General features: G+C 39.9%; 1 protein-coding gene across 1 annotated transcript; it reads right to left on the reverse strand.

Moving 5' to 3' along the window:
• Window positions 1–23,857: 23,857 nt before the first annotated feature.
• Window positions 23,858–115,989, reverse strand: CERS1 (ceramide synthase 1). Its single transcript, XM_053700687.1, has 7 exons — window positions 115,182–115,989; window positions 71,095–71,254; window positions 33,073–33,253; window positions 29,834–29,995; window positions 29,576–29,723; window positions 29,314–29,459; window positions 23,858–24,220 (listed from the first exon to the last, which is right to left on the reverse strand). The coding sequence occupies exons 1-7, from the start codon at window positions 115,425–115,427 to the stop codon at window positions 24,178–24,180; spliced, it is 1,086 nt and encodes a 361-aa protein (XP_053556662.1). The 5' UTR covers window positions 115,428–115,989; the 3' UTR covers window positions 23,858–24,177.
• Between the last annotated feature and the right edge of the window lie 15,771 nt (window positions 115,990–131,760).

Here is a 131,760-nt window from a genome sequence, read left to right on the forward strand (position 1 = left end):
GACATGTATATATTTTTTGTTAGAAGACAACCCAAAGTATTGATCTAGGCACATTTTGGTATATTTTATGCCACCATTTCACCGCCAAATGCGAGCAAATAAAAAAAAAAACTTTACATTTTTCACAATTTTAGGTTTCTCACTGAAATTATTTACAAACAGCTTGTGCTATTATGGCACAAATTGTTGTAAAAGCTTCTTTGGGATCCCCTTTGTTCAGAAATAGCAGACTTATATGGCTTTGGCATTGCTTTTTGGTAATTAGAAGGCCGCTAAATGCTGCTGCACACCACACGTAAATTATGCCCAGCAGTGAAGGGGTTAATTAGGTAGGTTGTAGGGAGCTTGCAGGGTTAATTTTAGCTTTAGGGTAGAGATCAGCCTCCCACCTGACACATCCCACCCCCTGATCCCTCCCAAACAGCTCTCTTCCCTCCCCCACCCCACAAAATGTCCCCCGCCATCTTAAGTACTGGCAGAAAGTCTGCCAGTACTAAATAAAAGGAGTTTTTTTTTTTTTTAATAAAAAAAATAAAATATTTTAGCTGTGATGGACTCCTGCCTTAGCCCCAACCTCCATGATCCCCCCCCCCCCAGCTCTCTACCCCTCTCCCCTATCTAATTGCGGCCATCTTGGGTACTGGCAGCTGTCTGCCAGTACCCAATTTGCCCCAAAAACAAAAGTATTTTTTCCTCTTTTGGAATTTTTTATGTTTTCTGTAGTGTAGCAGCCCCCCACAATACCATATCCCCCTCCCCCTCCCAGATCCTTTTATATTATTATTTTTTTAAATCTTTTTCCCCCCCTCTTCCCTCCTCATTGGTGTCAGTGGGCAGCTAATGCGCGTGCACGCGCGCCCCCCGCACGCTCCCGGCACCCGGCGTGCACATTGCACTTCTAGGAACCGGATGCCGGGTAGCGATGGGCCGCCCACCCGCCTCCCTGTTACGCTCCCACCCACCAACGAACTGGCACCATCGCTACCCGGTGCAGAGAGGGCCACAGAGTGGCTCTCTCTGCATCGGAGTCTTCTAAAAAGGTATTGCAGGATGCCTCCATATGGAGGCATCACTGCAATACCCTGAGAGCTGCTGGAAGCGATTGCGATCGCTTCCAGCACTCTGTTAGACAACTGACGTACCAGGTACGTCCATTGTCATTAACTGCTTGTTAATGCATGACGTACCTGGTACGTCAGTTGTCATTAAGGGGTTAATTCTGAAATACAGCTCTATATAATATTATGTACTGTGAACCTGCAACAAACCTTAGTTTGCATCTAAGTGTCAATCTTTTACCAGTTTACTCTAAAGCCTGAACATTCCACATTGCTATATTTTTCTCTCATTGAATCCTGCAGCTACTCCTATTAAGTAACTATAAGTCACAGTGAAGTCAGAATATATTGTATACAAATGTTGCACTCTCCATTTATTCTACAATAACTTCTAGCAACTATGAATCACAGAATATCATCTATCCATGTCCAGGATACTCTTCCCCGGGTCAGGAGTCGGTGTCTTCAAATCCCTACCACTGCCCTGAGGGTCTGTGTCCTGAGTGCATGTACACCTGAACATGACAATTTGTGATATGGTTGTCACATGCACACAATGACCACTATTTGTCATAAATTCCTGCAACTGCTTCAGAGTTGCTGTGGGTCTCTTGGTAGCCTCTCCTGGCTCTTTCATCCAGTTTGAAACTGCGTCCTGATCCAGAGAGGGTCTGTGTTGTACCAAATATCACTTCTACTTCTTAATAATAGACTTCACTGTGCTTCTAGGCAAATCCTTTGATATTTTCTTGTATCCATCTCCAGACTTGTGCCTGTCCACATTATTCCGGAGATCTTTTGACAGTGCCTTGCCACCCACAGTTGATTGTTTGCTTCAGTTGCACTACCAGGGACTGAGATGCTCCAGGAAAGCTCTTTTCATGCTGAGCTAATCAATATGCCCACATCTGATCACAGTTGAAGGTCAAATGGCTTTGTGTGTGCTGTTGAGAAGGTGACTAGCTACACCTGATTGAGTTTACAAGTCATTTTAGGAGGGGGATGATCCTTTTTGCAGTTCAGTTATTTTTGCCTGACATGTTGGTGTTATATCTTTCACTTGGATGTTATAAGTTGCACTAAGTAATTGCAACTGGATAAACAAAAACTGTGTCTGTCTTTATTTCAGGCTGCAAAGCAACAAAATGTGATTATTTTAAAGGGTGGTGATTGTTTTCAATACCCACTGCTATCATGGTGTTGCAATTTTTGATTTTATTTAAAAGTTCCTGATAATTAGCTATTTGTGTTTTCTTTCCCCTTCTGGATTTTTGCTTGTTGGAAAACCACATTACAGGGGGAAAAAGTCTGACATTTAAATTGTTGTCATTTCTGTTTTTACATTTCAAAAACCTGCAATTGATATAAGGGTGTGTAGACTTTTTATAATCACTGTACTAATATTATTTTTTTGCCTTCTTTTCCTGTAATTTAATTCTGAATATTAAGAGTTTTCCAATTATGAGAACCAGTAGAGCACACATTCAGCTTAAAAAACAAAATCCTAAACCACATCTGTTCCTAATTGGTTTCAGAAAAGAGGGAAAGAACTGCTGAACGTATTTTCCAACAAAATGACAGTGGCTAGGCTTGTCTACGCCAGTAAAAAGTCCAAATAAGTGAAACTTTATTGTAAGACAGCAGAAAGTGTTTTATTTGTAAGATGTTTAGTGTTCCTTTAAGATATCATAAAAAGCAGCATGTAGTAATTTAAGTATGTTCATATGCAATAACCAGATACATTTTATAATTCAATTTGTAATGTTTTAAAAAAAAATTAAATACATTTCTAGCAGATGCTGGCCTACAAAAATCTAGGGAATGACAGCACATTGTAAATAATACAAACAAAAAAATTACAGGTTTCTCTACAGGACCTCTATTGCTAAGTCAAGAAAATACAGTGTGGTAGATCTTGCTGCCAGTAGTGCAATGCTGTTCCTTCAGGAAAGCATAACAAGAGAACAAAGCAAATTTGATAATGAAAGTAAATTGGAATATTGTTTAAAATGGTATGTTCCATCCAAATAATGAAAGAAAATGTTGGGGTTTCCTATCCCTTTAAGTTGCGCTACATGGAGCAGGTTTGCATGAGCAAGCCTGTTGCAACATCTTTAAGAAACAGAGAGCATTTCTTTTTCCTCTCCACCTCAGAAGTGGTGAAATCAATCACATGACTAAGGGGTGCTGACCCCGAAACGTTGTGTTTGTTTGTCTGATCCTGTTCAATAAATACATCTGGATTTTTATCAAAGAGGAGTTACCCTTATCTTCTTTTTATGGAACACTATTGCAGAGTGTGGCAGTCACTCTAAGGAGTACCCTCTTCCTTGGGTTACAACCGGTGCTGGACTACATCATTGCTTATACTTTTTTTGTGAAATCAATCACCCCAGCATTCAGTCATTCAGGGAGATTGACATTCACTGCTTTAGCTCAATAGGTTGCGTCAGAGCAGGGGGCGGCATTCCACAAGACACCTCTTGTGCAATAATTAATTTTGCTGTGCGATACAACACTGCAAGCTGCGACTGCAGACGGACAGGTTCACTACTTGCGAACCTCTCTGCCTGCAGGGATAGTAAATCTACTCCATAGTGTCACTTAGAGGTGTGCACAGTCACACATGTAGATCACTTCCTGAATCTCCCAGAAAATATATTTTAATGCTAGTGAGCCAAAATAAAGGGACAGCAAAAAAAAGGATTTTCATTTTTAATATCTTAACACTGCTTGTGCATATATCATGGTTATTTTGTTTACTAAATGGCAGCTAGAATTAATTTTGATTATCCCCTCTAGTAGACCGTGCCAGCTGCTCTAGATCTTAGCAATTTTTTCCCCCTTAATTTCAGCAGCGGATTATTTAGATATTTGCAACTGACCATTGCTTTTACATAACGGTGCATTCCTGCTAAGAGTTGCATAAACAAATAAAAGTGCATTTGTGGCTTCTCCGGGCAGACAGCAAAGCTTGTGAATGGGCATTAGATGGAGGAAAATGGGGGGGAGGGGTAGAAGCTTTCTCATAGACTGGACCCCATGCTGCTTAAAAAAAAAAAGTAGGTGCAGCCTTGGGGCAGTCAACTAATACATCAAGATCAGTAGAAAAAAGGAAACAAAATAGCTGGAAATAAATAAAAAAAAAATGTAATATATACACATAGGTTTACTGACTTTTTACTGAACAGATCAGCTTGTTTAAGAGCTTCCTTGATACCATTAAAAAGTGTAAGATTGTCGTATCTTTTAATTGTAATACTAATATTCCTTACAAGAAGAGACAAGGACTTTAAATACACCATATTTATTATTGACATGTTGTCTACACAATATTTGTACTCCCCAATGAAATGTTCGTAGATAGCGCTACCTGATGTTGCTTCATCTGAATCCTGCCTTGTTTGATCCGCTCAACAAAACGGTGCAGTTTCAAAGTATGAATTAATCCCACCAAGGGCTAGATTACAAGTGAGGCGCAATTTATCTCTTGTGCGTTACCTTCCAATATGACAGAGACTTTTTACACACGTTGGGTTGTGCTTGTATTATTGTTAGGATCCTTCAGATATTTCGCTATCAAACCAATCCTGGCCGGTAGTCTTGTTATACCGGCATCAAGTGGAGTGATAACGAAAAATTTTAGGGATAGTAGCGTTAGGACCCAGGAGGGGATATGCTGAGCACCAGGAGGAAAGCCAGGAGCTATGTACCAGGAAATTAAAGGAAAGGTCAAGGCAGAGTCGACAAGCCAGAGGTCAAACCAAATGGCAACAGATGACAGCATCAGAGTCCAAAAGATTAGTCAGGGAAATCCAAGGTCAAAACCAATTGGGCAACAGACAGAGTGCAATCAGCAGGCAAAAGAATGATCAAAAGAGCTCCAAGTCACAAGTCAAAAACGATATCCAAAATATTAGTACAAGGCACACCCACGAGATGAAATCAATACTATGGCAATGAGATAGAGAAGCTGACTGGCATTTAAAGGTCAATCTAAAGTGGACTAGAAACACAGGATAAAATTAAACATACAAATTTAAAACAACAATGATTGACAGTATACAAATATTATACACCGGTGTATAACACATAAAAAATAAAAAATTAATCTAAAAATACAATTTTTGGCTTGGCTTGATAAGCAGTAATCGATACACTGTGTATGTTATACTAAGTGCATACTGTGAGTAGCAGGGTGACAAATTAGACCATTACATAAACGATGTGCAACAATGTATAACAATGTAAATAAAGGATGACATTCAGGCTGCCTTTGGGATAAAGATCCCTAAATTGCAAGTTTATGTTGTTACCAGTCCGTTGGATGTCAAAGCACAATTTAAGTGATTTCTTGAATGTATAAAAAATGGTTATGAGGCAGGGTTATATTTCACTGTTAGTGTTTAGCTTAAACTCATCAATTGGTATCACAATCCGCTGTAGTATAAAATTTACATCTGGTAAATTTGGTTCAAACCAGATGTAAATTTTATACTACAGCGGATTATACATTCAAGAAATCACTTAAATTGTGCTTTGACATGCATCTAAGAACTTTATGCCAACGGACTGGTAACAACATAAACTTGCAATTTAGGGATCTTTATCCCAAAGGCAGCCTGAATGTCAACCTTTATTTACATTGTTATACATTGTTGCACATCGTTTATGTAATGGTCTAATTTGTCACCCTGCTACTCACAGTATGCACTTAGTATAACATACACAGTGTATCGATTACTGCTTATCAAGCCAAGCCAAAAATTGTATTTTTAGATTCATTTTTTATTTTTTATGTGTTATACACTGGTGTATTATATTTGTATACTGTCAATCATTGTTGTATTAAATTTATATGTTTAATTTTATCCTGTGTTTCTAGTCCACTTTAGATTTCCTAAGTCTATATGCCAATTTAAGCTATATTCAGTCAGGTTCACTTTTAGTGGGCATTATAATATTACAACAATTGAATTTTTTTTTCTTAACAGTCAGTCTTAGGCGCCACTGACTCCCTTTGTTGTTTCTATTGTCATTTTTTTCACACCTTTGGGAAGTGTGAATTTGTCAGTAGGCCTGTACTGTCATTCATATCATAGATCAGTGTCATTAATCTGTTTTTTCTGTGGCATTTAAAGGTAGAAGGGCACCAAAGATGACGCGAGAACGATGCGTCAAAAATGGTGCGACGAGAGAAACAAACGTGAGGCGTCAAGGATGACACGAGACGTACAGGGTCATAACTATCGCGCCTAGGCAACCCGGCTTCATCATAACCCTGGCGTGTAGTTCTGGGCTGATTCCTCACTGTTCTCATGATCATTGAAACTTCATGAGGTGAGATCTTGCATGGAGCCCCAGACCAAGGGAGATTGACAGTTATTTTGTGTTTCTTCCATTTGCGAATAATCGCACCAACTGTTGTTACCTTCTCACCAAGCTGCTTGGGGATGGTCTTGTAGCCCATTCCAGCCTTGTGTAGGTCTACAATCTTTTCCCTGACATCCTTGGACAGCTCTTTGGTCTTGGCCATGGTGGAGAGTTTGGAATTTGATTGATTGATTGCTTTTTAGGACAGGTGTCTTTTATACAGGTAACAAATTAAGGTTAGGAGTACTCCCATTAAGCTTGTTACCTGTATAAAAGACACATGGGAGCCAGAGATCTTGCTGATTGATAGAGGATCACATTCTTATTTCACTCATTAAAATGCAAATCAATATATAACTTTTTTTTAAATGTGTTTTTCTGGATTTTGTTGTTATATGATTAACTCCATAAATGCCTAACAGCCTATCATTGTCTGCACCCTTACCCTATTTTAAGCCACTCACATTAAAAATATGTATGCTAAATATGAAAAATATAAACATTATGAAAAACTCACTTTGTATTATTCACATCATTTCTACAATAAAGTTTTAACATGCTTATCAAAGTGAATATACATATACAAATAAATATACAGGCATACAAATATTGCTACAGTGTTTCAGCTAAATGTGGACTCCATAAGTGCTATCCTCTAATTCAAAATTGGAAATGTATGGGGGGCAGAGCCAGCTACTGGAGTGACTAGACGTGTTTCTGTAGAGCTCCTGGCTTATAGCTCTAATATTTGGGGTAATTGATTAAGTACAAGCTTAATTTTCCAGCCAAAACACTTAAGATCTTAAATCTACCCTAGGAATACAAAATTAACATAGCGACTGCTTGTAAAATGCGCCACAGGCTCATGCCTCTCCCTGCAAGAGCCGCCATTATAGGAGTTGGAAGCCTAAGTTTCTTCAATTGCACCTACACGGAACCACTACAGTTCTATCCCCAAAACAGCAATACAGCCTGGGAAAAGACGGCTAATAAGCAGTTTCCAATACAGTCGAACAGACCTGCTATGAATTGAAGACAGCGGTGCTGATCACGCAACAGAAGCTGCAGGCGATAACAAGAGCAATCGGCCTAAGCCGCTCCACCTGGCAAGACATATCCTGTGCGGTACCACAACACCCACATCTTATGCCCAGCCTGTAGCACGGAGAAGGATAATATACACAGCCTCCTGCATATTAATGAAGTTGGCATAACTGTATGTTAGAGAATGGAGCCTCATATAGATAACCTGATGGAGAAGATATGTAACCTTTTGAATGAGCACTTTTCGCAGCTTGAGAGACAGCTGGACGCCACATGGTCATCTATGGAACCTGAGAATTAGGGTGAGACCATGGAAATCCCTGAGGCTGCAGCTATTTTAACAGATGTGGGACAGCCCATAAGCTATACACCCTCTGGGCAATGCCATAGCTTGCCATCATTACACGAGCGACATGAGGAGGGAGTTCCAGAGAATCATCAATCTCTTTGTAGTAGAATGAAGCTAGGTGCGACCTCATCATGTCTTGCTAGTATGGCCTACTGATGCTGTCAATTCAGCTCACAAAGCAGCGGTTGACATCGCTACACAGGAGGTAGGCCGTGGATCTCAGGACCCTTCAACACTGGGCATAAGCCGACACATCCCTGGAAGCAATAATAAGGGCAAAGGTGCTAATGAGAGGCTTGGAGATATCAGGAGGGAACACAACTTCTGTGCAGTCGAGTTATTTTTATATCAGAATGGCTATAATGTTAACTTCAATCCTACTATTATTGGGATTGTGAGATCTGGAATGGGTTAAACTTGACAAACTTGACAATTCCACTGAGGACGCCGGCTAATCACCTGCTAAGTTTTGGTCCCTATGGCAATCCACATCTGGACATGGACACGCTAATTTCTTTAAGACTAAATGGTTATACCTAGTCAAATAGGTCTATGTGACAGTTGTTTCTGATATACAAGATATTTAAAGGTTTATAATAGCTCAGTTTGGAAAAATTTGCTCTATTTTGTTTTGATTTTACAGGGTATTGTGGCACAAGACAATAGTAATTCCATTAGAGGTTAACCACTCTATCATATAGACCAGTATTGTAATTAAAATATTTGCACATTGACTACATAGTACTAATAATTTAACAATCCATTCCTGATAAATGGAAGGTAAGAATAGGCAATATAGTACAACACCATACATTATAGTACTACCTCCATTTTTATTAGATGCAGCTTACTCCAGCTTTGGATATACTTATATTTTTATTGTGTTGCCTGCTACTCTTTATTGCAAACTACACTATCAGGGTTACATGCCCATATACATTTTAAATGAGCTTTTTGCATATTGGCAGCACATTTCAGAAGCTGTTATAAATAGCATTTAACAGAATGTCGTATACGTTAAAGGAGAACTATGGATGTTTATACTTTCAGATTGAAAGTATTACAACATTAGATTCCTGTTATTTTTATTGGCAGTCTACATAGCTCGCTTCTACTAATTTTATATAGTGTCCCTACCAATTACTAAGCGTCATACAAGCTCAGCACTTTACAACTCTATATCAGCTTCTCACTAGACACTTAAAGAGAGGACAGACATTTTTTTAAATTAATATCAGTCTTTTACTCTTGGTGTGCTATAGTGTACCTTATAAGATAGCCTTACTCATTATGATAACAGCTTTCTTCCTAAGAAATGTTATCTTACGCCTATATGTTGGCTCTAATGGACATGCAGGTGGTTATTTCCTTTTGTAGCGGTACCCCTAATTTATGAGATAGATATTGTCTTTAGTTTTGAATAATAGACTCATTTCATTGTTGAGGCTTCCCAATGAGATTTCATTAATATAGCCTTGATGGCTGATCTAATTGATATACATTTATTCCTACTTATGTGAATTTGTCTTAGTTAAAAATATATTGCTGACATACTCCCTTCTACTATTCTATTTAGCTCTACTCAGTCTGCAGATATATAAGCATCCCTATAATTATAGGTAAACTTTATAATATTGCTAAGGGACTAGAATTGTCATGTATGCAGGTTAAGGACAAATAATATTTTATCACTAGGACCTATCTACTCTCTAACATAACTGACCCACCTGTCATTGGGTATAGGGTCCATGCCCGAGTGACGGGGTCTAACTATTCAAGAAGTGGAATATAAATCTTGTTTTAGTCATTATAGCTTTATGGTATTATAACTATTAACATAAATGTCAGCTTTAATTAACATGGGATAAATCTGTTTAAAGGGACACTCAGGTTTTATTAAATTTTCATTATTCAGATAGAGCATGTAATTTTAAACAACTTTCCAATTTACTTCCATTAAAAACAGTGGCATCATGTCAGGTCTCCCTGTACCTTTAACTACTTTGTCCCGCCTCTCATCACCTTCCCATAAAGGTTTGAGGCTTACACCTGAACTTTGCTTGTTTATTGAAGTTAGTTTGCTTTCTCAGCTACCTGCAAACTCCCAGTCTATGCAAGTGGATTCTACTTCAATCAAAGCTCCTGGATTCTTTGCTAAACCAATCTAAAGATCTACTTCTAAAAGCTTGCAAGATATATTTCAAAAACCCACAGCCTTAAAGTCTATCTAGAGTGAAGTTATTTTACTTAAAGCCTGCTACTTGATTTCTGCAGCTGAACCACAGCATCAAGCCGCCCTGCATTTGTTTTCTACATTTAAAGCTGCTTGTATCAACTGCCAACTAAATTCACACTGCTAACAGCCTGAACCGCAAGTATTTCTTTATAATAACTTCTGGATACAGCCTGTATAGATTTTGTAAATACATCTAGCATTACTTTGTGTATATCTGAATCATTGTCTGCAACAATTAACACTGCTGTTCTGTGAGGTTAGCACTGGTCTCCACATTCACCTGTGTGCTTAAAAGAGACTGCTATTTTTCTGTGTTAAAAGTCAACCTTTACTCTTACTTGCATCAGTTGCTAATAACAATGTTTTTTAGTTATTTTCTGTAATTCCTGTCTGCTGCATATCTTTAACAAGCTATCTTAAGCAAACACTGAAAAAAGGCTTATTGCTACAAATAACTTCACTGAAATTAATTAAGTCTGTCTTGCTGACATTTCACTGCTACAAAGAAAAGTGCTGTTCTAACATTGTCTTCACTCATAAAGAAAAACATTGTGAGTTGAAGTAAAGGAGCAGCTACAAATTCAATATTTTATTGAATTATAAAAGCAGTCATAACAGAACAAGCCTTTAAAAATTAACCCTATAAATCAAAATGGATCCTGCATCTTTAACAAATGAAATCACTTCACTAAATCAGAAGGTTGATATCCTAGCTCAGGGATTAACAACTGTACAAAATGAGAATAACACATTAAAAAGACTTTTAAATGATTTCATGACCCAAAAACAGGCAGAACATCCTGAACCACATTTTAATCCACCTACTGTTTTTTCTGGGGTACGTTCTAAATTCCGTGAATATCGCAATGCCTGTCTTTTGTTATTCTCTATGAGACCTAAAACCTACTATAATTAACGCATTAAAGTTTGCACTGCCATTTCTTACCTCGCAGGGGAACCTAGGTCTTGGGCTGATAGATTTATTAAAAATCAGGACCCTATACTGGATTCTCTGGAAAATTTCTTTAAGACCATGGCTCTGCTATATGAAGACACCAATACTCAGATTGTTGCTGAAAACAATTTAAGGAGTCTAAAACAGGGAAAAAGACCAGTGGATGACTATGTGGCGTAATTCCAGCTTTGGGCTACCGAGTCACAATGGAACCCTGTGGCTTTAAGAAATCAGTTTCGTCTAGGCCTCTCTGAACACCTAAAGACGAATTGTCAAGAATTGAATTCCCAGAAACTTTGGAGGCTCTCATAAAAATTTGTATAGCAATGGATAGAAGATACAGGTAAAGGCGTGCTGAAAAAAACTCCATCTGACTTCTATCCTAAGAAAGTCTATAGCTCTCATGTTGAAAAGCCTCACCCATCTCCAGTACCTATGGAAATAGGAGTTATGAAAGGCCCACTTTCTCAAGATGAAAAGTTACGCAGACGTACACTTAATCTTTGTATGTATTGCGGTAATAAAGAACATAATGTAACAAGCTGTCCTTTCTTGACGCGACAAAAAAGGGGTAAGATACTTATTGTCAATCCACAAATCGATTTGATACCCAAAACTCATTTAACCATATCATTGTCTTTACAGTGGGACCAACTAACTCTCAAGAATGAGGCCATGATCGACTCCGGAGCATATGCAATGTTTATGGATCATGGTTTTGTATCCAAAAATAAAATTCCTTGTGTGATTAAGCATCAACCTGTTTTTGTTAAAGTTTTTGACGGTTCTTCTTATTTAAAGGGGCCAATAACTCACCACACTATACCCATTTTAGTTACTTGTTCAGAAGGTCATAAAGAGTATATTTCCTTTGATATCTTACCAACCTCCTTACACTCTATTATATTAGGGTATCCATGGTTACAAAAACACAACCCTAACATAAATTGGTCTGAAAATACCTGTCAATTTAACTCTCTTTATTGCACTTCTACTTTTTTCCCATACATTCAAATACTACACGCTCAAAGTCATATTCCAGTAGAATACACAGATTTCTCTGATGTATTTGATCTCAAAGAAGCCGAAAATTTGGACCCTCATAGACCATACGACTGTCCTATTGACACAAAACCCGGGTCTATCATACCTTTTGGGCGCATATTTCCCTTATCGGTCAAAGAGCTGAAACATCTCAGAGAATATCTGGATGACAATCTTAGAAAAGGCTTCATTTCCACATCACCTGCTGCAGCTGGTATATTCTTTGTAACTAATAAGGATGGAACACTACGTCTGATAATTGATTATAGGGCTCTAAATGCCATAACTATAAAAAATAGATATCCGTTGCCACTCATCCCCGAATTTCTTGAAAGATTGACAGATGCTTCTATCTTCACTAAATTAGACCTTAAAGGGGCATACAACCTAATTCGTATGAGGAAAGGGGATGAGTGGAAAACTGCTTTTAGAACACGCTACGGATTGTTTCAATATAATGTGATGCCCTTTGGATTAACCAATGCTCCAGCTACCTTTCAGTTTTTTATTAATGACATTTTTAAAGACCTGTTAGATGTCTGTGTAGTAATATATCTTGATGATATTTTAATATACTCTAAAAACAAATCAGACCATGTCAAACACGTAAGGTTGGTGTTAACAAGACTCAGAGAGCACAGATTATACGCCAAATTCGAGAAGTGTGAGTTCCACGTAAACACAATTAAATTTCTAGGGTATATCATAACACCAAATGGAATCCACATGGATCCTGTGAAGGTAGAATCTATCTTAAACTGGCCTGCTCCTTCATCTTTAAAATATTTACAAAGATTCCTTGGTTTTTCAAATTTCTATCGGAGATTTATTAATAATTTCTCATCCATTGTTCATCCGCTTACGAAACTTACTGGGAAAAATAAATTCAAATGGTCTCCAGAGGCTCAGACAGCCTTTGACGAATTGAAAAGATGCTTCTCCTTGGCCCCAACTTTACAACTTCCAGACCCTGAAGCAAATTTCACACTTGAGGTCGATGCTTCCAACATTGGATTAGGGGCAATCCTATCTCAACAAAGGACTCACTCAAATGAGCGACATCCAATTGCTTTCTACTCACGTCTCCTCTCCATGGCTGAAAGAAATTACTCGGTTGGTGATCTTGAATTACTCGCCATAAAGAGCGCACTTGAACATTAGAGGCATCTGTTAGAAGGGTCAGACAAACCTTTTCTTGTGTTAACAGACCATAAAAATTTACAATATTTAAAAAAGAACAAAACACTCTCATCCAGGCAAGTACGTTGGTCACTTTTTTTGATCGCTTCAATTTTAATATCGACTACAGACCTGGTTCAAAGAATATTCAAGCAGATGCGTTATCTAGGGCTTTCGAGTCCTTTCCTGACCGTGAAGAACCCCAAAACATTCTACCCACTCATAAATTCCTGTCATATGCTACCACTACAATCTGAATTACTTAACGCTCAAAATAAGGACACCAATATTCCTTCCACCTGCTTCAAAGATCATACATCAGGTCTATACTATCATAATAATCTCCTATATGTTCCACATTCTCTAAGAAAAGAAATGCTTCACAACTTTCACGATTTACCCCTATCTGGACATCCAGGTATTACTAAGACCGAAAAGCTTCTTACTAGAGTATTCTGGTGGCCCGGCCTCAAGAAGAATGTATATGAATATGTCACAAAATGTCGAATCTGTGCCCAAAGCAAAAAAGATCATCATAAACCTTTCGGGTTATTGAATCCTTTACCTATTCCAGACACTCCTTGGCAAACAATCAGTATGGATTTCATAGTAGATCTACCTCCTTCCAATAGCTTTACAACCCTACTTGTTGTCATAGACCATTTAACTCAAATGGCACACTTTATTCCATTGAAGAAAGTCACTAACGCTGTCACAACAGCTAATGTCTTTTTCTCTCAAATAGTTAGACTACATGGATTACCAACATCTATTATATTAGATCGTGGAACTCAGTTCACGTCAAAATTTTGGAAGGAACTCTGTTGTTTACTAAAAGTTACTCCTAAGTACACTACTGCTTTTCATCCCCAAACAAATGGGTTAACGGAACGGTTAAACCAGACTTTGGAGCAGTACCTCCGTTGCTATGTATCTCACCTTCAACAGGATTGGTCCGATTGGATTTCCATGGCTGAATTCGCCTACAACAACTCACCAAACTCTTCAACAAAAACTTCTCCATTCTTTGCTTCCTATGGTTATCATCCCATGTCTATGCCAAATATCCTTCCATCCTCTAATTCACCCCATGTCACCGATTACCTCTCAGAAATTCTCTTTCTACTCTGAAAAAACATCTTGAGAATGCTAAGGCAAAACAAAAAGTATACTACGACAAGAAACATTCCCCCTCTCCGACTTACAAAGTGTCTGGCTATCTACCCGAAATCTCAAACTCAAGGTTCCATGTAAAAAATTGGCTAACCAATTTATAGGACCTTTTAAAATTATAAAAATAATCAACTCCAACGCAGTAGTTCTACAATTACCTCCTGCTCTCCAGATACATCCATCCTTCCACGTATCCTTGTTGAAACCTCACCTAGGAGTTCCAACCTCAGACCCTCCACATTTTGATTCCTCTCATTCTGTGATTGATGATTCCCTTGAATATGAAGTGGACTCTATACTGGACTCTAGAATCAGGTGGAGAAGGTTGGAGTATCTTGTTCATTGGACTGGTTATGGTCCTGAGGAGGATTCGTGGATACCCCTCCGTGACGTACACGCTCCTCAATTATTACATGATTTTCATTTGAAGTTTCCCTCCAAACCTGGACCGACTCTTCGTAGGGGGGTTTCCTGAAGAGGGGGATCTGTCAGGTCTCCCTGTACCTTTAACTACTTTGTCCTGCCTCTCATCACCTTCCCATAAAGGTTTGAGGCTTACACCTGAACTTTGCTTGTTTATTGAAGTTAGTTTGCTTTCTAAGCTACCTGCAAACTCCCAGTCTATGCAAGTGGATTCTACTTCAATCAAAGCTCCTGGATTCTTTGCTAAACCAATCTAAAGATCTACTTCTAAAAGCTTGCAAGATATATTTCAAAAACCCACAGCCTTAAACTCTATCTAGAGTGAAGTTATTTTACTTAAAGCTTGCTACTTGATTTCTGCAGCTGAACCACAGCATCAAGCCACTCTGCATTTGTTTTCTACATTTAAAGCTGCTTGTATCAACTGCCAACTAAATTCACACTGCTAACAGCCTGAACCGCAAGTATTTCTTTATAATAACTTCTGGATACAGCCTGTATAGATTTTGTAAATACATCTAGCATTACTTTGTGTATATCTGAATCATTGTCTGCAACAATTAACACTGCTGTTCTGTGAGGTTAACACTGGTCTCCACATTCACCTGTGTGCTTAAAAGAGACTGCTATTTTTCTGTGTTAAAAGTCAACCTTTACTCTTACTTGCATCAATTGCTAATAACAGTCGCCTAGATTTAGAGTTTGGCGGTAGCCGTCAAAACCAGCGTTAGAGGCTCCTAACGCTGGTTTTTACCGCCCGCTGGTATTTGGAGTCAGTCATTAAAGGGTCTAACGCTCACTTTGCAGCCGCGACTTTTCCATACCGCAGATCCCCCTACGCCAATTGCGTATCCTATCTTTTCAATGGGATCTTTCTAACGCCGGTCTTTAGAACTCTAACGACAAAACTCCAGCCGCAGAAAAAAAAAACAGGAGTTAAGAGCTTTTTGGGCTAACGCCAGTTCATAAAGCTCTTAAATACTGTGCTCTAAAGTACACTAACACCCATAAACTACCTATGTACCCCTAAACCGAGGCTTCCCACATCGCCGCCACTCGATTAAATTTTTTTAACCCCTAATCTGCCGACCGCACACCGCCGTCAGCTACGTTATACTTATGTACCCCTAATCTGCTGCCCCTAACACCGCCGACCCCTATATTATATTTATTAACCCCTAATCTGCCCCCCTCAACGTCGCCGACACCTACCTACACTTATTAACCCCTAATCTGCCAACCGGACCTCGCCGCTACTATAATAAAGTTATTAACCCCCTAATTCGCCTCACTCCCGCCTCAATAACCCTATAATAAATAGTATTAACCCCTAATCTGCCCTCCCTAACCTCACCGACACCTAACTTCAAGTATTAACCCCTAATCTGCCGACCGGACCTCACCGCTACTATAATAAATGTATTAACCCCTAAAGCTAAGTCTAACCCTAACACCCCCCTAAGTTAAATATAATTTAAATCTAACGAAATAAATTAACTCTTATTAAATAAATTATTCCTATTTAAAGCTAAATACTTACCTGTAAAATAAACCCTAATATAGCTACAATATAAATTATAATTATATTGTAGCTATTTTAGGATTAATATTTATTTTACAGGCAACTTTGTAATTATTTTAACCAGGTACAATAGCTATTAAATAGTTATTTACTATTTAATAGCTACCTAGTTAAAATAATTACAAAATTACCTGTAAAATAAATCCTAACCTAAGTTACAATTAAACCTAACACTACACTATCAATAAATGAATTAAATAAAATACCTACAAACAAATACAATTAAATAAACTAACTAAAGTACAAAAAATAAAAAAAGAACTAAGTTACAAAAAAATAAAAAAATATTTACAAACATTAGAAAAATATTACAACAATTTTAAACTAATTACACCTACTCTAAGCCCCCTAATAAAATAACAAAGCCCCCCAAAATAAAAAAATGCCCTACCCTATTCTAAAATTAAAATAGAAAAGCTCTTTTGTCTTACCAGCCCTTTAAAAGGGCCCTTTGCGGGGCATGCACCAAAGAATTCAGCTCTTTTGCCTGTAAAAACAAAAACATACAATACCCCCCCCAACATTACAACCCACCACCCACATACCCCTAATCTAACCCAAACCCCCCTTAAATAAGCCTCTGAAGATCTCCCTACCTTGTCTTCACCACACCGGGTCCCGATTGTTCCAGAAGAGCCTCCAAAATCTTCATCCAAGCCCAAGCGGGGGCTGAAGAGTGACATCCATCCTCCGGCTGAAGTCTGGATCCAAGCGGCGGCTAAAGAATTCCATCTTCGGGCAGAAGTCTTCATCCTATCCGGGCAGAAGAGTCGATCCGGACCGGCAAACATCTTCATCCAAGCCGCATCTTCTATGTTCTTCCATCCGATGATGACCGGCTCCATCTTGAAGACCTCCAGCGCGGATCCATCCTCTTCTTCCGTCGACTAGACGACGAATGAAAGTTCCTTTAAGGGACGTCATCCAAGATGGCGTCCCTCGAATTCCGATAGGATTCTATCAGCCAATCGGAATTAAGGTAGGAAAATTCTGATTGGCTGATGGAATCAGCCAATCAGAATCAAGTTCAATCCGATTGGCTGATCCGATCAGCCAATCAGATTGAGCTTGCATTCTATTGGCTGATCGGAACAGCCAATAGAATGCTAGCTCAATCTGATTGGCTGATTGGATCAGCCAATCGGATTGAACTTGAATCTGATTGGCTGATTCCATCAGCCAATCAGAATTTTCCTACCTTAATTCCGATTGGCTGATAGAATCCTATCGGAATTCGAGGGACGCCATCTTGGATGACATCCCTTAAAGGAACCTTCATTCGTCGTCTAGTCGTCGGAAGAAGAGGATGGATCCACGCTGGAGGTCTTGAAGATCAGCCGCTCGTCATGGGATGGAAGAACATAGAAGATGCCTCCTGGATGAAGATGCCGGTCCGGATGTCCTCTTCTGCCCGCTTGGATCAAGACTTCAGCCGGAGGATGGATGTCTTCAGCCCCCCGCTTGGGCTTGGATCAAGACATCGGAGCCTGGACGGATCGCTGGTGAAGATAAGGTAAGAAGATCTTCAGGGGCTTAGTGATAGGTTTATTTAAGGGGGGTTTGGGTTAGATTAGGGGTATGTGGGTGGTGGGTTGTAATGTTGGGGGGGTATTGTATGTTTTGTTTTTTTACAGGCAAAAGAGCTGAATTCTTTGGGGCATGCCCCGCAAAGGGCCCTTTTAAGGGCTGGTAAGGTAAAAGAGCTTTTCTATTTTAATTTTAGAATAGGGTAGGGCATTTTTTTATTTTGGGGGGCTTTGTTATTTTATTAGGGGGCTTAGAGTAGGTGTAATTAGTTTAAAATTGTTGTAATATTTTTCTAATGTTTGTAAATATTTTTTAATTTTTTGTAACTTAGTTCTTTTTTATTTTTTGTACTTTAGTTAGTTTATTTAATTTTATTTAATTGTAGGTATTTTATTTAATTAATTTATTGATAGTGTTAATAAATGTAAGGCTAGGGGTGTTTAGACTCGGGGTACATGTTAGGGTGTAAGGTGCAGACTTAGGAAGTGTTTCCCCATAGGAAACAATGGGGCTGCGTTAAGAGCTGAACGCTGCTTTTTTGCAGGTGTAAGGTTTTTTTTTTCAGCTCAAACTGTCCCATTGTTTCCTATGGGGGAATCGTGCATGAGCACGTTTTTGAAGCTGGCCGCGTCCGTAAGCACCGCTGGTATTGAGAGTTGCAGTGGCGGTAAATTATGCTCTACGCTCCCTTTTTGGAGTCTAACGCACTGAAAACCCAGCCATTCTGTGAACTCTAAATACCAGCTGTATTTAAAAGGTGCGGCCAAAAAAAAGCATGCGTAGCTAACGCACCCCTTCTAACGCAAAACTCCAAATCTAGGCCAATGTTTTTTAGTTATTTTCTGTAATTCCTGTCTGCTGCATATCTTTAACAAGCTATCTTAAGCAAACACTGAAAAAAGGCTTATTGCTACAAATAACTTCACTGAAATTAATTAAGTCTGTCTTGCTGACATTTCACTGCTACAAATAAAAGTGCTGTTCTAACATTGTCTTCACTCATAAAGAAAAACATTGTGAGTTGAAGTAAAGGAGCAGCTACAAATTCAATATTTTATTGAATTATAAAAGCAGTCATAACACGTCACTAGGGTTGGTGTCACCTGGTGCGGTAAGTTATGTTGTCACCCCGCCCAGAAAGCAGACACACACAAAAACACAGGCACACACACATACAAACACTCAGACACACTTAAAAACATACTCAGATGCACACACAAACACTCGGAAACACACTCAGACACACACACAAAAACACTGAGACACACACACACACACAAAAACTCAGACACACACATACAAAATATGTAAACTGCACTGCATTAATTATGAAGCTCATGCCTAGAGCTGCTCCCTGGCTCAGCAGAGCATCAAATGAAAGATAAACAGAGCACTCTAAAATAAATCACTGAAGAAAAGGTTTAGGAGCGCAAACTATGAAAATTCTGCTCTCTGACTCTGTTCCAAGTCTGTCAGTGCACAGCCCCGGGCCGCATGCCTACCGCTTCTTATGGCCAATCACCTCTGCACTCTGCCCACCCCCAGACCCCCGCCCGCCCTCCTACCTGTTCAGTGTGCACTTAGTGTAGCGTAACCGTAAAGGTCTGGTGGGAATCATACGTGGCTCCTTCACTTTAGAGACAGTGTCAAACAGTCATGCGGTCAGGTGCCAGGCATCCCCTCACGATTTCCCAGTTCCCGTTTAGAGAGACAGCACAGCAGTGAGTGACTCCACTGCTCCACATGTTACTGAGCAGTGAGCACAGATAGACAGGCAGGTTTAGGCTAGCAGCGCAACTTTGCAAGCCCCACGGCATGCCCACAACATTCATAGAGAAATTGGGCAGGGGAGAAGCAAAGTACAAACAAGCAAAAGCAGCCGGGAAAACTATTTGTTGAAATTGCAGCACTGGCTCAAGGGGCAAAAAAATTGTGTGTCTACAACTTCCCCAGTCCCACCAATGTTCACAAATGCCAGCCCCTCTAATAAAAAAAAATCTATGCATCTCAACATTGTATTTCTTTGAATTTCAATAAAATTAAAAAAAAAAAAAAAAAAATTTTTTTTTTTTTTGGTGTCACCCAGGTGCGGCCCGCACCCCCCTAGTGACGCCACTGCAATCAGTGCCTGCTCCCAGATAACTTCTCGTGTACGAGCACAGTGTTATCTATATGAAATAAGTGAACTAACAACCTCTAGTGGTGAAAAACTGTTAAAATGCAATCTGAAAGAGGTGGGCTTCAAGGTCTAAGAAATTAGCACATGAACCTCCTAGCTTAAGCTTTCAACTAAGAATACCAAGAGAACAAAGCAAAATTGGTGATAAAAGTAAATTGGAAAATCGTTTAAAATTAAATGCTCTATCTGAATCATGAAAGTTTATTTTGGCCTAGACTGTCCCTTTAAACAAACACAGGTTTAGTTCAAATTACTCAGAAACTTGATGCAAATAGTTGACTCAATTTTTTTTTTGTAAATCCAGGACAATATTTGTTACAGTGCTGGAAAACAACCATTTATTTTTTTTGCAACTAAGAAAAAGTGTTTATGTGTCTTGATAAGAAGTAAAAATGCATTTTTGTGTTAGCATAAAAGTTTTTTTATATATCAGAATAAAGTGCAGCAAACAATCTCTTAGAAGAGATTATTTTTTTGAAAAAAGAACTTTGTTGTCTCTTCTTTGCACTTCAGATACACCTTGCACGTCATGTATTTAGGATCATTGCCTTAGAAAATGAATCATCTTTCTTATAGCCAGAAGAGGCAGCATAACTCGGCAGACTGTAGTGGTACCTCTCTTTGTTCAAAGTGCAATTGATCTTGTACCAGTCACCAATTCCCAAATGGGCAAAACATCCCCACACCTGAATATTTCCTGAAGCATATGTAATAGGTATGTGCATTTAATAGGTATGTGTTAAATCTACAATTACATTTTAGGTATGTGAAATCGAGCACTTTGTGCCATAGCGAATCAGGAAAAAGAAGGCCGCAAGCCTCATTTGGCTTTTTTTTGAGCCAGATTTATCCTAGTCAAATTACAACACACTGAGATCTGGATTTACATAAATCTCAGTGCGCAGTATTTTCACAAGAATAAATCCGGCTCCGAAAAGAGCCAAATCCGGCTTACGCCCACCTTCTTCCTGATTCATTACGGCACAAAGTGCTCGAATTCACATATCTAAAATGTAATTGTAGGGTTTATATACTGCTGTGTTTTCCTCTCATGCTGTTGCAAACAAAACATTTAATTGTCAGTAAACAGGACATATTCCCTGTGAAGTTTCTGGGTTGTCTGGGCCAGGTTAAATGTGTAGACTAAATAGAGGGGGTGATATACTGCCAAGCAGGGCAATAAGAAGTAGATAACGCAAATGTCATAAAATTGTCCAGTTCTGGCATAAAGTATCATATTTTATTAGTAATGTATGTGAATTCTCCTGTAAACTTAATGTAACAGATATAAAAAAAAATTTACCAAAAAAGGTATAATAGACATCTAATATTAATTAATCACATTGTAATATTGGCACAAAAATTGGTTATAAATTATTGGTTTGATAAAAAACAAAATGTTCTACGATAGAATTGTATTGAAAAACAGTTAATTACAGAATATCATGATATGATGATTAATAAAGAATCTAGATTAAATATATTTAAGAAAGTATGGTATATATATATACAGTATATATCTATGTATAAATATATATAAATTAAGGTAATATATAAAATGACTTCCTCCTTTTTTTCTTCTACTGAATGTAATTTTTTTTATCTTTATTTGTTAAATAAATAAATAAATAAATAAATAAATAAATAAATATATATGTGTATATATTGTCAAATAAGTGGTTTAGAGACAGATACTTTCATATAAAGACTACACTTTGCCAGTTGTCTTTTTACTCTGCTTTTGCTTACTGGGATACAACTTACTGGTTCAGCTGAACCTGAACTTTATATGCAGAAGCTTATTCCATAGATATGTTAACTGGATATTCTGGCCTTCTGATGATTTGGTTTTGGAAAATCTCTTTAGTGTTTACAGTACTGCCCCCTTAACAATATTCAATTTAGCTGCAACTGGAAAAGTTTCAACTCTCAGAAGAACAACTTGTCATTAAAGGGATATGAAAAATTGCTCATTTACAAAAAAGAATCTATATATTAAATCGAAGTAAACATAAAAAGAAACAGATTGTGTTAAAAATAGCAAACATCTTACTTGTTTTTTTGCAAATGAGCACTTAGAAATTCTCAGCGTAGCCACTCCTACAGTGAGATAAGCTGACATACTAAGAACTTAAGTTGCATTCTGTCCTCTTCTGAGCATGGGCAAGAACCTGGCGTCCTGTGTTCAGTGAATGCTGGTTCAAATATCTGCTAGTAGAAGATTTATGACATCAAGCTCCTGCAGGACCTAAATCAGCTACTGCTATACAGATCTATTGCATGGGCATAGTGAAAGCCTGCAAATAACAGCAACAAGATCAGATGCTGTAACTTTTACTGACGTATGGCTCCTAAAGCCATAAACATATATCTGTTGCTATTAACTTGAGGCTGCCTGTAATGATATTTTGACAGCACACAGACCAGTGGCTAATATTGCCAGATGTTGCAAAGGAGACACCCTGCCAATGTTGATTCTGAAAGTACTAATATCTAGCATTTGCTTTAGCATTTTATCAAACATTAAACCCTCTTAGTAAACTCTGGCCCTAATAAAATTCACCGCATAGAGATGACTTTAAAGGGACACTGAACGCAAATTTTTTCTTTTGTGATTCAGATAGAGCATGCAATTTTAAGCAACTTTCTAATTTAATCCTATTATCAAATTGTCTTTATTCTCTTGGTATCTTTATTTGAAAAGCAAGAATTTAAGTTTAAATGCCGCCCCATTTTTGGTGAACAACCTGGGTTGTCATTGCTGATTGGTGGATTAATTTAACCGACCAATAAACAAGTGTTTTCTAGGGTCTGAACCAAAAAATAGCTCAGATGTCTTCTTTTTCAAATAAAGATAGCAAGAGAACGAAGAAAAATTGATAATAGGAGTAAATTAGAAAGTTGCTTAAAATTGCATGCTCTATCTCAATCACAAAAGTAAAAATTTGGGTTCAGTGTCCCTTTAAAGATTAAAAACAGGCTTTCTCTGAATATTTGCTTTGTCTTGGAAAATGACTGTATTTTGGGGTTCCAATACATTTTGACTTCAGAAAGATGTTTAAAGGGACAGTAAAGTTAAAATTCAACTTTCAGGATTCAGATGGAGCATGCAATTTTAAACAACTTTGAAATGTACTTCTTTTTTCTCTTGTTATCTTTTATTGAAGAGTAAAACTAGGTAGGCTCATAAGAGCTCAGGAGTGTGCACGTGTCTTTAGTACTCTATGGCAGCAGTGTTTTGCAACATGATTTGCAGCTTTGTTTGCAATGTTCCAAAACACTGCTGTCATAGAGTACTAAATACACGTGCACACTCCTGAGCAAACTCCTGAGCTCTTATGAGCCTACCTAGTTTTACTCTTCAATAAAAGATACGAAAGAACAAAGCAAATTTGATAACAGAAGTAAATTGGAAAGTTGTTTTCAAATTACATGCTCCATATTGAATCATGAAAGTTTAATTTTGACTTTACTGTCCCGTTAACTCAAGTCAATCACAAGTAAATCAAATTTTTTGTAAAGCAAATCAGGGTTCGATTATCAATAGCAAGTTCCACCCTATGTAACTATATCTTAAATAGTTGTTTGCACAGCCTGAAATATTCTCACTTCGTAGCATTAACATTTGTAAGAGGCCTGAATAAACCCAAAGGTGACTTTTCCCTCACTCTCATAGATTTCAGAATTTCAAAGAAGAAAAGGGGCGAAAATGAATAAACACAAAACAGACAAATCTTTTAGTCAGTTACGTATAATAGAAATCATAACATTGTTAAACTTCTTACAATCAGCAGGTGGTGTGCTCTCAAATTAGTAAGGTTCTATTAAACACAATACATTGAACAGACCGGCAGAGAACCTGGCAGTCCCATTTAGAATGCAAAATCAATTTGTTTAAACTCTAAAAGTTACAAAATAAAAGTTAAAAAATTAAAAAAAAGGAAATATGAGAATAAAAATCAGTCCACTGATGAATTTGTGAATGCAGAGAGGATGCACAGTTCTTTTTGGGAAACAATTTTGGATTGCAGATGTGATTGGAAGTGAGAGATCTTTTATTTCTGTTTCTTCTTCAAAAATCCATTAGACAAGGATTGCCTAAAAAAAGAGATAAAAAACATCTGTAGAGTGGAATTAAAGGGTACAGTGTACGGTAAAATAGTTTTCCTGTGTTTGCAATAATCCATTTTACCTACTGCAGTGTGTTACATTGTTTAGAGATAGCTCCTTTATTTTGTCATATTAAGAAACTGCTTTTCTTGGTGAAAACTCCAATTAGGCTACACATTTCCATACTGGAGCTAGAGTTGCCGCCTCGGCCATGTTTTCCTGGACACTTATGAGTTACACATGCTGCAGGGTGTGCAAAGGGCAACATGCATTGCACACTAATAGTGACCCTGAACAGCACTATTCATTTTCCTCCCTGCATACCCTGAAGCATGTGTTACTGCTGTATGGCTCCTAAAGCCATAATATCTGTTGCTGAGGCTGCCCGTAATGTTATTTTGACAGCACACAGACCAGAGCACACTGTCCAGGAAAACATGGCCATGGTGTCAACCCTAACTGGAGCACTGGCTGCAGAAATCTATGTAAATAAGGGACATCAGAAGAAATAGATCTCCCAGTGGGGAGTGGCAGAGAGCCCAGACATTTTTAAAGGGCATTCCTGAACTAGCTGTAACTACAATGGACTCTTGTCTGCTGCTTGTCTGAGAACACTGCCCCTTTAAATCTCCTTTGTCCATAGGCACAGATTACTTTGGCACCCTCCTGACTTTCATTTGTGACAAGAACCACTACCATTTATCTTAGTGCTACTGGTGTGCAATGTCTACTCTATAGACCAGTAAATACCCTCTGTCCCTAATCCTACTGGACGCCAAAAAGGAAAGCTTGGCATTCACTAGCAACGTGTTGCATCCAATGAATTAAAGAGGTGTTAGAAGTTGCTGGGGATTTTTTACATTTCATTATGCATTTGTAATGGAAATAAAATCTAGTTAAAGCTAACAGGAAGTTAAATTATGAGTGTAGCTGAACCTTTAAAGGGACTTGAAACCATCATATTTTTCTCATTTATGATTTAGAAAGAGCATGCAACTTTTAACAACTTTCTAATTGACTTCCTCTTATCTAATTTGCTTCATTCTCTTGATATCCTTTGTTGAAATACTAACTGGTGGCTGCACATAGGTGCCTCATGTGATTGGCTCACCCATGTGCATTGATATTTCTTCAACAAATGATATTGCAAATTAGATCATAGAAGAAGAAGAAGAAAATTGGAATGTTGTTTAAAATTGTATTCTGTATCTGAATCATGAAAGAAGAATTTTGGGTTTCATGTCCCTTTAAAGGGACATCAATTAAACTTTCATGGCTTAGACAGATTATGCAACTTTAAGAGATTTTTCAGTTTACGTATTGCTTCACCCTCTTGGTATCCTTTCTTGGAAAGCATACCTAGGTAAGCTTAGAAGCAGCAATGCAATACTGAGAGCTAGAGTGTGATTGGTGGCTACACACATATGCCATTTGTCATTGGCTCACAAGATGTGTTCAGATAGTTATCAGTAGTGTATTGCTGCTCTGGAGCTGGCTTTATCTATGTGTTTAACCCATTTGTTGTTATATGCAAGCAACACAGCAATAATACAATTCTACAACATATTAGAGGAATTTCTATGTGCACTTTTTGCCCACTTAAAGGGATACTAAACCCAATTTTTTTTCTGCATGCAATTTTAAGCAACATTCTAATTTACTCCTATTATCAATTTTTCTTCGTTCTCTTGATTTCTTTATTTAAAAAGAAGGAATGTAAAGCTTAGGAGGCGGCCCATTTTAGGTTCAAAACCCTAAATAGCACTTCCTTATTGGTGCCTACATATAGACACCAATAAGCAAGCGTAACCCTGGTTGTGATCCAAAAATGGGCTTGCTCCTAAGCTTTACATTCCTACTTTTTAAATAAAAATAGAAAGAGAACAAAAAAAATAATAATAGGAGCAAATTAGAAAGTTGCTGAAAATTTGCATGCTCTGTCTGAATCATTAAATTTAAAAAATGGGTTTAGTATCCCTTTAAAGGGATAGTCTAGTCAAAATTAAACTTTCGTGATTCAGATAGAGCATGCAATTTTAAGCAACTTTCTGATTTACTCTATTAGCAATTTTTCTTCATTCTCTTAGTATCTTTATTTGAAAAAGCAAAAATGTAAGCTTAGGAGTCGGCTGATTTTTGGCTCAGTGCCTGGCTACATTTAGACACCCTGAAGAAACAAAACAAGAATGGTCTATAACTTTGCTGTCCCAAAAAATCTGTGATCTCCCAACACACAGACAATTAAAAAATGTGAATAAGTTGTGGCCGCAACTATCAAGAATGTACACTACATAAAACAATAACACATAAAAGAAACATTTAAAAAAAAACACTCCGCTGCAGGAGAATACTTATTCTGATTCTGTGTCAATTAAAGGATACAAAGTCCTTTTAATTGTGGATACTCTGTAAATGTTAATACTCTGGTTACTCGGACACTGATAGGCTCCGTGAGTCTATTATATAGAAAAGAGAGTTTTGGAACTCCTACCAGACCTCCGATTATAGCACAGCATCAGCTCAGTGTTGTTCAATGTTCCTTTTCACTTTCTGTGCGACCGCCGTGTGTGATAATTTCGGGCATCGGTATTGTGTTCACAAACTTTCCTGCGTATTACCCGGGATCTGTGGTATGCGGTCACGTGACTGTCCCGAACACGTGTTCACTGGTCGGCCAATCGGGAAACTAGTAAAGAGTTTAAACCTCTCAGGCTTTCACGGTTCCGTAGAGAGTCCTTCAAAGATGTTTTCCAATCATTTGAAAGTGCACTTCACAGGGGGATAAGGTCCCAAGTTATACCAAACAGAACTAAACTGCTACCCATTTCGGCATTGTATACACACCTTTATCAATAAGTGAATTATTTAACATTTTCTATCTTATTATATTGTGTTCTGTTGCTTTTTTGTCACAGTGTTTATTTAACCCTAGCTTCTGAGCGCTTCCCACTTTACCAATCTTTTTACATTTAGACACCCATCAATCAGCAAGAGCTACCCAGGTGCTAAACCAAAAAGTGGGCTGGCTCCTAAGCTTACATTCTTGCTTTTTCAAATAAAAATACCTTTATCAAGAAGGGATAAAGGCGTGTATAGAATGCCGAAATGCGTAGCAATTTAGTTCTGTTTGGCATAACTAGGGACCTTATACCCCTGTGAAGTGCACTTTCACATTATTGGAAAACATCTTTGAAGAACTCTCTACGGAACGAGAAAGCCTGAGAAGTTTAAACTCTTTACTAGTTTTACTAGAATAGCTGGCCGGTGAACACATGTTTGGGTCAGTCATGTGACTGCAGACTGCAGATCCCGGGAAAGTTTGTGAACACAATACCGGTGCCCGGAGTTATCACACACGGCGGTCACACAGAAAGTAAGAAGGAACCTTGAACAATACTAAGCTGATGCTGTGCCATAATCGGAGGTCTGGTAGGAGTTACAAAACCCTCTTTTCTTGTTTTATGTAGTGTACATTCTTGATAGTTGTGGCCACAAATTATTAATATTATTTAATTGTATATAATTATTTAACATTTTCCAACTTATTATATTGTGTTTTGTTGCTATATATTTTACCACAGTGTTTATTTAACCCTAGCTTCTGAGCACTTCCCACTTTACCAATCTCTTTACATTTAGACACCCATCAATCAGCAAACGCTACCCAAGTGCTGAACCAAAAAGTGGGCAAGCTCTTAAGCTTACATTCTTGCTTTTTCAAATAAAGATACCAAGAGAACAATAAAAATTGATAATAGGAGTAAAGTTGCTTAAAATTGCATGCTCTATCTGAATCATGAAAGTTTAATTTTGACTAGACTATCCCTTTAAATCTTAGATCAGTGATGGCTAACCTTGGAACTCCAGATGTTTCAGAACTACATTTCCCACGATGCTCAACTAGGCCGCAGAATGTCTAAGCATTATGGTAAATTTAGTTCCAAAATATCTGGGGTGCTAAGGTTAGCCATCACTGTCCCAGATTAACCAGAAAGGGAAGGACCTATCTAGACTTTCCAATTACCTTGTTATTCTATACAGACTTTTACCAAAACTTATGTATCTTTTTAGTTGTAAAAATACATAATACTGGTGTATGGGATGCACAGAAATGGATTTTAAAAGCATTTAGAAGCACATACATTCTCTAAGCTATCATCCCATACTAGGACTAGAAATTATAATGATCATTATAGACCACTGGTTGCCTCCCCAACAGGCCAGGTTTTCCAGTTACCTTGGGTAAGAGCAGGTTAATAACAATGTTTACAAATCAGCTGATTATTTCACCTGTGATCCAGTTCAGATATACTCAAAAAGTGGCCTGTTAGAGAGGCCTGGGGACAGGTTTGAAAACCAGTGGAATAGACTAGAGACTTCAAGCTACTGACTCATTATACCATAGCACTTATGTATTAAACTAAAACAGAATTACCTCTAGGTAACAGAGGCGAATTACATGACTTATAACAACTTTAATTTATATTGACATTAGTTTATTGAAACTAAATATACATATACACTTTCATGCTGGGGCCCCAACTTTTATACTGTGTTACTATGACCTAACACTGCCAACTCATAAATTAACCTAGTTTGTTCTATTAGGTTCCTCACAGAATTGCACTCCTTGCTAACTTCCTACCATATAATGTAAGAGGCGAATTACATGACTTATAACAACTTTAATTTATATTGACATTAGTTTATTGCAACTAAATATACATATACACTTTCATGCTGGGGCCCCAACTTTTATACTGTGCTACTATGACCTAACACTGCCAACTCATAAATGAACCTAGTTTGTTCTATTAGGTTCCTCACAGCATTGCACTCCTTGCTAACTTCCTACCATATAATGTAAGTTCCTCCGCATTCTTACCCCCCCCCCCACAGCGGCTACTCTTCTAACCACATAGATTGCTTTACCTTAGTGACCCACACATAATCTGCCAGTCCCTAGCCTCCAGGTCACCCTATACTGACTCATCTCACACTTCAGGCTGCCTCTCATGTTCCATGCATCATGCTATGTAACTTACTCTGTAAATGTTCACAGAAAGGCCTAATTGACGTACCCATTGCTTAAACCGTCCTTGTGTCTGTGGGTTCTGTTAGCTGCTGAGGAATATACTTTGTGATCTTCAGCAACATCATATTCTCTAACGTCATTCACTTCCTGAACTCGTCCCGTCAGCACCTTCCCAACAAACATTACTATGTACTGTGGGGACAAAGGGACTCTTTAAATTGTGCACTGTACCCATAAGGTACAAATTTGTAAGAAATGACTAAAGGTTATTAGGACAGGCTCAGACAGTGCTATATTTAAATCCTTACCAGAAACCAATAAATATTCATCAGTGTTAGCGCAAAGAGCAGGATGTTAAAGAAAAAATAGAAAGGGATGTTTGGGTTGGATTCAAGGCTGGAATAGCAAGTGGCATAGAGAACTTTCTGAGGAAACCAGTATAGCCGGAACCAGAACCTGCAGAGAAACAAATAGGAAATCACCAATGACTTTAGAATTTGTGTTTTCTATGTAAAACAAAAAAAGATCATGAAATCCTATGAAGATTTCATATAGGCGATGCTTACCAGCTGACACCGAATGTGACACACCCAATATCTGATATTATGTCATTCACTCTGTGGTATTTCCCACCGCGGGTTTTAAAGTAGACGTTGAGCTTAGTGAATTCCAGCTGGATGTCATTAAAATCATGTAAAAACAGAACTAGAATCCCAATGTTGTGGTACCTGCGAAGGGCAAATATAACAATTGTGTCATTGTTGTAGGTTAAATGCAGATACCATAACAAACAGGAGAATGCTAGTTCTATGCACTGCAGACAGACAGCCTGACTCAATGTCTTTGGGATAGGTGCAGGTATTGTTTGCTTTCAGTATAATGTAGGGAAATCCACTGGTTTTAGTTGTACGACGACAGATACGGCCATTATTGAATAGGGGACCTTGTGACTGCAATTTATCAGGACTAACTGCAAATGATCACAATGAGTTTGAACAGCACTGATATTTTATTAAAGGGACATGAAAGTCGTAATTGAATGATTTAGATAGAAAATACAAAAAATTTTTTTTAAAAAAAGTCAGTTTAATTTTATTATCACCTTTCTCTTTGTATCCTTTGGTTTCCATGACAGTGTACCTAGGTTCAGGAGCGTGCACGTGACTTAAGCACCATATGTATATCATTGTTATAAATATTGTCTGAATCACTGCTGCAATATAGTATGCTAGACAAAGAGTGTATTAATAAGTGAGGGTTTAGACCAAGCGCCCGGGATATGACCTCTAGCTTTGTACAAAGGCCTCCTAGCCGGCCAGATGAAAAGGGAATAAATAGTAGTGTGATGTGCAAAGCGCCTGAAAAGGCTGAGGTAACTGGAGTGATGTCTGTCCCTGAACAGGATATAGTGGTCCTTGAGACTAGTGAGATGTAGTTAAATGAAATTTAATACAATGCAAGTGCACAATAAATGCAATAAAATCAAACGATGCAGTTAAAACAATCCAAAAAGCAAATCAACATGATAAAAATACAAATACAAAAATATCAATTATGGATCCATAATGCCAGAAAAAGGCCTTGTAAGGGCCGAAATACGTCAACATAGCTGGTAAGCATTTTTTTAATATTCCCTACTTTTTATGTACGTTCTATACCATGATTTTTATTTTTTATAGGACATTCAGAACCAAATAGAAGGACACACAGCACTACTAGGATCCTATTGGAGGAGCACCACATATTCTTTTGTGTAAACACAAAGACTTTCACTTTTTGGAATTTTTTTCAAATATATTTTTTCACTTTATTCTTTTATATATTTTTAATTTTTTCATTTTTTCACACCAATATTGGAATTTGGATTGATTAATTGACTTACTTGATATTTGGACACATTCATTATCACTCACTTTGGACACCATTCTCTCCTTTAATTGGACATTAACATTGGATTTCATGTGGACACCATTTGATCCTAGCCACTCATTTCATTCATCATCATATATATCTACTTATGGTTACCCATTTTTTGTTTTAGACATTATGGTTCCATAATTGATCATTTTGTATTTGTATTTTTATCATGTTGATTTGCTTTTTGGATTGTTTTAACTGCATTGTTTGATTTTATTGCATTTATTGTGCACTTGCATTGTATTAAATTTCATTTAACTACATCTCACTAGTCTCAAGGACCACTATATCCTGTTCAGGGACAGACATCACTCCAGTTACCTCAGCCTTTTCAGGCGCTTTGCACATCACACTACTATAGTATGCTAGACACATGCACACTCTGGAGCCTACCTCAATATATATATTCAATAAAAAAAACGTTTATTATATACATTTAAAATCAGTAGTGCACAGTGAACAGTCTTTAGGCCAACAGACTGGGCAGAGAAACCTACGTGTTTTGTGCCTATAACACTGATACTTTGTCAGTTATGACTGCATAATTGCACTAGAACAGGGCCTGTAAATCACCCAGAACAAGCAAATTTGGGGCGATTTCTCTCTGCCACCTCAGAGGTTAAAGGGCCATTATAGTAAAAAAAAATGACATCCTCTAATCCGTTAGAGAACGTAATTGTAAGACTATTGACCCTTGACTATTGTCCACATCTGAGCCACGCAAAGCACTTCTGATTGGATAAGCGGCATTTCACGCTCAGGACCAGCAGTGCTCTTCAAGCGATATTTCTACTATGGGTTTAAACCCTAGACAGCAGTATAGAGTCGATAGTCTTACAATTACATACTCTAATTCATTTCAGCATGTCAGTCTTGCATTATTTACCTTGGAAATCTGTGTGTAAACCCCGCAAATGAGTTACAGGACCATTAAATAAAGTAGAATTGCATAATCAACAAGTATATAATGAAAAGATAATGCAGTAGCAATTACACTGAAGTAAATTTGCTGGCCCCCTGTATCATGTGACACACAAGAGCCAACCACAGACTCATATAAGTATACACTGTGAGCTCTTGCACATGCTCGGTAGTAGCTGGTGCCTCACAAAGTGATTATATAATAAGGATGTGTGCAATTTGGTAATGGAAGCAATTGGAAAGTATTTTTAAAGGACCAGTCAACACAGTAGATTTGCATAATCAACAAATGCGAGATAACAAGACAATGCAATAGCAGTTAGTCTAAACTTCAAATGAGTAGCAGATTTTTTTTTCTGACAATTTTAAAAGTTATGTCTTTTTCCACTCCCCCGTACCATGTGACAGCCATCAGCCAATCACAAATGCATACACGTACCATGTGACAGCCATCAGCCATTCACAAATGCATACACACTTATTCTTGCACATGCTCAGTAGGAGCTGGTGACTCAAAACGTTTAAATATAAAAAATACTGTGCACATTTTGTTAATGGAAGTAAATTGGAAAGTAGTTTAAAATGGCATGCTCTATCTGAATAATGAAAGTTCAATTTTGATTGAGTGTCCCTTTAAAAAGCATGCTCTCTCTGAATTATGAAAGTTTAATTTTGACTTTCCTGACCCTTTAAACACATATAAAATGCTCGTCGGCAAATAATTGCTAGTCCCAAGCAGGAAATAGCCAGTGATTGGTGGGGTCATGTGACTGCTGCTTAGTTCACCAGCTATGTTCAACTCAGGACCTACAATGCTTGCAGCTCCCATGCATGACCTTTTCTATGTGTTTAACCCATTTGTGGGGGTTAAATACATAAGAGTTCCACAGCGTGCAGTGCCAACATGACAAATCAGAGCATGTATTTTTTCCACTAGAATGTCCCTTTAATTGAAGATTTGACTCACCTGAAAGCATACGAGAAAGTGATGAGTGTAAATGTAACCAGGTGATGCAGCATCATTACGACAGAATCTTTTCTCCATGAATCCATATATAATGTAGCATATATAGAGTGGGCATAGAAGCTTCCCTGTATGAGATATGCTATAGCAATATCTATGGGTACCTCCACTCCCGCCTTCCAACCTGTATTCCATCAAAGAAGCAAAAGCATTTAGCAAAGGTAAAATTAGTTGCCTACAAGCAATGTAGTTGTAATTTGCTGCATCACAGAAGATGTCTATATCGCTTTACAGCTGGTAAAACACACCTCAGTATGGTATTCAGGTTCATGCCCTGAAGCTTGGGGTAGATAAGACTGGAGGATGTATTATTTTACATAAAGTGTATTAGATTCATGGAATAGGCACCCAATAGGGGTTATAAGGGCTGATTTACAGACAAAAAAATACAGCATGTTAAAGGGGCAGTAAACTTACAAACTAATGTTATATAATATAATTCTGCCCATAGTGCAGAATCATATAACATTCGCTTACCGGCAGCTTTATACATTAAATTATTGCAAAGAAATTATAAGTAAAAGCTAATTTTACCAGAATGCCGCTCTTTGCTCTACTGAGCGGGTCCGGTTTTTACACAGCGCATCCGGCAACACTGTCTAGTCAGTGTGCCCGGTTGCGCCATTAAAATGAATGTAGCTCGCTCCTGCTAATAGACCAGAGCGGGCTACATTCATTTTAATGGCGCGACCGGACACACTGTGACTAGACAGTGCTGCCAGATGCGCTGTGGAAAAACCAGACCCGCTCAGTAGAGCAAAGAGCGGCGTTCTGGTAAAAGGAGCTTTTACTTATAATTTCTTTGCAATAATTTAATGTATAAAGCTGCCGGTAAGCTAATGTTATATAATTCTGCACTATAGGCAGAATTATATAACATTAGTTTGTAAGTTTACTGCCCCTTTAACATGCTGTGGATTGCAGATTTTTCATCTGTCAATCAATTGAGCAACATGGCAGGCGGAGGAACGGCGCTTATTGTTATAGTATTAAAAGGTAAAAAAATATCAGTATATAGTACAAATTTGATGAATAAAAGTCTCAATAATTTTTAAAATTCTATCCTATTACATGAGAGAGTATGCTCAAGTTTACATTCACTTTAAGCTCAACAAATTTCTGTTGTGTATTTGACAGAGAACTATTTACGCATGTTTAATATTGTTGCATGAAAAAAGTTAAAATTGTTTATTTGCAAGTAATAGGCTATGCTTGTCTGTGCAGAGCCAACTGGTGTTCTATCAGATTAGCAAACATATCAGATTAGCAAACGGAAGGGACGTTCTGTCAGCTGTCTGACCCCAAATACTCACCGTTCATACGCTCCCCCGCATCATCGCATTCCAATCTCAGCACTTCACAAATTACTATCTGCCCATAAAAAGCGCATGCCCACACAGAGGTGTAGTTTGTATATGTAAGGCATGATGGGTAATGTAGTTTAAGTTCAAAGAACTGCGGTACCTTTATTTATATTGCTGTAATATACAGTTATAACACGTCACATTAAAATTATTTTTGATAAATTAATAAACTGAACCTTAAAGAATTAGATGCTGATATTTTTAAACCAGCTTTATTGAGAAAGATTGCCAACTGATTTGTATTAGATAGAAAGTGAGACAGAAGAAGGTGCCAACATAGTGCAAAAATCAGTAGGATACGACACGCAAATGCTTCAAGTTGAAATATACTCACAAGATGGCAGACACTTGAGAAGTTGACGATATGTGCAAGAGACATCAGACACAAGGTAGTGGCTCTAGACCGTGAGCGCTAACCTCACATTTGGATTCTGAGCTTATTGCAGCCCTGTCAGCTGGAAAGGTTGTTTGGAGCACTGACTACCACCGGAGCTAATACAGTCTGTCTGAAACAAGAGGACGGATCCTACCACACTGGAGTGGGAGTTAGCTGGACGACTCTGAGGGTCCAGGAGGCTATTGTGAGACTTCTCAAGTGTCTGTCATCTTGTGAGTATATTTCAACTTGAAGCATTTGCGTGTCGTATCCTACTGATTTTTGCACTATGTTGGCGCCTTCTTCTGTCTCACTTTCTATCTAGATTTTCGTCTTGGGTCACCAACAGGATTCGTTTGAAGAAGCAGCTTGCCTTCTGCTATTTGTATACTTTCATCTAAGATTTGAACTTTTGTAAGAACTTTCCGGTCATTTAGTATCCTAACGTTTGTATACCAATTGTATATACACTGTCAATATTGTGTTATCAGCTCATCTCGTGATGAGTGCTTTACCCTACAACTACCAGTATTATTCTATGTAGGATTATATCTATTAGATCCTGCGGTCTAAGGATTTACTTTATTATTCACCTATTTTTTCATGCAACGTATATTTTAGTAACACGACCGTTGGCGCACTGATTATCATTTGTATGATTTGTATTAGACTTCTCAATAAAGCTGTTTTTAAAATATCAGCATCTAATTTTCATTCTCTTGGTATCTTTAATTGGAAGAGCAGCAATGCCCTACTGGGAGCTAGCTGAACAAATATGTAAGCCAATTACAAGAGGCATATATACTAGATAGTAAATTCCCACGGGAATAGGGCCCTTATTTTACTCTTGTATTTGTTTGATAAATGATGCATCATCGTGGACAGCACTGCGGAATTTGTTGACCCTTTATAAATAAAGAAGAAGAATATATGTGCAGCCACCGATCAGCAGCTAGCTCCCAGCTCCTCAGCCTACCTAGGTATTCTTTTCAACAAAGGATATGAAGATAACAAAGCAAATTAGATAATAGAAGTAACATTGTTTAACCCCTTAACGACCAGTGTCGTAACCTGTACAACGCAGGTCGTTATGCCTTAAAGGGACATTAAACCCAAATATTTTCTTTCATGATTTAGATAGAGAATACCATTTTAAACAACTTTCTAATTTACTTCAATTATCTAATTTGCTTCATTCTTTTGATATTCTTTCCTGAAAAGCATATCTAGATAGGCTCAGTAGCTTCTGATTGGTAGCTGCACATAGATGCCTCATGTGATTGGCTCACCAATGTGCATTGCTATTTCTTTAACAAAGGATATCTAAAAATTGCAGCAAATTAGATAATAGAAGTAAATTGGAATGTTGTTTAAAATTGTATTCTCTATCTGAATCGTGAAAGAAAATCTTTGGGTTTAATGGACCTTTAAGGACCAGCGACGTACCCTGTATGTCGATGCAGTCCTGGACTTCTCTCTGCCGGGATCTCGCTAAAAATAGCGAGATTGCGTTATTTCTGCATGACCCAAGAGTGGGACACTGCAGAAATAGATTTGCAGACAGTGGCTCCCTCTGCATCGGACAGTGGTGGTGGCGATCGTTGGTGGGTGGAAGCGTAAGGAGAGAGGCGGGTGGGCGGCCCATCGCTGGAGGAGGCTTGAGGAGGACGGGAGTGGGTGGGGCCACTCGGCCACGCTACAGGGTATAGAAAGAAAAAAAAAAGCCGGGAAGTGAGAAGGAAGGGTGGAGGAAGGGCAATAAGGGGATCCTATGTGGGATCCATTGTGGGAAAGGGATCTGGGAGGGGGGGCAGCTACACTACAGAAAAAAATGGTTAATGAGTTTGTTTTTAAATGCATAAATAGAGGCAAACTGGGTACTGGCAGACAGCTGCCAGTACCTAAGATGGCAGCAAATAGGTAGAGGGGGGGAGGGTTAGAGAGCTCTTGGGGTGGGGGATCAGGGAGGTTGGGGGTAAAAGGGAATCCTACTTTGCAAAAAATATAAAAAAATAAATAAAAAAATATATATATATATATATATATATATATATATATATATATTGTATATATATATATATATATATATATATATATATATATATATAAAGCAGCCTTTTATTTGTTGGTGAGCCGGTGAGGTGGTGCCGGGACATGTGTGACTGAGCAAGAGGACTCTGTCTGTCTCAGTGTCTCTGAGCCGTAAGCCGGACCCGAAGCCCTGCCCTTAAGTCCAGACTGTCTGGCAATGCCAGCGGTTGCCTACTAACTTGCCTGTGTGTTGGTTGGACTTGTACCGGCGACTGGACTGACGATACAAAACACAGTGAGTAGTGAGTACACTTGACTACTTTATCAGTATTACTACTACCAGTACCAAGGAGGTGGAGGATTCCCTGTAAAGTGACTCTCTCAGTGGGGAGGACAGTCAGTGTGTGAGTGACTTGTTGGGTTAGGTAGGTAGGTCACGGTGCCGGTGGATTCATTCATATTGTGGAATATACAGGGCAGCAGGGGGGCTTTTGGTGGGGGGAATTGTTAGGGAATGTGTCACGTGACTGTAATGTATAATTATGGGGGTCACCATTTTAATCTGTTATGCTCACTGAATACTCAAAGCCATTAGTGGTCTTAAATTTCTCTAAGATAAATGTGCTTTTGCTATAGCCACACTTCAGTAAATAATTGTATATGACTTACAGAGAATTTGACCTTACAATCTGAATTTCAAGCATCTGGGTGACAAGTGTATTGATCTGACTGTACCTCTCTCTTAAGAAAAGGGGCTTTCATTGTTCTGTTTGTTTTTTTGGCATATGGTGACCCCATTATAGCTTGTCCCCTTATACTACAGTAGTGTGTGTATATGTACTTTTTACTATAAACATGCAAATCATTTAATCATTTTCAATGGAAAATAAAGTATCCTTATTACAAAGATAAGCATTGTGCTACTGTTTGTGTGTTTATGTGGTGGATTATCATTCAGTTATACCTGCAACTTAAACATATTTCTACTAGTGTCCGTGATCACTGCTTTATGCAAGTTTATAAAGATGTAACCATTCATTTGAAAAAAGGGCCTTGTTGGTTGGTTGGATTGATTCTACAAGTGGTGTATGTGTAGGCTTACCAGAAGTCCCAGTTTGACTGGGATTATCCCTATTTGGAGGCGCTGTCCCAGTGTCCCACCCAGTTGTTCATTCTGTCCCAGTAGGGTTGCCACCTCCGGGTTTCGAATCATGTGTCCGGGTTTCAGACCCCCTGAAACCCGGACACATTGTTCAAATTTACCTAACTGTGAGTCTGTGGCTCTCTAGCATAGTTGGATGCTTATACTTTGTTACATATACAGCCCTGCTTAGCTTAACGTTTGTGCCCTTTAAAGTTCACATTTAGTAATACAGGCTGAGTGAGCAGCATAGGGTTTTTTTTGTTGTTCTTTTAAATAATCTTTTATTGAGATTCTTGGTACATAAACATCAATGGAATAACATAACAAGTAATATACATGAACAATTAAAGTTGTCTATTTTCAATTGTTACATAAATGACAATTAAGTCTCATATATCGACAAGTGGTAGTTGTACATTACATAGTTATCAACAATTTGAGAATCTCGTTTTATTACATATAGATAATAGCATTTAACAGTGGTTAATTCAATGGTTACTTGTGAACCAACTGATTTAGAAAACAATATTACTCTGAGTATGATAACCACAGAAATTATACATCTACAATTAAATAGCATTAGTTTAGTATGACACATAGTTAGGTGTACAAGGTACCTTTAGTACAAATATAAATACACACTCCAAAGAGATACTGCTGGATTGTATAGGATTAAGGAGGTGACTGTATCTGGTATAGGTCTTGATCTCAAGCATCTCCTAGCTGGTGTAAATGATAAGTGGCCCTACAAAAAAGGGGGTCAGGAAAAAGGAGACTTTTTTTTTTAGAAAAAGGAGGGGGCATAGGGTTTTTTAATTTTGTAGTACTTCTTTGTTTATTTTTCTTGGAATTTAACCCCCCCCCCCCCCGACCACTGGTGACATCACCGGTGATACACGTTTAGGGCAATTCCTGTCCGCCTCATCAGAGGAGGCGGACAGGGTTATGGAGCAACGGTCTTTAGAAGACTCACCAGAAACACGGGCCCTCAAGCTCCATTCTGAGCTTGATAAATAGGCCCCATGAACTCTAAAGCTTAGCTGCAGTTGCAGCAAACAGTAATGTGAGTAAGTAGAGAGAGAGTATAAATATTATTCTACAATGCACTCTTACAGTGGGGCTTGGGTTTTCATAACATAGCTACTAGCAAGCTATAAAGTACAACAGTAAATGTTCAGTTTAGTTAGACAACAAATAGATAACCTATTTGTGGTGTGTTAGTACTATTTGAGTAGGCATTGTGTGACTTGTTTCTGCAAAATGTTTATAATTTTATCAAAGCCACTCAGGTTTTGGGGCATCTATTATGGTGTTATCACAGGTTTCTTCATAGTAGATGTTGTATCATAGCCAGTGCCTCACCAGCCTCTGACCTCACCGCACGTCACTGGAGGGAAGAGAGCTTTTTTTTATTTGATCGCATTTGGTGGCATGAAATATACCAAAATGGCCTAGATCAATACTTTGGGTTGTCTTAAGGAGCTATTGCACTGGGGGTCTCAAGTTTAATGGCTCTGTTTTAGTGCACTGTGTAAAGAACATTGAAATATTTTCATGTTGGGTTAGCAGAAATGAGAATATGTGATGGTGTTTGTGCGAGAGTGACTCCTATGGGGGAATACATTAACAGGCATGCGATATTCTAAGATCGTTTTCTTGCACTAGTTGGGTTACCGCTAGAGCAAAAAAAGTTTACTTTTAACTTGTAATACAAGCGGAGCCAGAGACTTACCAAACAGTCCCCAAACCAATTAAATATCAATCAAGCATTTTAAGATATCAGACACTTTAGGTTTATAATGTGTTTCCTCACCTGCAACTCTTCAAGAGACCCTGGGGCCCATTGATCTAAAGCTCTCCGCTCAGACAAGTTGATCTAATAAGTCTCATCATTATGGAGAGGTCCCTCAAAGAATTTTAAAAACACAAATTTTACCTTGAGTGAGGGTTCTGTATGTGAAGAAAAGACTCCTATATCACAATATAAGGTCTAAAAAAAATCACAAAGATTATGGGGCTTATTTATCAAAGCATCAACTATGTTGCAGATCTGAATACAATACCCTCACCTTATTTATAAAAAAAGCCGTCAAAAATACGTGCGTCAAGTACAGTGCAAAGAGCATCGGACTAATCATTTAATGTCAAATTTTTTTAACAAGGTGCATAAATAAAAGTAAAAAAGTGACCCCTCTATTCGTAATCCAAAATAATCATAAGCATATGCAATTCATTCATTACCCAACGTACAACCAGGGGATCCCAAGAGTCCAGATACACAGTGCGTCCACTGGATTAACAATAAATGGGTCCGTACATATGGACAATTAAAGGCAATGAAATAAAGCCAAACTGGATCAGTCCTCCTGAATTACACCTCTGTCTTAATCCTATGCACAGAATAATATATAGTAGATGTGGTTGCGACTCGCGAGCGTGCTTACAAATATTAAAGACACTTCTAGGAGCCAATAATTCACCAGTTATCCCTGAACTTAGTCCCCACCACTCACTCAAATCCAGAGAGAGCTGAACAAATGCCAATGGGACTGGATATTACCGTTCAGCGTCTGTCTCCTTGTCAGGTCTATGAATGCACGTAACGCCTCTCACTCAGAGTTACCTAGTGTTATCTGAATACAGAGTCTCAGTGTATCTTCACCCCGTGTCTCCTCAGTATAAGGCTCATCACTAATCCGTTCTTGTCAGTGCTCACATGTAGTTGCATAGGAAAACATGTGGGATTGCTGGATAGGGTTTACATATCTTTTTCTTTATGCTTATTAGATTATTCTTTAAACCTCCGAGCACCTTGGTATCCATCTCAACATTTGGAGTAGGTGGGTCCTTGATCACAGCCAATATAATCCAATGCTAGCTGGTATATTAAATTAATATATATATATATATATATATATATATACAGTATATATAAATATATATATTCAAGTATGGACATTAATGTAATAAGAATATTTTGATTCCATTTTCAAAAGATAAAAAATTAATTATTATATACGTCAAAAATATAACAATAACATATTATTAAATTATGTACCGTACCTAACTGCACACATTTAAAAGATATGACATAAATATGCGCAAAATAGATACTTAAAAAAACGCATTTTTAATAATCAAGACATGGCGGCGTAAATATTTATAGGGATGTACTATGATAAATAGGGAGTAAATGTTTTTTTCGACAGGCGAAATTTATCATTATACGCCCCAGCTCGCCTTTTACAAAACTTGCAAAGTTACGTCTATTTTTTTTATAAATCGCCCCCTTAATCCCCAGGGGGCAGTGAGGCACAAGGGAATCTCTGGTTGAGAACCTTGCCTGCCCGTAGTTTATAGTACATGGGGACCTATGTTGGTATCAGAATAAAATTAAGCAATTGTTGAAGTTTTAAATGCAAAAAATAAGTCCAGAGTTTTGTACTGCATCTAAAATGATCATTTGATCTGAAAGAGAGCAATGTTCCCCCGCAGCTGGATGATATTGTCAATGTTTCTATATGAACGTCAAATATATACTGTAGATATGCAGAACTGAATTTTCGACACTCTACGCTACAAATGTGTATATAGTATGTCAGAAAACAGCATAAAAGGTCAATAATATATTCTTGTAATTAAAGGGACAAAAAAGTCAAAATTAAACTTACATGATTAAGCAGAGCATACAATTTTAAGACACTTTTTAGTTTACTCCTATTAACAAATTTACTTTGTTCTATTAGTATTTTTTGGTTAAAAAGTATACCTAGGTAGGCTCAGGAGCGGCCATGCAATACTGGAAGCTAGCTGCTGATTGGTGGCTTCACACCAGTGACGTGCAGTGACGTCAGAGGCTGGTGAGGCAGTGGCTAGGATACGCCTTCATTCTTTAGATATGCTTTGTTGAAGAAATAGCAATGCACATGGGTGAGCCAATCACATGAGGTATCTATGTGCAGCCACCAATCAGCAGCTACTGAGCATATTTAGATATGATTTTCAACAAAGGATATCAAAAGAATGAAGACAATTAGATATTAGATGTAAATTGGAAAGTTATTTAAATTTGCGTATGGGTTTCATATGGGTTTCATGTCTCTTTAAATGGTGTCTTGGAAAACTGGTCAACTTAGTAAACATCTGATTTTAGTCTTAAAGGATTGTAACAGAAACTCTTGCCAGATAACACAATGCTTGCTCTGATTATGAGATCTAGAAATCCATGCCCATTAAAATATGTTTAAAACATACTTTTTACTTTAATGCTGCAAATTATGCTTATAGATTCTTTCATTATTCAGTAAATATAAAAATGTCTTGATCCAGTGGCGGCTGGTGAAATTTAAAGATGGTGTGGGGCTTGACCCCACCCCTTTAAATAAAGCAACACCATCAGATGGCACTACCAATTCATTAATTAAATAAATAAAAGGCAGACAGAAACACAGAAAAGCACTCGGGGGGAAAGGGTGAGACGGGGGGGGAGAGACACAGAGGGTTAGAGAGAAAGAGAGAGAGACACAATCACACACAGAGGGTTAGAGAGAGAGAAAAAGAGAGAGAGACACAATCACACACAGAGGGTTAGAGAGAGAGAAAGAGAGAGACAATCACACACAGAGGGTTAGAGAGAGAGAAAGAGAGAGAGAGACACACAATCACACACAGAGGGTTAGAGAGAGAGACAAAAAGAGAGAGAGAGAGACACAATCACACAGAGAGGGTTAGAGAGAGAGAAAGAGAGAGACACAATCACACACGGAGGGTTAGAGAAAGAGAGACACAATCACACACAGAGGGTTAGAGAGAGAGAGAGAGAGAGAGAGAGAGAGAAAGAGACACAATCACACACAGAGAGTTAGAGAGAGAGAGAAAGAGAGACACAATCACAAACAGAGGGTTAGAGAGAGAGATAAATAGAGAGAGACACAATCATACACAGAGGGTTAGAGAGAGAGAGAGAGAGAGAGAGAAAGAGAGAGAGACACAATCACACACAGAGGGTTAGAGAGAGAGAAAGAGAGAGAGACACAATCATACACAGAGGGTTAGAGAGAGAGAGAGAGAGACACACAATCACACACAGAGGGTTAGAGAGAGAGAGAGAGAGAGAGAGAGGCAATCACACACAGAGGGTTAGAGAGAGAGAGAAAGAGAGACACAATCACACACAGAGGGATAGAGAGAGAGAGACAATCACACACAGAGGGTTAGAGAGAGAGAGAAAGAGAGAGACACAATCATACACAGAGGGTTAGAGAGAGAGAGAGAGACACAATCACACACAGAGGGTTAGAGAGAGAGAGAGACAATCACACACAGATGGTTAGAGAGAGAGAGAGAAAGAGAGACACAATCACACACAGAGGGTTAGAGAGAGAGAGACAATCACACACAGAGGGTTAGAGAGAGAGAGAAAGAGAGAGACAATCACACACAGAGGGTTAGAGAGAGAGAGACAATCACACACAGAGGGTTAGAGAGAGAGAAAGAGAGAGACAATCACACACAGAGGGTTAGAGAGAGAGACAATCACACACAGAGGGTTAGAGAGAGAGAGAGAAAGAGAGAGACAATCACACACAGAGGGTTAGAGAGAGATAAAGAGAGAGAGAGAGACACAATCACACACAGAGGGTAAGAGAGAGAGAAAGAGAGAGAGACACAATCACATACAGAGGGTTAGAGAAAGAGAGACACAATCACACAGAGAGATAGAGAGAGAGAAAGAGAGAGACAATCACACACAGAGGGTTAGAGAGAGAGAGAAAGAGAGAGACAATCACACACAGAGGGTTAGAGAGAGAGACAATCACACACAGAGGGTTAGAGAGAGAGAGAGAAAGAGAGAGACAATCACACACAGAGGGTTAGAGAGAGATAAAGAGAGAGAGAGAGACACAATCACACACAGAGGGTAAGAGAGAGAGAGAAAGAGAGAGAGACACAATCACACACAGAGGGTTAGAGAGAGAGAGGAATAGAGAGAGACACAATCATACACAGAGGGTTAGAGAGAGAGAGAAAGAGAGAGAGACACAATCACACACAGAGGGTTAGAGAGAGAGAAAGAGAGAGAGACACAATCATACACAGAGGGTTAGAGAGAGAGAGAGACACAATCACACACAGAGGGTTAGAGAGAGAGAGAGAGGCAGAGAGAGACAATCACACACAGAGGGTTAGAGAGAGAGAGACAATCACACACAGAGGGTTAGAGAGAGAGAGAGAGAGACACAATCACACACAGAGGGTTAGAGAGAGAGAGAGACACAATCACACACAGAGGGTTAGAGAGAGAGAGAGAGAGACAATCATACACAAAGGGTTAGAGAGAGAGAGAAAGAGAGAGACACAATCACACACAGAGGGTTAGAGAGAGAGAAAGAGAGAGAGAGAGAGACACAATCACACAGAGGGTTAGAGAGAGAGAAAGAGAGGCACAATCACACACAGAGGGTTAGAGAGAGAAAGAGAGAGAGACACAATCACACACAGAGGGTTAGAGAGAGACACAGAGAGAGAGAGACACAATCACACACAGAGGGTTAGAGAGACACATAAGGGATGAGAGAGTCAGAGGGGGAGGAAGAGAGACAGAGAGAGACATGGGGGAGAACAACACATAAGGAGAGAGATGGATAGAGAGACACACACACACACATATAAGGGGGGGGGGAGACCACTGCATTTTTAAGTAATAAAACAGCAGAGCTACAGAGAGTTCATAAAGTGAGACTATAATTTAGTGTGAAGTACAGAGGCAAGCTGCTAAGTTAGTGGGTGTAAATTTTGAGTAAACAAAATACAAAAACGATCCTTTGCTGTAAAAGAGTAAAAAAAAAACACTAAACCACATTCATTAAATTATCATTTTCACTAACAGAATCCCTTTCAGTAAAATCTTACTTTAATAAGATGCGGCTGAAACACTGCTCTCTCTGCCTCTCTTCCTGCTCTGTATAAGGATTCAGGAAGTGACAGTGGCACATTCCACTGCACTTAGAGGGGAAGAACAGAACTCTCTTTTTCACTTTAGAAAAGCTAGCAGGTTCACAGGACAGCAACAAAATATATGAAAGTTGTTTTTTTCTGTTTTTGTTTTGTTTTATATGATTTAACTTCCAGCCCCAACCCTAAGTTCCACTTACTAATGCCTCTCACTGGATTGGTTCAGCCCAAATAGGACTGCCTCAAATAAGCAGTTAATGGGCCATGCAATGATCTTAACCACTTTCATCCAGTAGGTGGTGCAGCATGTTGTGTAATGGTGGGCAGACCTGCTTGTGCCTCTCCATTGCACAACATATAGCTGTGGGGGGGAAAATGCTGGGGGGAAAAAAATACGTTTTTTTTTTTTTTAAAGCCAATAAAAAAAAAATATATATATTTTTGCCCATATGAGGGGTGAAGCACTGCCTCACCTGCCTCTAGTGACTGCACATCACTTCACACACATTGTCATTGGCTCATCAGATGTATACCCCTAGCTCCCAGTAGTGCATTGCTGCTCTGCAGCTGACTATAGCTTTGTGTGTAACCCCTCTACAAGAGGTTAAACACATAGTTATATGGAAACAATGGAGTAATAATAATAATATGCTCTTCCATATCAGACTATGTTCTTTGAGAAGAAAGTTGTTTGCTTTGTAGATACATTTAGAAGCAAACAACATTACAATTACAACAAAAAAAGAAAATATATATTAAATAAATAGGTATGTATAAGAGATAAAATATATATTATGTGCATGACCAGATGACCAGAGCTAACATTAATTACTGTGCATTATTCAAGTACCTGAGTCTACATTAAAGGGATATGCAGATACAACATGCACATTTAAAAGACTTTTCAATTTACTTGTATTATTAGGTCTACTTTCTTTTGGTATCCTTTGTTAAAACGCACCCCTAGGTAAGCTCAGGAAGAGCAAGGCACAACTAACTGCAAGGCAGCTGGTAACTGGTGGCTACACACATATGCCTCTTGTCATTGGCTATGTTCTAGTAGTGCAACAGAGCAGTAACAAAAAGCTCTAACATTTTCTCACTGCACTTTTAACAGGGCCAGACTGGGAAATCCTTTCAGCCGTTAAAAAATGTTTGAAGCACCAGAACCCCACCGCCCCGGCCTTACCTTCACCTCCCCCCTACATTGCCTAGGACTTTTTTTGCCTCTACAGACCCCCACACCCTTATCAGGAGCCGAGTAGCCTTGAAGAAATGCGCTACATATGCGCACAAGGCTCACTCTTTGAGCTCCCTGATGAAGGATGCAGCCCACTGGACCGCTGGGAAAAGTCACAGGAACCCAGTGGGCAAGCCGGCACTGACTTTTATGTCCCTTTAATGTATGTAATTGTCATACAGGTAAAAAAAATCCTTCATCCAATCTCCTCGGGCTCATAAAAGATTTGGATTTCGGCATAGTTTGGATTTCCGAATATTTGTATATTTGCATCTGTAAAATGGGACAGTTTGGAGAGGGGATAGGATCAAGTGTATTAACCCCTTCCTGCAGGTACAAATTTGTTACAGAGGAGAAGTCTCAGGCTCAAAGGCAACCATTCAACCATTCATTGGATTTAATTTGCTTTCATTAACCAAAGTGTATAGATTATAAACATATAAATACAGTGTATGTGTGTGTGTATAAAACAATATAAATTGTTTTGGGGGTGGAAGTCTTGGTGAGTTCCCACACTTTTTTTAGTAGGACTTGTCCCCTGCGCTAGGCACATAGTGCAGAATTATTTAACACTATATAAGTGCTAGCTTTATACAACCTAATATATCCGGTAAATTTTTATAAAAAAACAGGGTTTTCCAGACCAACCCTCTGTGCTCTACTGAGCAGGTCTGGTTTTCCCTCAGAGCGCATCTGGCCAGCTGTCTAGTAACAGCCCGGCCCGACTGCGCCATTACACTTAATGCAGCTCACTCAGTAGAGCACAGAGGGCGGGTCTGGAAAACCCTGTTTTTTTATAAAATCCGCTCACATTATTTTGTAGGTTTACTGGCACTTTAACCCAAAAAAATTATCCCCATTAAATTATTCCCAATGATCTTTTTTACCTGCTAGAGTGTATTAAATTGGTTACAAGTAGCTCCTTTACTCCTATTTCAGCATTTAAACTAGCTGATTTAGTCTGTGGTATAGCCACCTATACTGAAAGTTTAGATAGTGGAGTATACGCTATTGACAAGCCTAAGTAAACACAGCCAGCAGAAGAAGTTACACTCTCAGTGGGATGCAGATAGTTAAGTAATAAAATGATAATTTCCCATTGTGCTCTGTATATATTGAGCTTTGGTGTTCCAGACAAATATAAGATAAGGAAGCAAGTCTGTGTACACAATGTGATAACATAATGAGATCTGATATAACCTTTAAGTTCAACCCATTGTAATAAGCTGTGGTTTCAAATCACAAAACCAGCTACTTCATATACACAAATAAACCTGAAAATGCAATTTCTCAAATATTTTATACTCTACAGCTGGTACAGTCATTTAAAATACATTAATGGAAAAACAATTTTACAGTATACTGTCCCTGTCAGTACAGCAGAACGGCTAGGACGTTCCATGTCATCCTAATGGTTCTAAAGCCCAGTAAACAATATCTTATCTTATTTAGACAATATTTACATGTCATTACACAGCTTATACATGTTACCTAACGGCATTTTTATATAATTTGTAATATTTTTCTATAGATAGTACCATCAGAATTATAGTACAGCACTGTAATCAGAAAAGTAATAGTTAATGTTTTTAATAATTTAGATTATTATTATTTGAATTTTAAACAAAAGACACAAGCAGAGAAGATTGTAGGAATCAAAAAGAGAGAAAAAGTCCAGCACTCCAGCTAAAATATCAACAACCTTTTTGGGACAAAGACTCCATCAGTGTTGCAAATGGTAAAACATGCATCTTACGCATTTCGGATTTATGCCTTAATCATAGATGCTTATACATTGTTACAAACACAGGTGTATTTAAAAGCAATATCCACTCACTATTGGTTAAACACATGTCACATGATTAACTAGTTTGACAACTTATCAATGTGAAAAGACTTTTCAACGACAAAATGTTGAATGTTGAACCACTCTACTTAAGCAGAACCAAATACAGGTATAGTATACTATTGTAAACATATTAAAGGGACAGTCTAGTCCAAAAAAAACTTTTATGATTCAAATAGAGGATGTAATTTTAAACAATTTTCCAATTTACTTTTATCACCATTTTTGCTTTGTTCTCTTGGTATTCTTAATTGAAAGCTAAACCTAGGAGGTTCATATACTAATTTCTAAGCCCTTGAAGGCTGCCTCTTCTCTCAGGGAATTTTGAATTTTGACAGTTTTTCACCACTAGAGGGTGTTAGTTTATGTGTGTCATATAGATAACACTGTGCTCACGCACGTGGAGTTCAGGTGAGCCAGCTCTGATTGGCTAAAATTAATGTCTGTCAAAAGAACTGAAATAAGGGGTGTCAGTATTCAGAGGCTTAGATACAAGGTAATCACAGAGGTAACAATTATATTAATATAACTGTTGGTTGTGCAAAACTAGGGAATAGCTAATAGAGAGATTATCTATCTTTTTTAAACTATAAAAATTCTGGTGTAGACTGTCCCTTTAAAGGAAAGAGTAAACAAACAAACCTATCCCATTGCATACAAGCTGCATAATATTAGGAAGTATCCGACCTCTAAATGTACTTATGTTATGTATTAAAACTCTACTGGAGTGTAAAATTCTTAGCGTGTATGCCGTCTATACTCAGTTACAAACAATGTAAGAAGTGTTTATTTATATTTTTAAATTGGAGATGTATGTCCGATTCCCCCTGTATACATGTAATAAAATACAGACAATAGTAGTAATACAGAACCAACTAAAAGTGACAGAGCAATTTAATTGCTGCTTATTAATGTCACAATACGAACCATCTTGAATGATTACACTCTTACTGGTGATATACCCAATTTTGCTACCTTTCATCAACATTAGGAGTGAAAATGTCATAAAGTTTCATATTTATATCACTCTTACTGGTGATCAACCTACTGTTGTTGCAGTTATGCGGAATAGAAGGAGGGGATAATTTCTAGGTCAGGAGAGGCTTTGAAAAAAATTCCATTTATCTTATATCAACAAACGGTCCTATATTGAACCTTTATTCCACTCCTGATGACCATACCTTCCTGTTATGAGGATTCTATAATGATATAATAATATATCATGTGTATAACCTGATATGTGTGAGTAAACTCAGTACATCTTAATATATACAAATACATAGATAAAGAGAAGGATTTCTCTGATAAACATGAGAGTGGATTATTTGATGTCATTCTATCACATACCATTGATGTGTTACCACCAAGATTGTATATATGATGTATGTGTAATACTCTAGTCTTATCCACTACTTATATATATCGAAAACCATATTCAATCCAACATTTCTAGGAATATGTATTTGTTTTAACCCCAAGGAGACGTTTCAAACATCTTATTTGCTATACACAGTTCCGCTCCTTTAGAGCATTGAGTAATGAATGAGTTCTTTTTTCTGTGAGAGGAGATTGTAACTTACTGGTGGAGAAACACTGAACTTTGAGAATTTTATTTAAATAATAATAATAATAATAATGAAAATGGCTGAGTAAAATAATAATAATAATGAAAATGGCTGAGTAATTCTCAATTTGTATCTGTATTTCCAGGGAAGAGTTAATTAGATTTGCGTGAGTTTTTAAAATGGTTATTACTGTATTTATTTCTTATCAGTAGATATGAGCATTGGGGAAAACTAAACTATATCCTCCCATGGGTCTCATCTCAGTAAGTGTGTAACAAGGGCATCAGGAGTCCCTTTGGGCATTTGTGGCACTGATCCAGCAGTGCTATGTGTGTCAGCAAATAGCTTGTAGTAGGTGATCCAAACACGAACGGTCATTTCTCAGGAATGGGGCGATGACTGGGCTGTTTTATTAGATCAGATATTAAGCACTGCAGTCTGTGCACTCTCTTCCTTTCATTCCCAGCATGCACGTGATGTGAATAAGGGCCATAATCTCTCTTTATGCAGCTAAAAGATGGGAATGAGAAGACAAGCAAATAAACATGTTCCTGTGGGACACAATAACCTTACACCTGCTACCTGTATTTGCCTAACACACTATACTAAAGCACATTGGCTTTACTAGGTCTACTGATCTTTTTGCAGGATCTTTCACCGATGGATCAGTCGAAATTAAACTTGCATGAGTCCGACAGAGTGTACAGTTTTAAAAAGAACAACTTACAGGTATACCTCACTTTACAGCGCTTCACTTTACAGCGATTCGCTAATACAGCGCTTTGTGGAGCTGAAGTTCAACCTCCAAGGATTTTGAAACAGTGCTATAATCATCGTGAGATTGCTAGAAAAGTGAATGGCACCATTTTGTTATGCTTAGTTCACTCTGTTTATAGCATTGCAGTGCAATCTGTGTCTCAGTGCTATAGTCTGGCAAATTTTACTACAGTAATTGTCACAATTTTACAGGTACAGTATTTATTGAATACTAATTGAATACTTGCTGTGCTAGTGTTAAACTAAACATAGCACTATTGCACACCTAATATATGTTAGTTCAAACATGTTTTCCGGATTTTAAACACTGAAAAGAAAGCTAAAACTGCCTTGTTTCACTTTAAGGCGGTTTTCACTTTACAGCGGGGCTCCGGTCCCTAACCCGCTGTATGAGTGGGGTATACCTGTATAGTATATCCAGTTTAACTCTTTCACACCTTTTGAAATGTAGCTCCTTTTCATGAGAGCATACTTAGGCCTAGATTTAGAGTTCGGCGGTAAAAGGGCTGTTAACGCTCCGCTGGTTTTTTTCTGGCCGCACCATAAATTTAACTCTGGTATCGAGAGTTCAAACAAATGCTGCGTTAGGCTCCAAAAAAGGAGCGTAGAGCATTTTTACCGCAAATGCAACTCTCGATACCAGAGTTGCTTACGGACGCGGCCGGCATCAAAAACGTGCTCGTGCACGATTCTCCCATAGGAAACAATGGGGCTGTTTGAGCTGAAAAAAAACCTAACACCTGCAAAAAAGCAGCGTTCAGCTCCTAACGCAGCCCCATTGTTTCCTATGGGGAAACACCTCCTAAGTCTGCACCTAACACCCTAACATGTACCCCGAGTCTAAACACCCCTAACCTTACACTTATTAACCCCTAATCTGCCGCGCCCGCTATCGCTGACCCCTGCATTACACTTTTAACCCCTAATCTGCCGCTCCGTAAACCGCCGCCACCTACGTTATCCCTATGTACCCCTAATCTGCTGCCCTAACATCGCCGACCCCTATGTTATATTTATTAACCCCTAATCTGCCCCCCACAACGTCGCCGACACCTACCTACACTTATTAACCCCTAATCTGCCGAGCGGACCTGAGCGCTACTATAATAAAGTTATTAACCCCTAATCCGCCTCACTAACCCTATCATAAATAGTATTAACCCCTAATCTGCCCTCCCTAACATCGCCGACACCTACCTTCAATTATTAACCCCTAATCTGCCGACCGGAGCTCACCGCTATTCTAATAAATGTATTAACCCCTAAAGCTAAGTCTAACCCTAACACTAACACCCCCCTAAGTTAAATATAATTTTTATCTAACGAAATAAATTAACTCTTATTAAATAAATAATTCCTATTTAAAGCTAAATACTTACCTGTAAAATAAATCCTAATATAGCTACAATATAAATTATAATTATATTATACCTATTTTAGGATTAATATTTATTTTACAGGCAACTTTGTAATTATTTTAACCAGGTACAATAGCTATTAAATAGTTAAGAACTATTTAATAGTTACCTAGTTAAAATAATTACAAATTTACCTGTAAAATAAATCCTAACCTAAGATATAATTAAACCTAACACTACCCTATCAATAAAATAATTAAATAAACTACCTACAATTACCTACAATTAACCAAACACTACACTATCAATAAATTAATTAAACACAATTGCTACAAATAAATAAAATTAAATAAACTATCTAAAGTACAAAAAATAAAAAAGAACTAAGTTACAGAAAATAATAAAATATTTACAAACATAAGAAAAATATTACAACAATTTTAAACTAATTACACCTACTCTAAGCCCCCTAATAAAATAACAAAGCCCCCCAAAATAAAAAATTCCCTACCCTATTCTAAAATACAAATATTACAAGCTCTTTTACCTTACCAGCCCTGAACAGGGCCCTTTGCGGGGCATGCCCCAAGAATTTCAGCTCTTTTGCCTGTAAAAAAAAACATACAATACCCCCCCCCCAACATTACAACCCACCACCCACATACCCCTAATCTAACCCAAACCCCCCTTAAATAAACCTAACACTACCCCCCTGATGATCTTCCTACCTTGTCTTCACCATGCCAGGTTCACCGATCCGTCCTGGCTCCAAGATCTTCATCCAACCCAAGCGGGGGCTAGACATCCACTGAAGAAGTCCAGAAGAGGGTCCAAAGTCTTCCTCCTATCCGGCAAGAAGAGGACATCCGGACCGGCAAACATCTTCTCCAAGCGGCATCTTCTATCTTCTTCCATCCGATGACGACCGGCTCCATCTTGAAGACCTCCAGCGCGGATCCATCCTCTTCTTCCGACGACTAGACGACGAATGACGGTTCCTTTAAGGGACGTCATCCAAGATGGCGTCCCTCGAATTCCGATTGGCTGATAGGATTCTATCAGCCAATCGGAATTAAGGTAGGAATTTTCTGATTGGCTGATGGAATCAGCCAATCAGAATATAGTTCAATCCGATTGGCTGATCCAATCAGCCAATCAGATTGAGCTCGCATTCTATTGGCTGATCGGAACAGCCAATAGAATGCGAGCTCAATCTGATTGGCTGATTGGATCAGCCAATCGGATTGAACTATATTCTGATTGGCTGATTCCATCAGCCAATCAGAAAATTCCTACCTTAATTCCGATTGGCTGATAGAATCCTATCAGCCAATCGGAATTCGAGGGACGCCATCTTGGATGACGTCCCTTAAAGGAACCGTCATTCGTCGTCTAGTCGTCGGAAGAAGAGGATGGATCCGCGCTGGAGGTCTTCAAGATGGAGCCGGTCGTCATCGGATGGAAGAAGATAGAAGATGCCGCTTGGAGAAGATGTTTGCCGGTCCGGATGTCCTCTTCTTGCCGGATAGGAGGAAGACTTTGGACCCTCTTCTGGACTTCTTCAGTGGATGTCTAGCCCCCGCTTGGGTTGGATGAAGATCTTGGAGCCAGGACGGATCGGTGAACCTGGCATGGTGAAGACAAGGTAGGAAGATCATCAGGGGGGTAGTGTTAGGTTTATTTAAGGGGGGTTTGGGTTAGATTAGGGGTATGTGGGTGGTGGGTTGTAATGTTGGGGGGGGGGTATTGTATGTTTTTTTTTACAGGCAAAAGAGCTGAAATTCTTGGGGCATGCCCCGCAAAGGGCCCTGTTCAGGGCTGGTAAGGTAAAAGAGCTTGTAATATTTGTATTTTAGAATAGGGTAGGGAATTTTTTATTTTGGGGGGCTTTGTTATTTTATTAGGGGGCTTAGAGTAGGTGTAATTAGTTTAAAATTGTTGTAATATTTTTCTTATGTTTGTAAATATTTTATTATTTTCTGTAACTTAGTTCTTTTTTATTTTTTGTACTTTAGATAGTTTATTTAATTTTATTTAGTTGTAGCAATTGTGTTTAATTAATTTATTGATAGTGTAGTGTTAGGTTAATTGTAGGTAATTGTAGGTAGTTTATTTAATTATTTTATTGATAGGGTAGTGTTAGGTTTAATTATATCTTAGGTTAGGATTTATTTTACAGGTAAGTATTTAGCTTTAAATAGGAATTATTTATTTAATAAGAGTTAATTTATTTCGTTAGATAAAAATTATATTTAACTTAGGGGGGTGTTAGTGTTAGGGTTAGACTTAGCTTTAGGGGTTAATACATTTATTAGAATAGCGGTGAGCTCCGGTCGGCAGATTAGGGGTTAATAATTGAAGGTAGGTGTCGGCGATGTTAGGGAGGGCAGATTAGGGGTTAATACTATTTATGATAGGGTTAGTGAGGCGGATTAGGGGTTAATAACTTTATTATAGTAGCGCTCAGGTCCGCTCGGCAGATTAGGGGTTAATAAGTGTAGGTAGGTGTCGGCGACGTTGTGGGGGGCAGATTAGGGGTTAATAAATATAACATAGGGGTCGGCGATGTTAGGGGTAGCAGATTAGGGGTACATAGGGATAACGTAGGTGGCGGCGATTTGCGGTCGGAAGATTAGGGGTTAATTATTTTAAGTAGCTTGCGGCGACGTTGTGGGGGGCAAGTTAGGGGTTAATAGATATAATACAGGGGTCGGCGGTGTTAGGGGCAGCAGATTAGGGGTACATAAGTATAACGTAGGTGGCGGTCGGCAGATTAGGGGTTAAAAATTTTAATCGAGTGGCGGCGATGTGGGGGGACCTCGGTTTAGGGGTACATAGGTAGTTTATGGGTGTTAGTGTACTTTAGGGTACAGTAGTTAAGAGCTTTATAAACCGGCGTTAGCCAGAAAGCTCTTAACTCCTGCTGGCCTAGATTTAGAGTTCGGCGGTAGCCGTCAAAACCAGCGTTAGAGGCTCCTAACGCTGGTTTTGGGCGCCCGCTGGTATTTGGAGTCAGTGATTAAAGGGTCTAACGCTCACTTTTCAGCCGCGACTTTTCCATACCGCAGATCCCCCTACGCCATTTGCGTAGCCTATCTTTTCAATGGGATCTTTCTAACGCTGGTATTTAGAGTCGTTTCTGCAGTGAGCGTTAGAGCTCTAACGACAAGATTCCAGCCGCCTGAAAATAGCAGGAGTTAAGAGCTTTCTGGCTAACGCCGGTTTATAAAGCTCTTAACTACTGTACCCTAAAGTACACTAACACCCATAAACTACCTATGTACCCCTAAACCGAGGTCCCCCCACATCGCCGCCACTCGATTAAAATTTTTAACCCCTAATCTGCCGACCGCCACCTACGTTATACTTATGTACCCCTAATCTGCTGCCCCTAACACCGCCGACCCCTGTATTATATCTATTAACCCCTAACTTGCCCCCCACAACGTCGCCGCAAGCTACTTAAAATAATTAACCCCTAATCTTCCGACCGCAAATCGCCGCCACCTACGTTATCCCTATGTACCCCTAATCTGCTACCCCTAACATCGCCGACCCCTATGTTATATTTATTAACCCCTAATCTGCCCCCCACAACGTCGCCGACACCTACCTACACTTATTAACCCCTAATCTGCCGAGCGGACCTGAGCGCTACTATAATAAAGTTATTAACCCCTAATCCGCCTCACTAACCCTATCATAAATAGTATTAACCCCTAATCTGCCCTCCCTAACATCGCCGACACCTACCTTCAATTATTAACCCCTAATCTGCCGACCGGAGCTCACCGCTATTCTAATAAATGTATTAACCCCTAAAGCTAAGTCTAACCCTAACACTAACACCCCCCTAAGTTAAATATAATTTTTATCTAACGAAATAAATTAACTCTTATTAAATAAATAATTCCTATTTAAAGCTAAATACTTACCTGTAAAATAAATCCTAACCTAAGATATAATTAAACCTAACACTACCCTATCAATAAAATAATTAAATAAACTACCTACAATTACCTACAATTAACCTAACACTACACTATCAATAAATTAATTAAACACAATTGCTACAAATAAATAAAATTAAATAAACTATCTAAAGTACAAAAAATAAAAAAGAACTAAGTTACAGAAAATAATAAAATATTTACAAACATAAGAAAAATATTACAACAATTTTAAACTAATTACACCTACTCTAAGCCCCCTAATAAAATAACAAAGCCCCCCAAAATAAAAAATTCCCTACCCTATTCTAAAATACAAATATTACAAGCTCTTTTACCTTACCAGCCCTGAACAGGGCCCTTTGCGGGGCATGCCCCAAGAATTTCAGCTCTTTTGCCTGTAAAAAAAAACATACAATACCCCCCCCCCAACATTACAACCCACCACCCACATACCCCTAATCTAACCCAAACCCCCCTTAAATAAACCTAACACTACCCCCCTGATGATCTTCCTACCTTGTCTTCACCATGCCAGGTTCACCGATCCGTCCTGGCTCCAAGATCTTCATCCAACCCAAGCGGGGGCTAGACATCCACTGAAGAAGTCCAGAAGAGGGTCCAAAGTCTTCCTCCTATCCGGCAAGAAGAGGACATCCGGACCGGCAAACATCTTCTCCAAGCGGCATCTTCTATCTTCTTCCATCCGATGACGACCGGCTCCATCTTGAAGACCTCCAGCGCGGATCCATCCTCTTCTTCCGACGACTAGACGACGAATGACGGTTCCTTTAAGGGACGTCATCCAAGATGGCGTCCCTCGAATTCCGATTGGCTGATAGGATTCTATCAGCCAATCGGAATTAAGGTAGGAATTTTCTGATTGGCTGATGGAATCAGCCAATCAGAATATAGTTCAATCCGATTGGCTGATCCAATCAGCCAATCAGATTGAGCTCGCATTCTATTGGCTGTTCCGATCAGCCAATAGAATGCGAGCTCAATCTGATTGGCTGATTGGATCAGCCAATCGGATTGAACTATATTCTGATTGGCTGATTCCATCAGCCAATCAGAAAATTCCTACCTTAATTCCGATTGGCTGATAGAATCCTATCAGCCAATCGGAATTCGAGGGACGCCATCTTGGATGACGTCCCTTAAAGGAACCGTCATTCGTCGTCTAGTCGTCGGAAGAAGAGGATGGATCCGCGCTGGAGGTCTTCAAGATGGAGCCGGTCGTCATCGGATGGAAGAAGATAGAAGATGCCGCTTGGAGAAGATGTTTGCCGGTCCGGATGTCCTCTTCTTGCCGGATAGGAGGAAGACTTTGGACCCTCTTCTGGACTTCTTCAGTGGATGTCTAGCCCCCGCTTGGGTTGGATGAAGATCTTGGAGCCAGGACGGATCGGTGAACCTGGCATGGTGAAGACAAGGTAGGAAGATCATCAGGGGGGTAGTGTTAGGTTTATTTAAGGGGGGTTTGGGTTAGATTAGGGGTATGTGGGTGGTGGGTTGTAATGTTGGGGGGGGGGTATTGTATGTTTTTTTTTTACAGGCAAAAGAGCTGAAATTCTTGGGGCATGCCCCGCAAAGGGCCCTGTTCAGGGCTGGTAAGGTAAAAGAGCTTGTAATATTTGTATTTTAGAATAGGGTAGGGAATTTTTTATTTTGGGGGGCTTTGTTATTTTATTAGGGGGCTTAGAGTAGGTGTAATTAGTTTAAAATTGTTGTAATATTTTTCTTATGTTTGTAAATATTTTATTATTTTCTGTAACTTAGTTCTTTTTTATTTTTTGTACTTTAGATAGTTTATTTAATTGTATTTATTTGTAGCAATTGTGTTTAATTAATTTATTGATAGTGTAGTGTTAGGTTAATTGTAGGTAATTGTAGGTAGTTTATTTAATTATTTTATTGATAGGGTAGTGTTAGGTTTAATTATATCTTAGGTTAGGATTTATTTTACAGGTAAATTTGTAATTATTTTAACTAGGTAACTATTAAATAGTTCTTAACTATTTAATAGCTATTGTACCTGGTTAAAATAATTACAAAGTTGCCTGTAAAATAAATATTAATCCTAAAATAGGTATAATATAATTATAATTTATATTGTAGCTATATTAGGATTTATTTTACAGGTAAGTATTTAGCTTTAAATAGGAATTATTTATTTAATAAGAGTTAATTTATTTCGTTAGATAAAAATTATATTTAACTTAGGGGGGTGTTAGTGTTAGGGTTAGACTTAGCTTTAGGGGTTAATACATTTATTAGAATAGCGGTGAGCTCCGGTCGGCAGATTAGGGGTTAATAATTGAAGGTAGGTGTCGGCGATGTTAGGGAGGGCAGATTAGGGGTTAATACTATTTATGATAGGGTTAGTGAGGCGGATTAGGGGTTAATAACTTTATTATAGTAGCGCTCAGGTCCGCTCGGCAGATTAGGGGTTAATAAGTGTAGGTAGGTGTCGGCGACGTTGTGGGGGGCAGATTAGGGGTTAATAAATATAACATAGGGGTCGGCGATGTTAGGGCAGCAGATTAGGGGTACATAGGGATAACGTAGGTGGCGGCGGTTTACGGAGCGGCAGATTAGGGGTTAAAAGTGTAATGCAGGGGTCAGCGATAGCGGGGGCGGCAGATTAGGGGTTAATAAGTGTAAGGTTAGGGGTGTTTAGACTCGGGGTACATGTTAGGGTGTTAGGTGCAGACTTAGGAGGTGTTTCCCCATAGGAAACAATGGGGCTGCGTTAGGAGCTGAACGCTGCTTTTTTGCAGGTGTTAGGTTTTTTTTCAGCTCAAACAGCCCCATTGTTTCCTATGGGAGAATCGTGCACGAGCACGTTTTTGATGCCGGCCGCGTCCGTAAGCAACTCTGGTATCGAGAGTTGCATTTGCGGTAAAAATGCTCTACGCTCCTTTTTTGGAGCCTAACGCAGCATTTGTTTGAACTCTCGATACCAGAGTTAAATTTATGGTGCGGCCAGAAAAAAACCCGCGGAGCGTTAACAGCCCTTTTACCGCCGAACTCTAAATCTAGGCCGCTATTTTCAGGCGGCTGGAATCTTGTCGTTAGAGCTCTAACGCTCACTGCAGAAACGACTCTAAATACCAGCGTTAGAAAGATCCCATTGAAAAGATAGGCTACGCAAATGGCGTAGGGGGATCTGCGGTATGGAAAAGTCGCGGCTGAAAAGTGAGCGTTAGACCCTTTAATCACTGACTCCAAATACCAGCGGGCGCCCAAAACCAGCGTTAGGAGCCTCTAACGCTGGTTTTGACGGCTACCGCCGAACTCTAAATCTAGGCCTTAGATAGGTGGAGGAGAGTGCACCTGTCTTAAGAAACATATGGAAATAAGACTTTTTTGTTCACTTATGATTCAGACAGACTATGCAGTTAAAATAAGAGTTTAATTTTGACTCCCTTGTCTCTTTAAATGGGCAGTAAATTCAGAATTAAAGGGATAGTCAAGTCAAAAATAAACTTTCATGATTTAGATAGAGCATACAATTTTAGGCAACTTTTTAATTTACTGCTATTACCATTTTTTTCTCTGTTCTCTTGGTATCTTGGTAAAGCAGGAATGTAAGCTTAGAAACCGGACCATTTTTGGTTCAGCACCCTGAGTAGAGCTTGCTGATTGGTGGCTAAATTTGACAACAATCAACAAGCGTTACCCAGGTGCTAAACCAAAAATGGGCCGGCTCCTAAGCTTACATTCTTGCTTTTTCAAATAAAGATACCAAGAGAACGAAAACATTGCTAGTAGGAAGTAAATTAGAAAGTTGCTTAAAATTGCATGTTCTATCTGAATCATGAAAGTTTAACTTTGACTAGACTGTCCCTTTAAACTTTCATGAGTCAGATAGATAATGCAGTTTCAAGAGGCTTTCCAGTTTACTTTCACTATAGAATTGTTCACATTCTTTTTATTTACACATTTTCTGATGCATCCGCTACTACTGAGCATGTGCAATAGTTTACAGTGTATATAAGCCTGTGATTGGCTGATTGCTGTCACATGATAGGTGGATGGCAAATTAAAGGGACACTGAACCCAATTTTTTTCTATTGTGATTCAGATAGAGCATGCAATTTTAAGCAACTTTCTAATTTACTCCTATTATCACATTCTTTTCATTCTCTTGGTATCTTTATTTGAAATGCAAGAATGTAAGTTTAGATGCCGGCTCATTTTTTGTGAACACACTGTGTTGTTCTTGCTCATTGGTGGGTAAATTTACCTACCAATAAACAAGTGCTTTCCGTGGTTCTGAACCAACCAAATAGCTTAGATGCCTTCTTTTTCAAATAAAGAAAGCAAGAGAACGAAGAAAAATTGATAATAGGAGTAAATTAGAAAGTTGTTTAAAATTGCATGCTCTATCTGAATCACGAAAGAAAAAATTTGGGTTTAGTGTCCCTTTAAAGAAACTTTCAAAATTTGACAGAAAAAAATCGACTGCTCTTTTGAATTCAGAGTAAGTGATATTGCATTATATTTGTAGTATGTACTTGTTGATTATGCAACTCTATTGTATTTATGGTCCTTTGAATGACTGCTTTACTTGTCTGCTTATGCTTGGTACTTAGCTTTACATAAATAATGGAAGAGAATTAATGGCTATTTCTGATTAGGTGAGGCAAAAAGTGGTTTAATTTTTTAAAAATGTGAAATGTATCTAAAACATAAAAATGAAATAGGTACATACTTGCTGGACACTGTTATAGATTTTAGTTCAGGGATTGACTACCCTGGGCTCCAGGGCAACAAAAAATGGATACTAGCACCAGGTAAAAAGCCCTGCTGTAAACTATCTTCTGTGTGTTTGGCATTACATGGAAAAATAAAATGCACTTATTTGTTAGAACAAGTTATATTTGCACTAATGCCCTTAAAAGGTTTAAACACATAGCTAATGGCCCACTGGAGAACACTGATCTGATCATGACCAGGACATGACCAGTGAGTATTACAAGTTAACAGCATTGCACTCGCAAGAGCACACCTCCATAGGCTCCTATGGGAGCCTCGTTCTGATACCTTCAGAGAGGGCACAGAACCTTAGCACAGTGAAGGGGGTAAGTAGCGCTGCAATGGCAGAAATATTAAATATATATGTATATGAGTATACATATATATTTATGTGTTAATATGTGTATATAAGCATATACATATATATTTACAGTTCCCATAGACCGCAATGTAAACGTACTTTTCATTGCCATTTTTTTCTAACACCTCACTCCTGTCAACTTTACCCCCAAAATACTGCCTAGTGGAATTATTTTATTAAAAATTTAAAATGTTACAATTTTTATTTGTTAATAAAATACACTACACTGTATGTTGGGGGCATTTGGGGCACATTTATAAAATTAACCAGAGATCTGATATGATGTGTGTGTATAGGTTGTATGTGTGTGTATAGTGGTCGTATTTGTGTGTATAGGTTGTATGTGTGCGTGTAGTGTTTGTGTGTATGTCTGTGTATATAGGTTATGGGGCATATTTATCAAGCTCCCTATGGAACTTGATGCCCCTTGTTTCCGGCGAGCCTTCAGGTTCGCCGGAAACAGAAGTTATGAAGCAGCGGTCTAAAGACCGCTGCTCCTTAACTTGTCCGCCTGCTCTGAGGCTGCGGACAGAAATCAACCCAATCAAATATGCTGTCTGCATTTATCGATGTGCGGCGGACATGATACGCTACTTCTTATCATGTCCGTTTGCACATTTATAAATATGCCCCTATGTGTGTATACTACTTGTCTAAAGACCGCTGCTCCTTAACTTGTCCGCCTGCTCTGAGGCTGCGGACAGAAATCAACCCAATCAAATATGCTGTCTGCATTTATCGATGTGCGGCGGACATGATACGCTACTTCTTATCATGTCCGTTTGCACATTTATAAATATGCCCCTATGTGTGTATACTACTTGTCTAAGTGTAGTGTTTGTGGTTGTATTTGTGTGTATAGGTTGTATGTGTGCGTGTAGTGTTTGTGTGTGTTTATGTCTGTGTGTATAGGCTATGTGTGTATACTACTTGTCTAAGTGTAGTGTTTGTGGTTGTATTTGTGTGTATAGGTTGTATGTGTGCATGTAGTGTTTGTGTGTGTGTATGTCTGTGTGTATAGGCTATGTGTGTATACTACTTGTCTAAGTGTAGTGTTTGTGGTTGTATTTGTGTGTATAGGTTGTATGTGTGCATGTAGTGTTTGTGTATGTCTGTGTGTATAGGCTATGTGTGTATACTACTTGTCTAAGTGTAGTGTTGTGGTTGTATTTGTGTGTATAGGTTGTATGTGTGCATGTAGTGTTTGTGTGTGTGTATGTCTGTGTGTATAGGCTATGTGTGTATACTACTTGTCTAAGTGTAGTGGTTGTATTTGTGTGTATAGATTGCATGTGTGTGTGTGTAGTGTTTGTGTATATAGTGTGAGTATAGTGTGTGTGTTCGATGAGTGGATAAATTATATAACTAATGACAGACCACAAAAAACTACCACAGAACTTTCTAACCTTTTCAAGTGAGAATGAGATTTTCAGACCTGTCAACTTTGGAAAATTACCCATTCTTATATATCTGCTTATGCCACCAAAAGAAATATACGGCTAGATTACGAGTTGTGCGTTAAGGTAAAAAAAGCAGCGTTAACAGGTCCTAACGCTGCTTTTTTACGCCCGCTGGTATTACGAGTCTTGCAGGTATAGGTGTACCGCACACTTTTTTGGCCTTACCGCAAACCTACTTACGTAAATTTCATAAAGGCTTTTTTCTATGGGACTTCCATAGCGCCGGTATTACGAGTTTGTCCTGGGAGGCCAAAAAGTGAGCGGTACACCCTCTACCGCCAAGATTCCTAACGCATTTTAAAGTCAGTAGTTATGAGTTTTACGCTACAAAGCTGTAGCAAAAAAAACTCATAACTAAAGTTCTAAAAAGTACACTAACACCCATAAACTACCTATTAACCCCTAAACCGAGGCCCTCCTGCATCGCAAACACTAAAATAAAAATATTAACCCCTAATCTGCCGCTCCGGACATCGACACCACTTTAATAAACATATTAACCCCTAAACCGCCGCACTCCCGCCTCGCAAACATTAGTTAATTATTATTAACCCCTAATCTGCCGCCTATAACATTGACGCCACCTACATTATACTTATTAAACCCTAATCTGCCGTCCCCAACGTCGCCACCACTATTCTAAATTTATTAACCCTTTAAACCTAAATCTAACCCCAACCCTAACACCCCCTAACTTAAATATAATTTAAATAAATCTAAATAAAACTTACTATTAATAACTAAATAATTCCTATTTAAAAATAAATAATTACCTATAAAATAAACCCTAAGCTAGCTACAATATAACTAATAGTTACATTGTAGCTAGCTTAGGGTTTATTTTTATTTTACAGGCAAGTTTGTATTTATTTTAACTAGGTAGAATAGTTACTAAATAGTTATTAACTATTTAATAACAAGCTAGCTAAAATAAATACAAATTTACCTGTAAAATAAAACCTAACCTAAGTTACACTAACACCTAACACTACACTACAAGTAAATAACTTACCTAAATTAAATACAATTAAATAAATTAAATACAATTACCTAAATTACAAAAAAAAGCAAACACTAAATTACAGAAAAATAAAAAACAAATTACAAGATATTTAAACTAATTACACCTAATGGTGTGCCTGAGATCAATGTTATCTATGTGAAACACATGAACTAACGCCCTCTAGGGGTGAATAACTGTGAAAATGCTTTCAGATTAGAGGCGGCCTTCAAGGTCTAAGAAATTAGCATATGAAACTCCTAGGTTTAGCTTTCAACTAAGAATACCAAGAGAACAAAACAAAATTGGTAATAAAAGCAAATTTAAATCATGAGGTTTTTTTTTTTAGTTTTTTTTTTTTGAGTTTTTTTTTACTTGACTGTCCCTTTAATGTCTAAACCGTTGGCAACAAAAGTGAGTACACCACACTTTTTTTTTGTAGGACTTGACCCCTGCACACATCTCAATATAAACAAAAGATTACCAACATCAATGCAAATATGTGTTTTGTTTTTTTGTCTAGGGTTTATAGTGTCACATAAACGTTACATTTTTCGTGTAAATGTATTTTTATATAGATATATATTTTACTATTTATATATCACATTTATCTGTGTGTACTTTGTAAATATATGACAATCATGTGTACCTACAAACTTACAATACTATAAAACCAATACAAATATTAATTAAATAGTTATTTTAGTCAGAATATAAACACGTAATGTGTATTTCATATATAATCTATCAGGGGCATTTTTGGCCTATGCCAACAGGATTTAAAAGCAACAAATTTTGAGGGATGGTTCTAAATCATGATTCATTCCCACACCTATTTTATTGATTAAAAGAGACAACAATGTCAAAATGAAAATGTTATGATTCAGATACAACATGGAATTTTCGAAAAACTACATTTTACATCTATTATCAAATTTGCTTTCTGGCTTGGTATTCTTTGTTGAAGAGTAGGTTGAGGATCAGCAATGCACTCCTGGGAGCTAGCTGAATACATCTAGTGAGCCAGTGACAATGCACATATATTAAAGGGACAGTCAAGTCCAAATGTAACTTTCATGATTCAAACAGGGCATGTAATTTTAAACAACTTTCCAATTCACTTTTATCCCCAATTTTGCTTTGCTCTCTTGGTATTCTTAGTTGAAAGCTAAACCTAGGTAGGCTCTTATGCTAATTTCTTACACCTTGAAGGCCGCCTCTTATGTGAATGCATTTTGACAGTTTTTCACCACTAGAGGGTGTTAGTTTGTGTGTGTCATATAGATAACATTGAGCTCACGCACGTGAAGTTACCTAGGAGCCAGCCTGGATTGGCTAAAATGCAAGTCTGTCAAAATAACTGAAATAAGGGGCAGTCTGCAGAGGCTTAGATACAAGGTAATCTTTCACTTGCGTGCTATGCAGCACTAAGAGCAAGTACACAGAATTGACTTGGATTCACCTGTTACCTATCAGGTACAGAAACGCACAGGACACTGACATCCCCTCCACAGGACTTACTGGGACAGAAGCGTCACTAAAGTAAGGTATTTGGTAGCACACCACAAATAATTACACATAGAACAGAGATCTATGGGAACTTATTGATTCTATAAATGTTACACAGTAACCGGGACAATCTAGTATCTACTTATACTTAACAATTGCTACACAGTAAACGGTGTACTCTGGTATTTGTTTACAAGCTGCATTAAGCTGTTACATTTTAGATATATCAAGGTGGTATCAAAGATTCAATTAGACTTACGAAGTCTGGTACAATTATAACAAGTGCATGGTTCCAAAAGGATGTAATTTGGGATTGTTTTTAGGAATAATTGTGAAGCGGTAATATAATTACTTATAATCACATATTATTATTATTATACAAATATTTTTTTAATCATTAGAATCTAGACCATAGGGAGACGTCCCACCTACCAACATCTGTGGCTGAGAATGAGGGACACAGGAGGTTGATAGGAGCCTGTCACCATTTTGTGGGTGGAGCTGTGTTTTGAGGGATCATGGGTGGTTAGTGGGCCGGATTGAAGGTGTTTCTGGGTGGTCTGTGGGTGTGTCAGGGCAGTTTGTGGGTTTTTCTAAGTGTTCTGTGGATGGGTCTAAGGAAAATTCTGTAAAGAGGGACATATGGCTGTCTCAGAAGGACAGAGCTCAGAATCAGGGACTGTTCCTCTTAAATATGGACAGTTAGGACTTGGGAGGTCTTATGTTCAGCCACCAATGAGCAGCTAGCTCCCAGTAGCGCATTGCTGCTCCTGAGCCTACTCTTTAACAAAGGATACCAATAGAACAAAGCAAATTTGATGATAGAAGCAAACTATAAGGTTGTTTAAAATTGCATATTCTATCTGAATCATGGAAATTTAATCTTAACTTTACAGTTGCGTTTCAGTATAGTGATATCTGGATACCTAATGGGGTGTAAAGCTTCCCTTGCTTTTTTCTGTGATAAATATTTTAGGCAAATATGAACACTCTCAGGATTTGTTATCATGTGGTCAACTATTTAATAAATAATAAATATCTGACAACATGTTAAAACAAAATCAGAAAAGGTTCCACAGTCTAGGCAGGGCATGTAAGAAATTGCAGTGAGTAAACAAATGTGACTTAACTCTTGACTAGTAAACTATAGTGATATTTTTCCACCCTCTGCATATAGATTAGATTAGGATAGATAGATAATTAGATAGATAGATACAGTAGCTATGTTAGTTCAGAGATGTATTTTTTTAAATAATAAGTACAGCAGAAAGTAAAACAAATATCATTTCTAAGAATAGAAAAACTTATTGGTATAGTTTGAAATGGGCATTTTAATGCACAAATTACATGTACAAAATAATATACAGGGAGTGCAGAATTATTAGGCAAATGAGTATTTTGACCACATCATCCTCTTTATGCATGTTGTCTTACTCCAAGCTGCATAGGCTCGAAAGCCTACTACCAATTAAGCATATTAGGTGATGTGCATCTCTGTAATGAGAAGGGGTGTGGCCTAATGACATCAACACCCTATATCAGGTGTGCATAATTATTAGGCAACTTCCTTTCCTTTGGCAAAATGGGTCAAAAGAAGGACTTGACAGGCTCAGAAAAGTAAAAAATAGTGAGATATCTTGCAGAGGGATGCAGCACTCTTAAAATTGCAAAGCTTCTGAAGCGTGATCATCGAACAATCAAGCGTTTCATTCAAAATAGTCAACAGGGTCGCAAGAAGCATGTGGAAAAACCAAGGCGCAAAATAACTGCCCATGAACTGAGAAAAGTCAAGCGTGCAGCTGCCAAGATGCCACTTGCCACCAGTTTGGCCATATTTCAGAGCTGCAACATCACTGGAGTGCCCAAAAGCACAAGGTGTGCAATACTCAGAGACATGGCCAAGGTAAGAAAGGCTGAAAGACAACCACCACTGAACAAGACACACAAGCTGAAACGTCAAGACTGGGCCAAGAAATATCTCAAGACTGATTTTTCTAAGGTTTTATGGACTGATGAAATGAAAGTGAGTCTTGATGGGCCAGATGGATGGGCCCGTGGCTGGATTGGTAAAGGGCAGAGAGCTCCAGTCCGACTCAGACGCCAGCAAGGTGGAGGTGGAGTACTGGTTTGGGCTGGTATCATCAAAGATGAGCTTGTGGGGCCTTTTCGGGTTGAGGATGGAGTCAAGCTCAACTCCCAGTCCTACTGCCAGTTTCTGGAAGACACCTTCTTCAAGCAGTGGTACAGGAAGAAGTCTGCATCCTTCAAGAAAAACATGATTTTCATGCAGGACAATGCTCCATCACACGCGTCCAAGTACTCCACAGCGTGGCTGGCAAGAAAGGGTATAAAAGAAGAAAATCTAATGACATGGCCTCCTTGTTCACCTGTTCTGAACCCCATTGAGAACCTGTGGTCCATCATCAAATGTGAGATTTACAAGGAGGGAAAACAGTACACCTCTCTGAACAGTGTCTGGGAGGCTGTGGTTGCTGCTGCACGCAATGTTGATGGTGAACAGATCAAAACACTGACAGAATCCATGGATGGCAGGCTTTTGAGTGTCCTTGCAAAGAAAGGTGGCTATATTGGTCACTGATTTGTTTTTGTTTTGTTTTTGAATGTCAGAAATGTATATTTGTGAATGTTGAGATGTTATATTGGTTTCACTGGTAAAAATAAATAATTGAAATGGGTATATATTTGTTTTTTTTAAGTTGCCTAATAATTATGCACAGTAATAGTCACCTTCGCACACAGATATCCCCCTAAAATAGCTATAACTAAAAACAAACTAAAAACTACTTCCAAAACTATTCAGCTTTGATATTAATGAGTTTTTTGGGTTCATTGAGAACATGGTTGTTATTCAATAATAAAATTAATCCTCAAAAATACAACTTGCCTAATAATTCTGCACTCCCTGTATGGTCTAATGAATTATAACATTAGAGACCCTAGCTTTCTATCTAAATAACCCAAGCAAAGGTATATAGGTAAAGTACCACTCAGAAGCTGCAAGTATTGCAACTCCCTAGCAGAACCACTCCTGATGGGCTCACTATCCATGTTCTCTTTGGGAATTGCAATCCTTATGGTTCTTTACCTATGTGTTTAACCAGGATGCGTCTAACATAGGGCTAATTTCCATTGAGGTGGTAAAGTTTGGAATCTGGTAATATAAAAAATCTCCATAGACTTTAACGGAGATAAATATTTGTATCACCTTTTTTCTGCAATTTTCCACCTCAATGGAAACTAGGTCATAGCTAGTTAGGCTCAGCAGTGTAAAAATGTAATGATTTAACAATTGATATAGTCATGTTTCCATTAGAATGTCCCTTTAATAAAACTTAGCAATTTGTGTTCAGTTATTACAATACTAAAATAACTAATAATAAACTGAATGCATTATGTCATCTTAAGAATTTTGAAAAGGGATTTAAACCCTGGATTTGGGTCATATCATCCTTTAAAGTTGGTGTGAAACTTGTGAACTGGAGTGTTTATTGTCTATCATGGCTGGTTTGTTACCAAAACGTATGAGCTGGTTAGCAAATCCATCTTTATTATGGTTTGACTACAATGGTCAGGACTCAGAAGATGTTGGGCAGTTACAGCAGTCATGTTTCACCTCACACATTATTGTTCAGGGACATTATTGTTCATGGGAAAGGTATGCGTGACAGGGAGCTAATGCAGAAGACAAGTTTAGCAGAATCTTTCTTGCTAATGTTCTCTTTGAAATATACTCAAATTATATCCAATGCAGCTAAGCATCTGGGTAGAGAGACACTGCTGGAACTCACATTATCTTCTTTAAAGGGGGGGGATTCCTTGTCTAAAACAAACATTCTTAGACAATGTAAAATGTTACATCAAAATTGTTATTGTTTTAAAAGATAACGGCTTTGCTACCCATTCCCCAGCTTTGCACAACCAATATTGTTATATTACATGAATGTCAAGTTACTTACTAATAGTGCCCACAGCATTGGATAGACTTTTAAAAATTAACAAGGCTTTAATTTATGAAATCTTTTATATGTACATATTTTGCAGAATTTTTACCTATTTACCTCTGCGACGATAAGCGCAGCTCTCCCGCCCGCCATATTGTCAAATTGTTTGACAGATGACGATTTGTAAAATAACTAATCCTTGTTTCCCCCCCGGGGGGTTCAGCCCCTTTGCGTAAATGTCACGGCCCGGGGGGAAACAAGGATTGGTTCTTTTACGAATCGTAATTTGTCAATCAATTTGACAAAATGGCGAACAGGAGAGCTGCGCTTATCGTCGCAGCGGTAAATAGGTAAAAATTCTGCAAAATATATACATATAAAAGATTTTATGACTTAAACCCTTGTTAATTTTTAAAAGTCTATCCAATGCCGTGGGGCACTATTAGTAACTTGACATTAACTTTAATATACTTTTATAACATTTAAAACATTTAAACCTCAAATTTTCTGCCTGTTTCTAAGCCACTACAGACAGCTTCTTATCACATGCTTTTTTATTAGCTTTTCACAACAGGAGACTGCTAATTCATGTAAAAGCCATATAGATAACATTGTGCTCTCTACCGTGGGTTGTGGATGACACTGCACTAATTGGCTAAAATGCAAGTCAATAGATAGAAAATAAATAGCCATGTGATCAGGGGGCTGTCAGAAGACGCTTAGATACAAGGTAATCACAGAGGTAAAAAGTACATTAATATAATCGTGTTGGTTATGCAAAACTGGGCAATGGGTAATAAAGGGATTATATATATTTTTAAACAATAAACATTCTGGAGTAGACTGTCCCTTAATCTGCTCCTAATGATCCATTTAACCTGCTGGTGTGTATTAAATTGTTTACAAGTATCCCCTTTATCTTTATTTTGTCATTTTAAATGTCTATTTTTGTTTCTGGAATCCACCACATATACTGACAATATAATTACTGCATTTTTTTATTTTTTTTTATTTTTTTTAAGAAAAGCTTTGTTAACAGATAGCAGCAAGAGATCACATGAGCAGATCTGTCTGTCTGTCTGTCTATCTAACACAAAGTTTCCATAGTATATAAACAAGCTCGCTCACAAGAACATCTTCAGTAAACAATGTAATTATAGCTGACTTTCATGATAAACTGCAGTGCACTGGGACTACAACTAATTTCTTATGTTACCAGACTAAAGATTGCCAATTAAGGGCCAGATAAGAGTGGCACGCTAACAGTTACTTGCAAGTGAAAAGGGTCGTATTACAAGTTGAAAGTAAACGCGAGGGCTTACAGATATGAGGTCAGGTATATATATATATATATATGTCTATACAGTATCTGTGTACATATGTATTTATATGTGTGTATATATGTATTTACAGACATATATATACATATAAACACATAAATACATATATATATATATATATATATATGTGCATTGGAGCCCTTTGCAGTTAACTAGATGAAAACATGTAAAATCATATTTATGCAATATTAATTTTTAATAAATAGAGAGAGAGAACCAGAGAGAACATGTTCTGCTATATAAAGAACATTGGTATGTGAAATATTAATATTTTCTTGTCGGGTTAGCACCATTGAGAATATCGAGTTTGCACGTGAGTAGGTTGTTATTTTTCCCCCCACTCCATTGACTTCTATGGGAGAATACGTTATTGCGTGCATGATATTCTAAGTTCGGCTTTTTAATTTCAACTTTTAATACCAACGCTACCCGACACACGCAATAATTTACTTCTAGCAGAGTTACCACTCCACTTGTAATCTGGCCCAAAATGGTGTAACATGCTAAGAAGCTTTCCCTAGGAGCAGAGGGTTTACTAATATATCGTGTGAGATTTACACCTCTGGAGCATTAAAGGGATATCAAACCCAAAACTGTTCTTTTGTGATACACACAGAGCAAACCATTTTTAAAAAAAGTTTCCAATTTAGCACTGCCCTCTAGTGCTCTTACAAATGGATAACATGCTTGTAAAACTGCTGCCCTATAGTGCTCCAGAAATGTGCCGGCTTCGTATACGTCCCTACTTTTCAACAAAAGATACCAAGAAAACAAAGACAAATTGATAATAGGAGTAAATTAGAAATTTGTTTTAAATTGCTGCTCTATCTGAATCATGAAAGAAAAAAAAATGGGTCTCATATCCCTTTAAATAGAAGTGCTTCTAGCAAGTGCTTAGTTATTGCCTTTAAACAAACCATGGTATATGTTAAGTTATGGTGGTATAAACTCTCACTGAACATACCATGAAAGGAAGTAGCTGGCTCATGGAAGAAGGTGTATTCAGTGCTGAACAAGAGGTATAAGCTGTAGGACCAGGATACACTGTAGAATAATAGCTTCCAGGCACTCTCTGGAACCTTCTCAGCTTCTTTAGGCTGCACGTGGCACCATTCAGCAAAAGGCTGCAGAGACACATATCTTAAAAAAATTACATCAAGTTTTGAATGGTTACTTTGTAAACTACAGCAAATCATTTGAATTATAAGTGGTCAGTCTGAGACCATATCAAACACCATTAGCTTGTGTGCCTTTAGATATGCAATAAAAGTAGGCTGACCATATTGCCGCTTTAAAAAGGGACACATATGAAAAATACATATGTCAGGGTTCTTATACAAAACATTTCTTTAAACTGCCCCTGAAAACAACCCTGACATATGTATTTTTCATATGTGTCCCTTTTTAAAGCGGCAATATGGTCACCCTAAATAAAAGTATTTTTTTATTGATACATTAGACAATATTCACTGCATTGCAACAGATCTACTTACAGTACAAAATTAAATAAATGATTGAAAAGTGTTTAAAACCTGTCACCCCTTGTGAATGATGTTCATCTTATTTAGTTTTTATTAACAATCTTCAGCACTGATCAACCAATGACTGTGCAGCATGTAGGTGTGTCCAAGGAATGCACTTCTGCCTCTCTGGTGAGAGTGGAAACACTAATGTTTTCAGAGTTTAATTGCAGGAAAAGCAGGCAAATTGAATAATGAAAGGGAATTGCATAGTTTTTTTTAATTATGCATAGCTAAACATTTTATGTGACATGAAATTTTGATTTTAATGTCCCTTTAAACTCAACATTTAATCTTTTTGTTGAATGTTTAACTGAGGAAAACAAAGCAACATTGCAATATATTTTTATTATTTATTTTGACTACTTTGGCTGTTAATTTTTTTTTTAAAATAGTGGGTTAGTACTTTTGTAAAAATATTGGGCTTTTCCCACGCTCCCTTCAGAGGCCAAAAAGCAAATTCTGTGACATGCAAATTGCTGGTTTAGGCAATTTGCAGCATTTTGAAAACCTAGATTACAGATTTTGCTTTTGGCCTCTCTAGTGAGTGTGGGACAAAACACAAAAAGCAAGGTGTTTAATGTCCCTTTAAGTATGGAGAAATGTACCGGGTTATGCCACATTCTATACAATAATTGCTTAACTTAGTTTACAAGCTTGTTTACATCTGTCCCTAGCTGATGATAAGAACATGGATACCATCGTAGAATGGCTTTTTAACAGGTTACACTGCAGGTATATAAAAGAGACGTGCTGCACATGTGCAAACACATCAGCACTGGAATGCAGTGATAGATTTCAAGATGGAGGCACCCATGACTAGAGGAAGGCAGGAAATATCTTCAACTATGCTTATAAAATATATTTAGTGTTTAATGTCCCTTTAAATAATTTTGGAAACATATTATCAATGCACCGCTTAATTGATATTATATTATGAGTTGAATGAAGTTTACTGCAAAGTAGATGAGTGAATAAGCAATCCTTTCCACTGTCAGCTACTTTGTTTAGGCTAGGAAGCAATCATAGGCCTAGATTTAGAGTTCGGCGGTAGCCGTCAAAACCAGCGTTAGAGGCTCCTAACGCTGGTTTTGGGCGCCCGCTGGTATTTGGAGTCAGTGATTAAAGGGTCTAACGCTCACTTTTCAGCTGCGACTTTTCCATACCGCAGATCCCCCTACGCCATTTGCGTAGCCTATCTTTTCAATGGGATCTTTCTAACGCTGGTATTTAGAGTCGTTTCTGCAGTGAGCGTTAGAGCTCTAACGACAAGATTCCAGCCGCCTGAAAATAGCAGGAGTTAAGAGCTTTCTGGCTAACGCCGGTTTATAAAGCTCTTAACTACTGTACCCTAAAGTACACTAACACCCATAAACTACCTATGTACCCCTAAACCGAGGTCCCCCCACATCGCCGCCACTCGATTAAAATTTTTAACCCCTAATCTGCCGACCGCCACCTACGTTATACTTATGTACCCCTAATCTGCTGCCCCTAACACCGCCGACCCCTGTATTATATCTATTAACCCCTAACTTGCCCCCCACAACGTCGCCGCAAGCTACTTAAAATAATTAACCCCTAATCTTCCGACCGCAAATCGCCGCCACCTACGTTATCCCTATGTACCCCTAATCTGCTACCCCTAACATCGCCGACCCCTATGTTATATTTATTAACCCCTAATCTGCCCCCCACAACGTCGCCGACACCTACCTACACTTATTAACCCCTAATCTGCCGAGCGGACCTGAGCGCTACTATAATAAAGTTATTAACCCCTAATCCGCCTCACTAACCCTATCATAAATAGTATTAACCCCTAATCTGCCCTCCCTAACATCGCCGACACCTACCTTCAATTATTAACCCCTAATCTGCCGACCGGAGCTCACCGCTATTCTAATAAATGTATTAACCCCTAAAGCTAAGTCTAACCCTAACACTAACACCCCCCTAAGTTAAATATAATTTTTATCTAACGAAATAAATTAACTCTTATTAAATAAATAATTCCTATTTAAAGCTAAATACTTACCTGTAAAATACATCCTAATATAGCTACAATATAAATTATAATTATATTATAGCTATTTTAGGATTAATATTTATTTTACAGGCAACTTTGTAATTATTTTAACCAGGTACAATAGCTATTAAATAGTTAAGAACTATTTAATAGTTACCTAGTTAAAATAATTACAAATTTACCTGTAAAATAAATCCTAACCTAAGATATAATTAAACCTAACACTACCCTATCAATAAAATAATTAAATAAACTACCTACAATTACCTACAATTAACCTAACACTACACTATCAATAAATTAATTAAACACAATTGCTACAAATAAATAAAATTAAATAAACTATCTAAAGTACAAAAAATAAAAAAGAACTAAGTTACAGAAAATAATAAAATATTTACAAACATAAGAAAAATATTACAACAATTTTAAACTAATTACACCTACTCTAAGCCCCCTAATAAAATAACAAAGCCCCCCAAAATAAAAAATTCCCTACCCTATTCTAAAATACAAATATTACAAGCTCTTTTACCTTACCAGCCCTGAACAGGGCCCTTTGCGGGGCATGCCCCAAGAATTTCAGCTCTTTTGCCTGTAAAAAAAAACATACAATACCCCCCCCCCCAACATTACAACCCACCACCCACATACCCCTAATCTAACACAAACCCCCCTTAAATAAACCTAACACTACCCCCCTGATGATCTTCCTACCTTGTCTTCACCATGCCAGGTTCACCGATCCGTCCTGGCTCCAAGATCTTCATCCAACCCAAGCGGGGGCTAGACATCCACTGAAGAAGTCCAGAAGAGGGTCCAAAGTCTTCCTCCTATCCGGCAAGAAGAGGACATCCGGACCGGCAAACATCTTCTCCAAGCGGCATCTTCTATCTTCTTCCATCCGATGACGACCGGCTCCATCTTGAAGACCTCCAGCGCGGATCCATCCTCTTCTTCCGACGACTAGACGACGAATGACGGTTCCTTTAAGGGACGTCATCCAAGATGGCGTCCCTCGAATTCCGATTGGCTGATAGGATTCTATCAGCCAATCGGAATTAAGGTAGGAATTTTCTGATTGGCTGATGGAATCAGCCAATCAGAATATAGTTCAATCCGATTGGCTGATCCAATCAGCCAATCAGATTGAGCTCGCATTCTATTGGCTGTTCCGATCAGCCAATAGAATGCGAGCTCAATCTGATTGGCTGATTGGATCAGCCAATCGGATTGAACTATATTCTGATTGGCTGATTCCATCAGCCAATCAGAAAATTCCTACCTTAATTCCGATTGGCTGATAGAATCCTATCAGCCAATCGGAATTCGAGGGACGCCATCTTGGATGACGTCCCTTAAAGGAACCGTCATTCGTCGTCTAGTCGTCGGAAGAAGAGGATGGATCCGCGCTGGAGGTCTTCAAGATGGAGCCGGTCGTCATCGGATGGAAGAAGATAGAAGATGCCGCTTGGAGAAGATGTTTGCCGGTCCGGATGTCCTCTTCTTGCCGGATAGGAGGAAGACTTTGGACCCTCTTCTGGACTTCTTCAGTGGATGTCTAGCCCCCGCTTGGGTTGGATGAAGATCTTGGAGCCAGGACGGATCGGTGAACCTGGCATGGTGAAGACAAGGTAGGAAGATCATCAGGGGGGTAGTGTTAGGTTTATTTAAGGGGGGTTTGGGTTAGATTAGGGGTATGTGGGTGGTGGGTTGTAATGTTGGGGGGGGGGTATTGTATGTTTTTTTTTTACAGGCAAAAGAGCTGAAATTCTTGGGGCATGCCCCGCAAAGGGCCCTGTTCAGGGCTGGTAAGGTAAAAGAGCTTGTAATATTTGTATTTTAGAATAGGGTAGGGAATTTTTTATTTTGGGGGGCTTTGTTATTTTATTAGGGGGCTTAGAGTAGGTGTAATTAGTTTAAAATTGTTGTAATATTTTTCTTATGTTTGTAAATATTTTATTATTTTCTGTAACTTAGTTCTTTTTTATTTTTTGTACTTTAGATAGTTTATTTAATTTTATTTATTTGTAGCAATTGTGTTTAATTAATTTATTGATAGTGTAGTGTTAGGTTAATTGTAGGTAATTGTAGGTAGTTTATTTAATTATTTTATTGATAGGGTAGTGTTAGGTTTAATTATATCTTAGGTTAGGATTTATTTTACAGGTAAATTTGTAATTATTTTAACTAGGTAACTATTAAATAGTTCTTAACTATTTAATAGCTATTGTACCTGGTTAAAATAATTACAAAGTTGCCTGTAAAATAAATATTAATCCTAAAATAGCTATAATATAATTATAATTTATATTGTAGCTATATTAGGATGTATTTTACAGGTAAGTATTTAGCTTTAAATAGGAATTATTTATTTAATAAGAGTTAATTTATTTCGTTAGATAAAAATTATATTTAACTTAGGGGGGTGTTAGTGTTAGGGTTAGACTTAGCTTTAGGGGTTAATACATTTATTAGAATAGCGGTGAGCTCCGGTCGGCAGATTAGGGGTTAATAATTGAAGGTAGGTGTCGGCGATGTTAGGGAGGGCAGATTAGGGGTTAATACTATTTATGATAGGGTTAGTGAGGCGGATTAGGGGTTAATAACTTTATTATAGTAGCGCTCAGGTCCGCTCGGCAGATTAGGGGTTAATAAGTGTAGGTAGGTGTCGGCGACGTTGTGGGGGGCAGATTAGGGGTTAATAAATATAACATAGGGGTCGGCGATGTTAGGGCAGCAGATTAGGGGTACATAGGGATAACGTAGGTGGCGGCGGTTTACGGAGCGGCAGATTAGGGGTTAAAAGTGTAATGCAGGGGTCAGCGATAGCGGGGGCGGCAGATTAGGGGTTAATAAGTGTAAGGCTAGGGGTGTTTAGACTCGGGGTACATGTTAGAGTGTTAGGTGCAGACGTAGGAAGTGTTTCCCCATAGGAAACAATGGGGCTGCGTTAGGAGCTGAACGCTGCTTTTTTGCAGGTGTTAGGTTTTTTTTCAGCTCAAACAGCCCCATTGTTTCCTATGGGAGAATCGTGCACGAGCACGTTTTTGATGCCGGCCGCGTCCGTAAGCAACTCTGGTATCGAGAGTTGCATTTGCGGTAAAAATGCTCTACGCTCCTTTTTTGGAGCCTAACGCAGCATTTGTTTGAACTCTCGATACCAGAGTTAAATTTATGGTGCGGCCAGAAAAAAACCCGCGGAGCGTTAACAGCCCTTTTACCGCCGAACTCTAAATCTAGGCCATAATTTTTGTATTCCTCAGCAGTTTCCCCATGCTATTCCCTGCCCCCTGTCTAAAATTAGGTACATGCTACTAGGAGAAAGATTGTAAAAGCCAAGTACTCAAGATGCTCCCTTGAATTAACTAAATAAAGTTGGTTGCTTGTTTAACTCACAAATACACAATATTATATATATATATATATATATATATATATATATATATATATATATATATATATATATATCAATGTAAATATTTGCATAGAAAATTAGCACATCTAGGCAAGTATCCCCGCTTGCTTTCCCCCAGAAATAACTCATATACAATGTTACCAATGCACAAGAGAATTCTGGGTAAGTTATGCAAATTAGATATGCACATTCTCAGTTTTTTGCTTCAAAATAATACTGTTTTAACACAGCTATCCTTTTTTAAAACAGTATTATTTTGAAGCAAAAAAAACTGAGAATTTGCATATCGAATTTGCATAACTTACCCAGAATTCTCTTGTGCATTGGTAACAATGTATATGAGTTATTTCTGGGGAAAAGCAAGCGGGGATACTTGCCTAGATGTGCTAATTTCCTATGCAAATATTTACATTGATTTAATTTTGTGACATGGAGGATTTTAATTTCAGTTTTATATCTCCACCCATAATTTTAATGAATTTTGGTTTTATATATATATATATATATATATATATATATATATATATATATATATATATGTATGTATATAAATATAACAATATCACTAAAACAATTGTGTGTATGTGTGTGTATATATATATATATATGTATATATATATATATATATATATATATATACTATATATATATATATATATATATATATATATATATATATATATATATTATAAGTGTATAATACAAATATACATCTGAAACAAATATAACAGTGCAGGTGTGTCTATCAGTAACTAGGCAGTTTCCATACAGTTTCAAGAATATATATTGAGGGTAACACTATTTCTGTTAACCCACAACTATTTTGAATTTGAAGGGGACTTTTTCTTGCAGGTGCTCTTATAGACAGGCTTGTACACTTGGTAACATTCTGTCCCCTTCTAAATTAAAATCAGACAAGAAGCCCATTAGTTCATGGCTACAACACAAGGGTATGTTCAAATGTAGACATAATAAATGCAAACCTTGTGAGTACATTGAAGTAACATCAACCTTCTTCCGCTGTCAATGGTAACACATATGATATTGAGAGATGTCTCAACTGCTCATCAAGCAATGTAGTTTATATGTTGGAATGCATACAATGTCAGGTCCAGTACATAGGACTTACCACTAGGGACGTAAGGTCCCGCATGAGGGAACATTTCAGCTCCATCAATGTGGGTAAAAATATATATATTATAAGTGTATAATACAAATATACATCTGAAACAAATATAACAGTGCAGGTGTGTCTATCAGTAACTAGGCTGTTTCCATACAGTTTCAAGAATATATATTGAGGGTAACACTATTTCTGTTAACCCACAACTATTTTGAATTTGAAGGGGACTTTTTCTTGCAGAGACGTGGGACAGCTATGGGTGCTAAATTTGCACCATCCTATGCGAACCTATATTTAGGTTGGTGGGAGCTGCCCAACGTCTATGCACAAACTAATCCATACATCAATGAAATCATTTTTTACAAACGTTTCATTGATGACCTTCTATTGATCTGGAAAGGGGATGTTGACCTGGTTCCCAATTTCATAAATTGGATCAATGACAATGACCTAAATCTTGTTTTTACTTTTGAGGTTCAACCCCATGAAATGAATTTTCTTGACATCACGATGAGGGGCATGGGGGATGGCAACATTGTGACTAATAGTTACAGGAAACCAATTTCGTGCAACATTTTGTTGCATGGTTGAAGTTGCCACCCCAAACATGTCCCTTACGCGATAGCCAAGGGCCAACTGATACGTTTGAAATGGAATTGCTCAGATGCAATGACGTATGAAAATCAGTCAAAGGATCTAGTGACACGTTTCAAAGAAAGGGGATATAAAAATTCAGACATAACCAAAGCTCTAAATGAGGTCAAACACATAGATAGAAGTACTTTACTTACTGGCAAAAAAAGGAAAAACTTCTATTACTGAACACAAGGGGGCCACATTTGTAACCACCTTCAGTGCCCAATACCAACAAATATGTAGTATAGTACGAAAACACTAAAGCATGTTGAGAGCAGATGACAAATTGATTAATACCGTTGACAATGGGCTAAGGTGCTCCTATAGACAGGCTTGTACACTTGGTAACATTCTGTCCCCTTCTAAATTAAAATCAGACAAGAAGCCCATTAGTTCATGGCTACAACACAAGGGCATGTTCAAATGTAGACATAATAAATGCAAACCTTGTGAGTACATTGAAGTAACATCAACCTTCTTCCTCTGTCAATGGTAACACATATGATATTGAGAGATGTCTCAACTGCTCATCAAGCAATGTAGTTTATATGTTGGAATGCATACAATGTCAGGTCCAGTACATAGGACTTACCACTAGGGACGTAAGGTCCCGCATGAGGGAACATTTCAGCTCCATCAATGTGGGTAAAGCAACTACCCCAATTGTGCAACATTTTGTGATTAAACATAACAAAAGCATATTAACACTAAGGTGGAAAGCAATTGAACAAGTAGTGACCCCAAAAAGAGGTGGTGATAAGGAGAAATTGCTAAGTAAAAGGGAAATGTTCTGGATTTTCCATCTGGAAACCAGACATCCTAGAGGTCAAAACTTCCAGTACAACTTAATCAATTATTGGGAATAGTCTCCAAGAGACATCCCAATAAATGATTTACTTTATATTATTAACCTGTGATGGGGTTCTTTTTGCATACATGTTTATAGACATATACACACAAATATGTATGAGGCAAATATATACTTTCCTCACACATTTAGGATACATCATAGAACTTCCTTCCAATATTAGGCCATTAATAGGACGAGTGTATCCTGTACATATGTTAAAACCTAGTTTAACAATAACATCTAGGCGATCTTTGAACTCAAAGGGACTGTGTATAATTATAAATATTTACCAATTGGTAACTATATAACTCCGGGCAATGTGAGTTTTTATAACAAATACACATTATTATTATTAACAATATTAGTCCCCATCACTTTGTTCAAATATACACAAAGTTAACAGTTCAGACACCGCTCTCTCTGTGCATTTTCTAATTGCAATATCCAGCTTGACTTGTCTAGTAGTAAGTGAACGTTTTACTGCAAAACTAACAAAGAGTTAAAAAACGCCTACTGATTTCTACACCAATTATAGCCCAGGGAGGTCGTTTTAAATTAAACAGCTTAGTGTGTGTAGTATTAGCTATGAGTAAGGCTACGGCCGAAACGCGTAAGCTACAGCATTAGGTGTTTTTAGGATTTTTCTGTCCCCATGTTGGTTCTCTATTTTTAACTATTTTTGATTAAAGATTTATATTTTTTACTCTGACCCCAGATTTGCTCTTCATTTGAAATTTCACTGCCGTTTTCACGGAGGTCAGAGCCAAGGAGCGAGTGCTGGCACATACTATCCAATAGGAGACAGGTGGGTGTGCACCATCAAGCCATTCACGGATCGCATTGTCAGGAGTGAGCTACGTCCGAGCCTGTGTGTAGCCGGACCGGAACCTAGGAGAGGAGCTTGCAGCGAGCAGTGTTAGGTGGACCCGCGGTTTACCCCAAAGCTAGGGAGGCGAGGCAGCCCAGGATCACCAGAGTCGTTGATACCCTCCAACATTATTGTGAGTAAAGGAACGATTGTCTAGTAGGCTGTGAATCATTTACTGCATTATACTGCATTACAGCAGTTCCAGCCCAGCACCATTTGCATCTTTCTGCACAGATTGTGCTGTGTATCGTTGTCCTAACTCTACTCACATTGGCATACACACACAGGCGGGACATAAACTGTGGAGTGAAGCAATAACAGTTTTTGTATTTTGCTGACTGATTAACCATTTGTGTAACATCCACTTTTGCACACCACGAACATTCTTTTTGTACCAGCCAACTTTATCCCCACATAGTACATTTTCTTATGGGGATTTTTTGACAGGATATTACTACCTACTATACCTTTCCCATTGCTTTGTACTGTCTGTAAAAGCCTTAAAAATTTAAGACCAGCTAGGGGAGAGCGTTTGCTGGGGTCTGAGCGTTTGCAGAGTATTCCATCTCTCTAAGCTCCCATCTTTAAGTGGCATCACTGAGAATTAGTCAAGAATTGAACAAGATTTGAGGCAAGCAAAATATTTTCATTTCGAACACACGGCTAGATTACGAGTTGTGCGTTAAGGTAAAAAAGCAGCGTTAAGAGGTCCTAACGCTGCTTTTTTTATGCACGCTGCTATTACTTCGTAAAGTCTTTATTCTATGGGACTTCCATAGCGCCAGTATTACGAGTCTGTCCTGGGAGGCAAAAAAGTGAGTGGTACACCCTACCCTGTCAAAAGTACTAACGCATATAAAAGTCAGTAGTTAAGAGTTTTATGGTACAACGCCGTAACATAAAACTCATAACTAAATTGCTAAAAAGTACACTAATACCCATAAACTACCTATTAACCCCTAAACCGAGGCCCTCCCGCATCACAAACACTAAAATAACATTTTTAACCACTAATCTGCCGCTCCGGACACTGCCGCCACTTACATTATATTTATGAACCCCTAATCTGCTGCCCCCAACCTACCTACATTATATTTATTAACCCCTAATCTGCCGCTCCCAATGTCGCCAAAACCTACCTACACTTATTAACCCCTAATCTGCCGCTACGGACATCGCCGCAACTATAATAAACATATTAACCCCTAAACTGCCGCACTCCCGCCTCGCAAACATTAGTTAAATATTATGAACCCATAATCTGCCGTCCCTAACATCACCGCCACCTACCTACATTTATTAACCCCTAATCTGCCGCCCCAACGTCGCTGCCACTATACTAAATGTATTAACCCCTAAACCTAAGTCTAACCCTAACCCTAACACCCCCTAACTTAAATATAATTACAATAAATCTAAATAAAATTACTATAATGAACTAAATTATTCCTATTTAAAACTAAATACTTACCTATAAAATAAACCCTAAGCTAGCTACAATATAACTAATAGTTACATTGTATCTAGCTTAGGGTTTATTTTTATTTTACAGGCAAGTTTGTATTTATTTTAACTAGGTAGAATAGTTATTAAATTGTTATTAACTATTTAATAACTGCCTAGCTAAAATAAATACAAAAGTACCTGTAAAATAAAACCTAACCTAAGTTACAATAACACCTAACACTAAACTATAATTAAATAAATTAACTAAATTAAATACAATTACCTAAATTAAATTAAATTAGCTAAAGTACAAAAAAAACACACTAAATTACAGAAAATAATAAACAAATTACAGATATTTATACTAATTACACCTAATCTAATAGCCCTATCAAAATAAAATAAAAAACCCTAAAATAAAAAAAATCCTAGCCTAAACTAAACTACCAATAGCCCTTAAAAGGGCCTTTTGTGGGGCATTGCCCCAAAGTAATCAGCTCTTTTACCTGTTAAAAAATACAAACAACCCCCCCAACAGTAAAACCCACCACCCACACAACCAACCCCCCAAATAAAATACTTAAAATACTATCTAAAAAAACTAAGCTCCCCATTGCCCTGAAAAGGGCATTTGGATGGGCATTGCCCTTAAAAGGGCAGTTAGCTCTTTTGCGGCCCAAACCCTAATCTAAAAAATAAAACCCACCCAATACACCCTTAAAAAAACCTAACACGGGACTTCCGGTGGGCGGAGCTAGCGGCTGGCAGCAGAAGTACAGAGCTCCGGGAATCTGCTTCATATTAATGGTATTATTTGCTGCCAGCCAACTTTCCCCACGACGCTGCCTTGCTGGGTTGCACTCTACGGTACCCCATCCGGCCTAAGAACCATCGTGAAGGGCAGAAAATCGCCCTTGCCTCGGAAGTCAAAATCGAACTGCGCCACACGGCGCGAGCGGTAACGCTGACCGGCGCCATATTGGAGGAGCTCCCCCCTTCACCTCCGTGCCAGCTTCAACTCAGAACGGACCTTACAAGCAGACCGGCCTCGAATGGTGTAATCGGACGGATCAGGTGAGAGGCGGTAACACCGCGGACTATTACACAGCTGGTTAGAACCGCTCCACCTCAAACTATAACCGTGTGAGGCCCTGATAACGGACTCCCCGGAAAGTATTCCATGCATGCCTATAAGAGATTGCTGCACACTTTATAAAAGTAATATGGATGCACTAATGTAAACTCAGATAAATCAGCTTTAACCTACAACAAGGCACAACCTCACTTCCCTACAGGGAGACAAACTTGCTATTAAGTTTTCAGCAGGGTGATATCGGCCTTCTCGTACCCCAGTAGTTGCTAAGGGGGGAGCGCATAAACACCTGCTCTGCTTGAGAGCTGATCATTGGGACAATCCCTGCATAAACCGTATATTGATCTATACAGACTTTTCCTACATAGACTCTTTTCACCTCATAGCTGGTATAGCTCAATTTTTTAGGATTGTATTTCTGATCCATCAGCCCAGAACCGCTCCACCTCAAACTATAACTGTGTGAGGCCCTGATAACGGACTCCCCGGAAAGTATTCTATGCATGCCCATAAGAGATTGCTGCACACTCCGTAAAAGTAATGTGGATGCACTAATGTAAACTCAGATCAATCAGCTTTAACCTACAACAAGGCACAACCTCACTTCCATACAGGGAGACAAACTTGTTATTAAGTTTTCAGCAGGGGGATATCGGCCTTCTCACGCCCCCAGTAGTTGTTAAGGGGGGAGCGCATAAACACCTGCTCTGCTTGAGAACTGATCATTGGGACAGTCCCTGCATAAACCGCATATTGATCTATACAGACTTTTCCTATACAGACTCTTTCACCTCATAGCTGGTATAGCTAAATTTTTTAGGATTGTATTTCTGATCCATCAGCCCTGATTAAGCCTGCTACACAAGACAGAAAAGGAAAAGAAAAAAACACCTTTGTTTACATAGTTGGTACAGCTAAATTTTTATTTTACACCTGCATTTTGGCATGTGATATCTGCAAATTCAAAATCTGTGTCCTCATCTCCTCCATTTTCCCTCCACATACCCACCTTGATTGCTGCAATACACAGTGCAACAGCGCCCTCTGGTGACTCGTACACAGTGTCAGACCATTCCTAGTAACTGTCTGTATTTTGTTCTATGAAAGTGGACGAGTACTTTCACAGGCTGCCCTCGCCTTTAAGTAGCACAATGAGTCACAGATCAAAGAATCAGGAAAAAAAACAAAAGCCTCTGACAGAAACGCAGGCAAACCCATCATTTGCAGATGCTGAAGGCAGTATTTCAGGAGATCATTCTTCACTCCTACAGGAGCTCAAGGCTTTCTTTTTACCAAAGATGGATAGCTTGCAGGCTGGTGTGGACACCTTAACCAGTGAGGTGCGGCTCTTCTCCACTCGCATGTCGGCCGCGGAACAAAGAATCTCAGGGGTTGAAGACAGACAGCAGGAATCTGAGGTTTCTTTAAAACGCCTACTGAAACAAAATCAACAGCTAATGGATAAGGTGGAGGACCTAGAAAACCGCTGCAGGCGAAATAATCTACGAATCATAGGCGTTCCTGAATCCATTAAAGATAAAGAATTACTAGAATTTGCTGCCTTAACTCTCCCGAAAATCCTGGGCCTACCCCAGGACTGTCTACCTCTGGACATTGAAAGATCTCACCGCATAGGCCCCAACAGATATCTAGAAAATTCCAAAGACAAGCCACGACAAGTAATCTTTAGATGCTTAAATTTCCAGGATAAGCTAGCACTCTTGCGAGCCTACAGGGTGGCTAAAGAAGTCATCTTTGAGGATCACCGTCTCTTATTTTTCCAGGACTTTTCAGTTGAGGTCACTAAGAGACGTAAGGACTTTGCATCTATCTGCTCTACACTGCATGATCAGGGACGTAAATTTGCACTCATGTTCCCAGCTACCTTGAAAATTCAGAGTCTTTCAGGCCCTAAAACCTTTCATACGCCTGCAGCAGCACAGGCATACCTGGCATCAGAACGGAGACAGGACAATGGCTGATGAGACTCTTTTAAGTATTATCGTTTAAAATTTCTTGTCATATGCATCATGTTGATTACATTATGTATTTTGCTTTGGCGAGTCCTGTGGCTCTGGTCATGTTTGCCAATTTTGGCTGTGGCCGGAGGCACGGTTCCGCACATGGCAACTTGTTATCTCTGTTATTGCACTACCTGTCCAGGTTCATGTTTGTATTTGCATTGCACTGTTAAGGCTGGGAAATATTATGCAGCATACTTAAACCTTAGTTCTAATATGAGTGTTATTAAGACAGTTCACAGCTACCGCTGGTTTCCCCTAGGTCCCCTAGTAGGCTTAGTTTTTGGCCTTTCCCTCACAAGTTCAAGCGGAGACCCTCTGTCCACCACTTGCCTTTTGATCGATGCAGATTATGGTATCACTGTTATGTTCAGGCCCCAGGGCATCGACACCGAATATAAAAAACATAGTTCCCTACCTCTAAGCCCATATACACTTCCACCTGACTACCTAGGGCCTATCCACCTGCCCCTGCCAAATGTAAAAACCCTTGGTAAATTTTCTCATTTTAAACTCACACTAAACATTCCAGGGCTTTGTACGGCTTTACTGCTCCCTGTCCCCTCCCCCAAGAGCAGAACTCTAGTTCTAAGATGTTATGCTTCCTGCTATCATGCTGTGTTTTTGTTCATCAAATGGTTCTTTTATAAACAGACTACCTCTGGGACGATACCTATTGACATTACTACTACCATGGGTATTGACCTCTTACTTATACAAATTGTAAACATTGCTGTATGTTCTTGTCTCTTCTGTAGCGATTGCTGGATTGGGACCTGGAGGCCTCTGGACCCCCCTCCTTCACCACGTCATCCTGCCCTGAGGACACACCTATGCTTTTCCATAACTGTAAGTCACCTATTACTACCTACACCTCAGACACCACAGGGGACACTTGCTAGGACACTACCTATTAGGTCGTGCCCTCTCCACCCTTACACTCTGTAGACATGACTCTTCCCCTTAAAATTATAGCGTGGAATGTAGGGGGCATCACATCCCCGGCAAAAAGAAGTAGGATTCTCCACCACCTACACTCACTGAAGGCTGACATTGCTATGCTCCAGGAGACAAAACTGACAGTTGAGGAACATGCGAAGTTAAAAATCAGATGGGTGGGACAGGTCCTCAGCTCCCCTACAGAGGGCAGTTAAAGAGGAGTTGCCATTCTAGTGCGAAAGGGTTTAGCGGCCTCCTTGTCAGCAGTGAACACAGACAAAAAGGGACGATACATAGTCGCATCACTCCAGACCAATGCACATACATACACTCTCTGTAATGTTTATGGCCCTAATGAGCATGACCCCCCCTTTTGGACAAATTTATTGGCGATATTGGCCACACAGAGTGCCCCTCTAATAATAGGAGGTGATTTTAATCTGGCTCAGGCTCTTCCGCTAGATAGGTTTAGAGATCCCTCAGCATCTGGCTCTTTCAAAAAACACGTGATCCGCTACAAACGTGAAGTATCCTTGATTGGATCCTTCAAGGAGACTCTGGGTTTACTAGATGTCTGGAGAGCAAGGAACCCGGATGAGAGGGATTTCACTTGCCTCTCAAAAACATACCATACTATGTCGCGTATTGACTATTTCCTAACTGCCTCAAGCATAACGCCACACATCTTATCTACTTATATTGGCCCACTCACTTTATCAGATCACGCCCCAATCACCCTGATACTGCAACCACATCCCCCTAGACCTCCAAACAGAAGTTGGAGATTTCCTCTCCACCTATATAACAACATTGAGTTCCGTAGACACTTAAAGGCATCCTGGACGCATTATGCATCTGACAATGCTTGTCATTTGGATACGCCAGATTTGTTCTGGCACACCTCAAAAGCGGTGATGAGAGGTCATATAACCTCCTTTGCATCACACCATAATAAGCATCTTACGAGAGTAGATGAGACTCTCCTTGCTCAACTCACTGCGGCTTACAATAGCTACTTACATACCCCCACGCCAACATCTAGGAAATCTTACTACGATCTCAAACAGACAAGGGATACTTTCTTAGCTCAACAAGACAACAAGGTCAATATTCACAGACAGGGTCGCTATTACCGCCATGGTAACAGGGCTGGTAAACTGCTAGCCAAACTAGTCCATTCCTATAAACCCAAGTCCCAAATTCTAGCCATTAAATCTAAGGGTACCCTCACCGCCAACGCCAAGGAAATTATGACTGAATTTGTAGACTATTACACTTCCCTGTACTCTAAACAACCTATCCATATAGAAGCCAAGCGTGCCTTTTGGGACGCAGTAAAACTCCCCACTCTTACGGAAGAGCAGTCTTCCCTGTTAAATTCTCCTATAAGTCCCCAGGAGGTTCTCAGGGCCATACGACAAAGCAAACTGGGTAAAGCAGCAGGCCCGGATGGGTTACCTGCAGAATATCTTAAGTTATTGGAGGAGGAACTAGCACCAATTCTCTCATCCTTGTATTCTGCTTACCTGGCGGGCACTGAACAACTAAATGATAGATTCTCTGAGGCTAATATCTGTCTCCTTTTGAAACCTGATAGAGATCCCACCCAGACTTCTTCATATCGCCCAATCTCCCTATTAAATGGGGATTATAAACTTCTAACAAAAATCTTAGCAGACAGGTTGGCAAAGGTTCTTCCACATATAGTTCATGCAGATCAAACGGGTTTTGTAAAGGGCAGATCCTCAGTTATTAACATTAGAAAGACTCTCGGCGTCGTGTCCCATTACTGGTACAACACACATACACAATCCCCATCCCAACTACCAGACGCATGCCTTCTAGCACTAGATGCTGAGAAGGCGTTTGACCGGATCGAGTGGGATCACTTACATACGTCACTGTCGCGCTTTGGTATGCAGGGTGACTTTCCCAGATTTCTACAAAGATTATACTCAGCCCCTAAGGCCTCTCTTCTAATCAATGGAGGGCTCTCTCCTTCCTTTACGCTACAACGGGGTACGAGACAGGGATGTCCCCTCTCCCCTCTCCTTTTCGATTTAGCAATCGAACCCCTGGCGTCCTACATCAGGCAACAATGTGCCGGCTTAGATATATGTGGCCAAAAGCAGCATCTATCACTTTACGCCGATGACTTACTGCTCTTTGTAGGTGATCCTGGTTCTAACTTACAGCCTCTTCTGAAAGTTATCGATGATTTTGGCAAGTTTTCGGGGTACAAGATCAACATTGACAAATCAGAGGCCACCTGGTTGCAAAACTCCCGAAACATGACCCTAGTAGATTTTGGTCTTAAGACTACTCAGGGTAGTTTTAAATACTTAGGCATATGGATACATGTTAACCCACATATGTTATACTCTTTGAATCTCGCTGGGACTATAGGTGACATTAAGCAAATGCTGCTGAGTTGGATGAAACTCCCCCTCTCTCTTTCGGGTAGGGTACACCTTTTTAAAATGGTTGCCCTGCCCAAACTTCTTTATCCATTACAGATGTTGCCTCTTCTCCTCACTCAAAAGGATGCGACATCTTTGCAAACTGCCATTGGGAACTTTGTCTGGCAGGGCAAAAAACATAGAATAGGCAGAACCCCCTTATCAATGACAGTGGGAGGAGGAGGGCTCCGTCTTCCTAATATAATATGGTATAACTGGGCGGCTCTCTCTAGATTTGCATTGGACTGGCTGGTAGGGAAAAACTATTATACTGTCCCTGACCTAGAGTCTAACATCATTAAACCACTGCATTTAGCTTATCTGCCTCATGCACATTTGAAATCTCTATCCCCGTTCATTCAAAACCATATATTGTTTAGGGATCCTCTAAGAGCCTGGACCAAGATTTGTAGACTCTGGGGTATACAACGTTTGGCTAGTAAATATCTCCCGATCCAGGGTAATTTAGATTTCCTCCCTGGTTACACCACGCAAGCATTTCAGACATGGCAACAATTACGACTCACACGACTGCATCAACTTTTCCGACCCCTGACTCTAGAAATACTGCCCTTCCAAGACCTAAAATCACGTTATAACCTCCCGCACACACACAAGTTTGCATATTTTCAGTGCCGACACTACGTATCCACCTTGATTTCAGAGGGACTCCTCTCTGTAGAAGCCTCTAATTTAGATACATTGAGTGCGCTGGCGTAGTTAGGCCCTCTGAGGCTGTCACATACATATAACTTACTGATCCGTCACTCTAAGGATCATGTGCTTCATGGCATGGTATCAAAGTGGTCCCATTTTGGGGAGCTAGAGATTGACCCGTCATTGATCACCACGAGTTTCGAGAGGGCACACCAAAGTACTATCTCTGCAAAATTGAGGGAATCACACCTGAAATTCTTACATCAAGCTTATATCACTCCTGGCCTAAGGGCTAAATGGGTTGAAGGAGCACTCAACTCCTGTAGTAAATGCCACCTTGAATCTCCTGATTGGGTACACCTACTCTGGAGTTGCCCTAAAATACAAAAATTTTGGCAAAAAATTGCGTACTGGCTATCCAAATTAACTAAACAAACTGTGTCCCTCTCGGCACAACATGTGATCTTTCTGACACCTAGAGATCAGACATACAAGCACGACATTTTTTTAAATACCATACTCATGCTAGCTAAACAAATTATCCTGAGAGAATGGACAGGGAACCGAAACTTACCTTTTCAACACCTACTTAAAACAATTCATGATCAGATGCTGATTGAGCAGGCAGATACTAGGGGGGACCCTGAGAAAAGAGTCAAGAGATTTCTCCTTAAATGGGAGGCTTATTTGCTGCACCTACCTGACACAGTAAGGGATAGGGTTCTGCTTCCTTTTAAAAATAGCCAATATGTTTTAAATGAAAACCTCAGAGGAAATTGGTGTCTATCCACGGATCAGGCCCGTGAGTGACCCGCATATCGAGGGAGGGGGGACCCGGAGGTACTCTGGGTAAGTATGGCTGCTATATGTTATTTTTCTTCCTTTCTTCTCTTCCTTTCATTCTTCTTTGTATGCTATTGTCTTTCTTCCCTGCTCTCTTAGCTGATATGTTTTCTTTCTCGTTTTCTCCTCTTTTTCTTTGGTTGATTGTAAAAAATGTTCTTAGAAAAAAGTTGAGTCCCAGGACATACATGATGATCACATATACTTATTGTATTCCTTTGCTGGTATGCTTTGATATAACATGCTCTGAAAACTGTTTTGTTCTGCAGGTGAACACTTTGTCACACCTGCATTATTATGACTGCATTTACCATGTATGACTCGGATTCTTTTCTATAAATAAAGTTTTAAAAAAAAAAAAAAAAAACTAACACTAACCCCCTGAAGATCGACTTATAGTTCTGAAGACCGGACATCCATCCTCAAGGAAGCGGCAGAAGTCTTCATTCAACCGGACCAAAGTCCTCAACGAAGCCGGGAGAAGTCTTCATCCAAGCCGGGCGAAGTGGTCCTCCAGACGGGCAGAAGTCTTCATCCAGACGGCATCTTCTATCTTCATCCATCCGACGCAGAGCGGCTCCATCTTCAAGACATCTGGCGCGGAGCATCCTCTTCAAACGTCGGCTTCTTACTGAATGACGGTTCCTTTAAGTGACGTCATCCAAGATGGCGTCCATTAGATTCCGATTGGCTGATAGAATTCTATCAGCCAATCAGAATTAAGGTAGAAAAAATCCTATTGGCTGATGCAATCAGCCAATAGGATTGAAGTTCAATCCTATTGGCTGATCCAATCCAATCTGATTGGAACCGCCAATAGAATGCGAGCTCAATCCTATAGGATTTTTTCTACCTTAAAGGGATACTAACCCCACATTTTTTCTTTCATGATTCAGATAGAGCATGCGATTTTAAGCAACTTTCTAATTTACTCCTATTATCAATTTTTATTTGTTCTCATGTTATCTTGATTTGAAAAAGTAGTAATAAAAGGTTAGGAGCCGGCCCATTTTTAGTTCAGCACCTTGGTAGAGCTTGCTGATTGGTTTGCTACATTTAGCCACAAATCAGCAAGTGCTTCCCAGATGCTGAACAAAAAATGGTCCGGCTCTAAAGCTTACAGTACTGCTTTTTCAAATCAAGATAGCATGAGAACAAAGAAAAATTTATAATAGGAGTAAATTAGAAAGGTGCTTAAAATCTCACGCTCTATCTGAATCATGAAAGAAAGAAAAAAATGGGTTTAGTATCCCTTTAATTCTGATTGTCTGATAGAATTCTATCAGCCAATCGGAATCTAAGGGACGCCATCTTGGATGAAAGAAAGATATTTTGCCTCAAAAGTTTCTCAGTATCCACATCCCATTGTAAAGGACTTCTAAGCAGCAAATTAGTATGTCTGTCCCGGGACAGCAGAAGGAGCGAGCTTACGTGCACTCTCATCTTATTTCCCTATTCAGCTTAAGGAAGTTTACAATTAAATCTCATGAAAGTTAAGTGAAATCTCATGAGATCACAGTAAAAGAGTTCATGACCTCAGCACTGCTGATGCTGATTGGCTGCTGTTCATTTCTTCATTTTTTTAGTATAACTTTTTACACCAAACTTACTCTGCTGAGCTGAGGAAATTGTGAGGTAAAATATCTTCCTTTTTTACATAGAGATGCTCAGGTGATATTTTTCTGTCAGCTTTTTACAGTTATACTGCATCAGTTTCAAGTGATTAGCATATGAGTATTATGTCCCTTTAATGTTCTGCTATGTTTTCAGGATTGCTTTTCCTTTTAACAGTCTTGTGCCTATTCCACAAGCAGGCTCACATGCTCATACCTTATCCTTCTCCACATGCAGTTTATATTGACCCCTCTCTCCTTTCTTCTCCATACCTTAGCTCTCATGAACTACTTTCTATTTTAAAATCTATATCAATAAACTGCACCACCTCACAGAAATACCCACACTGCTACAAATCTCATTCTCACCTACTCTTACTTTCCATCTTGCTGCTATTAGCATCATGTGACATCTCTCCAAATCCTGGGCCCACCCTCATTCCCACCATTACGCAATCACGCACTCCTTATAGAAACTTTAATAAAAGCAACACACATAACCTCATTTCCATCAAATGCATCCCATACGCACACACTCCTTTCACTTGCGCACTATGGAACTCTTGCTCTGTCTGCAACAAACTTACAACCATTCATGACACCATTTCCATTGCTGCTCTCACACATGGTGGTCTCCACTTTAGCCATACCCCGAGGCCAGGTAAGATACATGGCGGTAGTGTTGGGAGCCTGCTCTCCCCCTCCTCCACTTATCAGTACCTACCTACAATCCCATCTCTCTCCTTCTCCTCCTTTGAAGTCCACTGTATTCGCCTGTTCTCCCCCCTCTCCCTCAGACTGGCAGTCATTTATCGCCCTCCTAGACCGACCTCCCAATTCCTTAACAACTTTGCCACTTGGCTTCCTCACTTTCTCTCTACAAATATACCAACCATAATCCTTGGGGACTTCAACATTCCCATTGACAACCCATCTGCCCCTGCTGCCTCTAAACTTCTTTCACTAACATCCTCATTCGGTCTCTCACAATCCACCCTATTCCCTACTCACCGTGATAGACACTCCATCGACCTGGTATTTTCCTATCTCTGCTCTGTATCTGACATAACCTGTCACCCTTTTCCCATTTCAGACCATCACCTTGTCACCTATAATATTAATGCAATAGCTAAACCCACTTCTCCATCCCGCACCTGTAGAAATCTACACACTGTGGATACGTTTCAATTTTAAAAAATCATTCAAGATCTCCTCCCTCACACTTCCACTATAACCTGCCCTGATCTCGCTACAGCCCACTACAACTAAACTCTCTCCTCGGCACTAGACACACTTGCCCCTCCCCAATTGGCACTCTCAGCAAACCCGCTATATGCAAAAATGCTCCCATACTACTGAGCGTGCCTGGAGAAAAACTCATTCTGAGCCTGATTTCATACACTATAGATTTATTCTTCGTTCATACACTTCTGCCCTTCATTTAGCCAAGCAAACCTACTTCTCTTCTCTCATATATACTCCCTAAATGACTCTTCCCCACCGTTAACTCTCTCTTCTACCCACCTGCTCCACCACACCCGTCTGTCTTTAGTGCTCAAGACCTGGCAGACTACTTTTTAAACAAAACACATACTATCCGAAACAACATCCCAACACCAACCTGCAAACTTCCAACAACAGGCCCAGTTACTCCCTCTGTTACCCTCTGCATTTTCCATCCAGCCACTGAGAATGAAGTCCCTTCGCTACTATCTTCCTCACGCCTCACTACCTGCCCACTCGGCCCTATCCCTTCCCATTTAATACCCCACCTGTCTTCCACCCTCACTCCTGCTCTCACTCACATCGTCAACCTATCTCTCTCTACCAGTTCATTCCCATATTCTTTCAAAAATGCAAAGGTCACTCCCATACTCAGAAAACCCTCCCTTGACCCTAACTCTCCTAAAAGCTACTACCCCATATCACTGCTTCTACTAACATCAAAACTCCTTGAAAAACTAGTTTACAATCGCCTAACCCACTTTCTGTCCACCAACTCCTTGCTTGACCCCCTGCAATCTGGATTCCTCCTCAAACACTCAACTGAGACTGCCCTTACCAAGGTTACTAACAATCTTCTTTCTGCTAAAAGTAATGGCCACTACTCCATACTAATCTTACTTGACCTCTCAGCTGCCTTTGACACAGTTGACCACCCCCTCCTCCTACAGACCCTTAGCTCTTTTAGCCTCTGTGACACTGTTCGTTCTTGGATTCACTCTTATCTTTCCCACAGGTCTTTTTCTGTGTCATTTGCTGGTGAATCCTTCTCTCCAATGCCTCTGTCTGTTGGAGTACCTCAAGGATCTGTTCTGGGTCATCTAGTCTTCTCCATTTATACTTCTTCACTGGGTAAACTTATCTACAGTTATGGCTTCAAATATCACCTCTATGCTGATGACACCCAGATCTACCTCTCCTCCCCCGCTCTCTCTCCCTCTGTCCTTTCTCATGTCAGCGACTGCTTATCTGGTATTTCTTCCTGGGTGGCCTCTCACCACCTAAATATTAACATGTCCAAGACGGAGCTCCTTCTAATCCCCCTTAAGCTCTACGCAACTTCTGACTCTTTTTTTTTATGGCATCACCATCTCCCCAAATCTGCTGCCTCTGAGTTACACTTGACTCAAATCTACCCTTCGTCCCCCACATCCAATCGCTTTCTTCACCCTGCCACAACCATCTACGCAATATTTCCAAGATTCGCCCTTTTCTGAGTTCTAACACCACAAAGCAAATCATTTACTCCCTTGTTATTTCCCAACTTGACTACTGCAATAACCTACTTACTGGCCTTCCTCTTTCCCGCCTCTCCCCCTTTCAATCCATCCTAAATGCCTCTGCCAGGCTAATCCACCTTTCCCGTCGCTCTGTATCTGCTGCACCTCTCTGCGAGTCCCTTCATTGGCTCCCCATTCACAGCAGAATTAAATTCAAAATTCTCACCCTTTCATACAAAGCTCTCACCAACGCCGCTCCCCACTACCTATCCTCTCTAAACAACAAGTAAACTCTAACCCGCCCACTAAGATCCAATAATGACCTGCTCCTTGCATCTTCGTCTATCACCTCTTCTCATGCTAGACTGCAGGACTTCTGTCTACCCACTGGAACACTCTCCCTTGTCCTGTCAGGCTTTCCCCTAATCTGTCTTCCTTTAAATGTTCCCTGAAGACTTTTCTGTTCAGGGAAGCCTACCACCCAACTCAATAATAAATTAATTTCACTCACCTAACATTTCCCTCATCTAACTGCATTAACATCTTTCTCAATCTTGCAGTCCTCACCTCCTGCTTCTAAACCTCCTACCCTTCTAGATTGTAAATTTCCACGGGAATAGGGTCCTTAATTCCTCCTATATGTGTTTGTAAAATTTTGTTCTGTCTCTTACAAGTTTTATAACATTGTTTTATCTAAATGAATTGTACCCATGGACAGCGCTGCAGAATATGTTGGTGCTTTATAAATAAAGTATAATAATAATAATACTGTATCTGTTGTTTTAATATACAGTATATTAATCACAGACTGCACCAATCAGGAAGTTGAGTCTTAGGCAGGCTGTGATTGGTTTTCCATGACACATCCACATTTGCATGTCATAAAAGAAGGTTTTAGGGACTCCAAAAGGTTTCTGCTCTGAGATTCAAATTCAAGTTTATTTATTTTAACACTAATTTTCATGCCTGAAATGCTTAACATCTTCTGTAACTAATACAACAATGTGAGCTTATTATTTATTTTATTTCTGTTACTATCTTTCCTTAAAGGGACAGTAAAGTAAAAATTAAACTTTCATGTTTCAGATAGAGCTTATAATTTTAAACAACTTTTCAATTTTCTTCTATTTTCAAATGTAGTTTGTTCTTTTGGTATCATTTGTTGATAAGCATACCTAGGTAGGCTCAAGAGCTGCAATGCCCTAACGAGAGCTGCTGATTGGTGGCTGTACATGTATACCTCTTGTCATTGGTTGACCAGATGTGTTCAGCTAGCTCCCAGTAGTGCATTTTTGTATCTCCAACAAAGGATACAAAGAGAACAAAGCAAATTTGATAACAGAAGTAAATTGGAACATTGTTTGAAATTGTATGTTCTATCTGACTCATGAAAAAACATTTTTGGGTTTCATGTCTCTTTAATGTCTAGGTCAGGCGTTAAACAAACTAAAGCTGCACCTGTTTTGTAATCTAAGGATAATTTTTTTACATTTTGAAATGGTTGAATAAAAAATAAAATAATAATAATATTTTGTGACTTGTGAAAATGATTTGAAATTTGTTGGAACACAGCCGCGCTCATTTATTTATGTATTGTTTAGGAGTTGAGCAGTTGGGACAATGACTGTATGAGTCAAAACTGTATGACAAACACAAAAGAAAGTAATGGTCAGAAAAATCAGAACATTTCTCATTACAGCAGAAATAAAAAAAGAAAAAAAGAAATAAAGAGGCTCTAAAGTAAATTCTGAGGGTCGGGATTAGCGCAGCTCCCCAGCGCGCTATAGGTAAGTATAAGCCTGCAGATGGTACTTTTTCACCTGCAGTAAAGGAACATTTACATTTATTTTAATGAATACAAATGCAAATGTAATCGAATATTCAGTATTCATTTAGTTTTAAATTAAACAAATAACTAACAGTGCAGCAAACAAATATTCTGAAAAAATAAATTTTCAGAATATTCATTCATAAAGGTTTGTCCGAAACGAATTATTTGCCGCTGAACAAGTCTTCTATAAAATATGAGTATAGAAAGAGCTTTTACAACAAGAAGCTGTGCTATGGAACAGAGTAAATGTGGAGTAAATAAGTTACATTTTAGTTTCCAAAGGTAACAACACAACTCTCATATACCACAACAATCTAATAATTAATATATAATGGAGCCAAACACACTTTGATAACTTAATTAAATGAATTTGTTTTTTCCTGCTTATATCATGGGATCTGATAAAGCTGGCAACAGAGTGAGATGGTGTTGCCATGGAGACGGCAAAATGATATGGATGTTGCTACAGGCAACTCTTCTGCAGCTGCAACTATAACATTCCCACCCATTCCCCCTCAAATTCAATCCATTCTGATATTGTTTAAAGATGAAAATCTGTATATATGATTCATGGGAGTAGCAGTTTTTTATGATTCCTCCATCTTATTAATATTCCAACTTTTACTTGATTATTGAACAATACAATGTAATACCCTTCTAAATCACAATTCACAGGTTAGATATTTTAATTCAAGTGTGTAAGGTTAATTAAATGTGAGATAATGTATGTGTATTAGCAGAAGAGGAATATGTCCTGTTTGTATAGTAAAGGCAGGTCAGAGGCCCATATCTTAATGTCTGTGTATGAAGATGTGGTGAGAGGTATTTGTCCTGAAGGGTGTTTAAGAAGGATGAGAGCAGTACATGCCCCAAAATATTTCTATTATGATAAGGTAAAAAGTATCAGACCACAGACCCTGTGCCATGCATCATTGGAGAAAACTTCAATTTTATGCTGATTTTTTTTTTACTATAACCATTTTTCCTCGTACTCTTTAGTTGTAAACCTATGGAAACAAATCTATTACCCTCCTCTCATCTTCCAACCTGTCCCATTGACCCAATTATTTCCCAAGTCCTTCCACCTCTATCTGCTATTCTGACACCTACCCTACCATCTTTTCAACTTTTCACTCACCGCTCGCACATTCCTTGACTTGAATTCCCTAATCACACCCAATAGAAAAAGTCCCCTTGCTAACTTTTGCTTCCAAATAGAATCTTAAACTTTCCCTCATCTAATTCTTTAGTAATCCACCACTAATTAGACTTCCATCCTAAACAAAAAACTTCCAATTTTCTTCTATTTTCAAATTGTGGACAGTGTTTCTAAGGCACCAGCTCCTAATGAACATATGCAGCACACAGTATATATGTGTACGTATCTATGATTGGATGATGGCTGTCACATGATACATTTATCTTATATTATCGACTATAATAAAATACTGTGATTACTGAATGCTGCCACACATACTGATTGTCAAGATTAAAGCAACACCCAAGCTTAAGCGATACCATAATCTAGAACAACGCAGAGCACTGAAAGAGTGAAGAATGTTGCATGGTAGAATTATTCATAATAAACCTCTACAAATGTATATTGGTAACATCAATAGCAGGAGGTTTATAGGACTCAATGAGCTAAACTAAAACTAGATGTAACACTAAATCTGAAGCAATCCTGAGCTAAAGCCCCATAACAGGAAACCAACTGACAAACCTGTTCTTTTTGTCCTGGTAGCTCTGGATAGCACATTACTGTTGTAAGCAATCAAGAACATATCGTGTATTTGTATATTATTATTATTACCCTATATGTTATGCTCCAATTGATTCTATTATACAGGAGTACAATAAAGAAGACGTGAAGACAAGACCAGGAAAGGCTGACTGGGTAGACAGACAAATTACAATATATATATACAGTATATATCAATGATAGACTTAAGTTCCGAGAATAAAACTGTTAAAAATGTCAAATTTCTGAACTGATGATATGGACATCTTATACTTCATCCAGGGTAAGGGGATTGTAAATTGTATATTGTTGCAAGGGCATGTAAGAGCTGCAACTCTATTGAAGTAGCATAACGCAGCAGGCTCCCTACCTATTAATATTGATAGAGGTTGGAGATAGCTAGGGACTTGACACAAGCAACTTCAATTATAATTCCCATAGACAGTAGGTATTCATCTAATTGGTTAGCCATGCAGAGGTCTAGGAGCTGGTTTCCTCTTATTGGCTAGCTTACCATCAGGCTGATAAGTGGTTACACTTCATCAGTGCTAGATTTTCTGGTGGTTAGTTGTTCTACGTGGAAGAAAGAAGAGCTTTTATTTTCTAACCTCTAGAGTAAGATAAGGGGAGTCTTTGTGTGCTTGAGCTTTTTTCACTAAGGGTCCTGTTACAATGAACAAGGTGTGACCCATAGGTCTACATACATTACAGACCCTGTCGACTGGAGTAGTGCTGAAGATTGCTGGAGACCGCCAGTTTAATACTAGCCTTTTCAGGACCCAAGAACACCACTTGGACTGCATAACTGATTTAATCCTCCCTCCATATACTTCTGGCTATCCCCACCCCTTGTTAAGCACCAATACAATATTCACAATCAAACTTACCCAATCAGAATGTTTAAAGGGCCATTAAACCCAAATTTTCTCTTTAATGATTCAGATAGACAATACATTTTTAAACATCATTCCAATTTACTTCTATTATCAATTTTGCTGCAATCTTTAGATATCCTTTGTTAAAGAAATAGCAATGCACATTGGTGAGCCAATCACATGAGGCATCTATGTGCAGCCACTAATGAGAAGCTACTGAGCCTATCTAGATATGCTTTTCAGGAAAGAATATCAAGAGAATGAAGCAAATTAGATAATAGAAGTAAATTAGAAAGTTATTTAAAATGGTATTCTCTATCTGAATCATGAAAGAAAAAATGTAGGTTTAATGTCCCTTTAAGGCACATTAACATCACCATGAGATAACCCCAAGTAATGTGTTTCCAAGTTTGAGGTTAATTTTCTAATACATAACATTAAAGGGACATTATACACTAATTTTTTCTTTGCATAAATGTTTTGTAGATGATCTATTTATATAGCCCATAAAGTTTTAAAAGAAAAAAAATGTATAGTTTTGCTTATTTTTAAATAACATTGCTCTGATTTTCAGACTCCTAACCAAGCCCCAAAGTTTTATGAGAATACCGTCAGCTACCTTCTCCAGCTTGCTCCTGTTTGTGTAAAGGGTCTTTTCATATGCAAAAGAAGGGGGGGAGTCTTATTTCCCACTTGCAGTGGGCTTTCCAGCTACCTTTTCAACAGAGCTAAACTGAGAGCTTCCAAGTAAGTTTTTAAACGGTTTTATACTGGATTTTTATATCAGTATCTGTGCATCTTATTCTTTATAGTAGTGTCTATTACATGCAGTTATATGAAAATTAGTGTATACTGTCCCTTTAACATGAGTAACCCAGATTGTGGGTGCCAATTTTTGATTATGTAAAGTCATTGCATATATGTGGCTCAAGGTAGTTGCTTGTTTGCCCTTATGCTGCTTATACCAGCATATTTGTTCATTAGGGTTATGTGTAGGTCAATTAGGACTAGTTATACTGATAAAGCACACAGTTAAAGGGACAGTGTACACTAATATTTTCTCCCCTTATTGTTCTGCCAATTATTCATTTTACCTACTGGAGTGTATTACATTGTTTACAAATAGCTCATTTATTCTGTCATTTGAAATAGTTGATTTTGTCTTGTCTCCTCATTCATACTGGACATTTCTGAACTTAAAGGGACAGGAAACCCCAACATTTTCTTTTTGTGATTCAGATAGAACACAATTTTAATCAATTTTCCAATTTACTTCTATAATCAAATTTTCTTCATTGTCTTGTTTTCCTTTGCTGAAGCAACATTGGCAGCTAGCTGAACACATTCTAGTTAGCCAATCAAATGTGTTCAGGCACCAATCAGTAGCTAGCTCCCACTAGAGTAGGATATGTGCATACTATTTTTCAATAAGGGATACCCAAAGAACAAAGCACAAATTAACACAGAAGTGAATTTAAAGTGTCTGAATTATGCAAGTTTAGTTTCGACTTTCCTATTTGGTTAAAAGAAAACATGTAAACAGTTGGTGTCTGTGACAGAGAGGTACTAAAATGTTAATTTTGCATTGTGCTCTTTAAGCACTAGCCTTTACGTAAACAGAAGATAAGGATTAATTGTGTAAATAATTAGACAGAAAAGATAATTATGTCTGCTTTCTCTGCTAGCTTAACCCCTTTCATTGGGTTGTGGTTTCAATTACCAGAATAAGCTATTTCATATACAAAGTTATACCTAATGGTGCAATTCCCCTTACGTTTTAAATTCTGTAGCTGGTATAACAGGTCATTGAAAATACAGAAACCAATTTTACAATACACTGTCTCTTTAAAGTTGAAGTGCTCATTTATCAAAGGTTCAGTTAGTTAAGAAGCAGCAGTCATCAATATGTATTTATCTATACCTGTATATAATCTTCTATATATTTATATATATATATATATATATATATATATATATATATATATATATATCAGTATAGATATATATTGTACCAAATACCATCAGATATATATAGAAATATGTATTTATGAATAAATAGAACATATTCTTCTATGTGAAGAACATTGGAATGTTAAATATTTATATTTTCATGTCATGTTAGCGCACTTGAGAATATGCGATCGTGTTTGCGTGTGAGTAGGGTATTTTCCCACTTTTTTTCTTGCTCCATTGACTTCTATAGGTGAATAGGTTATCATGCACGCGATTTGCTACGTTCAGCTTTTTACACGTGTCGAATTAGCACTAACAGTTTACTTTCAATTTGTAATACGAGCACAACCAGACACTAACAAAAATCTTACTTCTAGCGAAGTTAACACTCCACTTGTAATCTGGCCCTAAGAGTTTTCACTCCATAAAGGGTTAAACATAAAGATAAAAAGCAGCTCAGGAGCTGAAGACAACTGCTGGTCCCAAGCAAGAAACAGCCAGTGAGCCAATCAGCAGTGGCAGTTGTATTACCCTGCCAATCACCAACTGTGTCTAGCTCAGGAGTTGCAGTGCTTGTCACTCCTGTGCAAAACTTTTCCTATGTGTTTAACCCCATTTGCAACTATTTTGTAACCTGTTAATCTTGCACATTTTAGTTCACATTTATTAAACCAATTGTTAACATACTGCTCATATTATCCAAAACGTGCATAAATAAAATACAATAGCCATAATGTTTACTCATTAAATGTTTGGATGTAAAAAAAGAAGAAAATAGTTAATTGCATGTCATTAAAGGGCCATTATAGAAAAATGTTCTAATACATTATAGCATGAAAATTTAAAACTAGTGACCCTGCACCTTTATGTGTTTAACCCCTGGAAATTAGTTACGCACATAGTAGAAGTACCATTCAGGACCCAAAGAGCGAGAATTACAGCATATCGTTTTTTGACTATAATGGCCCTTTAATAGAGCCGCAAAGGACCCTTTAAAAAATGCAATTAAGCCCACAGGGCTTGACTTCAAAGTTATAAATGGCATAAATATTGGAATGCAGCCGTCATAAGTAGATACAGATACACAAGTATCATTGGGAGAGCTCCTAAAGGGCTCCTGGGTTTACTTTCTGGATGCTGGTTCTAAGAATTTAGCCATAGCTTTGTAGTATTTTTCATCATTAGTACATACATGCAAGAGTTGATTCCTGGGGGTAGATTTATGAAGCGTCGGGCAGACATGATTCGCTGTAGCAAATCATGTCTGCTCGACCTCGCTAAATACCGACAGCATAAGCTGTCGGCATTTAACATTGCACAAGCATTTCTTGTGAAATGCTTGTGCAATGCTGCCCCCTGCTCACTCGCAGGCAATCGGCCGCTAGCAGGGGCCATCAATAATCCTGATCGTATCGGAATGATTTCAGTCCGCCACCTAAAAAGTGGTGGAAAAGTTAAAGGGACAGTCAAGTCCCAAAAAAACTTTCATGATTCAAATAGGGCATGTAATTTTAAACAACTTTCCAATTTACTTTTATCACCAATTTTTCTTTGTTCTCTTGGTATTCTTATTTGAAAGCTAAACCTAGGAGGTTCATATGCTAATTTTTTAGACCTTGAAGACCGCCTCTAATCTAAATGCATTTTGAACGTTTTTCACCACTTGAGGGTATTAGTTCATGTGTTTCATATAGATAACATTGAGCTTATGCATTGATTGGCTAAAATGCAAGTCAGTCAAAAGAACTGAAATAAGGGGGCAGTCAGCAGAGGCTTAGATACAAGGTAATTACAGAGGTAAAACATTTATTATTATAACTGTGTTGGTTATGCAAAACTGGGGAATGGATAATAAAGGGATGATCTATCTTTTAAAACAACAAAAATTCTGGTGTTGACTGTCTTACGACCGCTACTTCTTAACTTCCGTTTCTGGCGGACCGGAAACAATATGGGGCGTCGATGCAGCATTAGCTGCTTGTTAAATCGACCCCCTGGTCTCAATATCTTATCCCTGCAATATATTTAGAGATGGGGTTTTTTACAACTCAAATGTAAAGAAATAAATAATTAAAAATGATTAATATACAGTTTATTGTGAAAAAGAGGTGTGGCCTGTCACATGAATTATCTTGTATGTGAATAAAAAGAAAGATCATATACAGAATAAAGTTACACTAAAGAGTGACCCCAAGCCTCAACTCTATTCAGACAGAAGTATTTTATTTCCTATTGATTACACAATTACAACATACACCTCATATAAAATGCAAACCATACTGGTATAAACAATCTGCTGATATATCTGCCGTAGTTTCTAGAAATCACTAATATCAGGTGAACGACAACACAAAACCCTAACAGTTCATAGCTCCCAACAGTGTGCCAAGCTGTGTAACTGATATATTTCAAGAACACAAGATGAGTGAAGTTTCCAAATGCAGATACAGACATTGGGGCCGATTTATCATGCTGCTCCTTAACTCGTCCGCCACCTCTGAGTCTCATATCTGATCGGGATGATTGACAGCCCCTGCTAGCGCCCCTTAGCGTATATGTGATTGTGGTAGCTTTACTCACCAGCCTATGGGCAGATCAGGTTTTGTGATGGCATGAATATAAGCATGTATTTAGGGTTGCCTACCTTCTCTTATTTCCAGGGATCTCTCTTATTTGAGCAAACTTCCAAGATTAGCAGTGGCGTCCAATAATGCGGATAAATGCAAGAGGGAAGATTATAGTTAAAACATCCATTTTATTGTCAAATACAAAAAAATAAAAACACTCAGTGCACAGCACACAGGCACTGATAGCTGACGCGTTTCATGCCCGCAGGCATTTCATCAGCCTGCGGGCATGAAACGCTATCAGTGCCTGTGTGCTGTGCCCTGAGTGTTTTTATTTTTTTGTATTTGACAATAAAATGGATGTTTTAACTATAATCTTCCCTCTTGCATTTATCCGCATTATTGGACGCCACTGCTAATCTTGGAAATTTGCTTGAATTTATTTGTGGGCGTGAAGGAGAGCCCTTGCAGTCGCAGCCATTTTGTCAGCTTCGGCGTGTCTTGCAGCCGTCAGCCAAGTGGGAGAACAGATACATTGGAGCCCTCTCTGATACTACCTGCATGGCGGACCCCCGGTGAGACGTGTATGAACACGGATGGGGGTGTAGATCCGGTAAGGTGGAAGTCCCACAAAAGCATATTACCCGGTGAATGTTCATCTGTCAGATATGTTGGATTACCAGGGTATTTATATATGTATAATGCTTCTTCCACATATTGCATAAGGGATTGCTTGTTTCTAATATTCCCGTGAATAGGATTATAATAAATTTGTATCAGTATCAACTGATGAATCACTAGAGGGGTTTATATGAACTTTCCTTAGGCAACTCACAGTTTATTTGTTTAATTTTTGTGTATATATCTCTCTTATTTGCCCAGACTTTTTTTCTACAGGCTCTTTTATTTTTCCACTCTTAGAAGATTCTTCTCCCTTATTTTTTACAACATGTGAAATCTTTTTAAACATTTAATACTGCACTCTTGTATTCTTATTTAGTTATTAATCTTGATGTATCTGACAGTTTCATTTGCCGATTTGCAGAAAGTCGTTGAATGTATTAATCTGTGAACGAAGATGATTTGCATAAAGAAGTTTGTTGTAGCAAATTGTATCAAATTGTAAAATAAAGTTTTGTTTTGTTTCCCCCCCAGTAACTACTGTATAATTTGTTGGTTTCCTTTGTGAAATGTGTTGATTCTTTACTCTCCCTTTTAATTTCTTTAAAAAAACTTGGTAACCCTACAAGTATTGAGGCCCATTTATCAAGCTCCATATGGAGCTTGTGGGCCCGTGTTTCTGGCGAATCTTCAGACTCGCCAGAAACACAAGTTATGGAGTAGCGGTCTAAAGACCGCTGCTCCATAACCCTGTCCGCCTGCTCTGATGAGGCGGACAGGAATCGTCGGAAATCAACCCGATCGAGTACGATCGGGTTGATTGACACCTCCCTGTTGGCAGCCCATTGGCCGCGAGTCTGCAGGGGGGCGGCGTTGCACCAGCAGCTCTTGTGAGCTGCTGGTGCAATGCTGAATACGGAGAGCGTATTGCTCTCCGCATTCAGCAAGGTCTGTCGGACCTGATGCGCACTGTCAGATCAGGTCCGACAGACATTTGATCATTCGGCCTCATTTTCTATATATATATATCTGTGTATATGTGTGTTTATATATATATGTGTGTGTATATATATATATATATACTGGTATATATGTGTGTTTATATATATATATATGTGTGTGTGTATATATATATCTCGGTGTATATGTGTGTTTATATATATATATATATATGTGTGTGTATGTGGTTAATTTTAGGTTGGTATGTTATAATTGTATAAGCAATAAAATATTTTTGTGTGAACAATATTGCAGCTAGGAGTAACTCTTTATTCTGAGTACGCTCTTTTATTTGTATATGTAATGGGTAATAATTTATATTACGTTTATTGTTCTATGGGTTTACATGCTTTTAACAGTAAAACTACAGGCTATATTTAATTGAATTTATATATGGCTATATAATGTATCCTGTATATGTATGTAATTACAGTACAGCACTTACTGTATATAACTGCCTTGTTTATGTGGTATAATAGCCTCTAAATGCTCCCTGTATATTAGATTATGGACTTTACCTGTCGTTTGTGGGTTTTCTCACTGTGGACGGGCCTCAAAACCTCGCTGGCATGGAGAGAAATCACACAAAACCTTTGGGATTTTTTTAGACCTTGTATTGTAATGTAGGAGTTTCTGTTTCACATAAAGAACATTACATAGCAACATAAACATTTCTCAAGATAAAGTTTCTGTTTCTAAATTTTTTAAGGGCCTCTCCATACCGACAAGACTTCTTAGAATATCTCGCCTGAGCAGTGAGGTTTTGAATATCAGGCCCTTTATGAGATTAGCTGTTCTATGTATATGGGGATAAAAAAAATACAGCCTAAATTTGCATCCACGTGGGATTACAGGCTACAAATTCCCTTGTGAGTGGGAGTAATGGCTGCAAATATGTGCACTCTGGGATCAGAGGCTACTTTGTATTACTGTTAATTACAACCCTCTACTTTATATAAGAAACTAGCCTTTGTAATTAATATTTACATGTACAATAAGTGACTATAACAGTTCCCTTGTATTTGGGGATATTTCTAATTACCTAAAAAATGGCTGAATGGTTTTGATTAAAACTTTATATGTAAATAGGTCTATTCTACTTTTGTAAATTTGTGAGGAACAAAGAGGTAGTGTTTGAGATTTTTATTTTAGAAAGGCCACAATGATAATAACATAACCTGGAATATAAACCTGATTTATTTTTATGTCTTTAATGTTTGTAACTTTTGATTTAAATAATACACTTATATGACATTTGATATAACAATTTCGAACTTTGGAAGTTACAATAATACTACGGGAGTTATTTGGTAAATGTATGAACATTTAAAGTGAAAAACTCACCCCTTTTTAAATCAGATTGGAATGTTAGTGATATTTTAGATGGAGTTTCTTTCATCAGTAGTAATAAAGTTGCGCTATAACTTACTTTTTTATATAGATATGAAATTCTAATACTCAGCGCTCCGCCACTCACTTCAAAAGTCAATTTTTCTGTGAGCTAATGGTTTGACTTGTTGTCCAATCAGCGCTCTAGCTACAACAAAAGTGCCATATGGGGAGAGAGCTGGTTGGACAACAATTCAAATCATTACTCACAGAAAAATTGACTTTTGAAATGGATGGTGGAGCGCAGGGAATTTGAATTTGATTTTTATATAAAAAAATGAAGTTATAGCGCAACTTCATTACAAATGATGTATAAAACGCCATCTGAAATATCACTAACATTCCAGATCTGTCTTTAAAAAGGGGAGAATTTACCATCACTTTAAGTGGTATTTTGTGTGTGGGGAGGGGGGTTGCTAAAACATCATGCTGTTAATACTGTAGACAATGTTATATTACCATCAATTAAATTAGTTATTTGTGCAGGAAAGCTAGCACTTTGTGTACATTCTTTTATGACCACCTCTAACCTCATATATATTTATCATGTACACAAAAGAGACGTACCTGGAATGTAATCCTGGTACCAAAAAGACAGGGTTTCAGCACTCTTTTGAAAGAACTCACAAATCACTCAAATGTAATTCAATAGCTTTAATAGTGGCAGCTAAATCCCACACAACATGGGAATAAATCCATGCAAATATTAAAACACATAAGCATACAAGTTCGACTCATGAATGACAGTTCAAAGGAACCTGACCGGTCAGGGGTACACGAAAAAGCACATGTGTGGCGAAGTGTAAATAGCAGTAGTATTGCTTAAGCACAGGTTTGTATAGTGAACCACTACACTCAACTACCTCAGAACCTCCCAAGTAATTGTCATGGAAGGTATATCCTGGGCAGATATATGAACTGGGATCTAAGTGGTAGACACTGCAAAACCTGTGTCAGGCACCTTGTAGAAAGTGATTTCACAGTTAGGAATGTATACAATTACTACAATGTACAAAATATTGTTTGTTATATCAAGTGAGACCTCCTCTGGCTTAGCTACACCCAGCTGCTTACAGCACCCCTGCAAGTATGGGGCTACTTGCTGCGCAGGTTACAAAGGGGATCTAAGCAAGCCAGCAGGTGAGCCCCCTGAATATGTACATAAGTAGACAAGTGGGTATCAATTGTAAAGGTAACACAATTCATGCAATATTGATTACATTCGCATTGTGCATACACATATCCACAGAAAAAGTCTGGGGAAGGAGGAGAGGTGGTAGGAAGAGAAGGAGGGGGTCTGAGTTTAAACACAGAAGAAAGACGCTACCCCTCGAGGCAAAGATACCAGCAGAGTCAGGATCAGGGCCAAAGGAATTATCGCCAGAGCAGACCGAGGCGGCCTCGAAGTCGCAGGGGCTACTCGAACTAGCTGAAAAGAATATGCAGGTAATCAACCTGTCTTCTTTCAAATTGAATTACACGCACATAGAGGTCCTAAAAAGGGGTCTTTCATTTTGCCCTACAAATAACTTGGATAAGTTTAATTTCTTAAAAGATCTCCATTTATTTGCAAGGCGTATTGTACTTTCACAAATTATGAAGGGCAAGAGCAAACACCTAGTTGAGGATGTCTCACTTACACGAGAGGATAATATAACAATACTAGCCCTGCAAGAATTACTCACTGACTCTGAAGGTAGCCAACAGACTCCATCACAAGATGAGGAAATAGGTATCAATGTTCATATTTCCTCAAACCTAAAAGCGAAATCAAAATATATGCCACAGCAATCCATGGTCCCGGCAGTAAATATCTTTGTTAAACAAGTAGAGAAAGATCTACAGAACATATCCATCACTGGTTTGGTAGGTGATAACCTTAATAAAGCTGAAAGAAAAGCTCTCAATGACTTAATGAATGCCAAAGGGGTGGTCATAAAGGCGGCCGACAAAGGCGGCAATCTGGTCCTATGGGATGAGCAGATGTACGTTCTGGAGGTAAAAAGACAGCTACTGGATAAGAGACAATATCAATGTCTTACATTCAATCCTACTTCTTCTATACAAAATGCACTATTTTTTGTTTTAAAAGGAGCAAAGGACAAAGGTGTAATAACCCTATCTGAGTTTAAGTATCTCTATCCTGATCATCCAATAATGCCAGTCTTTTACTGTATCCCTAAGATACATAAGAACCCTACAAATCCACCTGGCCGCCCCATAATAGCAGGCATTGGGAGCCTAACTGAAAACCTTGGAAACTACATAGACCATTTTCTAAGACCCTTCCTTACGACCATGCCCTCATTTGTCCTAGACACAGCCGACTTCCTGAGAAAGGTTGAAGGCTTGAGTGTTCCGAAAGGGGCACTTTTGGTTTGTCTTGATGTTGAAGGTCTTTATTCGTCCATCCCGCATGAAGTGGGCATTGAGGCAAGCAAACATTTCCTCATGACAAGAGGAAATTATGCCCAAAAGCACACAGACTTTGTTGTCGAGCTACTTAGATTTGTATTAACAAATAATGTATTCATGTTCGACAGCAAGATATACAAACAACTAAGAGGCACTGCGATGGGTGCCACTTGTGCACCTACTTACGCCTGTTTACATCTAGGCGTATGGGAAATGGAGGAAGTCTTTCAGAGCCCCCTATTTGAGGAAAATATCCACATATGGTTGAGATATGTGGACAACATTTTCCTCATCTGGGAGGGCTCTGAGAGCCTCCTAAAATAATTTGTTGACACCCTAAATGTAAATGATAGAAACATCTCTCTTACTGTTCAGTACAGTAAAGAGGCAATTGCCTTTTTAGACATTGAAGTGAAACTGGAAAAAGGGGTGGTCTCAACTGAGAACTTTCGCAAATCCACTGCGACCAATAGCCTGTTAATTGCCTCTAGCCATCATCCCAGTCATCTAAAGAAAGGAATACCCAAAGGCCAATTCCTAAGGCTTCGTAGGAATTGCTCTAGCAAAGAGAAATATCTGAAACATGCGTCAGAAATGGAACAAAGATTCCTGACTAGAGGGTATTCCAAGAGAGTGGTTAAAGGGGCATTCAATAATGCTTTACACATGGACAGGGAGAGACTTCTTTTACCCACACCAAAGAACAATGAATCTAAGATAAGACTAATTACTGATTATAATTGCCACTGGAGCTCTCTGAAAGGTATTCTTGCAAAAAATTGGCATATTCTTACCAGTGACACAGGGGTCAAAAAGGAAGTAGGTGACTTTTCCAATATTACTGCTAGACGGGCACCTAATCTTAAAGATAAGTTGGTGAGGAGCCAATATTTGTCCAAAACAGGACAAAGTAACTGGCTTACAAAACATAGATCCATAGGCAATTATCCCTGTGGAAAATGTGTGACATGCAAATTCATGCACAAGACAAAAGAGTTCAGAACGAATACGGGAAAAACCTATAGATTAAAACATTTTGTGAACTGTGATACTGAGGGGGTCGTATACCTGCTGTCCTGCGATTGCCCACTTTTCTATGTGGGAAAAACGAGGAGGGCGATAAAGGACCGCATCTCTGGACACAGAGATGATGTAAAGAATAAAAATCCTAAAAGCAATGTGGCAAAACATTTTGAATTGGCACGTAATTGCAATCCTGATTCACTCAGATTCGTGGGTATAGACAAAGGCATCATAAACGGGAGAGGAGGAGATAATGATAAAACCCTCCTGAGAAAGGAATGCAGGTGGATATCAATCCTTGGGACACAAATTCCAAATGGTCTCAATGATAAATTAGATATGGCCTGCTTCCTATGAGATTGTGTATAAGGTAGAGTGGAGTGTCGATATGGAGAGGCATTTGCTTTTACACTCCACTCTACATAACCAAAAATAAGCAGATTCTACAAAATACAAGATAACAAAAAGAACATGTTGTTTCTTGAATGACAGATTGTAATGTTTTTAACTTATAGCAACCAAGTATAAATGTTTGGGAAAAAAAATATGTAACATTTCTTAACTTTGGTTTTGCTTCTTATAAATTTGAAACATAAGGTTGTAAATAATAGCAATCACATAAGATTGAAAGCTGCCTGTAGCAGCATGTGAAACTTTCACCTTCCAGCAGAGGCGCAACATCATTGATCTATAAAACAGGACGCATGGATCAAAGCAGTACTACGCCCTGACGAAGCACGGTCTGAATTCCAGTCGAGCGGGTGAAACGCGCGTCGGCATTGGTGGAGCCGACCAGGTCACGTGATACACGTGGAGCACCGCTGTGTTTGGTGTTGGCGATGGAGATCGCTACCGGCATGGAATGTTAACAAGTGGGGATAGTACACACCTTTGTGGATACTGGACACTACAACATCTGAAAGCAAGGTCGTATAAGTGTAACATGTTGACACCTGAAAAATACTGATATGGAATAGGTGACCATGTTGAAGAAAATAATGGCATTGTGTTAAGTTGGAGAAGGCGCTGTTTTGTCTTTCACTGAGACTAATACCTTGATACCTGTCTTCGCTTGGAGTCATACATTTCTTGCTTAGACTGTGCTCTACTAACTACAACTTGACTCTTATTTGCCTGCATGTGAAAACACTAATTTACCTGCGACATCTTCACGCTAACATCTTTGCATCTTGCTTTGCAGACTTTTTCTGTGGATATGTGTATGCACAATGCGAATGTAATCAATATTGCATGAATTGTGTTACCTCTTCAATTGTTACCCACTTGTCTACTTATGTACATATTCAGGGGGCTCACCTGCTGGCTTGCTTAGATCCCCTTTGTAACCTGCGCAGCAAGTAGCCCCATAACTGCAGGGGTGCTGTAAGCAGCTGGGTGTAGCAAAGCCACAGGAGGTCTCACTTGATATAACAAACAATATTTTGTACATTGTAGTAATTGTATACATTCCTAACTGTGAAATCACTTTCTACAAGGTGCCTGACACAGGTTTTGCAGTGTCTACCACTTAGATCCCGGTTCATATATCTGCCCAGGATATACCTTCCATGACAATTACTTGGGAGGTTCTGAGGTAGTTGAGTGTAGTGGTTCACTATACAAACCTGTGCTTAAGCAATACTACTGCTATTTACACTTCGCCACACATGTGCTTTTTCGTGTACCCCTGACCGGTCAGGTTCCTTTGAACTGTCATTCATGAGTCGAACTTGTATGCTTATGTGTTTTAATATTTGCATGGATTTATTCCCATGTTGTGTGGGATTTAGCTGTCACTATTAAAGCTATTGAATTACATTTAAGTGATTTTTGAGTTCTTTCAAAAGAGTGCTGAAACCCTGTCTTTTTGGTACCAGGATTACATTCCAGGTACGTCTCTTTTGTGTACATGATACATTTAAATTAAGGGTCTGCACCATATTTAATTTTGAGTTGCTTGGACATTTGAGCCCTTACGCAACCAACTAACTCACACTAGCAATTGCGTCCTTTCCTAATTGTTCTTGATTATATATATATATATTTATTTATATATATATATTTTATTTTTTTGAAATTACATTTATGCGAGATTTTATTTTCTCACTCAAACACTGAAAAGCCAGGAATCTCCAAACTTAAACTGACATTATAGTGCAAAAATAAGATGCTGTAACAAATCTCATGAAACTGTTAAACCCTGGCAAAGGAGTTAAAGGACAATTATAGTGAAACAATGACATGTAGAGAATTGCTGGTGCAAAGTGCCTCTGATTAAACCAGCAGCGCTAGTCGCACAGCTATGACATAACATATTTGATAGCACTTAAATAGCCATAATAATGAAAACATGACATGCTCTAAATAAAGCCTGCGATTCTAACATTAGTGATGCCCCAACGCTATGTGTTTAACCCCTACAATGGAGTTAAATGCATAGTTAAAGTACCAATTGAAAACTTGAGAGCACTGCTGGTCCTGAGAGGAAACTGATGCTGACCCAATCAGTAGCACAAGATGCACAAATCAGCAGTGTGACAAGCATTTCTGATTGAGAGACCAGTATTTTCTGCTTTTGACTGGCAGTGCTCTGCGGCTCCCAAGTGGTACTTTAACTATATGCTTTAATGCCTTTGCAGGGGTTAAACACAAATAGCTGGGGCATTGCTATGGTTAAAAGGACATGCTCTTGCAAATTAGAGCCTGTCATGTTTTCGTTATTATGGGCCTTTGTTGGTATCTCATATAACCTGCGATGAAACAAGCAATAAACAATTATACCCCTGTCCTGCTACAATACACACAATACACAGGTAGAATATGCAATCATTAGTCTTTTTTTTTTTTAAATCAATTTTGTTACTACATATTAAAATGTATTAATTTAAATGAGTACATAGTCTACTTGTATGTTACCACAGGGGATGTGTTAAAGGGACACTCAAGTCAAAATTAAACTCATGATTCAGATAGAGCAGCAATTTTAAACAACTTTCCAATTAACATCCATTAACAAAATGTGCACAGTCTTTTTATATTTACAGTTTTTGAGTCTCCAGCTCCTACTGAGCATGTGCAAGAATTAATAGACTATACCTATATGCATTTGTGATTGGCTGATGGCTGTCACATGATACAGGAGAAGTGGAAATAGAGGTAACTGAAATGTTTCAGAAGAAAATGTACTACTCATTTGAAGTTTAGACTACGTGCTATTGCATTGTCTTTTTATCATGCATTTGTTGATTATGCAAATCCACTGTATTTACTTAAAGGGACATTGTACACAAAACTTTTATTTGCATAAATGTTTTGTAAATGATACATTTATATAGCACATCTTGGAGTGTTTTTGTAAAAATGTATAGTTTTGCTTATTTTTAAATAACATTGTGCTGATTTTCAGAACTCCTAACCAAGCCCCAAAGTTTTAGATGTATACTGATGTCTACAGCATCCCACGACTCCTGTGTTTGTAGTCTTTCTTTTCATATGATGGGAAGGGGGAGTGTCTGCTCTTCATGTTTTCCCAGCCAATTTCAGGGGGTGTCCCAGCCTAGCCTCATCAACAGTTCTAAATTGGGAGCTTCTAAGTAAGTTTTTAAAAGGTTTTATACTGGATTTTTAGATCAGTACCTGTGCATAGTCTTCTTTATAGTAGTGTCTATTACAGTGTTTTTCAACCAGTGTGCCATGGCACACTAGTGTGCCGTGAGAGATCCTCAGGTGTGCCGCGGCAGACTGACAACAGTGCGGGGGTGTCCCTCTTTCAAATTCTGAAATATTGGGAGGTATGTGACAGGCTTATCAGGCATCATTTACAACCCTGACATTGACATTCATTCACAGACAATCATTATGATTGTTTGTGAATGAAGCTCAATATGCCATGTATAGTTTGTAGAAGGCATGACAGCACAGTACAGTGTGTGTGTGTGTGTGTGTGTGTGTGTATATATATATATATATATATATATATATATATATATATATATATATATATATATATATATATATACACTGTATATATATATCCTGTATTAGGCTACAATGTGTGATTTTGTAAAATTTTGGGATGGTGGTGTGCCGCAGGATTTTTTAATGTAAAAAAGTGTGCCACAGCAAAAAAAAGGTTGCAAATCACTGGTCTATTACATGCAGTTATAAAATAATTGGTGTGCACTGTCCCTTTAAATATTACTGCAACATTCCCAGCCAATCCAGAGATGATATGGCTGTAAATCAGGAAACTTGGAAGTAAAATGCACTGGAGGAAGCCATGACTTTAGCATTTCCCACTGCTGTGTTGGAGGATGTTTTTTTGACAGATAATTTATTTTATAAAAGGTTGTCTGTACTGTTTAAAAGCCCCTTTTGTCTTAGGGACAACTATGCCTTTTAAAATACTATACGAGCAGATTACACCAACTGCAGAATAAAAGGGATAAAATATTTTAACAATTTATTGAGCAGTTGAGAGTTTTTAATCCACACATTATACATTATTTAATTATGTGCAAGTGTGAATTATATTTTATGATAAAGTGCCGTAATGGGCAGGAAACGCGTCGGATGTATGCTACTATGGTGATCTACTGTTTTACACTGCAATTGTGCAGTACATGATGAACTTTTAACTCTCTAAAAGCCTGAAGATTCCCTGTCATTTTCAATTCTGCATGTTTAAATTATATTTTACTATGGGTCACAAACATAACTGAGCTAATGATTCTGTATAAAGGAGATGTCTGTGTATTAAGAGATTTCTATCCCAATGCCTTAAATGAAAAGGATGCAAAAGTTGAAGTGTGTGTAATGGATGGATTAATAAATGTACAAATGTCTCTATATGAGGACTTATTGCATTAGATGGAGATGAGATATACATTTCTATTGCCTGTGAATTAACAGCAGGTAAGTGGGTATATGCACTGATGTTATTGTGAGAGGTTAGAATTAAAAAATCCTATGTATTAGGTTTAAAGTATGTGTTTAATCTGAAGATTGTATATTGGGAGCAGCATACAGAGGTGTGTCCTGATATCTGCATATTAATAAGAGATAAGTGATCTGGTGTAAGTGTTTGTAGCAGAATCCATGGCCTGATGTCTATGTTGCACAGTAATTTCCATGAAGGTATCTTTACTTGTGTAGAAAATATAAGCATCAAGTGACCTTATATGTTTAGATTAGAAATGTAATATTGGGAAGAAATAGTTTTTGTTCTGTTCTTGTGTCTATTAGTAGCAGGTTAGAAGTATACCCCCTGATATTTATGCAATAAGAGTATAGTGTATAAGTATTTCACAATATATTTAACATGTGCAGGAGGCCTCTTCAGCAATCATTAGCTTTTACGGTGCTTGCTGCCACAGTATATATGGATTTGTATTACTGACCTGAAAGATCCAAGTAGCTGCTGCCCTTCGAATGCCAGTCCAAGCCACAGCACAAAGCACAAGGCATAGTAGCTCTATCCAGGTCACTCTGGCATGCGCCTGCAAAGTGCTTAAAGACAGCTGCCAGCCACAGTCTTTGCATTCCTGCAAGGTACTAAGGAATCTCTCCCCACTCTGGAGCATCAGCTCATAGTACCCAGGAGAGGGTGGCAACTGGAGAATATGTGTTCTCTGCTTTTCATCCATGTTTGGCAAAATAGAGATAGGTAACAAAATAGTCTTCTTAAAGCGGGTCCAGTTCTTTGGCTTGAGTTCTGTGGTGAGAGTATTGAAGATAGTGTATTGCAATAATCTTACCTATTCTTCATTAGTGTGGCATTAGCTGGTGAAGTAAGTGAGCTAAAACACATCCTTTGACATAGGAAGGGAAATTCTGAACGTGAATAATTCAATGTAATCCTTCAGCTGCTTCTCTCAAAAGTGCTACTAACAAGGCAAATCAGTGCTCCAGTAGGGACATGAGTCTAAGAAGCATTTACTGGGCCTTGTGTATCTGTTGTATGGAATGCTAAGGAAAGATCATGCAGAATAGGGTGATGGGGGACAGCTCCAGTTGCTAACAGGGCTATGCAGATGAGAAGAGGGGGAAGGAAGAACTGCAGTCGACCTGGGCTCTTCCAGTGCTAGAGTGAGGGCAGGTGGTGCAGTGAATCTTCCCTCCCTCCCCCAGGAGTGAAGAATCTAGTGCAGCAGGGCAGGTCCTACAAGAAGGAGAGAGAGACTGCTGCCTGCTGTGTGTGCAGATAGCAATCAGATCCTATGTAGGAAATCTGAGCAGACAGCTAAGGCTGGCACAGCATGGGCAGACAGCAATGGGGAGGAGGGGGGTATACAGCAAGGCCAAGGAGGAGAATAGACAGAATAGATACTGGGGAAGGGTCTCAGCCTGCTTATACATTCACAACACGTTTGAATGGAAGAGGAGGAGGGTATCCCGGAGCAGCCAATCACAGACTTCAGAGGGGAGAGAGAGAAAGACAGTAGCTGTGTGATGTCAGATCCACTAAACAGCCTTTTAAATGGACCAGCCAGGCAATACAACAGTAGCACAGAAAAGTGTCCTGATTTGTGTTTTAGAATGAGGGCAGGAGAGTGGTGGCAAGCTCTGATGTGTGTATAAGCAGGAGAGTGGTGGCAAGCTCTGATGTGTGTATAAGCAGGAGAGTGGTGGCAAGCTCTGATGTGTGTATTAGCAGGAGAGTGGTGGCAAGCTCTGATGTGTGTATTAGCAGGAGAGTGGTGGCAAGCTCTGGTGTGTGTGTATAAGCAGGAGAGTGGTGGCAAGCTCTGATATGTGTATTAGCAGGAGAGTGGTGGCAAGCTCTGATGTGTGTATCAGCAGGAGAGTGGTGGCAAGCTCTGATATGTGTATTAGCAGGAGAGTGGTGGCAAGCTCTGATGTGTGTATAAGCAGGAGAGTGGTGGCAAGCTCTGATGTGTGTATTAGCAGGAGAGTGGTGGCAAGCTCTGGTGTGTTTATAAGCAGGAGAGTGGTGGCAAGCTCTGATGTGTGTATAAGCAGGAGAGTGGTGGCAAGCTCTGATGTGTGTATTAGCAGGAGAGTGGTGGCAAGCTCTGGTGTGTGTATAAGCAGGAGAGTGGTGGTAAGCTCTGATGTGTGTATTAGCAGGAGAGTGGTGGCAAGCTCTGGTGTGTGTGTATAAGCAGGAGAGTGGTGGCAAGCTCGGATATGTGTATTAGCAGGAGAGTGGTGGCAAGCTCTGATGTGTGTATCAGCAGGAGAGTGGTGGCAAGCTCTGATATGTGTATTAGCAGGAGAGTGGTGGCAAGCTCTGATGTGTGTATAAGCAGGAGAGTGGTGGCAAGCTCTGATATGTGTATTAGCAGGAGAGTGGTGGCAAGCTCTGGTGTGTTTATAAGCAGGAGAGTGGTGGCAAGCTCTGATGTGTGTATAAGCAGGAGAGTGGTGGCAAGCTCTGATGTGTGTATTAGCAGGAGAGTTGTGGCAAGCTCTGGTGTGTGTATAAGCAGGAGAGTGGTGGTAAGCTCTGACGTGTGTATTAGCAGGAGAGTGGTGGCAAGCTCTGATGTGTGTATTAGCAGGAGAGTGGTGGCAAGCTCTGATGTGTGTATTAGCAGGAGAGTGGTGGCAAGCTCTGATGTGTGTATTAGCAGGAGAGTGGTGGCAAGCTCTGGTGTGTGTGTATAAGCAGGAGAGTGGTGGCAAGCTCTGATATGTGTATTAGCAGGAGAGTGGTGGTAAGCTCTGACGTGTGTATTAGCAGGAGAGTGGTGGCAAGCTCTGATGTGTGTATTAACAGGAGAGTGGTGGCAAGCTCTGGTGTGTGTATAAGCAGGAGAGTGGTGGCAAGCTCTGATGTGTGTATAAGCAGGAGAGTGGTGGCAAGCTCTGATGTGTGTATTAGCAGGAGAGTGGTGGCAAGCTCTGATGTGTGTATAAGCAGGAGAGTGGTGGCAAGCTCTGATGTGTGTATTAGCAGGAGAGTGGTGGCAAGCTCTGATGTGTGTATTAGCAGGAGAGTGGTGGCAAGCTCTGATGTGTGTATAAGCAGGAGAGTGGTGGCAAGCTCTGGTGTGTGTATAAGCAGGAGAGTGGTGGCAAGCTCTGATGTGTGTATAAGCAGGAGAGTGGTGGCAAGCTCTGGTGTGTGTATTAGCAGGAGAGTGGTGGCAAGCTCTGATGTGTGTATTAGCAGGAGAGTGATGGCAAGCTCTGATGTGTGTATAAGCAGGAGAGTGGTGGTAAGCTCTGGTGTGTGTATAAGCAGGAGAGTGGTGGCAAGCTCTGATGTGTGTATTAGCAGGAGAGTGGTGGCAAGCTCTGATGTGTGTATTAGCAGGAGAGTGGTGGCAAGCTCTGATGTGTGTATAAGCAGGAGAGTGGTGGTAAGCTCTGATGTGTGAATAAGCAGGAGAGTGGTGGCAAGCTCTGATGTGTGTATAAGCAGGAGAGTGGTGGTAAGCTCTGATGTGTGTTTATAAGCAGGAGAGTGGTGGCAAGCTCTGGTGTGTGTATTAGCAGGAGAGTGGTGGCAAGCTCTGGTGTGTGTATTAGCAGGAGAGTGGTGGCAAGCTCTGATGTGTGTGTATTATCAGGAGAGTGGTGGCAAGCTCTGATGTGTGTATAAGCAGGAGAGTGGTGGCAAGCTCTGATGTGTGTATAAGCAGGAGAGTGGTGGCAAGCTCTGGTGTGTGTATTAGCAGGAGAGTGGTGGCAAGCTCTGATGTGTGTTTATAAGCAGGAGAGTGGTGGCAAGCTCTGATGTGTGTGTATAAGCAGGAGAGTGGTGGCAAGCTCTGATGTGTGTTTATAAGCAGGAGAGTGGTGGCAAGCTCTGATGTGTGTGTATAAGCAGGAGAGTGGTGGCAAGCTCTGATGTGTGTATAAGCAGGAGAGTGGTGGCAAGCTCTGATGTGTGTGTATAAGCAGGAGAGTGGTGGCAAGCTCTGATGTGTGTATTAGCAGGAGAGTGGTGGCAAGCTCTGATGTGTGTTTATAAGCAGGAGGGTGGTGGCAAGCTCTGGTGTGTGTATTAGCAGGAGAGTGGTGGCAAGCTCTGGTGTGTGTATTAGCAGGAGAGTGGTGGCAAGCTCTGATGTGTATTAGCAGGAGAGTGGTGGCAAGCTCTGGTGTGTGTATTAGCAGGAGAGTGGTGGCAAGCTCTGATGTGTGAATAAGCAGGAGAGTGGTGGCAAGCTCTGATGTGTGTATTAGCAGGAGAGTGGTGGCAAGCTCTGGTGTGTGTATTAGCAGGAGAGTGGTGGCAAGCTCTGGTGTGTGTATTAGCAGGAGAGTGGTGGCAAGCTCTGATGTGTGTATTAGCAGGAGAGTGGTGGCAAGCTCTGGTGTGTGTATTAGCAGGAGAGTGGTGGCAAGCTCTGGTGTGTGTATTAGCAGGAGAGTGGTGGCAAGCTCTGATGTGTATATTAGCAGGAGAGTGGTGGCAAGCTCTGGTGTGTATTAGCAGGAGAGTGGTCGCAAGCTCTGATGTGTGTATTAGCAGGAGAGTGGTGGCAAGCTCTGGTGTGTGTGTATAAGCAGGAGAGTGGTGGCAAGCTCTGATGTGTGTTTATAAGCAGGAGAGTGGTGGAAAGCTCTGATGTGTGTATAAGCAGGAGAGTGGTGGAAAGCTCTGATGTGTGTGTATAAGCATGATAGTGGTGGCAAGCTCTGATGTGTGTATAAGCAGGAGAGTGGTGGCAAGCTCTGATGTGTGTATAAGCAGGATAGTGGTGGTAAGCTCTGGTGTGTGTATAAGCATGATAGTGGTGGCAAGCTCTGATGTGTGTATCAGCAGGAGAGTGGTGGCAAGCTCTGATGTGTGTATAAGCAGGAGAGTGGTGGCAAGCTCTGATGTGTGTATAAGCAGGAGAGTGGTGGCAAGCTCTGATGTGTGTGTAAGCAGGATCGTGGTGGTAAGTTCTGGTGTGTGTATAAGCAGGATAGTGGTGGCAAGCTCTGGTGTGTGTATAAGCAGGATAGTGGTGGCAAGCTCTGATGTGTGTATAAGCAGGAGAGTGGTGGCAAGCTCTGATGTGTGTATAAGCAGGATAGTGGTGGCAAGCTCTGATGTGTGTATAAGCAGGATAGTGGTGGTAAGCTCTGGTGTGTGTGTGTATTAGCAGAAGAGTGGTGGCAAGCTCTGATGTATGTGTATTAGCAGGAGAGAGGTGGCAAGCTCTGATGTGTGTCCAAGCAGGAAAGTGGTGGCAAGCTCTGATGTGTGTATAAGCAGGAAAGTGGTGGTAAGCTCTGATGTGTTTATAAGCAGGAGAGTGGTGGCAAGCACTGATGTGTGTATAAGCAGGATAGTGGTGGTAAGCTCTGGTGTGTGTATTAGAGGATAGTGGTGGTAAGCTCTGGTGTGTGTATTAGCAGGATAGTGGTGGCAAGCTCTGGTGTGTGTATAAGCAGGAGAGTGGTGGCAAGCTCTGATGTGTGTATAAGCAGGATAGTGGTGGTAAGCTCTGGTGTGTGTGTGTATTAGCAGGAGAGTGGTTGCAAGCACTGATGATTTTATAAGCAGGAGTGGTGGCAAGCTCTGATGTGTGTGTATTAGCAGGAGAGTGGTGGCAAGTTCTGTTGTTTGAATAAGCAGGAGAGTGGTGGCAAGCTCTGATGTGTATTAGCAGGAGAGTGGTGGCAAGCTCTGGTGTGTGTATTAGCAGGAGAGTGGTGGCAAGCTCTGGTGTGTGTATTAGCAGGAGAGTGGTGGCAAGCTCTGGTGTGTGAATAAGCAGGAGAGTGGTGGCAAGCTCTGATGTGTGTATAAGCAGGAGAGTGGTGGCAAGCTCTGGTGTGTGTATAAACAGGAGAGTGGTGGCAAGCTCTGGTGTGTGTATTAGCAGGAGAGTGGTGGCAAGCTCTGATGTATGTATTAGCAGGAGAGTGGTGGCAAGCTCTGGAGTGTGTATTAGCAGGAGAGTGGTGGCAAGCTCTGGTGTGTGTATTAGCAGGAGAGTGGTGGCAAGCTCTGGTGTGTGTATTAGCAGGAGAGTGCTGGCAAGCTCTGGTGTGTGAATAAGCAGGAGAGTGGTGGCAAGCTCTGATGTATGTTTATTAGCAGGAGAGTGGTGGCAAGCTCTGATGTGTGTTTATAAGCAGGAGAGTGGTGGCAAGCTATGATGTGTGTTTATAAGCAGGAGAGTGGTGGCAAGCTCTGATGTGTTTATAAGCAGGAGAGTGTTGGCAAGCTCTGGTGTGTGTATTAGCAGGAGAGTGGTGGCAAGCTCTGATGTGTGTTTATAAGCAGGAGAGTGGTGGCAAGCTCTGATGTGTGTTTATAAGCAGGAGAGTGGTGGCAAGCTCTGATGTGTGTATAAGCAGGAGAGTGGTGGAAAGCTCTGGTGTGTGAATAAGCAGGAGAGTGGTGGCAAGCTCTGATGTGTGTATTAGCAGGAGAGTGGTGGCAAGCTCTGATGTGTGTATTAGCAGGAGAGTGGTGGCAAGCTCTGATGTGTGTATCAGCAGGAGAGTGGCGGCAAGCTCTGATGTGTGTATAAGCAGGAGAGTGGTGGCAAGCTCTGATGTGTGTATTAGCAGGAGAGTGGTGGCAAGCTCTGATGTGTGTATTAGCAGGAGAGTGGTGGCAAGCTCTGATGTGTGTATAAGCAGGAGAGTGGTGGCAAGCTCTGGTGTGTGTATAAGCAGGAGAGTGGTGGCAAGCTCTGATGTGTGTATAAGCAGGAGAGTGGTGGCAAGCTCTGGTGTGTGTATTAGCAGGAGAGTGGTGGCAAGCTCTGATGTGTGTATTAGCAGGAGAGTGATGGCAAGCTCTGATGTGTGTATAAGCAGGAGAGTGGTGGTAAGCTCTGGTGTGTGTATAAGCAGGAGAGTGGTGGCAAGCTCTGATGTGTGTATTAGCAGGAGAGTGGTGGCAAGCTCTGATGTGTGTATTAGCAGGAGAGTGGTGGCAAGCTCTGATGTGTGTATAAGCAGGAGAGTGGTGGTAAGCTCTGATGTGTGAATAAGCAGGAGAGTGGTGGCAAGCTCTGATGTGTGTATAAGCAGGAGAGTGGTGGTAAGCTCTGATGTGTGTTTATAAGCAGGAGAGTGGTGGCAAGCTCTGGTGTGTGTATTAGCAGGAGAGTGGTGGCAAGCTCTGGTGTGTGTATTAGCAGGAGAGTGGTGGCAAGCTCTGATGTGTGTGTATTATCAGGAGAGTGGTGGCAAGCTCTGATGTGTGTATAAGCAGGAGAGTGGTGGCAAGCTCTGATGTGTGTATAAGCAGGAGAGTGGTGGCAAGCTCTGGTGTGTGTATTAGCAGGAGAGTGGTGGCAAGCTCTGATGTGTGTTTATAAGCAGGAGAGTGGTGGCAAGCTCTGATGTGTGTGTATAAGCAGGAGAGTGGTGGCAAGCTCTGATGTGTGTTTATAAGCAGGAGAGTGGTGGCAAGCTCTGATGTGTGTGTATAAGCAGGAGAGTGGTGGCAAGCTCTGATGTGTGTATAAGCAGGAGAGTGGTGGCAAGCTCTGATGTGTGTGTATAAGCAGGAGAGTGGTGGCAAGCTCTGATGTGTGTATTAGCAGGAGAGTGGTGGCAAGCTCTGATGTGTGTTTATAAGCAGGAGGGTGGTGGCAAGCTCTGGTGTGTGTATTAGCAGGAGAGTGGTGGCAAGCTCTGATGTGTGAATAAGCAGGAGAGTGGTGTCAAGCTCTGATATGTGTATTAGCAGGAGAGTGGTGGCAAGCTCTGGTGTGTGTATTAGCAGGAGAGTGGTGGCAAGCTCTGATGTGTGTTTATAAGCAGGAGGGTGGTGGCAAGCTCTGGTGTGTGTATTAGCAGGAGAGTGGTGGCAAGCTCTGGTGTGTGAATAAGCAGGAGAGTGGTGTCAAGCTCTGATATGTGTATTAGCAGGAGAGTGGTGGCAAGCTCTGGTGTGTGTATTAGCAGGAGAGTGGTGGCAAGCTCTGGTGTGTGAATAAGCAGGAGAGTGGTGGCAAGCTCTGATGTGTGTATCAGCAGGAGAGTGGCGGCAATCTCTGATGTGTGTATAAGCAGGAGAGTGGTGGCAAGCTCTGGTGTGTGTATTAGCAGGAGAGTGGTGGCAAGCTCTGGTGTGTGTATTAGCAGGAGAGTGGTGGCAAGCTCTGATGTGTGTATTAGCAGGAGAGTGGTGGCAAGCTCTGGTGTGTGTATTAGCAGGAGAGTGGTGGCAAGCTCTGGTGTGTGTATTAGCAGGAGAGTGGTGGCAAGCTCTGATGTGTATATTAGCAGGAGAGTGGTGGCAAGCTCTGGTGTGTATTAGCAGGAGAGTGGTCGCAAGCTCTGATGTGTGTATTAGCAGGAGAGTGGTGGCAAGCTCTGGTGTGTGTGTATAAGCAGGAGAGTGGTGGCAAGCTCTGATGTGTGTTTATAAGCAGGAGAGTGGTGGAAAGCTCTGATGTGTGTATAAGCAGGAGAGTGGTGGAAAGCTCTGATGTGTGTGTATAAGCATGATAGTGGTGGCAAGCTCTGATGTGTGTATAAGCAGGAGAGTGGTGGCAAGCTCTGATGTGTGTATAAGCAGGATAGTGGTGGTAAGCTCTGGTGTGTGGGTATCAGCAGGAGAGTGGTGGCAAGCTCTGATGTGTGTATAAGCAGGAGAGTGGTGGCAAGCTCTGATGTGTGTATAAGCAGGAGAGTGGTGGCAAGCTCTGATGTGTGTGTAAGCAGGATCGTGGTGGTAAGTTCTGGTGTGTGTATAAGCAGGATAGTGGTGGCAAGCTCTGATGTGTGTATAAGCAGGATAGTGGTGGCAAGCTCTGATGTGTGTATAAGCAGGAGAGTGGTGGCAAGCTCTGATGTGTGTATAAGCAGGATAGTGGTGGCAAGCTCTGATGTGTGTATAAGCAGGATAGTGGTGGTAAGCTCTGGTGTGTGTGTGTATTAGCAGGAGAGTGGTGGCAAGCTCTGATGTATGTGTATTAGCAGGAGAGAGGTGGCAAGCTCTGATGTGTGTCCAAGCAGGAAAGTGGTGGTAAGCTCTGATGTGTGTATAAGCAGGAAAGTGGTGGTAAGCTCTGATGTGTTTATAAGCAGGAGAGTGGTGGCAAGCACTGATGTGTGTATAAGCAGGATAGTGGTGGTAAGCTCTGGTGTGTGTATTAGAGGATAGTGGTGGTAAGCTCTGGTGTGTGTATTAGCAGGATAGTGGTGGCAAGCTCTGGTGTGTGTATAAGCAGGAGAGTGGTGGCAAGCTCTGATGTGTGTATAAGCAGGATAGTGGTGGTAAGCTCTGGTGTGTGTGTGTATTAGCAGGAGAGTGGTTGCAAGCACTGATGATTTTATAAGCAGGAGTGGTGGCAAGCTCTGATGTGTGTGTATTAGCAGGAGAGTGGTGGCAAGTTCTGTTGTTTGAATAAGCAGGAGAGTGGTGGCAAGCTCTGATGTGTATTAGCAGGAGAGTGGTGGCAAGCTCTGGTGTGTGTATTAGCAGGAGAGTGGTGGCAAGCTCTGGTGTGTGTATTAGCAGGAGAGTGGTGGCAAGCTCTGGTGTGTGTATAAGCAGGAGAGTGGTGGCAAGCTCTGATGTGTGTATAAGCAGGAGAGTGGTGGCAAGCTCTGGTGTGTGTATAAACAGGAGAGTGGTGGCAAGCTCTGGTGTGTGTATTAGCAGGAGAGTGGTGGCAAGCTCTGATGTATGTATTAGCAGGAGAGTGGTGGCAAGCTCTGGAGTGTGTATTAGCAGGAGAGTGGTGGCAAGCTCTGGTGTGTGTATTAGCAGGAGAGTGGTGGCAAGCTCTGGTGTGTGTATTAGCAGGAGAGTGCTGGCAAGCTCTGGTGTGTGAATAAGCAGGAGAGTGGTGGCAAGCTCTGATGTATGTTTATTAGCAGGAGAGTGGTGGCAAGCTCTGATGTGTGTTTATAAGCAGGAGAGTGGTGGCAAGCTATGATGTGTGTTTATAAGCAGGAGAGTGGTGGCAAGCTCTGATGTGTGTATAAGCAGGAGAGTGTTGGCAAGCTCTGGTGTGTGTATTAGCAGGAGAGTGGTGGCAAGCTCTGATGTGTGTTTATAAGCAGGAGAGTGGTGGCAAGCTCTGATGTGTGTTTATAAGCAGGAGAGTGGTGGCAAGCTCTGATGTGTGTATAAGCAGGAGAGTGGTGGAAAGCTCTGGTGTGTGAATAAGCAGGAGAGTGGTGGCAAGCTCTGATGTGTGTATTAGCAGGAGAGTGGTGGCAAGCTCTGATGTGTGTATTAGCAGGAGAGTGGTGGCAAGCTCTGATGTGTGTATCAGCAGGAGAGTGGCGGCAAGCTCTGATGTGTGTATAAGCAGGAGAGTGGTGGCAAGCTCTGATGTGTGTATTAGCAGGAGAGTGCTGGCAAGCTCTGGTGTGTGAATAAGCAGGAGAGTGGTGGCAAGCTCTGATGTATGTTTATTAGCAGGAGAGTGGTGGCAAGTTCTGGTGTGTGTATTAGCAGGAGAGTGGTGGCAAGCTCTGGTGTGTGTGTGTGTATTAGCAGGAGAGTGGTGGCAAGCTCTGGTGTGTGAATAAGCAGGAGAGTGGTGGCAAGCTCTGATGTGTGTATTAGCAGGAGAGTGGTGGCAAGCTCTGGTGTGTGTATTAGCAGGAGAGTGGTGGCAAGCTCTGGTGTGTGTATTAGCAGGAGAGTGGTGGCAAGCTCTGGTGTGTGAATAAGCAGGAGAGTGGTGGCAAGCTCTGATGTGTGTATCAGCAGGAGAGTGGCGGCAAGCTCTGATGTGTGTATAAGCAGGAGAGTGGTGGCAAGCTCTGGTGTGTGTATAAGCAGGAGAGTGGTGGCAAGCTCTGGTGTGTGTATTAGCAGGAGAGTGGTGGCAAGCTCTGGTGTGTGTATTAGCAGGAGAGTGGTGGCAAGCTCTGATGTGTGTATTAGCAGGAGAGTGGTGGCAAGCTCTGGTGTGTGTATTAGCAGGAGAGTGGTGGCAAGCTATGGTGTGTGTATTAGCAGGAGAGTGGTGGCAAGCTCTGGTGTGTGTATTAGCAGGAGAGTGGTGGCAAGCTCTGGTGTGTGTATTAGCAGGAGAGTGGTGGCAAGCTCTGGTGTGTGTATTAGCAGGAGAGTGGTGGCAAGCTCTGGTGTGTATTAGCAGGAGAGTGGTCGCAAGCTCTGATGTGTGTTTATAAGCAGGAGAGTGGTGGCAAGCTCTGATGTGTGTATAAGCAGGAGAGTGGTGGCAAGCTCTGGTGTGTGTATTAGCAGGAGAGTGGTGGCAAGCTCTGGTGTGTGTATTAGCAGGAGAGTGGTGGCAAGCTCTGGTGTGTGTATTAGCAGGAGAGTGGTGGCAAGCTCTGGTGTGTATTAGCAGGAGAGTGGTTGCAAGCTATGATGTGTGTTTATAAGCAGGAGAGTGGTGGCAAGCTCTGATGTGTGTATAAGCAGGAGAGTGGTGGCAAGCTCTGGTGTGTGTATTAGCAGGAGAGTGGTGGCAAGCTCTGATGTGTGTTTATAAGCAGGAGAGTGGTGGTGAGCTCTGATGTGTGTTTATAAGCAGGAGAGTGGTGGCAAGCTCTGATGTGTGTATAAGCAGGATAGTGGTGGTAAGCTCTGGTGTGTGTGTATAAGCAGGAGAGAGGTGGCAAGCTCTGGTGTGTGTGTATAAGCAGGAGAGTGGTGGCAAGCTCTGGTGTGTGTATAAGCAGGAGAGTGGTGGATAGCTCTGGTGTGTGAATAAGCAGGAGAGTGGTGGCAAGCTCTGATGTGTGTATTAGCAGGAGAGTGGTGGCAAGCTCTGATGTGTGTATTAGCAGGAGAGTGGTGGCAAGCTCTGATGTGTGTATTAGCAGGAGAGTGGTGGCAAGCTCTGATGTGTGTATCAGCAGGAGAGTGGCGGCAAGCTCTGATGTGTGTATAAGCAGGAGAGTGGTGGCAAGCTCTGATGTGTGTATTAGCAGGAGAGTGCTGGCAAGCTCTGGTGTGTGAATAAGCAGGAGAGTGGTGGCAAGCTCTGATGTTTGTTTATTAGCAGGAGAGTGGTGGCAAGCTCTGGTGTGTGTATTAGCAGGAGAGTGGTGACAAGCTCTGGTGTGTGTGTGTATTAGCAGGAGAGTGGTGGCAAGCTCTGGTGTGTGAATAAGCAGGAGAGTGGTGGCAAGCTCTGATGTGTGTATTAGCAGGAGAGTGGTGGCAAGCTCTGATGTGTGTATAAGCAGGAGAGTGGTGGCAAGCTCTGGTGTGTGGGTATCAGCAGGAGAGTGGTGGCAAGCTCTTATGTGTGAATAAGCAGGAGAGTGGTGGCAAGCTCTGATGTGTGTATAAGCAGGAGAGTGGTGGCAAGCTCTGATGTGTGTATAAGCAGGATAGTGGTGGTAAGCTCTGGTGTGTGGGTATCAGCAGGAGAGTGGTGGCAAGCTCTTATGTGTGTATAAGCAGGAGAGTGGTGGCAAGCTCTGATGTGTGTATAAGCAGGAGAGTGGTGGCAAGCTCTGATGTGTGTATAAGCAGGAGAGTGGTGGCAAGCTCTGATGTGTGTATAAGCAGGAGAGTGGTGGCAAGCTCTGATGTGTGTATAAGCAGGAGAGTGGTGGCAAGCTCTGATGTGTGTATAAGCAGGATAGTGGTGGTAAGCTCTGGTGTGTGGGTATCAGCAGGAGAGTGGTGGCAAGCTCTTATGTGTGTATAAGCAGGAGAGTGGTGGTAAGCTCTGGTGTGTTTATAAGCAGGATAGTGGTGGCAAGCTCTGATGTGTGTATAAGCAGGAGAGTGGTGGCAAGCTCTGATGTGTGTATAAGCAGGAAAGTGGTGGTAAGCTCTGATGTGTGTATAAGCAGGAGAGTGGTGGCAAGCTCTGATGTGTGTATAAGCAGGATAGTGGTGGTAAGCTCTGGTGTGTGTATTAGAGGATAGTGGTGGCAAGCTCTGGTGTGTGTATTAGCAGGATAGTGGTGGCAAGCTCTGATGTGTGTATAAGCAGGAGAGTGGTGGCAAGCTCTGATGTGTGTATAAGCAGGATAGTGGTGGTAAGCTCTGGTGTGTGTGTGTATTAGCAGGAGAGTGGTGGCAAGCTCTGATGTGTGTATAAGCAGGATAGTGGTGGTAAGCTCTGGTGTGTGTGTATAAGCAGGAGAGAGGTGGCAAGCTCTGGTGTGTGTGTATAAGCAGGAGAGTGGTGGCAAGCTCTGGTGTGTGTATAAGCAGGAGAGTGGTGGCAAGCTCTGGTGTGTGTATAAGCAGGAGAATGGTGGCAAGCTCTGATGTGTGTATAAGCAGGAGAGTGGTGGTAAGCTCTGGTGTGTGTGTATAAGCAGGAGAGATGTGGCAAGCTCTGGTGTGTGTATAAGCAGGATAGTGGTGGTAAGCTCTGGTGTGTGTGTATAAGCAGGAGAGAGGTGGCAAGCTCTGGTGTGTGTATAAGCAGGAGAGTGGTGGCAAGCTCTGGTGTGTGTATAAGCAGGAGAGTGGTGGCAAGCTCTGATCTATGTGTAAGCAGGATAGTGGTGGTAAGCTCTGGTGTGTGTGTATAAGCAGGATAGTGGTGGCAAGCTTTGATGTGTGTATAAGCAGGAGAGTGGTGGCAAGCTCTGATGTGTGTATAAGCAGGATAGTGGTGGCAAGCTCTGATGTGTGTATAAGCAGTTTAGTGGTGGTAAGCTCTGGTGTCTGTGTGTGTATTAGCAGGAGAGTGGTGGCAAGCTCTGGTGTGTGTATAAGCAGGATAGTGGTGGTAAGCTCTGGTGTGTGTGTATAAGCAGGAGAGAGGTGGCAAGCTCTGGTGTGTGTGTGTATAAGCAGGAGAGTGGTGGCAACCTCTGATGTGTTTATAAGCAGGATAGTGGTGGCAAGCTCTGATGTGTGTATAAGCAGGACAGTGGTGGTAAGCTCTGGTGTTTGTATAAGCAGGAGAGTGATAGCAAGCTCTGGTGTGTGTATAAGCAGGATAGTGGTGGCAAGCTCTGGTGTGTGTATTAGCAGGAGAGTGATGGCAAGCTCTGGTGTGTGTATAAGCAGGATAGTGGTGGTAAGCTCTGGTGTGTGTGTATAAGCAGGAGACCGTGGCAAGCTCTGGTGTGTGTATAAGCAGGATAGTGGTGGTAAGCTCTGGTGTGTGTGTATAAGCAGGAGAGAGGTGGCAAGCTCTGGTGTGTGTATAAGCAGGAGAGTGGTGGCAAGCTCTGATGTGTGTATAAGCAGGAGAGTGGTGGCAAGCTCTGGTGTGTGGGTATCAGCAGGAGAGTGGTGGCAAGCTCTTATGTGTGAATAAGCAGGAGAGTGGTGGCAAGCTCTGATGTGTGTATAAGCAGGAGAGTGGTGGCAAGCTCTGATGTGTGTATAAGCAGGATAGTGGTGGTAAGCTCTGGTGTGTGGGTATCAGCAGGAGAGTGGTGGCAAGCTCTTATGTGTGTATAAGCAGGAGAGTGGTGGCAAGCTCTGATGTGTGTATAAGCAGGAGAGTGGTGGCAAGCTCTGATGTGTGTATAAGCAGGAGAGTGGTGGCAAGCTCTGATGTGTGTATAAGCAGGAGAGTGGTGGCAAGCTCTGATGTGTGTATAAGCAGGAGAGTGGTGGCAAGCTCTGATGTGTGTATAAGCAGGATAGTGGTGGTAAGCTCTGGTGTGTGGGTATCAGCAGGAGAGTGGTGGCAAGCTCTTATGTGTGTATAAGCAGGAGAGTGGTGGTAAGCTCTGGTGTGTGTATAAGCAGGATAGTGGTGGCAAGCTCTGATGTGTGTATAAGCAGGAGAGTGGTGGCAAGCTCTGATGTGTGTATAAGCAGGAAAGTGGTGGTAAGCTCTGATGTGTGTATAAGCAGGAGAGTGGTGGCAAGCTCTGATGTGTGTATAAGCAGGATAGTGGTGGTAAGCTCTGGTGTGTGTATTAGAGGATAGTGGTGGCAAGCTCTGGTGTGTGTGTATTAGCAGGATAGTGGTGGCAAGCTCTGGTGTGTGTATAAGCAGGAGAGTGGTGGCAAGCTCTGATGTGTGTATAAGCAGGAGAGTGGTGGCAAGCTCTGATGTGTGTATAAGCAGGATAGTGGTGGTAAGCTCTGGTGTGTGTGTGTATTAGCAGGAGAGTGGTGGCAAGCTCTGATGTGTGTATAAGCAGGATAGTGGTGGTAAGCTCTGGTGTGTGTATTAGAGGATAGTGGTGGCAAGCTCTGGTGTGTGTGTATTAGCAGGATAGTGGTGGCAAGCTCTGGTGTGTGTATAAGCAGGAGAGTGGTGGCAAGCTCTGATGTGTGTATAAGCAGGAGAGTGGTGGCAAGCTCTGATGTGTGTATAAGCAGGATAGTGGTGGTAAGCTCTGGTGTGTGTGTGTATTAGCAGGAGAGTGGTGGCAAGCTCTGATGTGTGTATAAGCAGGATAGTGGTGGTAAGCTCTGGTGTGTGTGTATAAGCAGGAGAGAGGTGGCAAGGTCTGGTGTGTGTGTATAAGCAGGAGAGTGGTGGCAAGCTCTGGTGTGTGTATAAGCAGGAGAGTGGTGGCAAGCTCTGGTGTGTGTATAAGCAGGAGAGTGGTGGCAAGCTCTGATGTGTGTATAAGCAGGAGAGTGGTGGTAAGCTCTGGTGTGTGTGTATAAGCAGGAGAGATGTGGCAAGCTCTGGTGTGTGTATAAGCAGGATAGTGGTGGTAAGCTCTGGTGTGTGTGTATAAGCAGGAGAGAGGTGGCAAGCTCTGGTGTGTGTATAAGCAGGAGAGTGGTGGCAAGCTCTGGTGTGTGTATAAGCAGGAGAGTGGTGGCAAGCTCTGATCTATGTGTAAGCAGGATAGTGGTGGTAAGCTCTGGTGTGTGTGTATAAGCAGGATAGTGGTGGCAAGCTTTGATGTGTGTATAAGCAGGAGAGTGGTGGCAAGCTCTGATGTGTGTATAAGCAGGATAGTGGTGGCAAGCTCTGATGTGTGTATAAGCAGTTTAGTGGTGGTAAGCTCTGGTGTGTGTGTGTGTATTAGCAGGAGAGTGGTGGCAAGCTCTGGTGTGTGTATAAGCAGGATAGTGGTGGTAAGCTCTGGTGTGTGTGTATAAGCAGGAGAGAGGTGGCAAGCTCTGGTGTGTGTGTGTATAAGCAGGAGAGTGGTGGCAACCTCTGATGTGTTTATAAGCAGGATAGTGGTGGCAAGCTCTGATGTGTGTATAAGCAGGACAGTGGTGGTAAGCTCTGGTGTGTGTATAAGCAGGAGAGTGATAGCAAGCTCTGGTGTGTGTATAAGCAGGATAGTGGTGGCAAGCTCTGGTGTGTGTATTAGCAGGAGAGTGATGGCAAGCTCTGTTGTGTGTATAAGCAGGATAGTGGTGGTAAGCTCTGGTGTGTGTGTATAAGCAGGAGACCGTGGCAAGCTCTGGTGTGTGTATAAGCAGGATAGTGGTGGTAAGCTCTGGTGTGTGTGTATAAGCAGGAGAGTGGTGGCAAGCTCTGATGTGTGTATAAGCAGGAGAGTGGTGGCAAGCTCTGGCGTGTGTGTGTATAAGCAGGAGAGTGGTGGCAAACTCTGGTGTGTGTGTGTGTATAAGCAGGAGAGTGGTGGCAAGCTCTGATGTGTGTATAAGCAGGAGAGTGGTGGCAAGCTCTGATGTGTGTGTATAAGCAGGAGAGTGGTGGCAAGCTCTGATGTGTGTATAAGCAGGAGGGTGGTGGCAAGCTCTGATGTGTGTATAAGCAGGAGGGTGGTGGCAAGCTCTGATGTGTGTATAAGCAGGAGAGTGGTGGAAAGCTCTGATGTGTGTGTATAAGCAGGAGATTGGTGGCAAGCTCTGGTGTGTGTGTATAAGCAGGAGAGTGGTGGCAAGCTCTGGTGTGTGTGTGTATAAGCAGGAGAGTGGTGGCAAGCTCTGGTGTGTGTGTATAAGCAGGAGAGTGGTGGCAAGCTCTGGTGTGTGTGTATAAGCAGCAGAGTGGTGGTAAGCTCTGGTGTGTGTGTATAAGCAGGAGCGTGGTGGCAAGCTCTGGTGTGTGTGTATAAGCAGGAGAGTGGTGGCAAGCTCTGGTGTGTGTATAAGCATATATAACATAGTGACAGGTAGGTGTGATGCCCTATAATATAACATAGTGACAGGTAGGTGTGATGCCCTATTATATAACATAGTTACAGGAAGGTGTGATGTCCTGTAATATAACATAGTGACAGGTAGGTGTGATATCC

This window comes from Bombina bombina, chromosome 2 (genome assembly GCF_027579735.1).
Source record: "Bombina bombina isolate aBomBom1 chromosome 2, aBomBom1.pri, whole genome shotgun sequence".
NCBI classification, from domain to species: domain Eukaryota; kingdom Metazoa; phylum Chordata; class Amphibia; order Anura; family Bombinatoridae; genus Bombina; species Bombina bombina.

What these genes read in the sequence shown, in the direction of transcription:
- CERS1 (XM_053700687.1), bottom strand. Translation starts at nt 115,427, where the DNA reads ATGGATGAAAAGCAGAGAACACATATTCTCCAGTTGCCACCCTCTCCT. An exon ending in CAGCTACTTGGATCTTTCAG is followed by an intron (nt 71,255 to 115,181) that starts GTCAGTAATACA and finishes GTGTCTCTGCAG; the next exon opens with CCTTTTGCTGAATGGTGCCA. An exon ending in GTCACATTCGGTGTCAGCTG is followed by an intron (nt 29,724 to 29,833) that starts GTAAGCATCGCC and finishes GTTTCTCTGCAG; the next exon opens with GTTCTGGTTCCGGCTATACT.